This window comes from Dendrobates tinctorius, unplaced genomic scaffold, assembly GCF_039654945.1.
Source record: "Dendrobates tinctorius isolate UK_male_01 unplaced genomic scaffold, ASM3965494v1 ptg000192l, whole genome shotgun sequence".
Lineage (NCBI taxonomy): Eukaryota > Metazoa > Chordata > Amphibia > Anura > Dendrobatidae > Dendrobates > Dendrobates tinctorius.
The window spans coordinates 10,971,352-11,115,530 of record NW_027361859.1 but is presented as its reverse complement, the minus strand read 5'-3'; the positions used below and the strand labels follow the sequence as shown (position 1 = coordinate 11,115,530).

Genomic DNA, 144,179 nt, shown 5'->3' with positions numbered 1-144,179 from the left:
CTCAGATTATTTGAAGTTATTAACAAAGAGCTGCTCACCTGATGGTATAGAGCGAAAGCATGTATGTATCAGCTGCTGCAGATCCACAAGCTGCCAACGCGACCTTCTCAGAGACGTTATAAAATTGTGGATTAAATCCGCTCTGCCATAATGATACAAATTCAGATGTAGTGAAAAACTCTGGTGGTTTAATCAAGCGTTTCAAGGTCTATATGAGGTCATATAGACCTCTTCATCAGGAATTTACCACAAAGATTACCACAAAATTGTCTATGTGGTAATTTGCTGATGAAGAGGTCATATAGACCTTTAAACGCGTTGAATAATATCATTATGGCAGAGCGGATTTAATCCACAATTTCCTTTTTATAACGTCTCTTATACAAGTTATTGACACCAGTTTGCTAAAAAATAAAATTGTGCCACAACAAACACCCACATCTTCTTGCCCGACCTTCCTGTCCGAATTACTAGGGGACCGCAGCAGCATACCACTGTTGAACCCAGAGCAGTGACAAAAATTTTGTTGGTTGGGTAGCAGATAATTCTTCCAGTCACTTTGCCACCACCCTGTCTTCCACTCTTCCACATGGTCAAGTCTCTGTAGCCGTGAGTCTGGACCGCATATTCCTCACCCTGATCTTCCTTCCTCGCACCATGCCGAGTGCCCAGAGACAACTGATACCACACTTGGACACTCCGAAGAGCTGCTCGCTTTTCCATTTATAGATTTGGGCCTCTCACCCGGTCCACTTGAAGCTGGGCAAGAGGAGATCACATGTAGCGATGCCAAAATATTTGAGCAGCCACAGTCCCATGAAGGCGATGGTGGGAACGTGTCACAAGAGGTGGACGATGATGAGATACAATTGCCAGAAAGTCAGGAGGAGGACCAGGATGTATACCCACTATACGGGCTGTAACACCCACTATACGGGCTGTTCTTGAATCAGAAGAGCACATTCAGCAGCCGTCTAATCCTACTAAGGTGCAAGAAAGAGAAATTCAGGAAATCGTTTGTGCCTACTGCTATGGGGATGTATAACAATTCACTAAGGGTGAAAGATTGCTATGACCTAGGGACGGTGCACTAATGTAAAGGATCAGAGACTTGTGTACCTTTGTTTGTTACGTATTGTGGATAGTCATGCGCAGGATCTGTGTCTAGTAATTACTCTATGTAATGCTGTTTGTAATGTAATGTATTGATGCTGTTCATAATGTTTTGTTTGTAATGCTGTTGTAACGTTGCTGTGATACCATAATTTCCCTCGGCATCAATAAAGTGTATCGTATCGTATGTGGAAGTGGAAGATGATGTGGTGGATGATATAGTAACGGACCCAACTTGGCAGGAGGACAGCAGCACACAGGGGGAGGGAGTAGTAGTACTCCAACAGGCAGGAATAAGCAGTGTGGTGGCTACAGAGAGAAGGTGGGCAACCGTTCCCCATAACATTAACACAACGGCAGTTGCCAGTACAAGTATTAGGTCTTCCCAAGTCTGGTTGTTTTTGAAAGACTCTGCCGATAACCCCAAAAAGGCCATTTGCACCACCTACCAGGCCAGCATCAGCAGGGGTAGCAAAACTACCAGCCTGACCACCACCAGCATGATCAGGCACATGGCAGCAAAGCACCTGAATTTGTGGGCCGAAAACCAGGGTCCAGGAACAGTGTCTGCGGGGGATACCACTGCTTCTTCCGCTGTTGTGCATGCAAGCCAATCCCCTGTCCATGGTGCATGTGAAGATGCCTCCTGCCCTGCACACACTCAACTATCATCATCAGCCAGCACATCCACGTCTTTGTCCCAGCGCAGCGTTCAATTGTCCATACTCCAGTCCTTGGAACGCAAGTGCAAATAAGCAGCCAAGACCCCACAGGCCACGCTACTAAATTCACACATTTCACGACTGCTTGCGCTCGAAATGTTACCTTTATTCGGACTCCCATGACAGCACCATGAGAGAGGGGATCCGCCCTTCAGGAACTGGAAACCTAAAGATACAAAAGGACGACACCTCTCCCATGCATCAGTTGGTTTCCTGTTCCTGATGGGACTAGTTCCTACAGACTACAGGACATTGATCCCAGGACTGGCTGGTCTGCTCAGGTAGCGGGGGGTCTCCTACCTTGACTGGTACGGGGTTCCTGGAAGCACCACAGTGGTCTTCGATTGATGACATGGCAGTGAGCGGGGTACGGAGGATGGCCGTCTCCGGAATTAGCCAGCGCCGAGGCAAGCATACTCCTGGGCTCCCTGCGCATCTCCGGTGGTGCGGGGGGCTCCTTGCTCTTCCGGATCTGGCGGTGTTAGATGCGGGGCACGTGTGTCTCTCTCCCGGGGCATCTCGGAGTGGCCTCTGATGTGTTCGGCATCATCGGGGGTCGCCGAGTGACGTGGGGGGGGGGCTGGTGGGCGCTTCTGGGTCACCGGTGCAGGTGCAGGGGTTTCTGGCACCGGAAACATGACGGACGACATTGGGGGGGCCGTAGCCCTGATTTCGGTTCCACTGGAACCTCGGCACCTGCGGGGGATGCTGGGGAGGGGCACGGCCTCACCTGCTGACCCGGATACCAGGGGGAAGTATATTTGGCCGGCATGCAGGAAGGATCATGCTTCTGGCCCATTTTCACAATGGACGGTTAGCAGCAGTAGCCACTGCAGCAGGAGCAAGCTGCAAACCAGGAGGCTGCACAGAAGCCTCAGGCCCAACAGAAAAGCCGGGATGGTACAGGTCGTGGTCAATTGAGTGACCGATCCAGCTGCAGGAGCTCTTCCAAAAGGGAATCAGTAGCATCGGCTGAGAAATTTCCCCCTCGTTTTCCGGTCCCTATCCCTCAGACTCTGGTAAGTGATCTTCGTGAATGTTCTCTCAGTGATGCAGCCTCCACTTATGTTTTCATTCCTAGGGGAAGAAATGCACAGATAAGGCAAAGTACAGAGGATGCACCCTCTGTGGATTCCCCATACTTGACTCTTGTCCGAAAAGATTATGCCCCCCCTGTATCCAGCAGACGGTGAGGTCTCAGGAAAGGGGAGGAGGGAATGGCATTAGCTTCTAGGTAGACTATATTGTCCCTTAATATCCCCCCCAGGTGGCAGAAGACTCACAACTTCACCTCGAGTCTGAAGGACATCATCAGGACAGAAGTGAGGGAGTCCATAAAATCCCTGACTCAATGAGAAAGTTCTAGGCGGAAGGATCTTCCAGAATCAGATTCGTCGGTAGAGTGGGAGGAATGAGGATTCCTCTAAATCATCCCACTCAGCTTCTTCATCTGAGGAAGACTTCAGTTGATTCTGCCTGCCCCTAGACCATGTGGATAAACATGAAAAGGCGGTCAGGGGAACAATGGGAAGAGTGGAATCCATGCAGGACGTCGTGTTTAAGGGATTGGATCAAAGGAAACGTAGATCCTTTCCCTTGAATGAGAAAATTCAAGAGCTGATTCTCCGGGAGTGGAAGAGGCTGGAAATAAGGCTATAAGGCACCGTGGCAGTGTCACTTGCGCAGGCACAGTTCACGGCCACAAGGCAATGAACTGCACCTGCGCAAGTGACATACACGTCTCCGCTATTCCCACGCAGGCGCAGTAACAGCAATACAAAAATCAAGAGGGATGATATAGAACAGATATGTTGGAAAGCACAAACAGTGTGAGACATGTCCGCTGCTCCAGTCAGCACCACTAAGCATACACAGATGTTAATTTCACCGCACTCCCCATGCGATAGCATCAGGCCTATTTCTAGTTATGCCATAAAAGGGTCCTGGTGGAGGTTTCGGAATCCGAGGCGGGTACTGTAGAGGTTTTTACTCTCCCCTGTTCTTGGTTCGGAAACCGGATAACTCTTACAGGACCATCATTAATCTTCGGTCCCGCAATAGGTTTCTGGTAACTCGACTCTTTAAAATGGAAACACTTGGCTCAGCAATAAAAATGATGTTTCAAAACTGTTTCATGGCAGTTTTAGATTTAAAGGACACGTACTTCCATGTGCCTATTCATGCAGATTATCAACGCTTCCTGAGAGAGGCTGTTTCCATAGATGGCATAATCCGTCATTTTCAGTATAGAGCCCTTCCCTTTGACCTTTCAGTAGCCCCGCGAGTCTTCACAAAGTTAATTTCCGAAGTTATGGCCCACCTTCGGGAGTCAGACATTCTGAATGTTCCTTATTCAGATGACTTCCTGATTATAGGCAGTTCGGCAGATCATTGCCTTTCCCAAGTAGAAAGGTCTAGATCCATTCTAGAACACTTAGGTTGGTTGATAAACTCAGAAAAATCCTGGTTATGTCATAGCTGTTTTCGTTCTGACCCAGAGTCAGATATGCCAGATCACCAGTGAGTCCGAATTATGAATTTACGCCCTTAATTTACAAGCGCTTGGAGACAAATGAGACTGCTCACACGGGCCATGGGCAAATCACTTTATCTGACGTAATGAAATACAAGGCAATCTTTTATACCATTTACAACAATATGTAATTCTATGGAGCTCATGTGGCCCCCACCATCACCTCAGGATCAATACCTTGTTTACAATGTACCCAGAACATGTTGTTGCTGACTATTGAGAACATATATGATAACAAGTATAGTCTCCTTGGATCAGAGACAAATAGTCTGCAGTGTCATAAGAATAATTCTAGCAATAATAGGCAAAAGGCATTTGAAGTATTAAAGGCATTTAAAGGGATATGAAGGCAAACCTTCTGTATCAATTTCCCCCTTTTGTAAATGGTATAACCTTTGCCACAGGGTCAGCTGATGCCCACAAAGGAGCTACTGTCTCATGGGTCTAGTACCCATAAGAGGGCTTCCTACCTGCTTCGCCCATCCACCCTCAGTGTGGACACTCACTTTCCCCATCAGCAATGGCTATCTGGATTCTATGATACACTACAGAAGGTTCAGCCTTAGATTCTTTTTTTATGTATACATTATTCAGTAGCTTAAGTAATACATATATTAGTGCTTTTACGGCTACATAAAACAATAAGCAAAACAACACAATTTGCATACAAGTCTGTACAATCCCAAAAATCCATCCTGCTATGCCATTAAACCAATTTGCTGGATTTAAAAAAAGAATGTGTTACCTCACCGGGAGTCTCTGTTTGCACTGTGTTGTTTTAACCATTAGTCACCAAGTTCACCTATTTTGTCCACACTGGGCCTGATCTGGAGATTGCCAGCAGGGTCGATATAATTACAACAGGTGGGACCAATTTTTTGACACATTCCTCCTTCACATTTGTACCTTAGGTCGCGTTATATTAAACTGAAACCAGGGATTAGCGGCCCATCCGATTATAGCCAATGAGGCAGATATATCACGGGGCACATCTTTTCCCCAGAATCTATATTGAGTCCAAGTCTCATTGTGTATGCAGTGTGGGGTTAATACTTTCCATGGCTCCAGAGGTAAGGCTAAGTACGGCATAGTCCTTGCAGATACTGGGCTGTGTGTACAGATCCAACAGTCTTTCGGTTTCTGTCCTTCCATGTCCTTTATGAGAAGAGCATGATGCCGAATAAGTTTGTTGTCCCAGTCAACATTTAAGAGTTTGTCCTGTGTCTCTGTAGAGTGCAGTAACCCTGTCACTGCCAGCAAGGTGATTAGTGTTACACCGCTCCGCCATACTCACCCGGCCTCCGCTCCCACGCCGCAGTCGCCCTCCGCTCCCACGCCGCAGCCTCTCTCCACCCGACGGCCGCGGCGGTCACCTGAGACAGACCCGCGACCGATGCCTTCCCTGCATGCTATGCGCATGCGCCATAGGCCGCGGCCGCGCCTCCTTCCTGCTTCTTATGCTCCGGCTGTGCCCTGACCCGGAAGCACATTTGGACCAATGGCTGACCAGACGGGGCCATATCAGGCCGCTTCCCCCTGAGGGAGGCGCCTGATCGTTGTGTTTCCTGACACTCTGGCCTCGCTCCATCGTGCACACTCTGCTCCTGCAGTTCCTGTCTCGGCTGCTCCTCACAGCAGCTTCTCAGTCCTGCTACCCGTGTTCCTGTCGTCCTACTCCAGTCCTGCCTTGTGTTCCTGCCGTCCTACTCCAGTCCTGCCTTGTGTTCCTGTCGTCCTACTCCAGTCCTGCCTTGTGTTCCTGCCGTCCTACTCCAGTCCTGCCTTCACTGTTCCTGCCGTCCTACTCCAGTCCTGCCTTGTGTTCCTGCCGTCCTACTCCAGTCCTGCCTTCACTGTTCCTGCCGTCCTACTCCAGTCCTGCCTTGTGTTCCTGCCGTCCTACTCCAGTCCTGTCTTCAGTGCTCCTGCCGTCCTACTCCAGTCTCAGTCTTACTCCGGTCCATCCTGAGCCGCCCCTCTCGGTACCGGCTACCGTGGTACTCGAACCCCTGGGCCTGCTCCTAACGGTCCCTGTATAGGGGTCGGTTCCACCTGGCAGCTCGCCCGGGGTCCCTCGGTGCCACGGTCCAGAGGGTCCACTCTCGGAGCTCCCGCTCCTGACCACCCACGCTAACAGTACGATCAGGCCATGGACTCCGCCGGTACTACGGCTGCTACCCAGAAAGAGTTGCTATTCCTACGGGAGAATCAGGGGCGCATTATGTCAATCATGAAGTCGATGGACACCCGTTTGTCGGCCTTACAGGTGGCCGATCCTGGAAATGCCACTCAGCTGGCCAGTCTCCAACAGGAGCTGGGCCAGCAGCAAGATACTCAAACCCACATTTTGTCCTACATGGCCTCCTTTGATAGTCGCTTGTCGGCCCTCCAGGCTGCCGCTGCAGTGCTGACTCCTCCCCCTGCGTCTGCTGCTCATCCGACGCCCCGCCTCGCCAAGCCGCCTCGTTTCACCGGGGATCCCAAGCTCTGTAGGGGGTTCTTAAATCAGTGTAGTCTCCACTTTGAATGGCTGCCGCAGCAATATCCCTCGGACCGGGCCAAAGTGGCCTTCATCATGTCCCATCTGGAGGGAGAGGCCCTTTCTTGGGTAAACCCGCTCTGGGAACGTGACGACCCGGTCGTTTCGAGTCTCCCGGTTTTCCTGGATACGTTTCGTAAGGTTTTCGATGAGCCGGGCCGGTTAGCCTCTCTCACTGAGTCACTCTTTAACTTACACCAGGGCTCTCTCACGGTCGGACAGTACGCTATTCGCTTTCGCACTATTTCCTCTGAGCTCGGCTGGAATAACGCAGCTTTGGTGGGGGCATTCTGGTGCGGTCTTTCTAGTAAAATAAAGGATGAACTCGCTGGTCGAGATACCCCGTCCACCTTAGAGGACCTTATCTCGCTGGCTACCCGCATTGACCTGCGCTTCCTGAAGCGCGCTCGGGAGTCAGTGAGAGACAGGCGCTCCTCCAGGTCAGTTCCTCCTTTCGCTCAGTCGGCCAGCTCACGTTCAGTCGGATCTTCTTCCCTCTCTTCGGGTGAGCCCATGCAGATAGATCATCTCAGGTTGGCCGAGTTACGTCAGAGAGAGAGACGGGCACAAGGTCTGTGCCTCTATTGCGGTCATTCGTCACACTATATCCGCACCTGTCCTAAGAGACAGGGAAACGACTCCACCTAGGTCAGGTAAGAGAGGCCTTCCTAGGTGATGATGATGATTCCTCTCAACCCCTTACGATTTCTGTGCTTTTGGTTTCAGGAGGGAGGCGTGGTTCCGAGGTGGCCTACGTGGATTCGGGCTCAGCGGGTAACTTCATTCGGCCGGAAGAGGTAGACAAATACCAAATTCCTGTAGTCACTCTATCTAACCCAATTCAGATTGCCACCGTGGATGGCAAACCGCTACAGGTGACCGTCACCTTGGTCACTGAAGAGGTGGAATTGCAAATCGGAGCCTTACATCGAGAGAAGATAGCCTTTTACGTTTTACCTAAGCTCTCTCACGCCATTCTACTCGGTCTTCCATGGTTAAGGACTCATCAGCCTGTTCTCGACTGGTCTTCTGGGGAGATACTCCGCTGGGGGCACCCGTGCCAAGCTCGCTGTCTGACTCCTGTCCGCCTGGCGGCCGCTCCACGGTCACCTCCAGACCTCCCGGGTCTTCCTCCAGCTTACAGCTCCTACGCCGATGTTTTTGATAAGAAGGAAGCAGAGGTCCTCCCTCCACACCGGCCGTTTGACTGCCCAATTGAACTTGTTTCTGGTTCAACCCCCCCAAGGGGCAGAATCTACCCTCTGTCTCCCGTGGAGACCACCGCCATGTCCGAGTACGTCCAAGAGAACCTCGCCAAAGGCTTTATACGGAAATCCTCTTCGCCCGCGGGAGCCGGGTTCTTCTTCGTCAAAAAGAAGGACGGGACTCTACGGCCATGCATTGACTATAGGGGCTTGAATGAGATTACCATCAAGAACAGGTACCCTCTTCCACTCATTCCGGAACTGTTTGACCGTCTCAGAGGGGCTCGGGTCTTTACCAAGCTGGACCTCAGAGGAGCCTACAATCTGGTCCGTATCCGTGCAGGTGACGAGTGGAAGACCGCTTTCAACACTCGAGATGGCCATTACGAGTACCTGGTCATGCCCTTCGGTCTTTGCAATGCTCCTGCAGTCTTTCAAGAGTTCGTCAACGAGATCTTCCGGGATCTCTTGTACTCCTGTGTGGTCGTGTACTTAGACGACATCCTCGTCTTCTCGCCGGACCTCTCGTCCCACAGAAAGAGTGTCCGCCTGGTGCTTCAGCGTCTTCGGGAGAACCGTCTGTATGCAAAGATCGAGAAATGTCTCTTCGAACAGACCTCTCTGCCATTTCTGGGATACATTATCTCCGACGCTGGTCTAAGGATGGATCCCGAGAAGTTGTCTGCCATCCTCAAATGGCCTCGCCCCGTCGGATTAAAGGCGATACAACGATTCCTCGGGTTCGCCAACTATTACCGGCAATTTGTCTCCCACTTCTCCGCGATCACAAGACCCATTTCTGTGCTTACCCGTAAAGGGTCTACTTCCAAGGATTGGTCTCCTGAGGCAGAGGAGGCCTTTCTGTCCCTAAAACGGGCTTTCTCCACGGCTCCGGTCCTGCATCGCCCTGAGAGCGATCGACCTTTTGTACTCGAGGTGGACGCTTCCTCGACTGGTGCCGGGGCGGTGCTGTCCCAGAGAACCGCCTCCGGTCGCCTGCACCCTTGTGGCTTCTTCTCGAAGGCCTTTTCTCCATCCGAGTGTAACTACTCGATCGGTGACCGGGAACTTTTGGCCATCAAGTTGGCCTTGGAGGAATGGCGCCACCTCCTGGAAGGAGCTGTCCATCCTTTTGTCATCTTCTCGGACCACAAGAATCTGGCCTATCTCCAGTCTGCCCAGAGACTAAACCCTCGCCAGGCCAGATGGTCTTTATTTTTTGCCCGATTTGATTTCGAGCTCCGATTCCGTCCCGGCAGCAAGAATTCCAAAGCCGACGCCCTGTCCAGGGTCTTCCAACCACACGAATCCACGGAGGAACCGTCACATATCATTGATCCCACTAGGATCATCACCGTGGCTCCAGTGAACTGGCTTACTCCTCCGCCTGGCAAGACGCTTGTGCCAGAGAATCTCAAGCAAAAGGTTCTTCTATGGGGGCACTCCTCCAAACTGGCCGGCCATGCCGGAACTAAGAAGACCCTTGATCTTATCAAACGTCACTACTGGTGGCCCTCACTTCGCCAAGATGTACTCGATTTTGTGGCTTCTTGTCCATCCTGTGCAAAGAACAAGGTACCACGGAGATCTCCGTCTGGCTTGTTGCTTCCGTTGCCTGTCCCTACGGTTCCTTGGGAGAACATCGCCATGGATTTCATCACCGACCTACCCTGCTCTGCGGGCTGCTCAGTCATTCTGGTGGTGGTGGATCGTTTTTCCAAGATGGCTCACTTCATCCCTCTGCCCGGTCTTCCCTCAGCGCCGGAGCTGGCCGAGATCTTCATTCATCAAGTCTTCAGGCTTCATGGACTACCTCGACGCATTGTGTCTGACCGAGGGGTTCAGTTTACCTCCAAGTTCTGGCGTTCGCTTTGTAAGCTTATGAACGTTTCCCTCGACTTCTCCTCGGCCTACCATCCACAGTCCAACGGACAAGTAGAGCGTACCAACCAGACGCTTACGGGATACTTACGCCACTTCTCTAACGCCCACCAGAACGATTGGGTCAGCTTACTCCCCTGGGCAGAGTTCGCTTATAACAACCATGCTGGTGAGTCTTCGGCCAAGTCTCCGTTTTTCATTGTTTTTGGCAGACATCCTGGTGTCCCTCTTCCGATAACCCCTGCCTCTGAGGTACCCGCGGCCAATGCCTTGTCCTCGGAATTTTCTAAGATTTGGGCTGAGACCAACACATCACTCAAGAGATCCGCTGATCAGATGAAGAACTATGCAGACAAAAAGAGGTTGGATTCTCCTCCGTATCGTGTTGGCGACAAGGTCTGGCTCTCCTCCAAATTCGTCCGACTAAAACTGCCCTCCTACAAGTTGGGTCCACGCTACATCGGTCCGTTTGAAATTCTGGGACGTATTAACGAAGTTGCCTACAAATTGAGGTTGCCTGCTTCGCTCCGGATCCCGAACACCTTTCACGTCTCTCTCCTGAAGCCTGTGGTGCTGAATCGTTTCCATTCCTCGCTTGATCTTGGTCCTCAGCCGGTGGGTGCCGACAACGTTTTTGAAGTGCAGGACATCCTCGCTGTGAAAAGGGTTAGAGGTAGGACTTTCTTTCTCGTTGATTGGAAGGGCTTTGGTCCTGAGGAGAGATCCTGGGAGCCTCGGGAGAATATTAATGCTCCCCGTATCCTCAAGAGGTTTCTTGTTAATCTCCGGGGGGGGCGGCTTAGGGGAGGGGGTACTGTTACACCGCTCCGCCATACTCACCCGGCCTCCGCTCCCACGCCGCAGTCGCCCTCCGCTCCCACGCCGCAGCCTCTCTCCACCCGACGGCCGCGGCGGTCACCTGAGACAGACCCGCGACCGATGCCTTCCCTGCATGCTATGCGCATGCGCCATAGGCCGCGGCCGCGCCTCCTTCCTGCTTCTTATGCTCCGGCTGTGCCCTGACCCGGAAGCACATTTGGACCAATGGCTGACCAGACGGGGCCATATCAGGCCGCTTCCCCCTGAGGGAGGCGCCTGATCGTTGTGTTTCCTGACACTCTGGCCTCGCTCCATCGTGCACACTCTGCTCCTGCAGTTCCTGTCTCGGCTGCTCCTCACAGCAGCTTCTCAGTCCTGCTACCCGTGTTCCTGTCGTCCTACTCCAGTCCTGCCTTGTGTTCCTGCCGTCCTACTCCAGTCCTGCCTTGTGTTCCTGTCGTCCTACTCCAGTCCTGCCTTGTGTTCCTGCCGTCCTACTCCAGTCCTGCCTTCACTGTTCCTGCCGTCCTACTCCAGTCCTGCCTTGTGTTCCTGCCGTCCTACTCCAGTCCTGCCTTCACTGTTCCTGCCGTCCTACTCCAGTCCTGCCTTGTGTTCCTGCCGTCCTACTCCAGTCCTGTCTTCAGTGCTCCTGCCGTCCTACTCCAGTCTCAGTCTTACTCCGGTCCATCCTGAGCCGCCCCTCTCGGTACCGGCTACCGTGGTACTCGAACCCCTGGGCCTGCTCCTAAAGGTCCCTGTATAGGGGTCGGTTCCACCTGGCAGCTAGCCCGGGGTCCCTCGGTGCCACGGTCCAGAGGGTCCACTCTCGGAGCTCCCGCTCCTGACCACCCACGCTAACAATTAGGAGAACAGTCATCCTGCTGTTTGAAGGACCTTCTTGCAGTGGCTGGCGTGGATGCAGGTGGGCTTTACCTCAAGTTTTACTTAGGTGGATGTGGTCAGTTGGATTTGGAAGGGGCCGTCAAATCGTGGGTCCAGGCTCCTTCTCACATGTCTGCGTATAACCACCCAATCACCTGGATTCAGCTGGTGCACATCTAGACTGACATTAGGATCTGGAATGGGTGAAAACACTTGTTTATGCACCACATTAAGTCTTTCCTGTAAGGCCTGGACATAGGCTGTCCTAGCACCGTGTTGCATTTGTAGTACCTGTGGGAAGTACAGACCAGTCTTTGGTGCACTACCAAACAGGACTTCAAAAAGAGACAAGCCTGTGTTTCTATTTGGAGTGTGTCTGACTGAAAAGATTGCAAGAGTCAAGCACTCTACCCAGATCTTTCCTGTGTTTGCCATGGCCTTTTGAATTTTCAGTGTCCCATTTAGTCTTTCCACTTTCCCACTACTTTGTGGCCTATATGGTGTATGAAATGCTTGCTGTGCACCCAGGGCCTGCATGACTTCCCTCATTATTTCTCCCATGAAGTGTGTACCCCTATCGGTTTCTACTGTTTCTGGGACATCATACCTGCAGATCAGTTCTTTCATCAGTTTGTCAGCAGTCGTTTTAGCATTTGCACATTTTACCAAATAGCCTTCCGGCCAACCAAAGAAGAGATCTACACATACTAGGACGTATTCATACACTCCTACCTTGGTAGCTGTATGTAGTCAATCTGCAGTCTCTGAAATGGGTAGAGAAGTCTAGGTGTCGCTTTCTTAGGGACTTTTACTGTTTTATCTGGGTTGTGCTGTGCACAGATGAGGCATGATTGTACGAGTTTCGCGGCTGCATAACTGAAACCAGGAGTGATCCAGAAGGCAACTACCATGGCACACCTGTGACTTTTTGAGGTGTGAGTGGGAATATGTGTTGGGAACAGGGACTTCGGTAGGCACAATTTATTCTTATTCTCCCATACTCCGTTTGAGTTCAGCTCAGCTCCCAGTCTCCCCCAGTGTTCCTTCTCTGTTTGGGCAGCATGTTGCTGGAGAGATTTCAGGACATCTAGGCTCAGTGTGGCTGGAATACGCTGACTCCCCGCCACCGTCCACTGCTCCCTAGGCCACCTTGCTGCTACTTTAGCAGCCTCGTCTGCGCTTCTGTTGCCCTCTACCTCCACGGAGTCACCTTTTGTGTCTGCTTTTACCTTGACAATGCCAACCTGGACTGGTAACATCAATGCCTCCATTAATTGTTTCACCAGCTCTGCATTCTTAATGGGCTTACCGGCTGATGTAAGAAACGCTCTGCTTCTCAAGATAGGGCCATAATCATGGGCTATTCCCCATGCATAATTCGAATCAGTGTAAATATTTGCGACTTTACCTGCAGCGGCTCTATACGCCTCAGTGAGTGCCTTCAACTCTGCCTCCTGTGCCGACATGTGAGGAGGGAGTGGTTCAGTTCGGATTACCTCATGTGAGGATACTACTGCATATCCAGTGTAGAATCGCCCATCCTGGTGGTATCTGGAGCCATCTACAAAAAACCCCTCAAAATCTGCATTAGGAACAGGTTTTTCATGAATGTGTGCAAAACCCACTGTCTCCTGACTCATCAGTTCTATGCAGTCATGCTCATGCGTCATGTCAAAGTATTCTTCCTCACTTGCTAATATGGTCACCAATTCCCCCTTTTCTGAATCCACAGGCAGGAGGGTGGTTGGATTCAGAACGTTACACCTTTTGAGGGTGACATACTCAGGAATTAGTAGAGCACATTCAAGTCGGAGCTGTCTGGCCATAGACAGATGTTTTGGTTGAACTTGTACGAGTATGGAATGGATGTCGCGTGGGGAATAAATTGTCAAAGGAAAAGTCAGCGTGATCTCACATGCCTTTCCTAGTAGCAGTGCAGCTGCTCCTACCGCACGGACACACGTAGGTGACACTCTGATCACTGGGTCTAATTGTGCTGAGTAGTAAGCTATTGGTCTCTGTTTCCCTTCATGTTGTTGTGTCAGTACTGCGGTAGCATCTCCTCCCTGCTCTGTGCAAAACAAGAAAAATGGCTGGTCATAGTTTGGCATGCCTAAGGCCGGGGCTGACACAATGAGCAGTTTGAGGGAGTGGAAGGAATCAATTGCTTCTTGAGTGAGATCATAGGGGTCTGATGACAAACAGTCATAAACTGGTTGCATCATTTGTGAAGCAGACCTTATCCAAGGCCTGCAGTAGGTCACCAAGCCTAGGAAAGTGCGTAGATGCTGATGTGACCTGGGTAGAGGGAGATTTTGAATTGCCTGTTTCCTATCTTCAGTCAGGTGTCACGTACCTTCGGCAATACAATGTCCCAAAAATGTCACCTTTTGTTTGCAATACTGTAATTTGTCACGTGAGACTTTGCAACCCTTTTCTGCTAAAAAACATAGCAGGAAACTGTAGCTTCCCTGCAGGACCTCTGGTCCAGGCAGAACAGCAAAAGGTCATCCACGTACTGTAATAGTACAATCTGCGGATGAAGTGATTGCCACTACTCAAGGATCCCTTCCATTGCTGCTGAATAGATGGCAGGGGATTTCTTCCCCCCGTGTGGGAGGACTGTCCAACAATATTGTTTACCTTTATGAGTAAAGGAAAAAAGATACTGACAGTCAGGGTGCAGGGGTACAGAGAAAAATGCATTAGCCAAATCAATGACTGTAAAACATGTTGACATTGCTGGGATCTGTGACAGATGTGTGTGGATCAGGGACGATTGAGGTCACACTCTCTGTAACATCATTAATAGCCCTTAAGTCATGAACCTTTCTGTAAGTGTCAGGGGAACCCTTCGGTCCTTTTTTCTTAATGGGATACAAAGGGGTGTTGCAGGGGGAAGATCTTTGCACCAGAACCCCTGCCTTATCATACTCTTTAATACCCCTGCTCAGGGCCATTGATTTGGCTAGGCTCAAGGGGTATTGCTTTAAACAAGGAGGAGTGTTTCCTCTTTTTTTCCCAATTTAATCATGACAGTAAATTCATAGGGGTATTGTTACTAACAATAAGTTTTGTAAGCACCACAATTCCAGCACCTCACTGTTTCTAGGTCCCTTGGTCCCTTATTACGTCTCCACTGTTTTCCTTGTGCTCCAGCATACATGACAGGTCGTCTTATCGTCCTTGTTTGCTCAACTACTTTAGCTAACTTAAGGAGGTCTTTCGGATCTACATATCTCCATTCAGGTCTGGCTGTCTGTACTGCGTCTCGTAAGTCTTCATTCATACCGTCAATGAATGCATTCACCAGTATTCTAACATCAAGTGGGTTTATGCTAATATACCCCATGTCTGCCCATTTCAGCTGTAACCGTCCAAAGTACATCTCTACACTCTCTCCTTTTTACTGTGTCACGTTAGTCAGGAGTACAGACTGCTCTGTTTGTCCCACTGTAGCCCACTGTTTTAGTGACCCACAGTACGTCTCCCCAGAACGTGTAGATTTATCATCCATGCCCCAAGCCTGATTCTTTGCCACATCTGTGTGTGTCTTAATTATATGTCCTAGTGCGTCACCTGCCTTTAAACTCACCAACCTCTATAGGTCTGCCCAGGTACACTTATATATCTGCTGTATTTCCTTTATGTGTCTGTAAAACGGGAAGGGTTGGTTTTCAAGGTCAGGCAGCTGCTTCAGCAAAGCTAGCTGGTCAGAGGGGCTCCAGGGATAATACACCTGCATCTGTCTTATTCTAGTCGCCCTTCTAGGTCCTGATGTGGTTGGTCGTCTGATGTCTACTGTCAGCTTACTCCTCAAAAGTCAATGTCCCCACTACCCACACTATTATGTCAGCTTCTTATGTTACCACATATGATCGTGTCTGGACAGGATTTAGAGCAGCTCGCTTAGGTCAGTAGCACAGGTCACACAAGTAGCTATTCAGTCTGGGTTTGAGTCTGATCACAGTGTTTACAAGTCCTTCTGTTTTGTCTGGGTCTCTGGTTAAATTTTGTCAACCAAAACATTCATAATACACCTTCCATACTGCTGCACATTCTCAAACATCATTTATTCACTTGCTATGTTCTTCCATTGTCTGTGCCTTTTTGCACATCCAAACATTCACACTCTGGTATTTTTGCCTTTTTCAATATTGGTCCCACTTGTTTTACTGCTTCCTTTCTTCTCTGTCTTTTTCAATTTGCATAGCTGTCTTGGATCCCATTGGGGGCACAGACTATGCACAGAAAAAGTTGCCCATGGCTTCAACCTTTTTCTCCCGACAGTTCACCTTTATTCTGAAATGCCCCTCTAGTGTGCCTAACCTTATCTACGGGCGGCCACACGTAGCAAGTCAGAGTGAGCCTGCCAAGGTGTAGTGGGAAGGCTCCTTGCCTCTCACCCGGTAGACCTACAGGATGTAACGAGAAGGCTCTCTGCCTCTCACCCGTTAGATCAGCTGGCTAGAATAGGAATAGGCCTTTTTCCTTCCAGCCCAGCTCCATGGATTGTGGGAAGGCTACTTCAACTTAGACAGCTCACCTTTCTTTTGAAATGCCCCTCTGTGTGCCTGGACCTTTGTTTTACAGGCCACACATAGCAAGTCAGAGAGAGCCTGCCAAGGTGTATCCAGAAGGCTCCTTGCCCTCACCTCTCACCCACAACAAAAAATACCGCTGACTAAAGTAAGAAGGCCCAGGTGTGATAGGCCTCTAACCTACTTTATCAGCCATACAGTCGGCTACCTCCTTTGTTGATCCACAATTTGCCATACAAATTAATCACACAACTTGAAGCAGGTTCAAACACATTAATGACCAAACAATCACTTACAATTTCCTTCTAAATTAGGCACCATATTTTTCTTTCAACTTACAAAATTTCATTCCACTTCAATTAAGTACTGTTGCTTTAAAATGCACAAATCTCCTAGCGAGTATTTACGCCAAGGTCAGAAACACAGAGAATCTTGAGCGCAGCTCCGTGAGTCCTCCCATTAGACACTCAGCAGAGATAATGGAGAGGAGAGGAGAAACACAAACAATCGCGCAGCGATTTCATTCCCCCCTCCCATCAGAAATTTAGAAATGTAGCGTCCTTCATACTAACAGAATGCAGCAGTTCTTTTAGACTTAATCAAAATCAATCTCTGCAAAACTCTCAAAATCACGGGATTTCACTATAAGAGCAGGTAACTGTATAACATCTGTAACCGAGACTTGCCCTTTTCTGGCCAAATGCATCCGGCAAACTTTACAATGTAATGCCACATATAACACGAGCTACAGTGGGGAAAAAAAGTATTTAGTCAGTCAGCAATAGTGCAAGTTCCACCACTTAAAAAGATGAGAGGCGTAGGTAATTTACATCATAGGTAGACCTCAACTATGGGAGACAAACTGAGAAAAAAAAATCCAGAAAATCACATTGTCTGTTTTTTTTTCATTTTCTTTGCATATTATGGTGGAAAATAAGTATTTGGTCAGAAACAAAATTTCATCTCAATACTTTGTGATATATCCTTTGTTGGCAATGACAGAGGTCAAACGTTTTCTGTAAGTCTTCACAAGGTTGCCACACACTGTTGTTGGTATGTTGGCCCATTCCTCCATGCAGATCTCCTCTAGAGCAGTGATGTTTTTGGCTTTTCGCTTGGCAACACGGACTTTCAACTCCCTCCAAAGGTTTTCTATAGGGTTGAGATCTGGAGGCTGGCTAGGCCACTCCAGGACCTTGAAATGCTTCTTACGAAGCCACTCCTTCGTTGCCCTGGCGGTGTGCTTTGGATCATTGTCATGTTGAAAGACCCAGCCACGTTTCATCTTCAATGCCCTTGCTGATGGAAGGAGGTTTGCACTCAAAATCTCACGATACATGGCCCCATTCATTTTTTCATGTACCCGGATCAGTCGTCCTGGCCCCTTTGCAGAGAAACAGCCCCAAAGCATGATGTTTCCACCACCATGCTTTACAGTAGGTATGGTGTTTGATGGATGCAACTCAGTATTCTTTTTCCTCCAAACACGACAAGTTGTGTTTCTACCAAACAGTTCCAGTTTGGTTTCATCAGACCATAGGACATTCTCCCAAAACTCCTCTGGATCATCCAAATGCTCTCTAGCAAACTTCAGACGGGCCCGGACATGTACAGGCTTAAGCAGTGGGACACGTCTGGCACTGCAGGATCTGAGTCCATGGTGGCGTAGTGTGTTACTTATGGTAGGCCTTGTTACATTGGTCCCAGCTCTCTGCAGTTCATTCACTAGGTCCCCCCGCGTGGTTCTGGGATTTTTGCTCACCGTTCTTGTGATCATTCTGACCCCACGGGGTGGGATTTTGCGTGGAGCACCAGATCGAGGGAGATTATCAGTGGTCTTGTATGTCTTCCATTTTCTAATTATTGCTCCCACAGTTGATTTCTTCACTCCAAGCTGGTTGGCTATTGCAGATTCAGTCTTCCCAGCCTGGTGCAGGGCTACAATTTTGTTTCTGGTGTCCTTTGACAGCTCTTTGGTCTTCACCATAGTGGAGTTTGGAGTCAGACTGTTTGAGGGTGTGCACAGGTGTCTTTTTATACTGATAACAAGTTTAAACAGGTGCCATTACTACAGGTAATGAGTGGAGGAAAGAGGAGACTCTTAAAGAAGAAGTTACAGGTCTGTGAGAGCCAGAAATCTTGATTGCTTGTTTCTGACCAAATACTTATTTTCCACCATAATATGCAAATAAAATGAAAAAAAACAGACAATGTGATTTTCTGGATTACTTTTTTTCAGTTTGTCTCCCATAGTTGAGGTCTACCTATGATGTAAATTACAGACGCCTCTCATCTTTTTAAGTGGTGGAACTTGCACTATTGCTGACTGACTAAATACTTTTTTTCCCCACTGTATATCATTACTCAAATCATTCAGTCTCAGATGTAGATTTGAAATATCTATAATGCATTTGTCCGGGATCTCCCACAAGATCTAGAAAGGTAACAATCTCGACACAAAATGATGTGTGGTGATTCATTCATACGTGCTCATTCAGGGATTTTTTTTTCTTTCACTTTTCAGTGGTCATTTGATTTTACAAAGAGAAGATAACAAAAATCCCTTATCTCAATCACTGCGCCTAATTCAGCTCAAAGTGAGTTGAATAATGTCCTCTGTCACATACAGAGGACCATTCCTAATCGGAACCCCTCATCAATCGGGGATTTATGTATATCCCTTATACTCAATTACTCATCTCTCATCTCATTCAGAGGTTCTCATAGTCATAAGGTACTGTTACACTTAACGATGTACCAGCGATCCCGACCAGCGATATGACGCGGTCAGGATCGCTGGTACATCGCTAAGTGGTCACTAGTGAGCTGCCACACAGGCAGGTCTCACCAGCGACATCGCTGGGGACGGGGGTCACTACTTACCTGTCACACTAGGCGATCCTGCGTCCTCCTGCCCGGCTCCACGCTCGTCGCTCGTCTCTCCACAGGAAGCGCCGCAAGAAGCTGACGACGAGAAGCGGTCTCGCGCGATCAGCGATAACCAGCGGGGGAGTGGTTCGTAGGTAAGTATCAGACACAGCAATATCGCTATAACGCCACAAGTTATAGCGATATTGCTAGCGATATCGCTTAGTGTGACAGTACCTATACATATAAGGACTCACACAGCCTGCCTATTTTGCACTTTGGAACTTTGGAATTAACACCTTAAACTTCAGCAGTGTCCACTGACACTTTGAGAACACCAAAGCCAACTTCTTAAACAACAAGAATCAACAAAAATCACAAAAACCAAAAACCACAGCCCTATTCAAAATACAGCCTCATATGGTTTACTGCCAATCCAAAATCAACACTGCACGGAGTCTATCCCAGGCTCTGTGCTACACAGTACACCAGTACACAACCAGTTAGTATATTAGTATATTGCCAGAACAGATTGACAGATAATACAGATGACAATTATTATCTTATTACTCTTTTATTCAAGTCTCATACGGACATACTCACTGCTCACTGGTGATGTGAGTTCTTTTGAACCGTGTTGTACAGCCTTACCCAGAGATATGTAGAGATCCTTAGAGAGGTTACAAATGCAAAATAATGTAAGAATAAATGTTCTCACCTGCTGCGGCTGGATTTTGCATGTCCAACCTCCCAGGAAGCTCCCACATACGGATTCCGAATAGGCTGGTTTCCACGGTCTCCGTTGGGCATCAAACTGTCGTAGCTGTTTTCGTTTACGCCCTTAATTTACAAGCGCTTGGAGACAAAAGAGACTGCTCACACGGGCCGTGGGCAAATCACTTTATCTGACGTAATGAAATACAAGGCCAACTTTTATACCATTTACAACAATATGTAATTCTATGGAGCTCCTGTGGCCTCCACCATCACCTCAGGATCAATACCTTTTTAAAATGTACACCAGAACTGTTATGAATGAGTCACCAAAGGAGGAAAAAGCAAAAATACAAGCTAAGTCCAGAAAACCGGAGAGCTTGGTAGCTATCGGATTGCAGACCCCTGATCCTATCCACAACAACTAACAGTAGCCGTGGGGGGTTCCTACGATGCCCTAGACCCCTCGATCACAGCCGGAGAACTAAATAGGCCTAAAGAAAGAAAGGGGAAATCTAAACTGCCCCAGAGCAGACCCCAAAGCAATAGGCAGCACTCAACATATAATGACGGTGAAGCAAGATGAAAACACTAAAACAGATAGAAAGATAGGTTGAGCAAACGATGGGGCCCAAGCTAACTAAAAAGGACAGGATAGAAAAGCTGCTGTCTGCAATCTGCAGAAAACCCTGCCAAAAAATGTCCCAACTGTCTGATAGGAAAAACAGGCCCTGAAGTCGCTAGGACTTCAAAAAGACTATATCAGCACTCTGGTAAATTCTGAAGACAGAGCAAAGAGACAAACTGATCAGAGACAAAAATGGAACTCAGCACACCCCCGACCGGGGGTGGCTGAACTCCAAAAAACAAGGTAAACAAAACAAAACTAATAAGTTCAATAGCAGAGCAAAAACTTATCTTTGGGAAGCAGGAATCAGACTGGTCTCCAAGAATCCAGCAGAGAAATCACCAGCGACTCAGAAGGGCGTCGTCTGCCTTATATCCAGTCAGAATTTCCTGTTACCCAGTCATCATCTATCAGATCAGGTGTTTCATAATCAGCCTCACTACCTTCCTTCAGCAGAAGAGGGAGTTCATCAGACATTGACGGTGAAGGGGAAAATGAACTCACAACACAGAACATGTTGTTGCTGACTATTGAGAACATATATGTTAACAAGTATAGTCTCCTTGGAACAGAGACTAATTGTCTGCAGTGTCATAAGAATACTTCTAGCAATAATAGGCAAAAGGCAATTGAAGTATTAAAGGCAATTAAAGGGATATGAAGGCAAACCTTCTATATCAGTTACAACCCTTGAAGGTTCAGCAATTCATCTGCCTCATTTTAGATTCAGAAAATCAGGAATGTCGTCTGCCACCTGACAAAATTGTTCACCTTCGTCATAAGGTTTTGCGGGCGGTCCCTATTGGGTTCCTAACATGTATCCGGGCCATCAAATGTGCTCAGTTTCACACAAGAGCCCTTCAAAGAGATGTTTTAATTAATGATAGAACCCTAGGGGGGTACCTACAGGGGAAAATGACATTGGGTCCATCAACCGTATGTTCCCTAAGATGGTGGCTTAGCAAGGATAACTTGTGCTCAGGAGTTCCCTGGGAGAATCACAGATCCCATATAATAAACTCAGATGGGGAATTTTGTGGTCCAGGGACAATGGGTTTCCCAGGTAGAAAGCTCATTCAACCTGACGGAACTATTGGCGGTAGAACTGTCAGTTAAAAAACTCCTTGTATACCTGCATGGTCACCATGTCAGAATCCTCTCGGACAACCAGGTGATAGTGGCCTACATCAACCACCAAGGTGGGACCCGATCCGAGATCCTGATGGAAGTAGCAGAGCGCCTTTTCCAGATAGCGGAAAGACATTTTCTATCTTTGACAGTGCTACACATAAGAGGAAAAGACAATACCACAGCAGACTTTCTAAGCTGCAACACACTAAGGTAGGGAGAATGGTGTCTGAATGGAGCCATCTTCAACCAGATTGTCCGCATGTGGGGTCAACCGGACATAGACCTCTTCGCCACCAGGAAGAACAGAAAGGTAAAGTGGTTCTGCTCTCTGAATCTGGAGGAAAAACCTCTTATGGTGGACGCCTTCCTGAAGAAGTGGGACTTCAATCTGGCCTATGCATTCCCTCCGTTATCGCTGTTACTTCTGGTAGTAAGGAAGATCAGAGAGGACAGGGCAAGGATATACTAATTGCCTCCTTCTGGCCCAGAAGGGCTTGGTTTTCATTGCTGAGGACAATGTCAGTCTGCGATCAAAGGGTACTTCCAGATCTTCCGGATCTTCTCTTCCAGGGTCAAGTCAACCATCCACGAGTAGCGGAGCTCCACCTGATGGCGTGGAGTTTGAATGGGCATTATTGAAGGATAGGAGGATTCTCTCCTAATCTAATAGACACCCTTCTGAAAAGTAGGAAATCAGTTACAACCAAAATCTATACTAGAACCTGAAGACAATTTCTAGCCACTTCTGACCTTAAAACCGAAGAGGGGGTGCCTATAGGGCAGATTCTAGAATTCCTGCAGAGGGGTCTTGAATTAAGTCTTGCTACTAGTACCCTGAAAGTGCAGGTTTCGGCCCTTGGTGCCTTATTTAGTTGTGATATCGCTAATAATTACTGGGTCTCCAGATTGCTTAAAGCAGCGGGGCAGATCTAGGCCCATACACAGGGTAAGGTGCATACCATGGTATTTGAACTTAGTCCTTACGGCTATGACAGAGGCTCCATTTGAACTCATGGTAACTGCCTCAATTAAGATTCTATCCCTCAAGGTAGCCTTTCTGGTAGCTATTACATCAGCACATAGAATAAGCGATATCCAAACACTCTCTAGAATCCCTCCTTACATTCAGATTTTGGATGACAGGGCAGTGTTTACTCCAGACCCTGCCAACTTGCCCAAGGTTGCCTCAGACTTCCACAACACACAAGATATAGTTCTCCCCTCCTTCCTCCCTAACCCTACTAACCAGAAGGAGGAAAAGCGTCACACTTTAGATGTTAGAAGATGTCTGAGTATTTCTCTGTCACTAATCCCTGGAAAAAGGACAACACCTTATTTCTATCCTTCCAGGGCTCTAGAAAGGGTCTTAGAGTTTCAAAGTGTACATTAGCAAGATGGATTAGGGAGGCTATCTCTCTAGCTTATACATCATGTGGCGGTCCGGCTCCACAGAATTTAAGGGTGCATTCCACTCAAGCCATGGCAACCTCTTGGGCAGAAAGCTCTGGAGTTTCCATCGACCAGATATGTAATGCAGATACGTGGTCATCCCCATGCACCTTTTTTAATCAGTATAGGCTAGACATGGGTGCTTCCTCTGATCTCTCCTTCGGGTTAAGGGTGCTGCAGGCTGTAGTCCATCCCTACGATAGTGTTTACATCTCTGTAATTCTCATGTGGTGATGTCATGGGAGTCAGAATAAAGCATTAAGTTACGTACCAGTAACTGTATTTTTCGGATGCCCATGACAGCACCCTTAGTTACCTCCCTTCACGTGTGGGTGTGTACTTCTTCCGCTTATAAGTTTTCACGTGTGTAAAATTGTTCAGGTTGTGTATATATTATGTGCCATTAAACATGAAGGTCCTCTCAAGCTCTGTAATCCAACTTATGCATGGGAGAGGTGCCGCCCTTTTGTATCTGTAGTTTTCCTGTTCCTGAAGGGCGGATCCCCTCTCCCGTGGTGCTGACAGGGGCTTCCGAAAAATACTGATACCGGTATGTAACTTAATGCTTTTAGTCTCGTGGAGATGGAAGCTTTCCGCAACCTGATGGCAGTGTGAGGGAGGGCTAGGGCCATAGTCATGGCTGAGAGTATGTGCTTTACCGCACCCTGGTCTCCCTTCACATGAATATAATGTCCCCTTCGCAGCATACCTTCTGCTTCACCTTCTCCACCGTCAGGGACCCATTGGGCTGGCTGAAGTTCTACTGCTAGCGTTATTGCATATAAAGAGACAGAGTCCATTTCAAACTTAAAATGTGAAACTTTACTTTCTTCTTTGCACAGCAGATCCTTATCAGACACAGCATTTGCATAGGGTTCCAAACAGCTTCCATTCTCCACTTTCTCTGCACTCCTTCCTTGGTCCCCCAGTACGTGCCCGGGTCGTACCGCCTCTTGCAGTAACGCAGTGTCCTTCCTGCCCAGACTCACTGCGCTTGGGGGTTCCCTCGTCCGTTTTGCCCTGTATCTCAGGGCATCAGCCCATGCGATGATCTGCCACGTGATGCACGACCTGTGTCTCTGAACTGTTCTGGACATCTTCTCTCACTACTGCTCCACACTGCTGTCACTCTGCTGCTTCAGCTGCACTTCTGTTCACTGAGCCCAGGATGGCTGGGTCCTGAGCTTTTAACTTTGCGGAGCTACTGGGTAGTTCAGGCTCTAAGCCCACCCTAGCTGTATGGGCTCCCTAGTCCCTTATCAACTCACCAGAAAATAGTTCCTACCTTACCCTCCAGTGACTCCTCCTATAGTTAACTATTTACACTGATGTGCCCCATCAAGTGTCCGCTTCGGGATGCTACACTTGCTCTAGACATCTATGAATGTACAATATAATAAAACATTCATATAGTAAGAAGGTAGAAGACACTATATGCAGCAGCATTTCAACTTACTTTGCTGGGATGTACATAAATAACCATGTGGTTCAGCGGTTTCTCAAAACCTACCCAGAGCTGCCGGATCAGCTTGTCAAAGTACTCTGTTGTGAGTTAATTTTCCCCTTCATTACTGAGGCCCGAGGAACTCCCTCTTCTGGTAAAGAAAGGTAGTGAGCCTGATTGTCAAACACCTGAGGCTGATTATGATGACTGGCTGAGTGGAGTTACGGACTGGATATAAGGCTGCCGACGCCCTTCTGCCCTGCGGGTGATTTCTCTGTGGGATCCTTGGAGACCAGTCTGAATTTCTGCTCCTCCAAAGCTAAGTTTGCTGCTCGGCCTTTTGCTTTTGTGCTTTGACTTTGTTTTGCTTTGTTTTTCTGGATTTCTGCCATTCCCTGCTGGGGTGTGCTGAATTCATTTTGCTCTGTCTTCTGAAAATACCTGAGTGCTGATTCAGTTTTTGAAGCCTAGCTGCTTCAGGGCCTTTTTCATATCAGCTGGTTGGCTTATGTCTTTGATAGGGTTTTGGCAGATTGCAGACAGCAGCCTTCCTGTCCTTTCCTATCTAGGTAGTTTTGGGGCCCCGTCTTTGCTCAGTCTATCTTTCTGTCTGTGTTAGTATTTTCATCTTGCTTCACCGTCATTATATGTTGGGGGCTGACTATTGCTTTGGGGTCTGCTCTGGGGCAGTTTAGATTTCCCCTTTCTTTCTTTAGGCCTATGTATTTCTCCGGCTGTGATCGAGGGGTCTAGGGCATCGTAGGAACCCCCCACGGCTACTGCTAGTTGTGTTGCTAGGTTCAGGGGTCTGCAATCTGATAGTTGCCAACTTCTCTGGTTTTCTGGACTTAGCTTGTATTTCTGCTTTTGCCTGCTACGGTGACTCATTCATAACAGTACTCCACCTGTGTGGCCATTTTAGAAAGTCGGCTACAGCTTCCACCACCCTTGCCATGGTTCAACAGTGTTTGCAGCTTACAGCTCACCGACTGGTTGGAACTCTACACTGCAGATGTTGGGAAGGATTTGTGAGCAGAAGAGGCATGGGCGTACCCACCGTGGGGCAGGGGGGTCAGCTGCCCCCCCCAGAAGCAGGGGTGCACAATGAAGGAAAACCTCCTGGCCACGGAAGTAGAGAGCGAGTTTACTTTTCCTGCCTATATGCCACACACCCCCATGCACCCCATCCTCGCCCTCCCAGAGAGATCCACCGCAGCCCCACACAGAAAAATTCCCACAATGACCTTTCTGGGCTGCGCATGCTCTGTGTGCACAGGACCTGTGATGAGGTCACAGGAGGGGAGGAGTCAGGGGTCTCATGATCAGGAGCCTCCGTGTCTGCAGGACTTTGCTGTGCTGGTTGTCATGGTGCTGGATGAGGTGAAGTTTATGTGGGGTCAGGAGGGGTTTACAGGGTGGATGTAGCAGAGTTGTGTGTGTACGAGGTGTACGGAGCAGAGCTGTGTGTGTGCGAAGTGTATGGAGCGCAGCTGTGTGTGTACAAGGTGTACGGAGCGGAGCCGCATGTGTACGAGGTGTATGGAGCAGACCGAGTGTGTACGAGGTGTACGAAGCGGAGCCGTGTGTGTACGAGGTGTCCAGAGCGGAGTGTGTGTACAAGGTGTACGGCGCAGAGGCGTGTGTGTGCAAGGTGTATGGAGTGGAGCCATGTGTGTACGAGGTGTATGGAGCCGTGTGTGTACGAGGTGTATGGAGCGGAGCCGTGCGTGTACAATGTGTACAGAGTGGAGCCGTGTGTGAACAAAGTGTACAGAGCGGAGCCGTGTGTGTGCAAGGTGTACGGAGTAGAGCCATGTATGCACCAGGTGTACAGAGCCGTGTGTGTACGAGGTGTATGGAGCAGAGCTGTGTGCACAAGGTGTACAGAGCTATGTGTGTATGGAGCGGAGCTGTGTGTGCACAAGGTGTATGGAGCCATGTGTGTATGGAGCGGAGCCGCGTGTGTACAGGGTGTACGAAAAAGAGCCCTGTGTGTATGGAGTGGAGCCTTTTGTGTATTAGGTGTACGGAGCAGAGCCGTGTGTGTGCATGGCACGGAGCTGCGTGTGTACAGGGTGTACAAAGAAGAGCCCTGTGTGTGCGAATTGTGCGGAGCCGTGTGTGTACGAGGTGTACAAAGTGGAGCCGCAAGTGTATGGAGCGGAGCCTCATGTGTTCGAGGTGTACGGAGTGGAGCCGCGTGTGTGTGAGGTGTACGGAGTGGATCCATGTGCGTACAAGGTGTACATAGAGAAGCCGTATGAGTACAAGGTATATGGAGCGGAGCTGTGTGTGAACGAGGTGTATTGAGCAGAGCCGCATGTGTACAAGGTTTATGGAGTGGAGCCATGTGTACGAGGTGTACGGAGTGTGGCAACGTGTGAACAAGGTGTATGGAGTCGCATTTGTATGAGGTTTACGGAGTGGAGCCGTGTGTGTACGAGGTGCACGGAGCGTGGCCGCATGTGAATGAGGTGTATGGAGCAGAGCCGCATTTGTACGAGGTTCACGGAGTGGAGCCATGTGTGTACTGAGTGGAGCCGTGTGTGTGCGAGGTGTACGGAGCGTAGCCGTGTGTGTACGAGGCATACAAAGCGGAACCGTGTGTGTATGAAGTGTGCAGAGCCGTGCGTGTACAAGGTGTATGGTGGGGGACAGTCCCGATTTTGAAAGTCTGTCCCGGCTGGGAGCTTACTTTTCCCATGGACGCAGGAGTACAAGGCAAGCCCCAAGGAGCACTTTAAAACTCGCACGGGACATTTCACCAGAAGTGATGTGTTGGAAGCTGACCGGTGAATGAGGTAATTTCGGGCTGAGATTGTGACGGAACCATGGAGGCACTTCAGGGAATGCTTCAGATCCATCACCGTGTCCTCCTCTGACAGCGCGGACAGTAGGATCGCCTTGGAATCAGGGATGCTGGTCATGTGAGCGGATCACAATATGTCCTGCATCGGGAGGCTCAGGTGGGCACTACAATGGGAGTCGGGCTGCTATAGTATCTTTATAGAATCTTTCTTTCATTCTCTGTTTCTTTCTTTCTCTCTCTGTTCTTTCTTTCTCTCTCTGTTCTTCCTTTCTTTCCCCTCTTTCTTTCTCTCACTCTCTGTTCTTTCTTGCTCTCTGTTCTCTCTCTCTCTTTTCTTTCTTTCTCGCTCTCTGTTCTTTCCCCTCTTTCTTTCTCTCTCTCTGTTCTTTCTTCCTTTTTCCCCCTCTTTCTTTCTCTCTCTCTGTTCTTTCTTTCTCTCTCCATTCTTCCTTTCACTCTCTGTTCTTTCTTTCTCTGTTCTCTTTTCTCTCTCTGTTCTTTCTTTTCCTCAGTACCAGCCACTGTGCCCTCAGGACCAGTCAGTGCGATCAGCAGTGCTAAATGGGTGCTGTTGGGGCGTGGATATGGGTGTGAATAGTTGTGAAATGGGTGTGGTCAGGGGTGTGGCCTAAAATTTGCTACACGCCCAACTATGGCTTGTTCCCCCCTAGTTTTGATCCTGGGTTCACTCATGAGAAGAGGGCAGTTGTTGACTACCAGCATCAACAAGGCCATTGGTATTCAGTTCAGACTCCACACATAAGACCTCAGGAGTGGACATGGATGTCAGACATATATACTTATCCTCCAAAACTTTGAGGACTCCACCAAGATGGTGAGCAGTGATGACACCATAATTAGCATCACCATCCCACTTTCTCAGCATTCTGAAATACTCTCTGCTCACAATCAAAGAGGATGCATTGCAGGCAGAGCACAATGAGATGGAGCAAAGAACCACATAGGGTTATTACACACAGCCCAGCCTCATCCCAGCATCGATTGGGTGACAATGAGGAAGAGGGGAAGAACAGGAGTTTTTTTCATTGACGGTACTACCTGCACAACTGTCATGCCGTCTGTTCAGCGTGGATGGCCTGAGGACAGGGGCGAGGAGGAGGAGAGCATGGTCAGTCCTCTTGGTAAGGACACGGAAATCTTTCCTGTTAGCAGTCTGGCACGCATGGCTGAGTTTATGTTACGATGCCTTGACCATGACTCTCGCATTCTCCAAATTTAGAGTGACAATCAATGGTTAGTGACACTTCAGAACCCACGCTGTAAGGAGGACTTTATGTCTCTTATTCCCGAGGCAGACAGGTCTACTAAAATGTGGCAGTACCAGAAGGCCCTTGTTGCAGAATTATAAAAAAAAATTCCCATCTGAAAACGTTGCGGCAGAGGTCACAGCTCCTTAGACAACCAAGCAGTACAGGCGAGAGACACAACTCCAATCCAGCAGAGGCAGGGGAACACTGTCAAAGGTCTGGGCGAGTTTTCTCAGTCCTTCCCATCGCACAGGCCCTGATGCACGTGGGATACTCTCACAAGGAGTGCAGATTTTGAGAAGATGCTGAGGGAATACCTTGCTGACCGTACCAACGTCCTCCGTGATTCCTTTGTGCCTTATAATTATTGGGTATCCAAGCTGGACACGTGGCATGAACTGGCTCTTTACGCCTTGGAGGTCCTGGCCTGCCCTGCCGCTAGCGCTTTGTCAGACTGGGTTTTTAGTGCGACTGCTGGAATTATAACTGCTATGCACATCTGCCTGTCAACTGAAAATGCAGACAGGCTGACTCTTATAAAAATGAACAAGGGCTTGATTAGGCCAGTCATCTCAACACCGCCGAATGATAGCAGTGTAACAAGCTCAAACCGTGTGTCCTTTTTTGGGACATGTATTCCCATGCACCTCTTTACACCCACACATGGGTATACGCTTCCTGATTTGGCAAATTTGCTGTTGTCCTACTCATCATCATCATCCACTGCCACTATATCACCAGGGTGACCGTGGTCTGTGATGCAACATCAACATTATTTTTTTAACCCCTTTGACATCAGATGTACTATCCCGCCCTCGGTACCTGGGCCCATATAACCGGGGACGGGATAGTACGTCTAAGCGATCAGCGGCGCTCCCAGGGGGGATGCGGCTGATTGCGGCCGGGTGTCAGCTGATTATCACAGCTGACACCCGGCACTATGTGTCAGGGGCGGTCACGGATCGCCCCCAGCACGTTAACCCCTGGCACACTGCGATCAAACATGACCGCAGTGTACCGGAGGATCAGGGAAGCATCGGCAGGGAGGAGGCTCCCTCCGTGCTTCCCTGAGACCCCCGGAGAAGCGCAATGTGCTGCGCTGTTTGAGGGTCTCATTCCCTGCAGGCCCCCAGATCCAAGATGGCTGCGGGGGCCTTCAGAGGCCTGCAGGGAGGCGGCTTCCTCAGTGACTGCAGTGAGCAGGCACGGAGGAAGCCTGTGCAGCGCCTGTCAGATCGTTGATCTGACACAGCGTTGTTCTAAGTGTCAGATCAGCGATCTGACACATTACAGTGATGTCCCCCCAGGACAATAAAATAAAATTTAAAAAAAAGTGTAAAAACAATTTATAAGAAATCCCTAAATAAATAAAAAAATATATATATTCCCTAATAAATTTAGATTTTGGAAATAAAAAAAACAAAAAATAATAAAGGTTATTTAGTATCGCCATGTCTGTAATGACCCGCCCTATAAAACTGTCCCACTAATTAACCCCTTTAGTGAACCCCTTAAAAACAAAAAACAAAGCAAAAAACAATGCTTTATCATCATATCACCGAACAAAAAGTGCAATAACGTGCGATCAAAAAGGCGGATATAAATAACCATGGTACCGCTGAAAATGAGCTGTGACACCGCATCATCAGCAAAAAAATAATTATAAGTTAAAGCGAGGCAAAAATAATTATTTTTTATATAAAATTGTTTTCATTGCATAAAAGCGCCAAGACATAAAAAAAGACATAAATGAGGTATCGCTGTAATCGTACTGATCCGAAGAATAAAATCGGTACATCAATTTTACCACACGTGGAACGGTGTAAACGCACCCCCCAAAAGAAATTCATGAAATGCTGGTTTTTGTTCATTCTGCATCCCAAAAAAATCGGAATAAAAAGCGATCAAAAAAGTCACGTGCCCGAAAGTGGTACCAATAAAAACGTCAACTTGTCCCGCAAAAAATAAGACCTCATATGACTCGGTGGGTCAAAATATGGAAAAATTATAGCTCTCAAAATGTGGTGATGCAAAAACTATTTTTACAATAAAAAGCGTCTTTTAGCATGTGACAGCTGCCAAATATAAAAACCCGCCATAAATAGTAAATCAAATCCCCCTTTATCACCCCCTTAGGCTACTTTCACACTTGCTTTTTTTTGCAGCGCGTTTTTCCCGCAAAAAAACGCATGGAAAAAATGCATACAAACGCATACAAATGCTGCATTTTTTTCAAGCATTTTTATGTACATGCATGAAAAAAACGCAGCGTTTTTATACGTTTTTAGTGCGTTTTTACCGCGTTTGCGTTTTTTTCCGACATTAGTTGGCCCCTCACACTAACCCAAACCATGACTTTACTAACCCTAACCCTAACCCTTAACCAAACCATACCCTAACCCTTAACCAAACCATAGTAACCCTAGCCCTAACCCTTACTAACCCTAAACCCTAACCCTTAATCAAACCATACTAACCCTAACCCTTAACCAAACCCTACTAACCCTAACCCAAACCCTAACCCTAAACTCTAACCCTAAACTCTAACCCTAAACTCTAACCCTTAACCAAACCATACTAACCCAAACTCTAACCCTAACCCTTAACCCCCTTAACTAACCCTAACTCTAACCCAAACCCCTAATTTCCATTGTCTAACCAATGGTCAACAAAAAAACGCATGCGCAAAAAAGCGCATACATGAGCATGCCAATGCGCACATATGCGCACCCATAGACTTATAATGGGTGTCTTGCTGTAAAAAACGCATTGCGCGCGCATGCGTTTTTTTGAGGCAACAGGATGCATTTTGTGCGCCCGAGCGCACACCACAAAAAACGCATGCGCGTAAAACCGCATACAAACACATGTGTATGCGCACATAAGCGCATCCCATGCAAAATATAGGGGAAAAAAGCGAATGCGTTTTTTAGTGCTAAAATAGCGGTAAGCCTTAGTGAGAGAAAAATAATAAAATTTAAAAAATGTATTTATTTCCATTTTCGCCTTAGGGTTAGGGCTGAGATTAGGGTTAGGGATGTGTTGGGGTTAGGGTTGGAGTTAGAATTGGGGGGGTTTCCACTGTTTACGCACATCAGGGGCTCTCCAAATGCAACATGGCGTCTGATCTCAATTCCAGCCAATTCTGCATTGAAAAAGTCAAACGGCGCTCCTTCCCTTGTGAGCTCTGCCATGCGCCGGAACAGTGGTTCCCCTCCACATATCAGGTATCAGCGTACTCAGGACAAATTGCACAATAACTTTTGCAGTCCAATTTCTCCTGTTACCCTTGGTAAAATAAAAAAAATTGGACCTGAAGTAATTTTTTTGTGAAAAAAAGTTAAATGTTCATTTTTGTTTAAACACTCAAAAAATTCATGTGAAGCACCTGAAGGGTTAATAAACTTCTTGAATGTGGTTTTGAGCACCTTGAGGGGTGCAGTTTTTAGATCGGTGTCACTTTTGGGTATTTTCTATCATATAGATCCCTCAAAGTCACTTCAAATGTGATGTGGTCCCTAAAAATAAAATGGTGTTGTAAAAATGAGAAATCGCTGGTCAACTTTTAACCCTTAGGCTGAGTTCACACGTCACGTTTTTTTCGCGTTTTCGCGGCGGTTTTAAATGCGCGATTTTGCCGTGAAAAATAAGCATCCCATGCAATCCTATGGGATTTCGCAATGCTGTGCTAATGCTGCATTTTTTTCCGCGGCGGAATCGCTTCGCAGTAAAAAACGCAGCATGCTCACTAATTTAGCGGAATCGCGGCGATCCTGCACCCATAGAATTGTATTGTTCCGCTTACTTCCCGCATGTGGCTGTGCCCACCATGCGAAAAGTAAGCAGAACATTTGCGGATGATACCCACGGTCCGGAGGAGAGGAGACTGTCCTCCAGGCTTTGGGTACCATATCCCTGTGAAAAATAGAATTAAAATAAAAAATATTGTTATTTTCACCTTCCGGCGTCCCGTGCAGCCTTCCCGCCTCTCTCCACGCTCCCGGTCCCAGAAATTCTTTGCGAGTATGACCGCGATAACGTCGAGATCTCGCGGGAGTGCGACGTCTCGCGATCATTCGCGCAAAGGATTACTGGGACTGGGAGCGTGAAGAGAGGCGGGAAGGCTGCGCAGGACGCCGGAAGGTGAGAATAACATTTTTTTTTAATCATTTTTTACATCCTATCTTTTACTACTGATGCTGCATAGGCAGCATCAATAGTAAAAAGTTGGTCACACTTGTCAAACACTATGTTGGACGAGTGTGACCAACCTGTCAATCAGTTCTCCAAGCGATGCTCCACATTGCTTGGAAAACGCTAGCATTCTGCAAGCTAATTACACTTGCAAATCGCTAGTTTTTCTGCAGGAAAATCGCGGGAATTTAAAATGCTATTTTCCCGCGGAATGGAATTCCGGAATTCTCGCGGTAACTTCCGCAAGAGTTCCGCTACGTGTGCACATAGCCTTATGACTTCCTAACAAAAAAAAATTTTGGTTCCCAAATTGTGCTGATGTAAAGTAAACATGTGGGAAATGTTACTTATTAAGTTTTTTGTGTGCCATATCTCTGTGATTTAAGGGCATAAAAATTCAAAGCTGGAAAATTGCGAAATTTTCAATATTTTCGCCAAATTTCTCTTTTTTTGTCGGGGTTGGTTAGCTTCAACAATGCAGTTCTCAACTGCAGGTTCTTCAGCCTCAACAATGAAATTCTCCACTGCACGTTTTTCCGGTTCAACACAGACATTCTACACTGCCTGATCTTCAGCCTCAGCACTGCAGTTCTCCAATGCAGGTTCTTCAGCCTTAACACTGCAATGCGGCAATGCCCGGTCTTCAGCCTCAACTCTGCATTAGGTTATTTAATTTGCCTTTTATACAAGTCATTACCCTGGAAAGGATGTTCCTTAACATATTTCCCAGGAAAATACATTTTAGATTTGTTTTCTATGTTTAAGGCCTCTTTCACATGTCCGTTTATTTCAGATACTGGAAAAACCGGTACCGGAGATATCCATGTCCGTGTGTGTACTATGTGTGGCAACAGTGTGCCGCATCAGTACCACACAGACAGCCGCCAGGGAAGAAGTGCTACTGTAAGCGCTGTTCCCCGGCGGCTGGTACTGAAACCAGCTGTCGTTATTCTCCCCTGCTCTGCTGGCAAGCAGAGGAGAATGATGAGCATTATATTAAAGTCCGAATGTCATCACTGTTATTAGCGACTTAAGGTGTCGGATGATGGGGGTAACAGTCCCAAAAGCCACCACCTGCTGTTGTTCGGACTTTAATATAACGTTCATCATTCTCCTCTGCTCGTATTAACAGAAGCATACAATCTAGATCACGTGAAGTCATTATTGCCCTCTACTCCTCTTTGGTAAGACCTCATCTGGAATACTGTGTCCAGTTTTGGACACCACATTTTAAAAAAAGACATCAAACAAACTGGAACAGAATGGTGACCGGTCTGCAAACCCTGTCCTATGAGGAATGGTTGCAGGATTTGGGAATGTTTAGCTTGCAAAAGAGAAGACTGAGAGGAGACTTAATAGCTGTCCACAAATATCTCAAGGGCTGTCACATTGTAGAAGGATCATCTTTATTCTCATTTGCACAAGGAAAGACTAGAAGCAATGGGATGAAACTGAATGGGAGAAGACACATTAGATATTAGAAAAAACTTTTTGACAGTTAGAGTGATCAATAAGTGGAACAGGCTGCCATGAGAGGTGGCGAGTTCTCCTTCAATAGAAGTCTTCAAATAGAGGCTGGACAGACAATTGTTTGGGATGATTTAGCAAGGGGTTGGACCAGATGGCCTAGGAAGTCTCTTCCAAACTCTACCATTCTATGATTCTATTTATATGCCTTGTGCTTCTATGTGTTGCGTCAGGGGATGTTCTGTCATGTTCTGGAACTCTCTGTAGCAATGGTAAAGCATGTGGCCAGTCAGTTATTTGGATTCTGATAATATCCAGAGCATCACTAAATGGCCTCATGTTGCTTGGATCTTTCAAAGTAAACAATACTTTTCCTAAAGGGCATTAAGTACTGGTTTCAACACCCTTCTTTAAGCAAGTTTCATTCAGGATAGGTCTGTGAGCAGTTGTATACATTTTCCATTGAAATAAACATGGACCACGATTGCCTAGTGTACGGTGCGACCTGTTGGTCACCAGCTCTTTATCAATAGGATCATCAATGATATTACTGAATAATGTCTGCATTGTTGGCATAATCGCTTGTGTATTGATGCTTTCAGGTATACCCCTTATCTGGAGATTATTCTGATTTTCTTGGTCATCAACCATATTAAACAGACTGTTTATTTGCTGGCTGTGAAGCTCCAGTGTTTTTGTGAGCATTATTATGGCCTACACCTTGTATGACATAATCCTCTAATCTCTGTACCTGATCAGTAAGCTGTGACACGGAATGCGAATCCCCACAGCGCTAGGAGTGCCGTAACGGAATGAGAGCATGTGTTTTATTTTAACAAGGCCAAACATGAGTAATGACAAAGGGCTATCCTAGTAGTTGTCAGGAAATATGACTTATTGTTATCTGCGCTGGTCACACATACCGACCTCTGCTACATCTCCTTGGTTTTGTGAATCACATGCCCAGCAATGATCCCTCCTTGCAGCTTCCCCCTCTTCATAGCTGCATGTGTGTGATTCCAGCCCCCCTCTCTTTCCCCTGCTATATAGCTGTAAAGTGAAACCAGTGTGCCAGCAGCCTCACTGTGTAGTTTTATGGCTCTAAACTGGTTGAAAGCAGCCTGAAGCACCTGGCAAACCAAGACTTATTTGTCCTAGTACAGTGTTCATTATAGGTCAAATATAAATGGCACCAATTATTGATATATGTAAGTAAAAAAAAAAAAACACTTATATTTCTGGCAGCTACATCAATAGAACCATCACCCAGTGAGTTTTCTAAGCACCAGCAGAATCCGAGAAATGGATTTCTACTTAATCGGGTCATATAGCCACTTCACGTTTGGATGCAATACAAAACTAATTCCAGATCAAGAGTAATGATAGCCCCGCCGTCGCTCTACGAGGTTTCCAGCCATAGATATGGAATTAATAAGGTTTTGGTAACTTCTGGACAAAGGGGTTGTACATTCCATAGCTCCGCTCACTCAGTGAGGTCATGAACAGAGTGTATAAGATTATGAAGCGCAATTAGTAAGGTGTCTTTTGCCAGGGATCCAGCTATGAGAGGCTGTGCACTGTGACCAGAGGAATTGGGACAGTTCCCCTCCCCCCACCAACCATCTCCACATGGTGTCACAGTAACTGAAATATGTAAGCTCATCTTTAATCCATCTATATTTTGTAATTGTTTGTATATACTGTAGATCAGGGTTCCCCAGCTCCAGTCCTCAAGGCCCACCAACAGGTCATGTTTTCAGGATTTCCTTAGTATTGCCCAGGTAATAATTGCATCACCTGTAGAATACAAGGGAAATCCGGAAAACATGACCTGTTGGTGGGCCTTGAGGACTGGAGTTGGGGAACCCTGCTGTAGATTGCCAAAATATAAAAAGGTATTACAAATTACACAAACACTGGCTATTTCTACTTGGAGTAAAAGCTATAATATTTACTATTTTGGTTTTCCTTGCTCTAATAACTTATTGCCACGTCTTCCAAACTAAATCAACGCTACTGAATAGGTTGGCTCCTGACCCAATAATAATCATAAGAAATAGGAGCTGGTGGCAGCGAAGTGACTGTGCTTTTGGGAAGACTCTGGCAGTGATGGACGGAGATTTATAAGTGTATTTCCCACCTGAGACTGGGAGCAGTTATATCACCCTCACTACAGCATGCCCAGTAGCCAGTACACAGCAAGGCGGCCCTCCTGGTGACTACTTATCCTAGGTGTATTTCCCTGACTAACCTGAGGGTAAGGGGGCACCAGAGAGCTGCAAGTTCCAAACCGGAAAGTGGGATATAATAAATCCCCTGCCAAACGGAGGGCAACTAAACACCACCAGTTCAAGACATATTGGTGGCATAGCGGGGGGATAATAGAGCATTAGTGATCTGGTTTGAGCAATCATTCCTTTCACAAAACTTGCATGGTTCTTGCGAGGATCCTGCACAAAAAGTTTTGGAGAACGAACTGTTTATTAGGTCCTAAGATGACGAACTCAGTGTTTATTAGGTCCTAAGATGATACAGTGTGTATAGCGATTACCCCCTACCCTTTCTCTTCGTTTTTCTGTCCTTTTATTTGGCAATGATGGCTGCGAGCGGAGAGCTTTGGTACACCCAGCAGAAAAAGGGCACCCTTGCTGGAATATGCACGTTCAAAGGCATTGACCCCCATGGCAAGAACAAAGACCAAATGGTCGCGGAACTGGTGCGACTTGAAGCAGATCAAGACCGTTCCCAGAGCCCGGTGGAGCCAGGGGTCAGCCAAAGTATGGACGATACTGAACCAGAGGTCCAACAGGGGCAGGCCAACCCAACTTGCAAGCAGGATAGCGTGGACCCCCGCCTGCAGAGGGCTCTGCAACAGTGCTCCGCAGATAACCCAGAGATGTCTGCAGCTGATCCTGCAAACATCTAGAAGAAGAGAGAACTGAGCGCCAAGCCGAGTAGGAGTACCAGCTGGAGTTAGCCCGAATCCAGGGGCAGAGGTCTTCCCAGCCAAGGGGCGAGCCCAACGTGGCTCACACAACAGTTACAGCGATGTGGTGCATGGACTCAGGACCCACTTTGACCAGTGGATCCAAGGACTGTCAGCAACCACCTTTGAGCAGCTGAGGGATCTGATGATCAAAGACCAGTTCCTACATCTTTGCCCAGCTGAGGTGTGACAGTTGATGGACCGGAAGCCAAAAGACGCAGACAAAGCAGCGCAGATCGTCAACACCTATGAGGCAAACCATAAGCTGGAGGCGCGGAAGCCAGTCACCGCCAGCTGGAGAGGGAGAAAGCCATCAACCAACCCCAGTACCCCTGCCAGCCGACTCACCGGAGGTCCTGTCCCCTTTGTCAACACCAGGCCTACATCAGTCCCTCGCAAGAGTTTTTCCTGTTATCGGACTGGACATATCAGCGCCACCTGTCCAGAGAAGCAGAAGAACCCCCCAGTCAAGGCCTTAGGGCCTAATGCAGCAGTTTTCTTTGTGGGTGGGGTGGTTGGGTCTGTGACATTGTGCAGCAAGTCACCGTGGGGAGCCGCGTCGCTAGAGGTCTGAAGGACACCAGGGCTGAATGAATACTCATCTGACCCAAACTGGCGGCCCCTGAAGAGATTATTCCGGAGAAAACCCTGACTGACACCGGGATTGGGGCGTTTGCTGCCCCTTGCCAATGGCCTGGGTTTTTATATATTGGGGTGCAGGGGGCGGGGTGAAGGATGAGGTATTGTCCGAAAACTTGCCCACCAATGTTTTAATGGGGACTGATTTGGAGAGAATGTTTGCGTATTATGTCCCTTATACTAAGGGTAATGTTAATGCTAATGACAATGATGTGAAATTGCATGCTTTGCCTGACAGTGAATTACCTGATAACCATTTATCTGATAATAATGATGTGTCTACATGTGCAGGAGTGCTCAGCCACGTCACTCTGCGGGGTGAAATGGCTGAGGAACCCCTAACAGGAGCAAGCGACAATGTTAAGGGAAATGGGGAGATGCACGGGAACCGTAAGGAAGGTGATGTCGTGCATCTGACCAGTACCACAGAGGAATGTAACTGCCCCATACACAGCACTTCTCTTGAGGTGTTGGGGTTGGATGGGGAGGTAGTACCCATAGCAGCGCCGGCTGATGGGTCTGTGAAAATCCTGGGGGAGACAGCCTACGTAGCTACTGTCACCCGCAGTCAGAGTGCCCATAATGTAGGTAACGCCCTGCCTTCAGGACCCTCCTCAGTCAGAGGGTTGACTGAATTAGAGATGGACCCAGAGCAGGTCCCAGAGGGTTCCCGTGAGGAAGGGACTTTGACGTCACTTCTGGCCGCCTTGAGCCAGGAGTTCCAGGCTGCTCTGCACTCAGATGCGAGCCAGGATACCGTGAGACGCCTCGCCCAGGACCCCACCTCTGTGACTGATAAGGAGAGGGTGTTCTGGCAATGAAGGAGATTGTACCGGGAGACAGTTCCTGGTTAATCCCAAAAGGAGTGGTTGAGGGAAAGACAGCTGGTCGTCCCATACCAATATAGGGGTGAGTTGTTGCGAATTGCCCATGAGATTCCACTCGCTGGACACATGGGAATCAGCAAGACTAAGGCCCAACTGTCTCAACACTTCTATTGGCCCAAGATGGGGACAGATGTAACAAACTACTGCCATTCCTGTATCATATGTCAAAGAGTGGGGAAGTCAGGGCCTGTTCCCATGGCTCCCCTGATCTCTCTGCCAGTGATACAGGAGCCTTTCCAGGGGACCGCAGTGGACATTGTGGGCCCACTGGCCATCCCCAGCAGCTCTGGAAAGCAGTATATCTTGACTGTGGTAGACTACGCTACCCAGTACCCGTGGCTCTGTCCTCATCTAGGGCGGATAAGGTGGCGGATGCCCTGTTGGCCATCATTTCACGGGTAGGATTTCCCAGGGAGATGCTTACCGACCAGGGGACCCAATTCATGTCTCCTCTAATAGAAGCTCTCTGTAAGAAAATGCAGGTGAAGCATCTTCTATCGAGCGCGTATCACCTACAAACCAATGGTTTGTGTGAGCGCTTCAACGGTACCCTCAAACAGATACTACGAATGCTGGTTGAGACCCAAGGGCACGACTGGGAGCAGTATCCCCACATCTGCTATTCGCTTACCGAGAGGTTCCGCAGGCCTCGACGGGGTTCTCCCTCTTCGAGCTCCTGTATGGCAGGCGAGTCTGGGGACCCCTTGGGTTGGTAAGGGAATCCTTGGGAGAAGAGCTGAACCCTTCAGAAGTGTCCATCGTGGAGTATGTCATGCGCTTCCATGACAAGATGCAGACCTTGCAGCAGTTGGTGCAAGACAACATGGCGCAGGCTCAGGCTGACCAGAAGCACTGGTACGAAAAGAACGCCCGGAAATGGACCTACCAGGTGGGTCAGAAGGTGTGAGTGCTGGTCCCAATACCAAAGGATAAGCTTCAGGCAGCCTGGGAAGGCCCATACCTCGTGCACCAACATCTCAACCCAGTCACCTACGGGGTCATTCTTGACCACACTCGAGGTAGGCGCAAGGCCTTTCACATCAATATGCTGAAGGCTCGTCAAGCATGTGAAGCCTGCATCCTACTGGTCTGCAACCTGCCCGAAGACAGGGAGGAAGACCCCCTCCTGGACATGTCGGCCCAAGTCAAGGCCGATGGGTCCATAGAGGACGTGGAGGTAAGCGCCTTGCTGGAACCCTTCCGGGCCGTGTTTACCAACAGACCCAGAAGGACTGAGTTTGCGGTCCATGAAGTGGACACTGGGAATCATGCCCCACTACGGTGGACACCCTATCGGATCTCCGACGAGGTGCAGCATGTTATGCGCCAGGAGATCGATGAGATGTTACAGCTGGGGTTGATTCAACTGTCCAAGAGCGTGTGGGCCTCACCTGTAGTCTGGGTGCCAAAGAAGGATTGGACCTCCCGGTTCTGCGTGGACTACAGGGGGCTCAACGCCATCAAAGCCTCTGATGAGCACCCAATGCCACGAATCAAGGAGCTGCTTGAGCGGTTAGCTGGCGCGCAATATTTTTCCATTATGGATTTGAGTCGGGGATATCGGCAGATTCCCCTGAGCCCTGAGGCGCAGAAGTCCGCCTTTATCACCCCCTTGGGACTGTAAGAGTCCACGGTCATACCCTTCAGCATGAAGGATGCCCCTTTCACCACTTTCCAGCGGATGGTCAACCACCTGCTTCAGGGACTGGAGTAGTACGCGTTGGCGTACCTGGATGACATTGTCGTCTTCAGTCTCTCCTGGGAGGAACACCTTCAGCATCTCCAGAAGGTGCTCAGCAAATCCACCAAGCAGGCTTGACCATCAAGCCAGGAAAGTGCCAGCTGGGCATGAGTGAGGTCCACTACCTGGGGCACCGGGTAGGAAGGGGTTCTATGACGTCAGAGCCTCGAAAAGTCTACGCAATTGCGTCCTTGCCCACCCCCAGGACCAAGCAGGCGATGTCCTTCCTGGGCACTGCAAGGTACGATAGTAGCCTGGCAAAACCCTTGACAGACCTCACTAGGAAGAAGCTACCCCACACAGTCGACTGGACAGATGGCTGTGAGGTGGCCTTCCGGGCTTTGAAAACAGCCCTGAGCAGCGCTCCGGTGCTAAAAGCAGTCGGCCGTTCCTGGTACAGACCGACGCCAGCGAGTTTGACCTCAGGTCTGTGCTTAGCCAGGTCGACTAGGGGAACCAAGAGCACCCCTTGTTGTACCTGAGCCGGAAGCTTCTTCTGAGGGAAGTGGCCTATTCCACCATAGAAAAGGAGTGCCTGGCCATGGTTTGGGCTCTTCCAATATTTGCACTACCTGTACTGATGCACCTTCACCATGGTGACCGACAACAACCCCCTCAGCTGGCTGAACACCGTACCTGGTACAAACAGAAGGTTGCTACGCTGGAGCCTTGCCCTCCAACAGTACAATTTTACCATTAAACACATAGGGGCAGCAAGCATGGCAATGCAGACGGGTTGTCCCGGCGAGGCGAGCCTGCCGAGGTGCACAGAGAGGTCCTGCCTCCGTAGCGCAGTCCAAAAAGGGGAGGTGTCAGGAAGTATGACTTATTGTTGTCTGTGCTGGTCAAGTATACCAAGCTCTGCTACAGCATCTTGGTTTTCTGAATGACATGCCCAGCCATGATCCCCCCTTGCAGCTTCCCCCCCTCTTTCCCCTGTTATACAGCTGTAAAATGAAACCAGTGTGCCAGCAGCCTCACTGTGTAGCTTTATGGCCCTAAACTGGTTTAAAGCAGTCTGAAGCACATGGCAAACCAAGACTTCTTTGTCCTAGTAGTGTTCATTATAGGTCAAATATAAATGGCACCAATTGATATAGGAGAAAAACTTACATTTCTGGCAGCTACATCGGTAGAACCACCACCCAGTGAGTTTTCTAAGCTCCAGCACCAGCAGAATCCGATAAATGGATTTCTACTTAACCAGGTCATACAGCCACTTCACATTTGGATGTAATACAAAACTAATTCCAGAACAAGAGTAATGATAGTCCCACCATCGCTCTATGAGGTTTCCAGCCAGATATGGAATTAATAAGGATTTGGTAAATTCTGGACAAGGGGATAAGATTATGAAGCGCAATTTGGAGGGTGTCTTTTGCCAGGGATCCAGCTATGAGAGGCTGTGCATTGTGACGGTTCCCCTCCCCCCACCAACCATCTCCACATGGCGTTCCAGTAACTGAAACATGTAAGCTCATCTTTAAACCATCTTTATTTTGCAGTTGCTTGTATATACTGTAGATTGTCTCATTTGTAATACCTTTTTATATTTTGGTAAACACTGCCTATTTCTTTTTGGAGTAAAAGCTATAATATTTACTAGCTCGGTTTTCCTTGCTCTAATAACTTATTGCCACGTCCTCCGAACTAAATCAACGCTACAGAATATGTTGGCTCTTGACCCAATAATAATCATAAGAAATAGGAGCTGGTGGCAGCGAAGTGTTCTGGGCTTTTGGGAAGACTCTGGCAGTGATGGACGGAGATTTATAAGTGTATTTCCCGCCTGAGACTGGGTGTAGTTATAACACCCTCACTACAGCATGCCCTAAAAACAGTACACAGCAAGGCGGCCCTCCTGGCGACTACTTATCTTAGGTGTAGTTCCCTAACTGACCTGAGGGTAAGGGGGCGCCAGAGAGCTGCAAGTTCCAAACCGGAACTGGAAAGTGGGATATAATAAATCCCCTGATGAACTGGGGGCAACCAAACATCCCCAGTTCATGACAGTAGTGGATAATTCCTTCAAGAAAATACAATTTTCGGTTAAAACATTTCCAACATTCTGAACATGAAAAAGGCTTCTCCCCTCTGTGACCTTTCAGAAGTTTATTAAGAGTTCATTTCTGTGTAAAACATTTCCCACATTAAGAATAAGATTTCTCCCCTGTGTGAATTCTTTGGTGATGAAGGAGAGATGATTTCTTAACAAAACGTTTCCCACATTCTGAACATAAAAAAGGCTTCTCCCCTGTGTGAGTTCTTTGATGTGTAAAAAGAGCTGATTTATTTCGAAAATCTTTTCCACATTCTGAACATGAAAAAGGCTTCTCCCCTGTGTGAGTTCTCCAGTGGCTATCAAGATAGACTTTCCTTTTAAAACATTTCCCACATTCTGAACATAAATAAGGCTTCATCCCGGTGTGAGTTATTTGATGTTTAAAAAGACATGATTTATCTCGAAAACATTTCCCACATTCTGAACATAAAAAAGGATTCTCCCCTGTGTGAGATCTATGGTGGATATCAAGTTGCGCTTTCCTGGTAAAACATTTCCCACATTCTGAACATGAATATGGCTTCTCCCCTGTGTGAGTTCTTTGATGTATAAAAAGAGTTGATTTATCTCGAAAACATTTCCCACATTCTGAACATGAAAAAGGCTTCTCCCCTGTGTGTATTATTTGGTGCCTAACAAAATCTGATTTCTGGTTAAAACATTTCCCACATTCTGAACATGAAAAAGACTTATCCCTTGTGTGGGTTCTCTGGTGGCTATCAAGATGCGTTTTCTCGTTAAACCATTTCTCACACTTGGAACAAGAAAAGCTATTCTTCTCTGTGTGTATTTTTTGATGTTTGAGAAAAGACTTTTCAATGGGAAAATTATTTCCATATTCTGAAACTGAAAATGCCTTTGCTTTAGGAGCAGTTTGTTTTTGAATTCTTATCTTGTAACCTTGATTTTCCTTAGTATTCAGTAATGAATCAGAAGAAGTGATCTGTTTCAAAGGATCAGATGAAAGATCTTTGCTGTGAAGGGATGATGATATATCTGGAGTAATGGTATTCACTTCAATTGTATCCAGTGGAATCTCAAGCTCATCTGATTTAAAAATTGAAGATGTCAGCTCTCCCTCTGATCTCCTGGTACAGTCATCTGCCAAAAATAAAACCAATATTTATTTCTGAATAAAATATCCTTAAATTTTATATTTTGAACATTTCTACTTAAACTGTTAGTAAAAATAGCAAGTTATGGAAAAATATTGAATTATTCACCAAAACAATGACAGTTCTCAGTCTAAGGCCGGGGTCACACTAAGCGCATGAGGGGGAACAAAAAAAAAAAAAAAAAAAAAATCAGTCCAACTCTCTCGGCCGAGAGTCGCACAAAAGGTCTCCGTACGGTCATCCGTGTGCAATGCGTTGATGATGTTGTTTTCTCTCACCTATGTATCCGTATGACATGCGTGTGGCTTTACATTTCTCACAAATTTTCCCCAATGAATTAAATGGCTCAATGGGCTGAAATTAGGAAAATGTGTATTTCTCGTAAGCTACACTGATGGCCCGTGTGGTGTCAGATTTTCTCTCGCACCCATAGATGTGCATTGGCGAGACTCAGCTGATATACGCGTACAATCGCAGCATGCTGCGATTTCTCTTGCACGCAGAATATGCCCGAGAAAAAAAAAAAAATGGTGATGGGAAAAATGCCCCATAGATTAACAATGGTCCGAGAGCTATGCAATGTTTTGCATAGAACTCGTCCGTATTCAACACTAAGGTGACCACGGCCTAATAGAAAACCTCATACGATGAACTAGTAAGAGTGTGGTGTTCAACTGTTTGTGCATTCTGCCTCCCCAATATGGAATAAAAAGCCACCAATGTTATGCAGGCAAAAATAATACCAATAAAAACTTTTACTCATCGCACAAAAAACAAGCCCCCCACTCAGGTCCATCATCTGTCAGTGGAAAAACAGAGGTTTCCACAACATTAGTGCTTAAAGGTTCTTGAAAAGCAAAATGGCTTCCATAAACCAATTCAGCAATATCTGCTTTTCCAAAGTCAAATCTTCCCCTCGCTTCTGAGCCTTGAATTGCGCCCAAACCACATTTAGCATCCATGTGTTTGGCATTACTATAGTGAGAAAAAACAATTTTTCACTCTCCAACATCTACTGCCTGATAATATCCGGAAAGTGTCTTTAGGCCCCGTCACACTATGCGACTTACCAGCGATCCCGACACCGATATCAAGGTGTCAGGATCGCTAGTAAGTCGCTATGTGATCGCTGGTGAGCTGTCACAAAGACAGCTTCACCAGCGATCAGCACAGCGATGCCGAGCGCCCGGCTTGCCATCCCTGTAAAAAATAGAATCAAAATAAAAAAAATATAGTTATTCTCACCTTCCGACGTCTCGCGCAGCCATCCTGCCTCTCTCCACGCTCCGGTCCCAGTGATCCTTTGCGAGAATGACCGCGAGATGTCATGGTCTCGAGGGATAACAAAGTCTCGCGGTCATTCGTGCAAAGGATCACTTGGACCGGAGCATGGAGAGAGGCGGGATGGCTGAACAGGACGTCGGAAGGTGAGAATAACTATATTTTTTATTTTTTTTTATTATTTTTTTTACACCTGATCGCTGGTCTCCCGCCTGTCACACACAGCGATGCGTGCTGGCCAGCGGGAGACCAGCGACCAAAGAAATGTCCAGAGGTTTCTTCCAGCGATCATCGATACCGGCAGGGGGGCCGCTCGCTGATCGCTGTCACACACAGCGATCTCGCTGTTACGTCACAAAAGTTGTGACTCAGCAGTGATCTCACTACCGAGATCGCTTAGTGTGACGGGGCCTTTTGGAGTCAAAATATTCCCTACTTCTAAAGATTAATTCATTCAGGGTTAAAATTCCCAAGATGGCGCCACTTTATGGGAATTTCTACTGCTCTAGTTTTCTGCACTTTTGTCACATTAGGTCTTCTGCACAGTGTGTGTCCCATCTCCTCTGGGATCGGCTCCTGTGACGTCTCTGTCTGTCACCAAGAGCCGCCTTATTCATTCTGCAGGCTAGAACAGACATGGGAACCAGAAGATTCAAGAGAATTTTGAAAATAATTTGTAACATCCATTATCCTTTGTGAAGAATTCCCAAGTTATCACCACATAAAGTGACACGTTAGATTTGAAAAATGGGCCCTGATTAGGAACACAAAACTTGCAGCGGGATGTGGATAAATCAGAATATTTTGGGCACCAACTACTGTAGTCAAGAAACTGACAATAGACAATAACACATCTACTGAAATGATCAAACTCAACAGTCTTCTTGAATAAAAAAATAAGTAACTAGTGGTGAAACCTCTCTGGGGTAATTACAGTATGGGGCTCGGTGGCTCTTTGCAATCTAAACTATCGTAAGGGCCAATATTTTCTGTCAGATGAGTTTCAAGAAGTATTAGACATTTAAAGAGAACTTTTTATTACAGTGCTAAGGTGTCCTAAATCATTACCCTCCACTTTCTCTTACAGGCTCATCATATTATTTTTCTTCAAGTGATTTTCTAACTTGTCAGCACATTCTATGTACGCTGTCATTTAGCTTTGTAGTTTACAGATCTGTGCAGGTAACAGACAGAGTCTTTTTATTTCAGTTGGGAGTTGGATCTATCAGGTTGTAACTTCTATAGAAAAGGGCTTTCAATGGCTTAAGTCATTTGAACACTTTTGGGTGGTTGAATATGTTGTGGTCGAGAAGCAAAATGTTGACCACACGATTGTAATACGGCCGGACTACACAACCGATAAAGCAGCTACAGGCGGTGACCGAAGAATCTGTCACTTCTCTGTATTTAGTGGTCACTACTCACCTGGGTAGTCATATGTAGGAATCTCCTCTTTACACCGCTCATCACCCCTCACATATGTCTCTGTAGTAATAATATGGGTCAGATATTCACCCTGAAACAAAGTTACAGACAGATGGAGAGGTCACATCTATGATCAGCTCTAATCCTGCCATCTCCACCGTTCTCATTACACAAGTATAAAACATATAATACTGGTGGATAAAACAAGACGGAGCACAAGACCTTCACAGCCATCTACACATCATAGAGGAGATCTCCTGACACCTTCTCTCCATCTACCTGATGATCCTGAGGAACATTGGGATCTTCTTGTTTACAATCCTGAGGAAGAAGAGGACGGGGACATCTCTCTGGTGTTGTCCTCTTACTGGATAGATCTGGAGGAAACACATACAGGGACTGAATTCATTCTTTACATACAATAATACACTGTGTGTATTTAGTCCTGTCTATTACCTGGTGATGTGAGGGGCTGGTGAACCTCCATCATGACGTTCTTGTACACATCTTTGTGTCTTTCTAAATACTCCCACTCCTCCATGGAGAAATAAATGGTGACATCCTGACACCTTATAGGAACCTGACACATACAATGATACCATCATCCCTCGATCCCTTCATAGTGTTACTGTATAATGTCCCAACATTCCCAGCAGTGTCACCTCTCCAGTCAGCAGCTCAATTATCTTGTAGGCGAGTTCTAGGATCTTCTGGTCATTGATGTTCTCGTGTACCAGGAGGTGAAGTGGAGGCACTATGATTGGGCTCAGGGGTCTTCCCCATCCCTCAGACACAGGGTCCTGACAGCGCTCACTAGAGGTCTTCTTCACTACTGTGTAATCCTGGTTATGGAGAGACACATTAATAAATCTCACTACAGACATTTCCAGAGTCCTCACCTCTCCAGGTCTCTCCATCTGTTATTCCCATAGATAAGAATGATGGAATGTGACGTCATCAGAATCTCTCACCTCTCCAGTAAGCCGGAAGAGGATCTCTAGGGTGAGGTGTAATATCCTCTCCGCCATCTTGTCCCTGACCATATCCATCTGTGATGGGCAATTCAGAAAAAAATCTTTAATATAGAAGATCTTCACTGAGAGGATCCGATATTGTAGAGACCTGAATGAGAAGATGAGCCGATGTAACATCATACGAATCCTGTGTAATAATACAATTACTGGAGATAATAAGGGAAATATGAGATTTATTATTGGACACTATTTAGTTTTCTTTTTTACATCTATATAAAGAGCACAAAATCTGTGTGTGGTAGCCCATGTGCAGTAGCATCTATCGGCAATCTGATACAATGCTACTGCACAGGTGCCACCAATGCCATTTTGCTACTGGAAGAAAAAAAATGTCTCCACCATGATGGCACCGGCGGCGCCTGTGCAGTAGCATCTATCAGATCGCCGATAGATGCTACTTCACAGGCGTGACCGGTGCCATTTTACAAATGTTTTTTTTCTGAATAAGTTTATATCACCAAATAAAATAATTAAATGGACATTATCAATGTGATCATGCTACAGCGCAGGCGTCGCCACCGGAGACTGCCTGCTGAATGTAAATTTTTTTTTCAAAACATATTATAATCAGTATGTAAATTACTGGGCAGGTCAGTGACCTGTCAAAAGCTATCAGTATGAATATCTAAGCAGAGCACCACATAAAGACAAAATAAGTTCTGGATTAGAACTGTATGGCTGGTAAAAAGGACAGGTACTGGATAGGAAACAGACCCGATAAAGTTCAGGAACACAGGACGGACTCGGGTACAGGATCACACAGGTGCAGGTTCAGACTGCACTGGTGAAGGTAGCGGTATAGGTGCGGACAAGACAGATCAGGTTCTGGTAGAGGCAGGATGGGTTAAGGAGCATGTTACAGGAGGATGCACATGATCAAGTTCATTTTATTTATTTTTTTAAAATATTTTTAAAAACATTTTTCTTTAACTTTTGGCATGCTTCAATAGCCTCCATGGGAGGTTAGAAGCTGCCATAGCCCGATCAGCTCTGCTACATAGAGGCGATGCTCAGATTGCCTGTATGTAGTAGAATTACGGCATTGCTGTGGCACTCATAGCAATCCGGCATCAACAACCATAGGACACCTCTGGTTGCTATGTCAACGAATCGATGACCCCCGATCAGGTGACAGGGTCAGCGGTGCGCGTGATTCCGGCCTAATCGCCGGAGGCGTGCGTTAAATGCCGCTATCAGAGTTTGACATTGGCTGTCTATATAGTATGAACAAACGTATGTCCACGAGCAAAATAATTTTTTGTAAGTTCCTGCTTCCAAATATGGTGTAGGCATATAGCAGGCTTCCAGCTACCCTTAAGGTGTGCTGTGCTGGTAATTCAATTAGATACAATATATTCCATAAGGAAATGAGGAGAGGTTCCCGCTGGATTGCTGAAGCAATTTGCCTGTGGAAGATGTCTGTACTGAGACCGGTGTGAAAATATACCTGTAGAAAATGTCTGTACTGTGACCGGTAGCAAAAAGTGTACAGGGCTTCCAAACGGCGGCGGATACCGTGTTCAGCCCTGCACACTTGCAACCTACTTCTATAAGCCCCATATTAGCCTTAGGCTGCCGGTCTCACCTGCACACCTACAAGCTACTATTATATGCCCCATACGGGCCTTTTGCTACCGGTCTCAGTACAGACATTTTCTACAGGTATATTTTCACACCTGTCTCAGTACAGACATCTTCCACAGGCAAACTGCTTCAGCAATCCAGCGGGAACCTCTCCTCATTTCCTTATGGAATATATTGTATCTACTGTATTTTTCGGACTATAAGACGCACCGGACCATAAGACGCACCCCAATTTTCAGAAGGAAAATAGGGAAAAAAATAATAATGTGTCAAATGGAGGTCCGTCTTACAGTCCGAATTCAGCTTACCTGGGAAGGGATCCGGCACAGGTGGAGAAGTAGTCACAGGGGTCATTCAGTGGTCCAGGCTTGTGCGGTGGCTCTGTGCTGGGGCAGCTGTGCTGGGGCAGCTGTGGCAGCTGCGCTGGGGCAGCTGTGGCAGCTGTGCTGGGGCAGCTGTGCTGGGACAGGTGGGCTGGGACAGGTGGGCTGGGACAGGTGGGCTGGGGCAGGGGCAGCTGTGGCATGGGCAGCTGTGCTGGGGCTGGTGGGCTCTGCGGTGGTGGCAGCGGGCGGCGCTCTGCGGTGCGGTGGTGGCAGCGGGCTGTGCTCCGGTGCAGGGGCGGCGGCTCCGCCGGCGTTTCTTCGCAGCCCGGAGGCCCCCCGCACACCCCTTGCTGGGCGACGCCATGTTGCGGTGGCTTCCGGGAGCATGGACGCCGGCAAGATGGCCGCCGGTCCGGGGACGGCGCATGCGCAGCTTCAGATCTCGTGCCGAGATCTCGGGGGACGAGATCTCGTTGCCGAGATTTGAATCTCGTCCCCCGAGATCTCGGCACGAGATCTGAAGCTGCGCATGCGCCGTCCCCGGACCGGCGGCCATCTTGCCGGCGTCCATGCTCCCGGAGGCCACCGCAACATGGCGTCGCCCAGCAAGGGGTGTGCGGGGGGCCTCCGGGCTGCGAAGAAACGCCGGCGGAGCCGCCGCCCCTGCACCGGAGCACAGCCCGCTGCCACCACCGCACCGCAGAGCGCCGCCCGCTGCCACCACCGCATCGCAGAGCCTCGCCCGCTGCCACCACCGCACATTGCGACCATAAGACGCACCCCCCACTTTCCCCCAAAATTTTTGGGGAAAAAAGTGCGTCTTATGGTCCGAAAAATACGGTAATTGAATTACCAGCACAGCACGCCTTAAGGTAGCTGGAAGCCTGCTATATGCCTACACCATATTTGGAAGTAGGAACTTACAAAAAATTATTTTGCTTGTGGACATACGTTTGTTCATACTATATAGACAGCAGTCGGACTGACGAAGGCCAAGTGTAGGCCAAAACGTCTTTTTGTAGGACTGCACATAAATAAAAACTTCACTTTAAAAGGACAATTCAGTTGAGTGCCAAGTTACTTTATTACAAAACAACTGACATGTCCCAGCTTTGATGCGGGCTCACATCAAAGCGGGAGATACTGCCACTGGACGTACTATACCATCCGATGGCAGTAAGGGGTTAGTTTATTTCACTACCAATAACGCAGAGAGAAGAGCTCCACCACGACCTAATACAACATAAACAGCTTTCTTTCTCTCTTTCTCCTGCGTCGATCAGATCCATTTACGAGGACATTTGCAGGCGGAAACAAGGTGCAAGAGGCCAAGGATGGAATGGACGTTCCAGTGACGTTCTTGGACACGTGTATACAGTTCATCTAAACAACGCAGAATGTCACTACCTACGTTTATTGCCTCACACTCTCCGTGGGCCGACATCTGTCACAGATTTAAAAACAGTTGATGATGAGCTGTGTCAAACTTACAGGGAGGCATGCCAAAAGCATGGTCTCATCGAAGATGATCCACACTGGGACATGACATTGCAGGAGTCGTCCCTCACTCACTTCCCACCTCAACCTCAAAGCCTATTCACTATAATATCTACAACCTGTGCACCTTCCAATCCCCGGGCTCTTTGGGACATACACAAAGAATATCTTAGTGAAGATATACATAGAGAGCACAGGAGAGTTAATCCAGACTTAGACATAAGTTTCACTGCCGACATATTCAACAAAGTCCTCCTGACTCTAGAAGAAAGGTACAAATGTATCAATAGTAAAATTTAATAGCATTAGGTTTACCAGCACCAGTTCCACCAGCCTTTGGTGATATGGACAGTGATATTCTGCGAGGAAAAAGCCACTTTGGAACTTTGGAAAAGTTGAAGGATTATGTCTACAGATGGGCGAACCCGAACTTAAACGTTCAGTGTTTGTACCGGACAGTCATTGCTCGGGCCTGAACACAGAACACGGGACTTTCTGCTTAAGACCAGGGCGGTATTTAGGAGGTCAGTTTTGGCGAAGAGGAGAGAGAATTTTTTTTTTCCTTTAATTATCAGTTCGGATATCTACTATTTTCAATGGGGTTCGGGTTCTGGTGGAAGTATTGGTGGTGTTCTGGTATCCAAACCGAACTTTCTAAAAAGTTTGGGTCATGGACCAGAACTCGAATGTCCACCTGTCCACCCATCCATAAAAATGTAACATAAAATAAGCTTCTTCTGGTTGATGACCAAAGATCGGCTTATTTGGCAATTATGGCTCAGATTTCAAGTGGAAATTGGGGACTGTTTTTACTTTATGCCCCAGGAGGTACCGGTAAAACATTAATTTGCTTATAGCAAAAATGTGCTCATACAATAACCTTGCTCTGGCCGTCACATCATCTGGAATTGTGGTCACTCTTTTAGATGGAGGCCTCACGGCTCATTCAGCACTGGGATTGCCCTGAATCTAGCGCTCTTGGAAATTCCCGTTAATTGTTCAGGGCGCAAAAGACAGTGGTTGAGGCCCTCGAATGCAATTTGAAAGATCTGCACGGATCCAATCGCTTAATGGGGGGGGGGGGGGGGGAACTGTTGTACTTTTTGAAGGTGTTTTCTGCCAAATGTTACCAGACCTTATGGGAGCAACACCAGCAGATGAGCTAAATGGCTGCATAACATCTTATCTATGGACAAATAGTCAGAAATTAATTTTTACTACTAACACACGGATTCACTTGATGGGAAATACAACTGCGGATACATTTACCCGCCACCTACTTTGCCTCGGAAATTACAGGTTTTCTACAGATTCCACCATTGACTTAATTTCCTTCCCAGAAGACTTCGGCAGAATGACATCCTCGGTACTGGAAGTCACTGACCAAGTTTTCCCTGATATTTGTAACAAATGTAACACCCATCAGCGGCTTTGTGATCGCACAATCCTAGTGCCAAAAAACGACAGTGTCACCTCCATAATCTATAGATACAGGGGAGACGGCCCGGCGACCACAGACAAGTCCATTGCTTCAGTCATGGAGAGTGAAGACCTGGAATGTCCCCATTGGAGTTCCTGAATTCTGTGTGGTCTCTTGGATGTCACCACAGGGTCTCACTATAACATAGTTGAAGGTTGAAGGAAGACTTTAAGTCCATCCAGTTCAACCTATATCCTATCCTAACTTTTCCTAACATGTTGATCCAGAGGAAGGCAAAAAAATCCATTTGGCAAACAGTAAGCTTCACATTGGGGAAAAAAATTCCTTCCCGACTCCATATACGGAAATCAGACTAGTTCCCTGGATCAACGCAATATCAAGGAAACTAGTGTATATAACCTGTAATATTATACTTTTCAAGAAAGGCATCCATTCCCTTCTTAAATTTTAGTAGGGAATCACTCATTACAACATCATATGGCAGATAGTTCCAGAGTCTCACTGCTCTTACAGTAAAGAATCCGCATCTGTGAGTATGCTTAAACCTTCTTTCCTCCAGACATAGAGGATGCCCCCTTGTCCCCATCACAGGTCTAAGAGTAAAAAGATCATTAGAAAGGTCTTTGTACTGTCCCCGCATATATTTATACATTGTAATAAGATCACCCCTAAGCCTTCGATTTTCCAAACTAAATAAACCCAAGTGTAATAACCTGTCTTGGTATTGCAGATCCCCTAGTTCCCTAATAACCATGGTCGCTCTTCTCTGCACCCGCTCCAGTTCAGCTATGTCTTTCTTATACACCAGAGACCAGAACTGTACACAGTATTCTAAGTGTGGTCGCACTAGTGACTTATATAGAGGTAAAATTATGTTCTCCTCATGAGCATCTGTTCCTCTTTTAATGCATCCCATTATTTTATTTGCCTTTGCAGCAGCTGCCTGACACTGGCCACTAAATGTGAGTTTGTCGTCCACCCATACACCCAGGTTTTTTTCAGTGACAGTCTTGCCCAGTGCTTTACAATTAAGCACATAATTATACATCTTGTTTGTTCTACCCAAGTGCATGACCTTACATTTATGCCCATTAAAGCTCATTTGCCATTTATCAGCCCAAGCTTCTAGTTTACATAAATCCTCCTGTAATATAAAATTGTCCTCCTCTGAATTGATTACCCTGCATAGTTTAGTGTCACCTGCAAATATTGAAATTCTACTCTCTATAACCCCTACAAGGTCATTAACAAATATGTTAATACGTCCACTGCATTTCCTTGGTCCAGTCCAGAACTTACCTCTTCATAAAAGCTTATCAGATATACGCTTAGATTGTATAAGGTGTCCTTTATCCTATGGCACTGTATACATTGGTCAATATGCTCTATTTGTCAAAAATCCAATAAAAAAGATGTTTCTTAAACCCATGTTGATATTGGGTCATGAGGTTATTCTTCTTCAGATACTCCAGTATAGTATCTCTTAGAAAACCCTCCAAGATTTTACCCACAGTTGAGGTTAAGCATACTGGCCTATATTGTCCAAGTTCAGTTTTTGTCCCCTTTTTGAATATTTGCCCCACATTTGCTATACGCCAGTCCTGTGGTACAGACCCTGTTATTATGGAATCTTTAAAGATTAAAAATAATGGTCTATCTATGACTGTACTTAATTCTTGCAGTACTTGGAGGTGTATCCCATCCAGGCCTGGGGATTGGTTAATTTTAGCAGGTGACATTTAATGGAGAATTTTTTTATCCCTGATCATGTTATCCGTCATGGGATTTTCTTATGTAAATACTGTTGAAAAAAGTCATTTAGCATATTGGCTTTTTCCTCATCCACCATTTCACCCAGACTATTATTAAGGGGGGCCAACACTCATTTTTTAGTTTCTTACTATTTATGTAGTTAAAGAATATTTTGGGATTACTTTTACTTTCTCTGGCAATGAATCTCTGACTCAATCTTTGCTTTCTTGATTTGCTTTTTACAGAATTTATTTCATTTTCTGTATTTATTTAATGCTTCATCACTACCTACTTGCTTTAATTCTCTAAATGCTTTATTTTTATCTCTTATTGCGCCCATTACACCTCTATTTAGCCATAGTGGTCTCCTCCTATTTCTCGCATGTTTATTCCCATACGGTATATATCGTGCACAGGTCCTATTCAGGATGCTAATAAACGTCTCCCATTTTCTTTGCGTATTTTTATGTCTCAGGATATCGTCCCAGTTAATTGCACCAAGATCATCTCTCATCCGTTGGAAATTTGCTTTCCTGAAGTTTAGTGTCCTTGTAACCCCTCTACTACACATCTTATTAAAGGATACATGAAAACTTATTAATTTGTGATCACTATTACCCAAGTGACCCCCAACCCTTACATTTGATATGCGGTCTGGCCTGTTGGTTAATATTAGGTCTAGCAGTGCCCCCCCTCTTGTTGGGTCCTGAACCAGTTGTGAAAGGTAATTGTCTCTCATAGTTGTCAAAAACCTATTACCTTTGCCGCATAGGCAGCCTCAATAGTAAAAAGCTGGTCACACTTGTCAAACACTATGTTTGACGAGTGTGACCAACCTGTCAATCACTTTCCAAGCAATGCTTCAAATCGCTTGGAAAGTGCTTGAATTTCGCACGCGAAAATCGCGGCAAAAACGCGATCATAATCACGGTAAAATCGCGCGTAAAAAAACACGCGTTTTCTGGGAAGGAGTCCGGCTTTGAGTGTCCAGTTTAAAACACTACATGGGCACATAACCTTAAAGAGATTTTTTTCCCTTCATCAGCAAAACACCCTGCTGCTCAATGCACTTCCAAAAAGGGATAAGGAAAGGAGCTCCAATAATGTTACTGAGGAACCTTCACCACAAATTGTGTAACGGCGCAAGGTCGTGTGTCCGAGTCTCAGCCCAATGTTATTGGGGCCACTATTCTTATGGGAAACTAAGGGGGAAATGTTCCCATCCCGCGTCTCCCCCCTCGTTACCGAGCGACACGTCCCCCATTATAGGCGTCTGCAGCTTCCAATCCAACCTGTATTTACTATGAGCAGAAACAAAGCACAAGGTCAATCACCGACAGGAGTCTGGGGGCAGATGTCACACAGGGAACTATATGCTGCTTGTTCTAGGGCAGTGACCCCAAAATCTCCATATATGAGGGGAAACGCTGCTTACCGGAAAGCTCCAATAGACGACGGTGTGTAACCAGTGCGACCCCTCTGTCCACAGCTGTTACCTCACTGTTCACACCACAAAGGGACCCAAAAGAGTCTCCTCAGTGCTGAAGGGGTTAATGTCCCCCGCGCCCAGTAATGGGGAATCTCCAGCACCGACCTCCACCTGCAGAGCCGCACTCCACATATATGGCTGCTCTGTGCACACAGGACCTGTGATGAGGTCACGGGAGGGGAGGAGTCATGGGATCACATGATCAGGGCCTCAGTGTATGCAGGACTCTGCTGTGCTGGTTGTCATGGTGCTGGATGAGGGGAAGTTTCTGTGTGGGGTCAGGAGGGGTTTACAGGGTGGATGTAGCAGAGCCGCGAGTGTACAAGGTGTACGGAGCGGGGCCGTGTGTGTACGAGGTTCACAGAGCGGAGCCGTGTGTGTACGAGGTGTACGGAGCGGAGCCGTGTGTGTACGAGGTGTACGGAGCGGAGCCGTGTGTGTACGAGGTGTACGGAGCGGAGCCGTGTGTGTACGAGGTGTACGGAGCGGAGCCGTGTGTGTACGAGGTGTACGGAGCGGAGCCGTGTGTGTACGAGGTGTACGGAGCGGAGCCCTGTGTGTACGAGGTGTACGGAGCGGAGCCGTGTGTGTACGAGGTGTACGGAGCGGAGCCGTGTGTGTACGAGGTGTACGGAGCGGAGCCGTGTGTGTACGAGGTGTACGGAGCGGAGCCGTGTGTGTACGAGGTGTACGGAGCAGAGCCGTGTGTGTACGAGGTGTACGGAGCGGAGCCGTGTGTACGAGGTGTACGGAGCGGAGCCGTGTGTGTACGAGGTGTACGGAGCAGAGCCGCGTGTGTACGAGGTGTACGGAGCGGAGCCGTGTGTGGACGAGGTGTACGGAGCGGAGCCGCGTGTGTACGAGGTGTACGGAGCGAAGCCGTGTGTATACAAGGTGTACGGAGCGGAGCCGTGTGTGTACGAGGTGTACGGAGCGAAGCCGTTTTGTATACAATGTGTACGGAGCGGAGCCGTGTGTGTACGAGGTGTACGGAGCGGAGCCGTGTGTGTACGAGGTGTACGGAGCGGAGCCGTGTGTGTACGAGGTGTACGGAGCGGAGCCGTGTGTGTACGAGGTGTACGGAGCGGAGCCGTGTGTGTACGAGGTGTACGGAGCGGAGCCGTGTGTGTACGAGGTGTACGGAGCGGAGCCGTGTGTGTACGAGGTGTACGGAGCAGAGCTGTGTGTGTACGAGGTGTACGGAGCAGAGCCGTGTGTGTACAAGGTGTACGGAGCGGAGCCGTATGTGTACAAGGTGTACGGAGCAGAGCCGTGTGTGTACGAGGTGTACGGAGCGGAGCCGTGTGTGTACGAGGTGTACGGAGCGGAGCCGTGTGTGTACGAGGTGTACGGAGCAGAGCCTTGTGTGTACGAGGTGTACGGAGCGGAGCCGTGTGTGTACGAGGTGTACGGAGCAGAGCCGTGTGTGTACGAGGTGTACGAGGTGTACGGAGCGGAGCCGTGTGTGTACAAGGTGTACGGAGCGGAGCCGTGTGTGTACGAGGTGTACGGAGCAGAGCCGTGTGTGTACGAGGTGTACGGAGCGGAGCCGTGTGTGTACGAGGTGTACGGAGCGGAGCCGTGTGTGTACGAGGTGTACGGAGCGGAGCCCTGTGTGTACGAGGTGTACGGAGCGGAGCCGTGTGTGTACGAGGTGTACGGAGCGGAGCCGTGTGTGTACGAGGTGTACGGAGCGGAGCCGTGTGTGTACGAGGTGTACGGAGCGGAGCCGTGTGTGTACGAGGTGTACGGAGCAGAGCCGTGTGTGTACGAGGTGTACGGAGCGGAGCCGTGTGTACGAGGTGTACGGAGCGGAGCCGTGTGTGTACGAGGTGTACGGAGCAGAGCCGCGTGTGTACGAGGTGTACGGAGCGGAGCCATGTGTGGACGAGGTGTACGGAGCGGAGCCGCGTGTGTACGAGGTGTACGGAGCGAAGCCGTGTGTATACAAGGTGTACGGAGCGGAGCCGTGTGTGTACGAGGTGTACGGAGCGAAGCCGTTTTGTATACAATGTGTACGGAGCGGAGCCGTGTGTGTACGAGGTGTACGGAGCGGAGCCGTGTGTGTACGAGGTGTACGGAGCGGAGCCGTGTGTGTACGAGGTGTACGGAGCGGAGCCGTGTGTGTACGAGGTGTACGGAGCGGAGCCGTGTGTGTACGAGGTGTACGGAGCGGAGCCGTGTGTGTACGAGGTGTACGGAGCGGAGCCGTGTGTGTACGAGGTGTACGGAGCAGAGCTGTGTGTGTACGAGGTGTACGGAGCAGAGCTGTGTGTGTACAAGGTGTACGGAGCGGAGCCGTATGTGTACAAGGTGTACGGAGCAGAGCCGTGTGTGTACGAGGTGTACGGAGCGGAGCCGTGTGTGTACGAGGTGTACGGAGCGGAGCCGTGTGTGTACGAGGTGTACGGAGCAGAGCCTTGTGTGTACGAGGTGTACGGAGCGGAGCCGTGTGTGTACGAGGTGTACGGAGCAGAGCCGTGTGTGTACGAGGTGTACGAGGTGTACGGAGCGGAGCCGTGTGTGTACAAGGTGTACGGAGCGGAGCCGTGTGTGTACGAGGTGTACGGAGCAGAGCCGTGTGTGTACGAGGTGTACGGAGCGGAGCCGTGTGTACGAGGTGTAAGGAGCGGAGCCGTGTGTGTACGAGGTGTACGGAGCGGAGCCGTGTGTGTACGAGGTGTACGGAGCGGAGCCGTGTGTGTACGAGGTGTACGGAGCGGAGCCGTGTGTGTACGAGGTGTACGGAGCGGAGCCGTGTGTGTACGAGGTGTACGGAGCAGAGCCGTGTGTGTACGAGGTGTACGGAGCGGAGCCGTGTGTACGAGGTGTACGGAGCGGAGCCGTGTGTGTACGAGGTGTACGGAGCAGAGCCGCGTGTGTACGAGGTGTACGGAGCGGAGCCGTGTGTGGACGAGGTGTACGGAGCGGAGCCGCGTGTGTACGAGGTGTACGGAGCGAAGCCGTGTGTGGACGAGGTGTACGGAGCGGAGCCGCGTGTGTACGAGGTGTACGGAGCGGAGCCGTGTGTGTACGAGGTGTACGGAGCGGAGCCGTGTGTGTACGAGGTGTACGGAGCAGAGCTGTGTGTGTACGAGGTGTACGGAGCAGAGCCGTGTGTGTACAAGGTGTACGGAGCGGAGCCGTATGTGTACAAGGTGTACGGAGCAGAGCCGTGTGTGTACGAGGTGTACGGAGCGGAGCCGTGTGTGTACGAGGTGTACGGAGCGGAGCCGTGTGTGTACGAGGTGTACGGAGCAGAGCCTTGTGTGTACGAGGTGTACGGAGCGGAGCCGTGTGTGTACGAGGTGTACGGAGCAGAGCCGTGTGTGTACGAGGTGTACGGAGCGGAGCCGTGTGTGTACGAGGTGTACGGAGCGGAGCCGTGTGTGTACGAGGTGTACGGAGCGGAGCCGTGTGTGTACGAGGTGTACGGAGCAGAGCCGTGTGTGTACGAGGTGTACGGAGCGGAGCCGTGTGTACGAGGTGTAAGGAGCGGAGCCGTGTGTGTACGAGGTGTACGGAGCGGAGCCGTGTGTGTACGAGGTGTACGGAGCGGAGCCGTGTGTGTACGAGGTGTACGGAGCGGAGCCGTGTGTGTACGAGGTGTACGGAGCGGAGCCGTGTGTGTGCGAGGTGTACGGAGCAGAGCCGTGTGCGTACGAGGTGTACGGAGCAGAGCCGTGTGTGTACGAGGTGTACGGAGCGGAGCCGTGTGTGTACGAGGTGTACGGAGCGGAGACGTGTGTGTACGAGGTGTACGGAGCAGAGCCGTGTGTGTACGAGGTGTACGGAGCGGAGCCGTGTGTGTACGAGGTGTACGGAGCAGAGCCGTGTGTGTACAAAGTGTACGAGGTGTACGGAGCGGAGCCGTGTGTGTACGAGGTGTACGGAGCGGAGCCGTGTGTGTACGAGGTGTACGGAGCAGAGCCGTGTGTGTACGAGGTGTACGGAGCGGAGCCGTGTGTACGAGGTGTAAGGAGCGGAGCCGTGTGTGTACGAGGTGTACGGATCGGAGCCGTGTGTGTACGAGGTGTACGGAGAGGAGCCGTGTGTGTACGAGGTGTACGGAGCAGAGCCGTGTGTGTACGAGGTGTACGGAGCGGAGCCGTGTGTGTACGAGGTGTACGGAGCAGAGCCGTGTGTACGAGGTGTATAGAGAGGAGCCGTGTGTGTACAAGGTGTACGGAGCGGAGCCGTGTGTGTACAAGGTGTATGGAGCGGAACCGCGTGTGTACGAGGTGTACGGAGCAGAGCCGTGTGTGTACGAGGTGTACGGAGCGGAGCCGTGTGTGTACGAGGTGTACGGAGCGGATCCGTGTGTGTACGAGGTGTACGGAGCGGAGCCGTGTGTGTACGAGGTGTACGGAGCAGAGCCGTGTGTGTACGAGGTGTACGGAGCGGAGCCGTGTGTGTACGAGGTGTACGGAGTGGAGCCGTGTGTGTACGATGTGTACGGAGCGGAGCCGTGTGTGTACGAGGTGTACGGAGCAGAGCCGCATGTGTACGAGGTGTAGGGAGTGGAGCCATTTGTGTACGAGATGTAAGGCTGTGTGCACGCTGCGGATTAGGTGCGGATTTTGTAAAATCCGCAGGTGAAACCGCAGGTCAAAATACCTGCGGTTTTACCTGCGGATTGCTCTGCGGTTTTGCCCTGCGGTTTTTCATCTCCTCAATGGAGGAGATGGCAAACCGCAGGGGAATCCGCAGAAAGAATTGACATGTCAATTCTTTCTGCGGATTGAAAACCGCAGATAATCCGCGCGGAAAATTCCGCACCATCTGCATTGCGGTTTTTGATTCCCATAGGGAATCATGCTACTGTACATCGCAGCAAAAACTGCTGCGGGTCCGCAGCGGCCAAAACCGCTGCGGAACCGCAGCAAAATCCGCAGCGTGTGCACACAGCCTTAGGGGCAGAGCCGTGTGTGTGTACGAGGTGTACGCAGAGGAGCAGTGCATGTACGGAGTGGAGATGGGCGTGTACGAGGTGTACGGAGCATACTGTATATAGCAGAAGTACTAGATGTATGCTGCGCACAGGGTGGAGTTGTGTATACAATCCTTTGGGTATGTAATCCACAGCGCAGACACTTGCTGAGTGTGAGGAGCGAGTGGAGTGGGATCCCAGTAATAAGAGAATCTCCGCTGCTCCCTCCATTGATGTCGTACACAGTGCGCAGCAATGATAAATGTGATTGTGCTCCTTGGATCTGAACATCGTGACGTTTTGGTGTAATAACCTTTGTCAAACACTCACTGGATGGGGGCGCTGTGGGCAGGAATATCTTATAAAGCTGCACAATTTATAAAGCAGTTTGTTAAGAATGAGGCGACCCCGAGAATGTGGCAGAAGATCTCGTTCCGCGGCTCCGGACGGAAGAATCACTGTTTGGTTCTTGGGGTGCAAATTTGTCTGGCATAATGTGCAGCTGCCAGAACAGCGACCCCCCCCCCCACCATGATGAAAGTGACCCCATTTCGGATCAACAGTCCTCATGAAATCCATCAGGGTGCGGGGGGTATGTTGATCTCACAATTGTGTCATAGATTTTTGTATTTCTGGTCATGGAAACAAAAAATTAAGTTTTTCCATTAAAAAATTTTTTTAGATCCAAATTTTTCAATTTCACAAAGAGTAAAATGAAGCCACAATTTATACAGAAATTTCTCCCCAAACCTGAGGATAGAAATGACTGCACACAGCTCCAATGGGGAGAGTCACTATTTTGCTTTTGCAGCACTAATTTGGCAGTCCTCGCTTGCGATGGCCAATTGCAAAGTCCCTGTGATGTGTGAACACCATACAACCACTAAAGTGACTCCATTTCAGACACTGTACCTGTAAGAAGATGAGACAAGACGGAGTCAGTGGTGTGCGGTGCCCTTTAAGGCCGGAACTATCGGTGCTGTCACCAGTGCTAGTGGGGAAGATTTCCTCTGAGAGGGGGAGACCATCCGATCAGACAGCACTGGGCGCGGGGTACTTAAAAGGGCCTGAGCGCGGGAACGGGACAGACTTGGCGGGAAGGCGACAGGAGATGGTCGACTCCCTCTCCGCAGCTCCTACTGATGACTCCCCTGTCTCCCGACCTCCGTGTGCTGACTTGGAGACTACCCCTGAGGCTGGAGTCACACTAACCAGCGCAAAATACGGTCAGTATTTTACATGTGTAATACGGATGACAGACCCCTAAATAGTGATCCGTATGTCATCCGTAATCAAGGTGTGGTCGCGTATTTTGCGCATGTCAGCATCCGTATGGAGAGATTTTCTCGCAGGCTTGCAAAATGGACATATAATGGAGCCCTATGACAGGGTTTATAACAGAAACCAAAGAATAGATATAGACACATAGAATACATATATATATATATACATTCTATGTGTCTATATCTATTCTTTCGTTTCTTTATTAAACCTGTCAGTGTGAGTTTACTGTACAGCGCACTGAATTGCCGGCTTTGGTAAAAGACACCGGGTGCGTATTTCTCGCAAGTTACACGTGTGGTCCGTGTGTAATCCGTATTTTTTGCGCACCCATAGACTTGCATTGGCGTACTACGGGTGTAGTACGCTGACAATCGCAGCATGCTGCGATTGGCACGGACCGTAGGATACGGATGAGAAATATACGGCAGGTGCGAGGGACCCCATAGAGAATCATTGGTCCGTGTCTAATGCGTGCTTTTAGCGCCTCTCACTCGGCCGTATTTCTCGCCAGTGTGACCCCGGCCTGACACTATTGAGTTACTGTCTGTATCCAAACCACTAAATACCTCTGCTTCAACCGAGAAACCGTTGCGACAGCCTATAGACTACGAGAGATTGTTGTGGCTAGTGCACGTGCCTGGCGCCATTCCTGGGACATTCACACCAAGGACTGTTTCCACGTTCCAGCGTACCAAAGACAAAGAGGACTGAATCTTTCGGCACTGTCGGGCAGCAGTGTTACTCGTTTCTTTGGAGCAGAGCCAGAGACTTTGTACATCATTTGAGATGCCGCCGGGAGATATTCCAGCCTTACCCCTGTCAGAACTTCAACCGATAAGTGTCCCGTTTAAATTGAATATTCTCTTTGCCATTGCCTTTACCTCCCTGCCTGGAGTATTGTCTGTTATTGATTGCTTAGTAAATACTTGTTAACCCTTCTCTGTCTTCGGTTACACACTGCATCAAACGAGCCGCTTCCTTCTCTTACATCTTCCTCCTCTTACATACCCACCAGGGAAGTCATCTAATGGTGTAATGGGCATTTTTATCCCACAGGTGTTTCATTGATTTCTTCACCACTTGGCTGTGAAGATATGACATTTGTTCCGAGGCACAGTGAGGGGTTCAGCTCGGGGTGAAACATCTGAGTGGACTCCTAACCAGGTGTTACGGTAGTACCTTACATGCCCTCTCAGCACTGCCCTGCTCACTATGGTCACCTCATGGCTTTTAGCATATTGCTTCCATTTGGCCTTAGGGGCGTGGCCAGTCTCTACAGGAATTTAACCCTGTTGTGTCCATCAGAGATTAGGTTCCCCAGCCTATCCCATGTAGGTAGGTCCAATATTAGGCAGCTCCACCCACCACTCTACTGAATGTTGGTCTCTGGGCAGTTCATTTTGCTTGAGATGCCTGGTGTACCTTGCACTTGCGTCTGACCCCCAATCAGCTAAGGCAGTCCTGGAGTAGTACCTGCTGTCTTCTGGCTGTCCAGCCTATCCTCTCCACCAGTAGCTCTAGTGAAGATCTGGAGGACGCTTAGTTACACCTCTCCATGCGCGTAATAAAAAGACAAGTGGACAAGCAGCTCTTTTGATGGCAATTCTTTGACAAAACAGGCATTCAATTACAGTGAAACGCGTCGGGAGACGGGAGATGTACTATATGGAGGAACCCATTACTGTGCAACATGGGTGAGATCCTCCCTTTTTACATGCCATGAATGCAAATCTTTGCTTGTTAAGGAGGTACTAACTCAATGTGTGTATCCCTGAATGGGAAAATGTTATGTGAACGAGATGTACCTCAGGTTGCAAGATATGCCACTTTCAAATATATAAGCCATTGTTTTTGCTGCTAGAGTGTCTATGGAAACCCAGTGAATGTTTGGTTTTGGATACATACTGGGTTTGGTGCTCTGATTGAGCTATTTCCAATACCATAGACTGTGGAAGTACTTATCCTTACGAGTTGGAGGAAGTGTATTAATGGCTCCAATGGTCCTATGAATTGTGAGAACACTTTACAAAGGGACGGTTAGACGGTATCCCCTATTACCTAATAAATGCTCTCACATTATTAACATAACGTGTGAAATGATCCCTGGAGTCTATTATTGACTATCAGCATAGAGTCCTCTGATAGTCGTATATGTTTGTTTGTCTTGTTTGTTATGTGCACTTTTATCAGGATTGAATTCCTTTTTAAGGATTGAAATAAAGTAGATTAGTTTTAATTTGATTTTTGGGATATTTACACCAGACTATTCGGAATAGAGATGAGCAGGTAGATTCCTGGGTCTCTGGTTCAGCGTCTAGATCAGTGGTACCTGGCAGCTGGACGGGAGGCCGTGAATTTCCAACCTTCTGGAGTCCTGTGGGCGACGTCTTCTGTGTATCCTGGTCATCTCTAGTTGGGACCTATGGATTATTCTTTGTTCCTTCATTCACAATCGCAGCCTCCAGAATTTTCTCATCTTTATGTAGTGTCACTATACGACTGCTGGCTTTTTGTGTCTGTACGGCCGTGTTCACATATTGCAGAAATATTGTGTTTTTTTTTGTTTTCAGCAGGATCTGCACCAAACTACACAATAACAATCTTCTCCACCTTATTTTATGTGTTTTTGATGCACATCTGCATTTTTAATGTGCTTTTTATAGTACAGAAAAGCTTTGATTTTGCGCTTAATAAAGTTTCTGCAGTTTTTTACCTGCGTTTTTATTAGGCTCCACATAGAAGACGAGAGAGGAAAAAAAGACCCAAAACAGCACAGCTCAGCCGCGTCCTTGGGGCACAGTGGACGCCTTTTATGTTAAAGCAGTTTTTATTAAATACACAGTAATATAGACAGACAAGAACCAAATATAAGCAAAAAAGCAACATTTAACCCCTTCCTGAAATGCGCCGTACATATACTGCTCTGTTGCTATGAGCAGGAGCCTCCTCCCTGCCTGTCAGATGCTGCTTTGATGCTCTGCAGTGCAGAAGCATTACAGAGTATCAGATCAATGATCTGTCACTATGCAGTGATGTCCAATAGTGGGACAATATAAAAAAGTTATTAAAAAAAGTAAAAATATTTTTAAAAAATCCTCAAATAAAGAAAAAAACAAAAAATATGAATCCAATCTCTCTATATAAATCTGTGTGTGTGTGTATCACCAACCAATCACGAAGCAGCAGAGTGGGACACCAACCAATCACGAAGCAGCAGAGTGGGACGCGGTTGGAGAGCAGGGCAGAGGACGGATACAGCAGGACAGTGCATGGAGAGCAGGACTGTGAGGAAGACAGTCTTCAGGACAGGGGCCGAATAGTGCCGGCACCCTCCCAGCACTGTTCCGGCTCAGTTGGCGCTCCCCGTCGCCAACTGTGCTATCCCCCCTCTCCCCTGCAGCTTCCGGCCTAAATATAGTCCCCGGCTTCTACTGCGGCCTACTACAGAGCTAGGCCACGCCCCCTGCAGGCCACCCAATCACATGCGCTGCAGCTCCACTCTAGCTCCGCCCACTCCGGCCGAACAAACAATCTGCGCACCTCTCCTGGTCCCGGCGTCACCGCGTGTGGTGCATGGAGAGCGGGGCTGTGGAGGAAGGAAGACAGCGGGGCTGTAGAGGGAGAGAGAGGGAGAGCAGGGCTGTGAAGGAAGAGAACGGGGCTGTGGACGGAGAGAGCGGGAGTGCAGGGCTGTGAAGGAAGAGAACGGGGCTGTGGACGGGGAGAGCAAGGCTGTGAAGGAAGAGAATGGGGCTGTGGACGGAGAGAGCGGGAGAGCAGGGCTGTGAAGGAAGAGAACGGGGCTGTGAACGGGGAGAGCAGGGCTGTGAAGGAAGAGAACGGGGCTGTGGACGGAGAGCGCAGGAGAGCAGGGCTGTGAAGGAAGAGAACGGGGCTGTGGACGGAGAGCGCAGGAGAGCAGGGTTGTGAAGGAAGAGAATGGGGCTGTGGACAGGGAGAGCAGGGCTGTGAAGGAAGAGAACGGGGCTGTGGACGGAGAGCGCAGGAGAGCAGGGCTGTGAAGGAAGAGAATGGGGCTGTGGACGGGGAGAGCAGGGCTGTGAAGGAAGAGAACAGGGCTGTGGACGGAGAGCGCAGGAGAGCAGGGCTGTGAAGGAAGAGAACGGGGCTGTGGACGGAGAGCGCAGGAGAGCAGGGCTGTGAAGGAAGAGAATGGGGCTGTGGACGGAGAGCGCAGGAGAGCAGGGCTGTGAAGGAAGAGAACGGGGCTGTGGATGGAGAGAGCAGGAGAGCAGGGCTGTGAAGGAAGAGAAAGGGGCTGTGGACGGGGAGAGCAGGGCTGTGAAGGAAGAGAACGGGGCTGTGGAGGGAGAGAGCGGGAGAGCAGGGCTGTGGACAAAGAGGCCAGGGCTGTAGAAGAAGAGAACGGGGCTGAGGAGGGACACAGGGACAAGGATGTAGAGCGCGGCTGTGGAGGGATAGAACGGGACGGAGGGTGGAGAGCGGGGATGTTAAGGAAGACAGCGGGACCCACAGTTAGGTACTATGCCCGGGCAATGCCGGGCTCTTCAGCTCGTCTCTATATATAAAAATCAATGTGTGTGTGTGTGTGTGTGTGTGTATCACCAACCAATCACGAAGCATCTTTCATTTCACCAGAGCTGTTCAAAAGAAGCTAAGTTGTGATTGGTTGCTATGAAAAACAGTTTTCCTTGCAACCAATCACTAAGCATCTCTTATTTCACCAGAGCTGGTTAAAAGAAGCTGAGCTGTGATTGGTTGCTATGCGCAAGTTTTCCCACTTGACAACACCTCAGCAGACACTGACATGGTGGGATAAATCTAGCATCCTCAGGAACATAAGCTCCAGCCATCGTCTGTCCCCCAGAAAAGAGCAGTGAGTACATGACAGAAATGAATCCCCCCTCCCATGTGGTATCATTAAGTGACACACATGAATGTAGGAAAGTGCACATATTAAATGTCATGTGGATTTAATATTTTCTCACAGACACTTTTATGCATTATTGATGTGTTACTGTGCTCTGATGCTGTGAGTTTTTTTAAAGTGCTACTTTCCCCATAATTCACCTGAATATACCCATATAACATGTAATGCTTTTCCCATAACAACCCAATAAATATGATACTATACTGCATACAGATGCTGTACATCCATGAGCAACTCAGCCGGACAAATTACAAGTTGACGGTGCATGAAAATGTGTGTGAAGGGGTCTCTACTGTACTAATGTATAAGGTATGTGCATGTCCATTGGTGAAAAGCATGACTGTGATATTTATGGTGACAGATAAGTGAGAATATCAGCCTGATCAGTAGAAAACCTGGGATCTTAGTGAACCATGTTTCTGTGCAATTTCACTATTCTACTTTTACTGGCTTTGACGGGATGATGTGGGATATTAGTGGTAGTAGTCCGGTAGCTCTGGCTGACAGGATGATGTGGGATATTATAGTGAATGTGGCGGGGCTCTACACTCAGTTTATATATAGATATAATCATTATAATTTGTTATAACTAACCGTAGTTAGTTACTATGTCCAGGCAGCACCGGGCTCTTCAGCTTGTAAGTAAATAAAAATGGTACTGCTGAAAACGTCATCCTGTCCTGCAAAAAAAACAAACCATACAGCTCCATCAGAGGAAAACTAAAAAAGTTATAGCACTCACAATAAATCGATGAAAAAATAATTATTTTTTTTATCTAAAACTGTTTTTATTGTGTAAAAGCGCCAAAACATAAAAATATATAAATGTGGTATCACTGTAATCGTACTGACCCGAAGAATAAAGCTGCATCATCAATTTTACTACACGCGGAACAGAATAAAAAAACAAAAAACAATTCCTGATGTAACGAATGGAATCGGAGGCAGAGATGGTGAAGTTCACATTCGTTTTTATTTTTAAAGTGGAACCTCGGGACCACGGTCCAGGGGGCTCCGAAGGTGGCGTGACTAGTGAGCCCCGGGCACCCGAAGTAAAGCCCCTCAGACAGGGCCAGAATGGAATACCCGGAGGACACAGGTGCTACCTCCAGTTAGACCCCGAACACGTGGCAGCTGTCCCAGCGGGACCAAAAGCGATAGTTACAGCAGAGTCCGTAATGAGCCGGGTCCAGGATCCGGGAAGTTGGTAAGGATTCGGTTCCAGTGACCTTCACACAGTCATTGGACACGGATGGCTGTTGGTGGAACGGGATGGCTTTCGCCCAGATGGTTGCAGATATAACCAGGAAGCACAGAATACTGATATGCTGTGGAGACAGATAGCATTAGAGAATGCAGAGACTGCAGACGCAGCGCAGACAGGTTAGCATTAGAACCGGATGTAGCAATGATAGATACTTGTTGCTCCGGCGCTCTCCCTATGGAGGAGAGGCCAGAAATAGCAGCCAGTGCGCTGCCATTGGTTAATTGCACTTTTTGAATAATGCACGCCGCCCCTTTAAGAAGGCAGGAGAGCGGGCGGGCGTGCCCTAATAGCCTTAGCTACAGATCTCCCCACAGGACGCCAGGAAGTGGAGGCAGGAGGGAGACCAGAATGCTGAGCAGCAGCATGAGATCCAGAGGAGGCCGGCTGCTGTCTAAGGACAGCATGTGAGGCTCGAGGTGAGTGCTCAGAACGGATGGCAGCAGCAGACCTGGACGCAGCGCCAGGACGGTGACCAGGTGTAACAGTGGCAGACCTGGGCGCTGCGCCAGGACAGGGACCGGGTGTAACAGTATCCCACTCTTTACACCCCCTCTTTTTCAAGCCTGCGTAGAACCGTTTAAGGAGAAGAGGGGCCTGGATGTTCTCCCTAGGCTTCCAAGATCTCTCCTCAGGACCAAAACCCTTCCAGTCCACCAGGTAGTAGGTCTTACCCCTTACTTTTTTTACGGCAAGGATATGTTTTACCTCAAAAACATCATCCTCCGAGACACGGTCAGGAGTGGTACCCGGATCCTTAAAGAAGGGGCTCAAAACTACTGGTTTGAGGAGAGAAACATGAAAGGAGTTAGGCACACGAAGGGAAGTATGCAACTTCAGCTTGTACGAGACTGGATTTGTCTCAAGATCTCAAATGGTCCGATGAACTGGGGACCCAATTTGTAGGATGGCATCTTTAAACGGATATACTTTGAATAGAGCCATACCTTGTCTCCGGGATGAAAGATAGTCGCATCCAAACGTCTCTTGTCCGCATGCCTTTTCATACGCTTGGAGGCTTTCTCCAGAGCTGTTTTGGTGTCCCTCCAGACCTTAGAAAAATCTTCGGAGAAAGTATCGGCAGCCAGAACGCCAGATGATCCGGAGATGGGAAGAGGTATTCCGGGTTGCAGTCCGAAGACAATCTGAAAGGGAGACTTTCCAGAAGATTCACTTACTTGGTTGTTGTAGGAAAATTTGGCCCAGGACAGTAAGTCTACCCAGTTGTCATGATGCGCGTTGACAAAGTGATGCAGGAATCCAGCCAGGATTTGATTTGTCCTCTCCACTTGTCCATTGGACTGCGGATGGTATGCTGAGGAAAAATCCAGTTCAATTCTTACCAGTTTACAAACTGCTCTCCAGAATCTTGAGGTGAACTGGACCCCTCTGTCGGAAACGATGTGGTGAGGGAAACCATGGAGATGGAAGATGTGCCGGATGAACAGATCCGCCAACTCAGGAGCAGTTGGAAGACCGGGTAGCGGAATGAAGTGAGCCATTTTAGAGAAGTGGTCCACCACTACCCACACCAGAACAGCCAGATGAGATCGGAAGATCTGTGATGAAGTCCATCGCGATGTGTTGCCAGGGAGCAGACGGAATTGGTAGGGGCTGAAGCCTTCCTGCGGGAAGATGCTTGGCCGTCTTGTTAGGGCACAAGAAGGACAGTCTGTGACGTACTCCTGAATGTCCTTAGCCATAGCAGACCACCAATAGTACCGGGAGATGAGTTGCAGAGTCTTTCTCTGACCGGCGTGACCAGCCAACTTGGATGAGTGACCCCACTGAAGGACACGAGTACGTTCAGAAGCTAACACGAAAGTTTTCCCAGGGGGAAGCTGGGTAAGGTCAGAAGAAGCAACAGCGACTAACCTTGAGGGTTCAATGATGTGCTGCGGTTCTTCTTCCTGATCAGGAGGTAGAAAGGCTCTGGAAAGTGCATCTGCTTTGACATTTTTGTCAGCTGGGCGAAAATGAAGAACAAAATTAAATCGAGCAAAAAACAAAGCCCAGCGAGCTTGACGAGGATTCAGCCTATGCACAGTTTTGAGGTAAGCAAGGTTTTTGTGATCGGTGTATATGACCACCTGATGAAGAGCTCCTTCTAGAAGATGCCTCCACTCCTGCAAAGCCAACTTGATAGCCAACAATTCCTGATCTCCAACGGAATAATTCCTCTCTGCAGAAGAAAAAACCTTGGAAAAAAAACCACAGGAGTGCATTCGCCCGGTGGGCAATTTCTGGGTTAGCACGGCTCCCGCACCTACTGAAGAGGCATCGACCTCAAGAAAATATTGTTCATTAGAGTCAGGACAATGAAGAACAGGTGCGACAGCAAAGGCCTTTTTGAGAGAAACAAAAGCCTCCTCCGCATCAGGGGGCCATTCCTTGAGATTTGTACCTTTCCGGGTCAGAGCCGAGATGGGCGCCACTCCGGTGGAGAAGTTAGGAATGAATTGTCTGTAGTAATTGGCGAAGCCCAGAAACCGCTGTACGGCCTACAGCCCAGATGGACGAGGCCACTTGAGTACAGCCAATAACTTCTCTGGATCCATTTTTAATCCTGTGGAGGAAACAATGTAACCGAGGAAAGGCAAAGAGGATTGTTCAAAGAGGCACTTTTCAAACTTGGCATACAGTCTGTTCTCCCTGAGCCTCTGTAAGACTAGGTGTACTTGCCTCCGATGCGAGACCAAGTCAGTGGAAAAAATCAGAATGTCGTCCAGGTAGACAACAACACAGGTGTAAAGCAGATCCCTGAAAATGTCATTGACGAACTCTTGGAAAACAGCGGGTGCATTGCTTAGACCAAACGGCATTACCAGGTACTCGTAGTGACCATCACTGGTGTTGAAGGCTGTTTTCCATTCGTCTCCATCCCTGATTCGGATCAAGTTGTAGGCACCTCTGAGATCCCGCTGGTGAAGATCTTGGCCCCTCGGAGACGGTCAAACAGTTCTGAATTTAGAGGCAAAGGGTACCTGTTTCTTACCGTGATCTGGTTCAGTCCCCAGTAGTCGATACAGGGCCGCAAGGATCCATCCTTTTTCTTCTCGAAGAAGAAGCCTGCTCCTGCCGGTGATGATGATTTTCGGATAAACCCTCTGGCCAAATTCTCCTGTGTTGTGAGTTCATTCTCACCAGTTGTGAGTTACCCTTCTGGACTCCCTCTGGTGGTGACGGGAGGTGGTGCGGCTGGTTTGATCGGTGGAGATCTGCCACATGAGAATGAGGATGATGATTGGATCTCAGGATTTTCAGATTGGATTTAAGACAGCCGACGCCCTATTCAGTTGCTGGTGATTCCTTCTGGCTTGTCAGCTCTTGGTTTTCAGCTCTGTTCCAGTCATCTAAAGCTAAGTTTTTCTGCTAATGTTCACACTTGATTTTGTTGGTCTATTCAGTTTTTTGTGTGGTCTGCCAGCCTCTGGGGGCTGAGCTGAATATCCACTCTTATTTATCAGTATTTTGCCAATTGGCTTTTTGTCCCTTACTAGTTCGGTCTCTTTTTGCTCTGTCTCAGAATATTCCAGAGTGCTGATATAGTGGGAGAAGTCTAGTGACTTCAGGGTTAATTTTTGCTATCAGAAGTGTTGGATATTATTTTTGTAGGGTTTTTTGCAGGTTGCAGACAGTGACTTGCCTTTCCTTTCCTGTCTAGTTAGTTTGGGCCCCATCATTTGCTCAGCCTATTTTCCTGCCTGTGTTTGTGCCTTCATCTTGTTTCACCGTCAATGCATGTGTTGGGGCTATCTATTCCTTTGCGGTCTGCTCTGGGGCAGTTAGTTTTCCCTTTTCTTGCTTTAGGCTTATGTAGTCCTCTGGCAGTGACGAGGCATCTAGGTTCATCGTAGGCATGCTCCACAGCTACTGCTAGTTGTGTGGTAAGATCAGGGATCTGCAATCTGCATAGTTACCAACTTCTCTGGTTTTCTGTGGCTTAGCTTGTTTTGTTTTTTTTCTCCTCGGTGACCCATTCATAACAGAATCACCAGCCTTACCGCAGATTCTAGGGTACTCAAAAGCAGGAAAGAATTGCAAAAAAAAAAAAAAAGTGTCAGAATTTTTTTTTTTTATATATACAGTCATATGTAAAAGTTTGGGCACCCCTATTAATGTTAACCTTTTTTCTTAATAGCAATTTTGGTTTTTGCAACAGCTATTTCAGTTTCATATATCTAATAACTGATGGACTCAGTTATATTTCTGGATTCAAATGAGGTTTATTGTACTAACAGAAAATGTGCAATCTGCATTTAAACAAAATTTGACCGGTGCAAAAGTATGGGCACCCTTATCATTTTCTTGATTTGAACACTCCTAACTACTTTTTACTGACTTCCTGAAGCACTAAATTGGTTTTGTAACCTCATTGAGCTTTGAACTTCATAGCCAGGTGTATCAAACCATGAGAAAAGGTATTTAAGGTGGCCACTTGCAAGTAGTTCTCCTATTTGATTCTCCTATGAAGAGTGGCATCATGGGCTCCTCAAAACAACTCTCAAATGATCTGAAAACAAAGATTATTCAACATAGCTTTTCAGGGGAAGGATACAAAAAGTTGTCTCAGAGATTTAACCTGTCAGTTTCCACTGTGAGGAACATAGTAAGGAAATGGAAGAACACAGGTACAGTTCTTGTTAAGCCCAGAAGTGGCAGGCCAAGAAAAATATCAGAAAGGCAGAGAAGAAGAATGGTGAGAACAGTCAAGGACAATCCACAGACCACCTCCAAAGACCTGCAGCATCATCTTGCTGCAGATGGTGTCACTGTGCATCGGTCAACAATACAGCGCACTTTGCACAAGGAGAAGCTGTATGGGAGAGTGATGCGAAAGAAGACGTTTCTGCAAGCACGCCACAAACAGAGTCGCCTGAGGTCTGCAAAAGCACATTAGAACAAGCCAGTTACATTTTGGAAGAAGGTCCTGTGGACTGACGAAACAAAGATTGAGTTGTTTGGTCATACAAAAAGGCGTTATGCATGCGCTGTATTGTTGACCGATGCACAGTGACACCATCTGCAGCAAGATGATGCTGCAGGTCTTTGGAGGTGGTCTGTGGATTGTCCTTGACTGTTCTCACCATTCTTCTTCTCTGCCTTTCTGATATTTTTCTTGGCCTGCCACTTCTGTGCTTAACAAGAACTGTACCTGTGTTCTTCCATTTCCTTACTATGTTCCTCACAGTGGAAACTGACAGGTTAAATCTCTGAGACAACTTTTTGTATCCTTCCCCTGAAAAGCTATGTTGAATAATCTTTGTTTTCAGATCATTTGAGAGTTGTTTTGAGGAGCCCATGATGCCACTCTTCATAGGAGAATCAAATAGGAGAACTACTTGCAAGTGGCCACCTTAAATACCTTTTCTCATGATTTGATACACCTGGCTATGAAGTTCAAAGCTCAATGAGGTTACAAAACCAATTTAGTGCTTCAGGAAGTCAGTAAAAAGTAGTTAGGAGTGTTCAAATCAAGAAAATGATAAGGGTGCCCATACTTTTACACCGGTCAAATTTTGTTTAAATGCAGATTGCACATATTCTGTTAGTACAATAAACCTCATTTGAATCCAGAAATATAACTGAGTCCATCAGTTATTAGATATATGATACTGAAATAGCTGTATGCAAAAACCTTTATTGTTATAAAGAAAAAAGGTTAACATTAATAGGGGTGCCCAAACTTTTACATATGACTGTATATATATATATTTTTTCCTCTTTTTCTCCGGGGCCGTAGGAGGATTTTTTTTTTTAAATGGAGATTAAGCAATTGTCTGATCGTGTGGAGTAGCTCGCTGCTGAAGTGCGGGAAATTTCTGCCTATCTCGCTCATTCACATGCTGCTGAACCAGGGATCCCTACTCCTGATGTGTTTTTTGGGGATCGGTCTAAATTTTTGAATTTTAAGAATAATTGTAAATTATTTCTTGCCTTGAAGCCTAATTCATCGGGGAGCTCTGCGCAGCAGGTTAAGATTGTCATCTCTTTTCTGCGCGGCGATTTGCTGCGCTGTGCTATTGATCAAGCTGAGAAAGCCCTATTGGCATTGAACCAGGGTCAGGATTCTGCAGAGTTATACTGTCAAAAATTCCGAAAGTGGGCGGTCCTTACTACCTGGAATGATGGTGCCTTGGCAGCTCTCTTTCGGAAGGGTCTGTCAGAAACCGTAAAAGATACTATGGTGGGATTTCCTGTTCCCTCTGGTCTTGACGATTCTATTTAGAAAATTAGGAAGGGGAAAGGGAAATTTGTGCTCACCAAAATAGTCCTATAAGCCGGTCGTGCCTAGGGATCAAATGGCTGACCACCATGTGTTGCAAACATGAAGAGAGACGGAAGATCCGGCACTGGAGACTTGATAAAATCCACGATAAGTTTTATTCACATAATTTCATGATAAAACCATAGAGGGGAAAACAGACCCCCACGCCTGACGCGTTTCGAACCTTACACCAGGTTCTTCCTCAGAGACATGAAACAAAACAGTTCACAAAATGATTATAAACATTCCTAATCAGCAGAGGGACTCCACACATGTGTATAATCAAAGAGGCAGACAGCTAAGCCCTCAAATCACTGGTGGAGTCACTCCCTTGCAAGAAGAAAGAAAAAACAAAAAAAGAAAAGACCTAAACAGCAATGGACAAGACATAAAATATACAAAAACATGTGCAATACACACGTATAAATGCATAAATACATAGCAACTTTCAAATGACATAACAAAAAAAAAAAATTAAAAATATCTCAGCACTCAATAGAAATACATAAGATCATTTCTATAATTTAAACCTTGCGGATATCGTGCATCAAGCGCAAGAATCCAGAAGGCTTCCCGACAGTGTAGTAAATGTTCCCAGTCACCCCCTCTGGGGGGTTTCAATACCCGTTCTATTCCCTTAACTTTAAGACTGCATAAATTACCCTTGTGTATTTCAAGGAAATGTTTGGACAAGCCAGACACATTCCTACGACTGGACATAGACTCTGGATTAGAAGCGGTGATGTGCTCACTTAGTCTCCTCTTCAGGCTGCGTGTAGTACAGCCAATGTAATATAAACTGCACAATGTGCACTCTGCCATATACACTAAGTGTGTGGTGTTACAATTCATGTAGGTTTTAATTTTGTAGGTTTGTTGTGTACTAAAATTAACAAATTTATCTGTAATATCCATATAGCGGCACAAACCACACAATTTTTCACCACACTTATAATTACCCAAGTAATTTAACCACGTAGGTTTAGTGCAATCAGACAAATACAATGAGGGGGACAAAAAATGACTCAAATTTTTAGCTCTCTTTGGAACACACCTATGTCCACCAGCCAATATCTGCGATAAGACTGGATCTTTTATCAATTAGTGTTTATTAAAGATTTTCAAAACAATACAGTGCCATCAAACAGTAATAACAGTAACAGTAACAGAGGTTAACCAAAAATGACCAGAAATAAGTAAGGAAAAGAAAAAGAAGTAGGGGAGAGAAGCAGGAGGAGGGGGTAGGAACGGTAAGGGGAATAGGGGGAAGAGGAAAGGAGTATAGGCATTCACAAGGCACTGTCTAGCAGTTCAGTTATAGACAAGGGTTCCTGGCAAACTATGGCAAAATGAAAATATTATGTCAATGATGCTTACTTATTCCCACTCAAGTAAACGGTCAAACAAGGTGGAGCGGGTTAATAGAGGAATGACCACTATGTAACCAGGGGTGCCAAATATTCTGTCTTTTGGTTTTGGCAGTCATGGAGTGAGCCAAGGCGAGTTCATATTGGCAGTGGACATTAAGTTTATCAATTAATTCACTAATATTGGGAGAATTAGTGTCTTTTCTTCTTGAGGCGACTAATAACCTGGCAGCTATTAGAATATGTGATAGTGTACCTCGAAGTATGTGTGGAATTTCCTCCAGGCCAATGTGAAGAATGGCCTGCCTAGGTGACAGATTCAGCTGGATCCCCAAGACCTGTGCAATTAAAAGGTCCATATCTCTCCACCAGGGCCGAAGAATTGGACACGACCACCAGGCGTGTTCCAGAGTTCCCCTGTGACCGCAACCCCTCCAACATTTGTCCGATCCGGCAGGGTCATAGTGAGCCACCTGAACCGGATATTGATACCATCTAAGGTGTACTTTTTTTAATTGTTCGAGATGATTGACGCAGGCAGATACCCGTAACACCTCACCCAGCCCCCCCTCCCAGTCTATCGGGTCAGATAGGAAGTTCAAATCCTGTTCCCACTTGATCATATATGGCAGTTTAACATCTTCTGCTGGGTCGTTTAAGGCTTTATATAATATTGAAATTCCCTTCGGGCCAGAGTCAGGCAACAAGAAATAACCATTAACCCTGTTATTTAAATGTGAGTTGAGAAAAGGCGAGTTTGGGGAATTATGAAGTAGATGACGTATTTGCAAGTATTGATAGAAATATCTTCGGATATTCGGGAAGTTAGAGGCCAAGTGGTCAAAGGGGACAAGGCCAGTGGCACCCAATATCTGCCCTAATGTTACGATTCCAGCATCAACCCAAGGCTGGAGATTAAGAAATGGGATGTGTGTCTCAAGGGCTTTTAGGGATAGGGAATCATGAGATAATTTAATCAGGGAAGGGACCAGTGCCCTCCAGTAGTGGAGCGCGGTTTTCATGGTTGGTAAGGTAGGGGAATAATCAGTGATTGCAATTGATTCAGCCTCAAGAATTGTGCGGGTAGATCTAGTTTTGGCATAGTAGTTCTCTATTTGGAGCCATCTATGGTCTTTGTCCGCCTGCCACCAATCTCTGAGTCCAGTTAGTATGGCCGCTCTATGGTACAGCAGGAGGTTCGGCATTCCCAGCCCTCCCCGTTTGAACGGATAGTACATCAAGGTCCTAGAGATTCTAGATTTTTTATGTGACCAAATAAAATTGTATGACATAGTTTGTAATTTCAAAATCAAACGTTTGGGGATTTTTAATGGGATACACCTAAGGAGATACAGTATTTTAGGCAGGATCATCATTTTGAAAACATTAATCCTTGCAATCCAGGACGTCATAACCATGTGAAAATGGTCAAGTTGTGACTTAACCTGTGTGATCAACTTAGAGAAATTCTTCTCGACAATCTGATCAGAACCCGTCAATATAACTCCCAAGTACGGGATACCCTCTGTCATCCATGTAAATGGAAATTCTGCTTCCATTTTTGACTTGGCCGCGCATGGAACCGCCACCGGAAACAACAAGGACTTCGTGGGATTCAACCTGTAATATGACACATTACTGAATTCCCCGAGTTCCAAGATAATAGCTGTCAAGGATGTCTCCAAGTTGACACAGGACAGGACAACATCATCAGCATACAGGCCAATTCTGTGCTCCATCTGTCCAACCCTGATTCCGGTGATATTAATAGAAGTTCTTATGCGCTCAGCAAGCGGCTCCATGCACAGTGCAAAGATAATAGGAGAGAGTGGGCAACCTTGACGAGTGCCATTCGTGATCTGAAACGAACCAGATAAAAAAACGGACGTCAAGACCCTGGCACAAGGAGTCGTGTACATAGCACAGATTGCTGAGAATATGGGGCCTGACAGTCCAAACTTCTCCAATACTGCCCGAAGGTACCCCCAGTGCACCCTGTCAAAAGCCTTCTCAGCATCAAGTGACAGGAATGCACTGGGCAGGCCAGACAGCTCGGCTATTTTAATCAGATTCAGCATGCGCCGCACCCCATCTTTCGTCTCACGTCCAGCCACAAAACCCACTTGGTCCGGCGAAATTATAGTTGTAATGATAAGCTTTAGTCTGGACGCTATAATTTTAGTGAATATTTTGACATCCGAATTGAGCAGAGCAATGGGTCTAAAGTCACTAGGGCGTGTGAGGGGTTTCCCAGGCTTGGGTATGGTAGATATGGTAGCCTCCAAACCAGGAGCCGTAACAGTACCCGAGTCTCTCCACACCGAGAATAATCTCTGCAAATATGGAGTCAACAGCAGATGAAAGGATTTATAATAATCATTCGTCAACCCGTCTGGACCTGGGGCCTTATGAGATTTAGTTTGTTTAATCGTCGAGTTAATTTCTAAATCAGTGAAGGGAGAATTAAGGTAGTTTAGCTGCTCAGATGTGATACGGGGTAATTTTATAGAGTCTAGATATTTATAGATAGATTGGTGATCCGGTTGGGGGGTAAAAGGATCATCTTTTAAATTATACAAGCCGGTATAATATTCTGCAAAGGCCTGGACTATGTCCTGAGGGTTTCTGAGGGCCTTCCCATTTCTATCTAAGATATGGTCCACTCTCGATTTAGCTTCCCTCTTGCGTACTCTGCGTGCCAGGAGTGCACCCGCCCTATCACCTACAGCATATAGATTAGTCTTGAATTTCTTCATGTTATGTGCATATCTAGCCAAGAGATTTTCTCTCAATTTAAACCTAGTTTGATAGATCTCCTCAGAGATGTAAGGCGTGGGAGCAGACTTGTTAATAGTGTCTAAATATTGCAGGCGGGAGAGTAATACCTCTCTGCCACTCTCCCTCCTCCGTTTCAGGTAGGAAGCTTGTTGGAGGAGCACACCTCTAATCACTACTTTATGTGCCGACCATAAGGTCTCATCAGAAACCTCTCCATTATCATTTATCTGAAAGTAATGTTCCAACTCCGAGGAGATTCTACCCAACACCTCCCTATTCAGCAGCAATGCGTCGTTTAATCGCCACCTAAAGGCTGTGTTAGCTTGGTGTGCCAAAGTAAGACTCAGAGTGATGGGAGCGTGATCAGACCATGTTATTAAGCCTATAGTTGCGGATCTACATCTGGATAGAGTTGCACTGTCTGTTAGAAAATAATCAATACGAGAGTATGTGGAATGCCTGGAAGAGTAAAAGGTATAATCCCTCTCAGATGCATGTGAATATCTCCAATAATCATGCAAGTGGAATTCGCCTGTGAGGAGAGTCAAGTCCCCTCTAGGTCGTCTGCTACCAGAAGAGCAATCAAGGTCCACATGCATGGGGAGATTGAAGTCACCACATATTATATTACTACCCTTCACATTCGTAGAGACTTCATGAAGGGTTGTTCTCAGGAATTTATGTTGTCCCTCATTGGGAGCGTAAAGATTTGTCAACGTGTGTAACTCACCATTCAGTAGGCACGTAATAGTTAAGCATCTACCCGTGGGGTCATTATTTTGCGCTATCAATTTAAAAGCGATTGTATTTTTCACCATGGTGCACACACCAGCCTTTTTGGTTGGGCCATTAGCAAATAGAATGTGCGGGAAGAGGGGATGACGAAGCCTGAAATTATCCTCGGCCAACAAATGGGTTTCCTGCAAGCAGATAATATCTGCTTTTGACCGCTTCACCTCCCTCCACATCATAGATCTCTTCTCAGGGGAGTTTAAACCCCTGACATTCAAAGAAAGAATTTGTAAACTCATGGTACCATTATACTAAAGTCTATACTGCCAGTATTATCCAGTGACCCCACCAATGGTGTGCCGAAACTTACATACAAATAACTGCCAGTTCCATAATAGCAATCAAAAATCAATATAGACAGAGAATGCCCGGGGATTTGGAGAGAAAAAACCTGGAGGGAAGAAAGGGGAAGGGCAAGTATGTAGTCACATCGGGGGGAGACTCTTAATGTATGCTGAACAGAGTAAAAAGAACCAAAAAATAAAAAGGAGTAAAAACAAAGGAAAAGAAAAAGAAAAAAACAAAAAAAACAAAACATTGGTAATCCTTGTAGGAACGTCGGGAACAGTCCAGACAATCCGCAGAACAAAATCTGCGTGGAGGGGTGGAAGAGAGAGGTTCACAATCCAAAGGCCCACTAAGGGGTGCAGTAGGAGAGCTCAGCAGTCCAGACACTGTCCATGTGACACTGTCAATCCGTTGACCAGTCCGAGGCTATTTTCCTTCCTGTATCCGCAGGTCTGGGAGCAAAGGGTATTGCTAGGCCGTAAGCTTCTCCTCTGCCTGTTTGGGTGAGGAGAAGACGACTGTGCGTCCTTCGTATGTGATAATCAAACGCACAGGATTAAACCCCCATCGGTAACGTATGTTGGTGTCCCTCAGAGCTTTACAGACACGGGCATATTCTCTCCTTTTGGCCAGGGTAGCAGCTGACAAATCCGGGAAGACCTGGAGATCCCGGAATTCAGGGGGTAGATCGGGGGGGCTCCTTATCTGCCACCGGAATGTCTCTTTAGTAGTGTACAGATGAATCCGTGCAAGGATATCTCTAGGAAGAGATGGATCTAGATGCTTGGGCTTGGGTGTTCTATGTACCCTATCCGTCAGTAGATCTCTAGAGGAAAGTGAGGGCAGGACAGCCTGCATAAAATTCTGGAGGGAGGAAAGCAGCTAAATCTTTATCTGCAACATCTTCAGGGATTCCTCTCACACGTATATTGTTCCTCCTGGATCTGTCCTCTAAGTCGTGCAGGTTATCAAACGCCCCTTCTAACTTGCCCTTTATAGCTTGGTTTTCATCCACCAGAGCGTTAATTACAGAGACATATTCAGACATTTTGTTTTCCAAATGATCCGTGCGGGCCCCTAAAGCGTTAATGTCTCCTCTTATCTCCTTCAACATATCCTGCATATCCTCTTTTAATGAGGCGCGTATAGATGTGAGGAATTCCTTCATATCCCCCCTGGTCATAGGTGCGGAGCTGCTATATTGTGCTCCTGCTGAGGCCTCACCTCTTTCTGAGTCATGGGAACCACGGGAGGAGTGTGATGATCTGGAGGGAGAAGCCGCCGCCATTTTCCCTGCAGCATGTGCGGTCTGTGACTGCGGGAAGAAATCTGGCAGGCGAGGAGGAGAGGCCTTCTTTTGAGATCTACCTCGGGTCATCATGTGCCCAGTCGTGCTACGATGCCAGCAGTAAGCGCCTCAGCGGTCAGGAGAGTCAGTGAAAGCCGATATGAGCCGCTTTATGTCTGGTGGTGCCGGAGCTCGTCACCTCATTTTAGGTCCAGCATAACAAGGTTAGGTGTGGGACAAGCCCAGAACAGTGCACCCGAGAGTACAACCCAGTGATGATGTTGCAAAAGCAGGAACACAGTCAGGGCTGTGATATTAGTAGAGAGGAGAAACATGCAAAAAAGACGCTGTCTCTGATAAATGTCTTATTGTTCTACTGTGTGCTGTTACTGGAGAAAGTATGGGATTCTAAAGAAGTAGTTTATCTTCTTTTATGGAGGAGGGTGACAGTAGCACACACTCAGCTGTGCCCGCTCAGAGAAGAAAGATCTGTCCCAGCCCCCACACTGTGAGAACAGGTCTATTGTTGCAAGCGTGTGCAGGTAGTAATCACCACTCTGCTCAGGGGGAATCTCCTTAATCTGGCTGTGAGCAGGAAAGGATTAGGTCAACTTCTGGGAGATGATAAAAGCGCTGGCCTTTCTGCTGTTAGGTATTTGGGAAGCAAGGAGTGCAGGGAGCAAATCACAGGCCCTCGCTCTCAGGGGAAGCACAGGCCTGTCACACTCACCAGGCCTCCAGGCTCAGGTTCCAGAGATCCCTTCACAGTCTATAAAATCTATTTTCTTGTGGTCCACCAGGCGCAGCACACTGTCATGGAGGCTTAGACGTTAAGACAAGATGATTTACAGCAACAGTGTGGCCGATGGATGTTGATTTCCAGGCTTGAGGTCAGGAGCCCCTGGAAGAAGCTTCCTCTCTTGATGGTGCCTAGGCCACACCCCCGATAAGACTGGATCTTGATGCAGTAAGGGAAGATGTTTATTTATGATTTTAATAACACCCTTGTAATCTGAACTGAAAGCGGTAGAAAAAGTGGGAATATTTTTATTTTGATTAGTGTGTACCATGTCATTCTGCAATAAACTACTCCTAGTTTTGTTATCCACTTTCTTAATAGCCCTATTTAACATCCAGTTCTTATAACCCCTTTTTGATAGCCTGGTGAAAATTTTACGACATTCAGATTCATAAAGAGCGTCATTAGAGCATGATCTTTTGGCACGGATTAATTCACCCAACGGTAAATTTCGTATCACATGTGGCGGGTGACAACTATCCGCATGCAATATGGCATTACCACTGGTATCTTTTCTATATAGGGAAGTATATATATTCCCCGTTTTGACATCTCCCATAATTTTAACATCCAGATATGTGGCACAAATGCCATGTATTTCGTGGGTGAATTTAATATTCAAAGAATTAGTCCCAATATACTTAAAAAACTCCAGCATGCCAGGAGAGGGAGATACATCACAACGATCAAACCACAATAGGATCACGTCATCAATGTATCTCCCCCACCACAATACATTGTCTAAATAGGGATTATCCATAGTATATATATATATTTGTTCTCCCAAAAGGACATATATAAGTTGGCCAGAGTAGGAGAGAATTTTGACCCCATCGGGCAGCCACACACCTGAAGATAGTACTTAGTGTCAAATTTGAAAAAATTGGTGTTCAAAAGATGTTGTAACGCCATAATGATACATTTTTTAAGATCAGAACTGAAATTACTTTCTTCAGTCAAAATGGTGGAAACAGCAGATAATGCCAAATCATGAGGTATACATGAATATAGAGCAACAACATCACATGTTATCCATGTGTGATGAGGCCCCCATGCAACCTCCTGAAGTGCCTGCAGAAGTTGTTTAGTGTCTCTAATGTGACCTGGTGTTTTCAAAACCAAAGGTTGTAATTTTCTATCTATCCACTCGGAGAGTTTTTCATTAACCCCTCCAATACCGGCCACTATGGGCCTGAAAGGTGGAGGAAACACGCCTTTATGAATTTTGGGTAAGGCGTGAAATACAGGACACACTGGTTTATCCACGTATAAAAAATCAGCCATGCGCTTGTCCAATACTCCCAAAGCAAGACCCTCCTGCAAAATCACAGATAAACCCTGCTGAATGCAGCTTGTAGGATCATTGTTGAGAGGATGATATGTATTAATATCAGATAACATGGATAAAATTTCATTGCGATATAGTAGTGAGTCTAGAATCACCACTGACCCCCCCTTGTCTGATTGGTGGACCACTATATGTTGGTTCTTACTTAGTAAATGAAGCGCATGCTGCTCATTTGCAGATAAATTCATACAAGACTGCACATCTGAATCCAACAGAGATTTAACATCACGTTCTATTGCCCTCTGGAAAGTATCCATAATGGGCACTCTAGATATATTTTGCGTGTGATGTTAAAGGTAACACCCGATTAGAGTCCATTGAACCCTCAGAAGTAGTGGGTGAGTTAAATGACTGTTCACATGAGGAAAAACTGACGTTGTTACTACGGAATGATTGATTCCTCTTGAGAATAGATCTAGGCTTATACGGAGTGAATTGTTTCCAAGCATAAACCATATTAGAGTCATAGTCCCTGCGATCACGCAGGAACTTATTTTTCTTGGACTTGGTAATGCCGCTTTCCAAATTATCAATATTAGCATGTAATCGTTCATAGCTCTTAGAAAATGTCATATGATCAGAAAATACATCCAACTTAGACTCCAAATCTTTGATGGAAGCTTCAATGTTGGTCAATTTGACAGATTCTTCCTCCACAATAAGAGACATTAGTTTCAAAGAGCATTCACTCAAAATATCATTCCACTTCTGTAAAAAGGTATCATTATAAATCACAGTCGGTACCTTTTTTAATCGCAAACCTCGCGGTATCATCTTGACTGACGTATTTCTCAAGAGTCACTGAATCCCACCAGGTTTTAAGGTGAGAAGTCATTTTTCTCTCCAACTCAGAGAAAAGTGAATGCATGTCCATACTAATCTTATCCTCATTATCAGAGGAAATGCCAAATAATTCATCAGCTTTTTTTCTTCTTAACAAGCAAGTTGCTGTAATATTTTTAGTCCCGGCTTGCATGTTAACAAATGTGCGGCTTAATGGGAGCACAGTTAGTCAGTATATTTAGAAAATTAGGAAGGGGAAAGGGAAATTTGTGCTCACCAAAATAGTCCTATAAGCCGGTCGTGCCTAGGGATCAAATGGCTGACCACCATGTGTTGCAAACATGAAGAGAGAAGGAAGATCCGGCACTGGAGACTTGATAAAATCCACGATAAGTTTTATTCACATAATTGCATGATAAAACCATAGAGGGGAAAACAGACCCCCACGCCTGACGCGTTTCGGACCTTACACCAGGTTCTTCCTCAGAGACATGAAACAAAACAGTTCACAAAATGATTATAAACATTCCTAATCAGCAGAGGGACTCCACACATGTGTATAATCAAAGAGGCAGACAGCTAAGCCCTCAAATCACTGGTGGAGTCACTCCCTTGCAAGAAGAAAGAAAAAACAAAAAAAGAAAAGACCTAAACAGCAATGGACAAGACATAAAATATACAAAAACATGTGCAATACACACGTATAAATGCATAAATACATAGCAACTTTCAAATGGCATAACAAAAAAAAAATTAAAAATTCCGAAAGTGGGCGGTCCTTACTACCTGGAATGATGGTGCCTTGGCAGCTCTCTTTCGGAAGGGTCTGTCAGAAACCGTAAAAGATACTATGGTGGGATTTCCTGTTCCCTCTGGTCTTGACGATTCTATGTCATTAGCCATTCAAATTGATCGGCGTTTACGTGAACGCAAAACTACACGAGAGGAGTTGCCACCTTTTGGACAAATGTCTGAACCTATGCAATGTGATAGAGTTTTGTCTAGGGCGCAACGCTAGGAGTTTAGAAGGCGTAATAAGCTGTGTTTTTTCTGTGGAGACGTCTCTCATATTATTTCTGTCTGCCCAAAACGAGAGAAACGTTTTGCACACACATTTGCTGTGGGCACTATACCACCTAAGTTTCTTTTGGCAATTACACTGATCTGCTCTTTATCCACATTTTCCACGAAGGCTTTTGTGGATTCAGGAGCAGCGTTGAATCTGATGGATTTGGACTTTGCTAAACGTTGTGGTTTTTCCATGACGCCTCTGCGGACGCCTATTCCTTTGAGGGGTATTGATGCTACTCCTTTGGCGGAGAATAAACCTCAGTTTTGGACCCAGGTGACGATGCGGGTTGCCCCAGACCACCAAGAAAATTGTAAATTTTTGGTGCTGCATAATTTGCATGATACTATTGTTCTGGGTTTTCCTTGGTTGCAAACTCAAAATCCAGTTTTGGATTGGAAATCTGGGTCTGTGGTGAGTTGGGGTTGTCAGTGTGTTCTTAGGGACGCTCCTGTTTTCTCCACCTCTCCTCAGTGTCATGATATTCCTGATTATCTAGCCGATTTCTCTGAAGTATTTAGTGAGAACAAGTCTGCGTCTTTGCCTCCTCATAGGAGTCATGACTGTGCAATTGAGTTGATGCCTGGGTGTAAATTTCCCAAGGGTCGGCTTTTCAACTTATCAGTACCCGAACATGATGCTATGCGATCCTATATTAAGGAGTCATTGGAGAAAGGTCATATTAGACCATCCTCGTCACCTTTAGGTGCTGGGGTTTTTTTTGTGGCCAAGAAAGATGGTTCATTAAGACCGTGTATTGATTATCGTTCCCTTAACAAGATGATGGTTAAATATCAGTACCCGTTACCTCTGATTTCTGATTTATTCTCCAGAGTTAAGAGCGCCTGCTGGTTTACTAAGCTTGATCTCAGGGGGGCGTATAATCTTATTCGCATCAAGCACGGGGATGAATGGAAGACGGCGTTTAATACTCCGGGGGCACATTTTGAGTACCTGGTGATGCCTTTTGGGCTCACTAATGCCCCTTCTGTCTTCCAGTCCTTTATGAATGATATTTTCGTGACTTTGTGGATAAGTTTTTGATCATCTATTTGGATGATATTTTGATCTTTTCTAGTGATTGGGATTCTCATGTGGAACACGTCCGGACTGTGTTCCGGATTTTGAGAGAGAATTCCCTGTTTGTTAAGGGATCGAAATGCCTCTTTGGTGTAAAGAGGATTCATTTTTGGGATTTATCTTATCTCCATCGACTATTGAAATGGACCCGGCCAAGGTACAGGCCATTTATGATTGGGTTCAGCCTACTTCTTTGACGGCCCTCCAGAAGTTTTTGGGTTTTGCTAATTTCTATCGTAAATTTATAGGTAATTTTTCTGGTATTGTCAAACCACTGACTGATCTGACCAAGAAGGGCGCTGATGTGCTGACTTGGTCTCCTGAGGCTATCTCAGCATTTCAGGAGCTTAAGCAGAGATTTACTTCAGCTCCAGTTTTACGGCAACCTGATGTCTCACTTCCATTTCAGGTGGAGGTAGATGCTTCTGAGATTGGTGCAGGAGCTCTTTTGCCCCAAAAAGACCCTGTGACTTCTAAGATGAATCCCTGTGCCTTCTTTTCTCGAAAGTTCTCCCCATCTGAACGCAACTATGACGTGGGGAATCGGGAATTGTTGGCCATGAAGTGGGCATTTGAGGAGTGGAGACATTGGTTGGAGGGAGCTAGACATCAATTTGTGGTCCTCACCGATCACAAGAATTTGATTTATCTGGAGTTGGCCAAACGTTTGAATCCTAGACAGGCTAGATGGGCCTTGTTTTTTATGCGTTTTAATTTTGTGGTCTCTTTTCTTCCGGGCACTAAGAATGGTAAGGCAGATGCCCTTTCTAGGAGTTTCTTTGCCCAGCGATTTTCCAACCGGCAAGCAAGTGTCCACTGAGGTCTGTCATCTGTTAATGGAAATTGTTAGGAACGGCGGAAAGCACTAAATAAAAATATAAATAAAGTGCATTCGCCGCTCGGGGTCCACTGTGCGGTAGGTGGTATAACCGCTTCTAGACGGTGGCAGAGCAATATGGCGGAGGTGCGCATGGGGTTAGCATTCACCCTGGAGCGCAAAGCAATCACTGTTTAGTCACAGAGATGGCAAAAACATAATGTGCTGAGCCTGTTAGGGGCACAGGAGCTCAGAGCAATAACACACACGGTAAGCGGTCACAGGAATAGCCCAAGATGGCGGCACTAAGTCATTCTAGACCTACCGTGTGTGTCCGAGCATATAGCGTCGCAGCCGTGAACGCTCAAGTGGGCTGCTACTGCAGCGCGGCGTGAATACTGCCGCTCAACGACACTGCTATGGCGCAGGCACAATGTCGGACGCTAGCAGCTGAGTATGGAGCAATAGCGCGCTGGCACTGGTAGTAACTCAATCCCTCACACAAGCGTATTATCAAAGGGAAGGGGTTTCAAATGAGTCATTCACCAGATCATGCATCCATCAAACATTCACTCAGCAGCAAGTATGTCTATACTAGCGCATGGCAGAACAGCCATGCGCGCCTTTTATAGCAGCCGGGACCTTCTGCACGCCTCCAGATCTCTAAGATGGACAAATGAGATTTGGAGCAGGACCTGAGCACATGACTGTCCCATGAGCATGCTCAGTAAGAGGACAGAAGGACATGTGAGGGTCTGGATTCCTGCATAGAGACCGCAGAAACCTGACTCCTAACATTACCCCTCCCTCCTAGGGCCCCCCTCCCTGAGACTTCTGACCCGCCAACTTGTGCCTATTAGTGGCGTAGGCCTCAGACTCGTCCGAAGGCAAGTCTGATGTCCGGGTAGGTGACAAGGAAACCCGGGACACGCGGAAGGCATCAGGGATGGCAAGATCGCCAGGTTTGAGAAGGGACACACAGCAGACAACGGGAGCAGAAGTTAAAGTGGGACACCGCCGTGTGTCGGCGGGTGTCGCCACTCTCCGTTTGGAGAGGCTATCCCGTGAACAAAAAGCACAGGCCCGAATATATTTTTTACATCCCGAGCCCTGTGCGGCCACCAATAAGACCTAGCCAGGAGTTTAGTGGTCTGCATAGAGCCGCAGTGACCCACCCCTCCTGGAAGCGTGTGCCCACGCGAGAACCCTCGGCTGAAGGTGATGAGGAACAAAGATTCTTACCCGGCGGCACAGAGTTTGGCCATTGCGGGGCGCTGTTGTCTGGAGCAACAGCATGTTGACAACAGTAACCGCAAATGGAGTCTTGTGCCGGACACGCCTCGAGAACGGCGCGAGACACCTCCATGGGCTCATGGGGTGGCATCTCTGGCTCGGGTGGTTCCAGAGGCTCAAAAAAGTTGGGAGCTGAGGTAACCTTCCGTTTGGATTGAGCACGCTCCATACTGCGCTCCTAAAAACGGAGGTCAATGCGGGTGGAGATAGCAATCAGCTCCTCCAAAGTTGCGGGTACCTCTCTGGTAGAGAGAGCATCTTTGACTTGCTCCGCCAAAGCTCTCCAAAACACAGGGATAAGGGCTTTGTCGGACCACTCCAGCTCGGAAGCCAGTGTCCGAAAACGAACGGCATACTGACTAACCGAGAGGGATCCCTGGGTCAAAGCCAGAAGCTAAAGAGAGGTGTCGTGCATGACCCGTGGACCGAGGAAGACCTGCTTAATAGCTGTTAAAAACTGAGCAGCAGTCCGAACCTCTGGGTCACCACACTCCCATGGTGGCGTAGCCCACTCCAACGCCTTGCCCGACAGAAGGGAGACAATAAACCCCACCTTGGCCTGCTCCGTAGGGAATTGCGCAGCCAGTAGCTCCAGCTGGATAGAGCACTGGCTGATGAAACCCCTACAGGAGGCGCCATCGCCAGAAAATTTATCGGGCAACGGGAGGCGGGTAACTGTCGGCGCGTGGGAGGACATGGACATACGCGCAACCATGCCAGTGATTGCTTGCACAGCAGCTTCGGTGGATTGCGCAGCTGAGAGAGCCCTCTCAAGAGTGGCCAACCGGCCCTCAAGCTGCCGAATGCACTGCAAGAGTTTCTGCTGGTCTGCCATCACTAGCCAGACCCTGGCACTAGTATAATGTTAGGAATGGCGGAAAGCACTAAATAAAAATATAAATAAAGTGCGTTCGCCGCTCGGGGTCCACCGTGCGGTAGGTGGTATAACCGCTGCTAGACGGTGGCAGAGCAATATGGCGGAGGTGCGCACGGGGTTAGCCTTCAACCTGGAGCACAAAGCAATCGCTGTTTAGTCACAGAGATGGCAAAAACATAAAGTGCTGAGCCTGTTAGGGGCACAGGAGCTCAGAGCAATAACACACACAGTAAGCGGTCACAGGTATAGCCCAAGATGACGGCACTAAGTCCTTCTAGACCTACCGTGTGTGTCCGAGTATATAGCGTCGCAGTCGCGAACGCTCAAGTGGGCTGCTACTGCAGCGCGGCGTGAATACTGCCGCTCAACGACACTGCTATGGCACAGGCGCAATGTCGGACGCTAGCAGCTGAGTATGGAGCAATAGCGCGCTGGCACTGGTAGTAACTCAATCCCTCACACAAGCGTATTATCAAAGGGAAGGGGTTTCAAATGAGTCATTCACCAGATCATGCATCCATCAAACATTCACTCAGCAGCAAGTATGTCTATACTTGCGCATGGCGGAACAGCCATGCGCGCCTTTTATAGCAGCCGGGACCTTCCGCACGCCTCCAGATCTCTGAGATGGACAAATGAGATTTGGAGCAGGACCTGAGCACATGACTCGTCCCATGAGCATGCTCAGTAAGAAGACAGAAGGACTTAGCCTCAGGAGAGATTTGCTGCAAGGCAATCTCCTCTGCAATCTCTACTGCAGTGGATAAAGAGCAGGAGACTGCAGAATGTGAGGGTCTGGATTCCTGCATAGCGACCACAGAAACCTGACTCCTAACAGGAAATATAATGGCTTCCATGTTACTGGTAGCACAAATGCGCTTGAAAAGCAAAATGGCTCCTCACCCCCCACAAAAGAAATCCAACAAATTCTGAGCTCCCAAATCCAAATGCTCCCTGTCTTCTGAGCCCCAGTGTGTCTAAGGCACAGTTAGTTATAACCTCAACTGTTCAGAAAGAATCAGAGTAGGGCGATTACTATTACCAATTTCTTAAGGCAAACAAACCCTAATTAAAGATTCCATAGTGGGTATTAAAATGTAACTTTTATTTATAAACCTAATATAATCATGTGCAATAAGGTTAAAAACACAACGTTGTATGAGTCGCTATCTATGACTTACAGTCCTCGGCTCAAGGAGCTGAACTGATATTGCTTTTACAGTGTCAATAATTTTATGTTCATCGGAGGACGTCTTCTCTTGATTTGACAATATTTCATCTGTATCTATAGTCGGTTCAGTAGGACCCACCATAGGAAATGGGACTAGTCATTTATTAGTAATGGCTCATCTTATTGGTTCATATTGTTCTATAGAGTTTAATTATCTTATTAAGGTTAAAGCCAAACCCCTTAATTTATCTGTTATTAATTGCTTCAATCTGATGTGGCACTATCTACTTGCCCCACTAACCTATGCCTAGGTCCTTATACACGAGCCCTCAGGACTAACTAGTGATTCATTCTAATGTTCCTCTTCATTATGTGGCTATAAACTATCACTTGTTATAAGTTTCATGACCATAACAACAATTGCTATTAAAACATATGACCAGCTGCCTCCCCAACATGTTTCACCATTGCTGGCTTCTTCAGGGAATGAGGCTACACTGGCCACTGAGCAGAACCCTCAAGCTTATATAAGATAGGTTGTGATGTCATGGGGATCATGCACTGAATGGCTTTGTTATAATACCCAATCAGAAAGAGATTTTTCAATAGACTGAAAAAGCAGATCCAATTTGTGGAGAGAGATGTCAATCACTGTGCTTGAACTGTGAAAGACTCACCTATCCAATGGAGATAAATGATGGCTATGTAGCCAATTTAAAATGTTGGTGCCAAAGGAGGGACCAATTCACATTCTTTTCCAGGTCAATTATATAAGGTAATGAGGACCTTAGGATTAAGTCATCCACTATGTTTGCGGTTTAAGTCACAATAGTGAGTGAATAGAGGACCTTATGGTCACATGAGCGATGGTGAAGGTCCTGCAGTTATAAATGTCCGGTATAGTTACATTAGAGGGCCTGATGGTCACAAAACTGCTAGTGGTGCATGTAGGTAAAATTCTTGTGTAGAATATAGGACCCTTGGTCACATGTGCGCTCCATCATCAGCCCACTGGTCAAAATGCATGTGTCCTATGAAGTTGCATTAACCCCTTAACGACAGTCGATACGCCTTTTAACAGCGGTAGTTAAGGGTACTTAAACCACAGCACCGTTAATTAATGGTGCTGTGGAAAAAGTGCATAGTGCCCACCAGAGTCAGATTTTCTCCGGGGTCTCAGCTGCCGGGGGTAGCGCGAGACCCCAGAGAACATGATTTGGATTGATTTTTAATGACCCTTGGGGTTGCGATCACTGTTATTAACCGTATAACTGCGACCGCAAAGAAAAAAAAAAGCTGATGTGCCATTTAATTTCTCTCTTCTCTGATGTGATTGCACATCAGAAGATTGAGAAATAGGGTCCACAATCCCCCCTCCGGGGACCTCGCAGTGTCCCTCTGCACCTGCTGAGATCTGCCAGCCGGCAGCAGGCAGCGATAGGAAGATTTTTTCTATTGGTTAATTTCGGTCACTGTGATACACCCTATCACAGTGATCAAAATAAAAAAAAATAGTAAATAACCCTCCCCTTTATCACCCCCTTAGTTAGGGACAAATAATGAAATAAAGAAAATATATTTATTTTCATTTTCCCATTAAGTTAGAGTTAGGCTAAAGTGAGTTGGACTAAAGTTAGGGTTAGGTTTGGAATTAGGGTTAGGGATGGAATTAGGGTTAGGGTTGGGATTAAAGTTAGGGTTGGGATTAGAGTTAAGGTTAGGGTTGGGATTAGGGATAGGGGTGTGTTGGGGTTATCTTTGGGATTAGGGTAAGCGTTGTGGTTAGGGTTATAGTTAAGGTTGGGATTAGGATTAGGGGTGTGTAGGGGTTAGGGTTATGGTTTGTATTAGGGTTAGGGGTGTGTTGGGGTTAAGGTTGGAGTTAGAATTGAGGGGTTTCTACTGTTTAGGCACATCAGGGGGTCTCCAAACGCGACATGGCGCCACCATTGATTCCAGCCAATTTTGCGTTCAAAAAGTCAAACGGTGCTCCCTCCCTTCCGAGCCCCGACGTTTGCCCAAACAGTGGTTTATCCCAACATATGGGGCATCAGCGTAATCAGGACAAATTGCACAACAATGTTTGGGGTCTAATTTTTCCTGTTACCCTTGGGAAAATGAAAAATTAGGGGCTAAAAATAATTTTTGTGAAAAAAATGTTTGTTTTTTTATTTTCACGGCTCTGCGTTATAAACTTATGTGAAGCACTTAGGGATTCAAAGTGCTCACCACACATCTAAATAAGCTTGAGGGCTCTAGTTTCCAAAATGGGGTCACATATGGGGGGGTTCTACTGTTTAGGCACATCAAGGGCTCTGCAAATGCAGCATGACGCCCGCAGACCATTCCATCAAAGTCTGCATTCCAAAACGTCACTACTTCCCTTTCGAGCCCGACGTGTGCCCAAACAGTGGTTCCAACAGTGGTTCCCCCCCACATATGGGGTACCAGCGTACTCAGGACAAACTAGACAACAACTTTTGGGGTCCAATTTCTCCTGTTACCCTTGAGAAAATAAAAATTGCGGACTAAAAAATCATTTTTGTGGAAAAACAATATTTTTTTATTTTTCACGGCTCTGTGAAACACTTGGGGGTTCAAAGTACTCAAAATACACCTAGATAAGTTCCTTGGGAGGTCTAGTTTTCAAAATGGGGTTACTTGTGGGGGTTTCTACTGTTTAGGCATATCAGGGGCTCTGCAAACGCAGCATGACGCCCGCAGACCAGTCCATCAAAGTCTGCATTCTAAAACAGCGCTCCTTCCCTTCCGAGCTCTGCAATGCACCCAAACAGTGGTTCCCCTTCACATATGGTGTATCAGCATACTCAGGACAATTTGCACAACAACTTTTGGGGTCCAATTTCTCCTATTACCCTTGTGAAAGTAAAAATTTGGGGGTGAAAACATCATTTTTGTGGAAAAATTATGATTTTTTTATTTTCACGGCTCTAAGTTATAAACTTCTGTGAAGCACTTGGGGGTTCAAAGTGCTCACCACACATCTAGATAAGTTGCTTGGAGGGGTCTAGTTTCCATTAAAGTCTGCATTTCAAAACGTCACTACTTCCCTTTTGAACCCCGACGTGTGCCCAAACAGTGCCCCCCCACATATGGGGTACCAGCGTACTCAGGACAAACTTGAAAACAACTTTTGTGGTCCAATTTCTCCTGTTACTCTTGTGAAAATAAAAAAAATAGTGGTCTAAAAAATAATTTTTGAGGAAAAAAAATGATTTTTTATTTTCTTGGGTCTGTTATAAACTTCTATGAAGCACTTGGGGGTTCAAAGCGTTCACCACACATCTAGATAAGCTCCTTTAGGGAAAAAATCTACAAGAGGCAAAATAAAAAAAAACCCTGCTATAACTAAATAAGTAAAAAGCAAGTGCATTTAAATAACACAGGGTTGTTGGTAATACGATTTTTGATCAAGAAAAGCATGAAAGCTATCTCACCATTGCCAAGGTGACCCTTGTGAAAATAAAAATTTGTGGGCGAAAAATCATTTTTGGGGAAAAATATGATTTTTTATTTTCACGGCTCTAAGTTCTAAACTTCTGTGATGCACTTGGGGGTTCAAAATGCTCACCACATATCTAGATAAGTTCCTTAAGGGGTCTAGCTTCCAAAATGGGGTCACTTGTGGGTGTTTTCCACTGTTTAGGTACATCAGGGGCTCTCCAAACGCAACATGGCGTCCGATTTCAATTCCAGCGAATTCTGCATTGAAAAAGTCAAAGGGCGCTCTTTCCATTCCAAGCTCTGCCTTGCGCCCAAACAGTGGTTTACCCCCACGTATGGGGCATCGGCGTACTCGGAACAAATTTCACAACTTTGGGGGTCTAATTTCTCTTGTTACCATTATAAAAATAAAATTTTGGGGGCGAAAATATCATTTTTGTGGAAAAATATGATTTTTTTATTTTCATGGCTCTGCGCTGTAAACTTCTGTGAAGCATTTAGGGGTTCAAAGTGCTCACCACACATCTAGATACGTTCCTTGGGGGGTCTAGTTTCCAAAATGGTGTTACTTGTGGGGAGTTTCCACTGTTTAGGCACATCAGGGGCTCTGCAAACGCGGCATGGCGTCCGATCTCAATTCCAGTCAATTTTGCATTGAAAAGTCAAACGGCGCTCCTAACGTTCCAAGCCCTGCCATATGTCCAAACAGTGGTTTACCACCACATAAGGGGTATAAGCGAATTCAGGAGAAATTGCACAACAAATTTTGTGGTTCATTTCCTCATTTTACACATGTGAAAATAAAAAAATTGGTTCTGAATTAAAATGTTCGTTAAAAAAAAAGTTAGATGTTAATTTTTTCCTTCCACATTGCTTCAGTTCCTGTGAAGCACATAAAGGGCTAATAAACTTCTTGAATGTGGTTTTGAGCTCCTTGAGGGGTGCAGTTTTTAGAATGGTGTCACTTTTGGGTATGTTCTGCCATATAGACCCCTCAAAATGACTTTAAATGTGAGGTGGTTCCTAAAAAAAAAAATGGTGTTGTAAATTTTGTTGTAAAAATGAGAAATCACTGGTCAACTTTTAACCCTTATAACTTCCTAACAAAAAAAAATTGTTTCCAAAATTGTGCTGATGTGAAGTAATCATGTGGGAAATGTTACTTATTAAGGTTTTTGTGTGCCGTATCTCTGTGATTTAAGGGCATAAAAATTAAAAGTTTGAAAATTGCAAAATTTTACAAATTTTCGCCAAATTTCTGTTTTTTTCACAAATAAACGCAAGTTATATGAATGAAATTTTACCACTAACATGAAGTACAATATGTCACGAGAGAACAGTCTAAGAATCACCGGGATCCATGGAAGTGTTCCAGAGTTATTACCTCATAAAGGGACAGTGGTCAGAATTGTAAAAACTGGCCCGGGAGTTAACGTGCAAACCACCCTTGGGAGTAAAGGGTGTTTATGATGCTCGTAACAAAAATTTGCCCGGTCATTAAGGGGATAAAGGACCTGATTGTGATGTGACTGCTGGGGCATGTGGGCATGGAGTCAAAAAGGTCCTATGGAGTGTCATGACAAATAACGCTAAGTATTAATGGATATCGAGAGCTGCATAGCTTTCATATCCATTGCTCTGTGCTCATACTCTTAAGGCTATGTGCACACGTATGCAGAAAATGTCTGCATAAAAACAGGACTCCTTCCCAGAAAACGCGCGGTTTTTAGAGCGTTTTCAGCGCGGTTTTCGCTCAAAAAATGTGCATTTTTAAAGCGTTTTTTCCACGCGTCCCCAGACACATAGAAAATAGCAAGAAATGCGGAATTTTCCATGAAATTAATGAGCATGCTGCGTCTTTTACTGCTAAGCGTTTTTTTTCGCGGAAAAAAAAGAATCAATATGCACAAAAAGTGCAAAATGCATTAAAATGAATGGGAAGCATTTTTTAAGCGGATTTTTTGATAAATCTGGGAAAAACCGCGTGTGAACACAGCCTAAGACCTTTGCTGTGATGTCAATAGCCGTCCAGTAACCGGTGATAATTCCCTCATGTGTGGGGTCTATTTGTCTCCAAGCAGAGAAATCACACGTTACATTCCACACATAACACTGTGCAGAAAAGGCGGCGCGGGGGAATTGTGCCAGTAGTGAGGGGGAATAATGGCGGGAACGTCACAGACTGAGGAGAAGTCTCCATGTAGCGTCTGCACTCCGGAGATCATGTGACCCCTGACTCCTCCCCTCCTGTGACCTCATCACAGGTCCTGTGCGCACAGAGCAGCCATATATGTGGAGTGCGGCTCTGCAGGTGGAGGTAGGTGCTGGAGATTCCCCATTACTGGGTGCGGGGGACATTAACCCCTTCAACACTTAGTCTCTTTTGGGGATTTTGTTGCCACTTTATAAGAATCATAACGTTTCTGTGCTGTTTCCTGTAATAGATACATACGACCCAACTATGGGAGACAGGAAGGGAGGAAACGGATTGTTCTCATAGTACAGGGCCCCTTTATTGACCCCACACAGTGTAATGCCCCCATTATGCCCTTTATTCAGTATATATGATCCCTCCCACACACAGTATAATGTTCCCCCAGTACCGCCATCCCCCCACACAGTATAATGTTCCCACAGTACTGCCATCCCCCCACACAGTATAATGTTCCCTCAGTACTGTCATCCCCCCACACACAGTATAATGTTCCCACAGTACCACCATCAACCCACACACAGTATAATGTTCCCACAGTACCACCATCAACCCACACACAGTATAATGTTCCCACAGTAAAGCCATTCTCCCATACAAAGTATAATGTTCCCAGAGTACCGCCATCCCACACACACAGTATTATGTTTCCAAAATACAGGTTTCCTCACACACACACAGGATAATATTCCCAAAGGACTGGCACCCTCTCCACACACAGTATAATTTTACCATAGTACTGCCATCCCCCCCACTTTCTAATGTCCCACAATACTGCCCCCTATATATGTGGCGCCCCTGAGGCTTCAGTCGCCACAGAGGTACTGCACCTTCTCCTAAGGTGTAGTGCCCCACCATCCAGGTAAGGTGGCAACTCCTGACCACGCTCCACACCTGCATTCCACACACAGGATAGTTCGGTGGGGCCACCTAACAGCTTCAGGCTGGGGGTTAGCAGAGCACCCCTCGTGGAACCCTGCTTCGTAACACGAGATGTGCTGGGAGGCGGGTGGAATGAGATGATATAAAAGAGTGGGAAGAGTGAAAGTTAAGGGGAGTAGTAGTAGTTGGAGAGAGAGAGAAGATGGGTGTCTGAAGGACATGCAGCAGCAGGTCCCAGTGATCTGGGCTGCTGGCACGAGAAAGACCAGAGGAAGAGACTGATAAGATTGATAACCTAACCTTCCATAAGCGAGATAGAACAGATCGGAACGAAGGAGAATAGAAGGATGGTGGGAAGCTGGTTGAAGAAAGATAGAGAATCCTTCCAGTCCAGAGAGCACAAAGGCCGGGGCCCGGTCCCCGAGGTTGATTGGATCTTTATGTCCGGCAACAGACACCGGAGGAGTAGTGAGCCGCTAACGCCTTGCTCCCATCATAGACTTGGGACACAACAGCAACTGAATAGAGAGCCGGGAGGCAGAGTGGAGTCCCCGAAGCAGGCTACAGCTGTCTGTCATACAAGTAAAGACTAGGAACACCTAGAGAGAGGCATTCCAGGGTAACTAAGTACTGGAGTGCTTCGCACCTAAAGGCGCTTTGGAGGAGTTGTTCAGTAAGGTACATATTGGCGGAGTGTGGAAGGGAGAATCCTATCCTGCCTGGAGGTTGGCTGGAGCCCTGACCTGGAGAACACAGTACGGAGGCGGGCAGTTGTGTGAACTGCAAACAGTGAGTAAAGCTTTGGAACCGCATACTCTGGTGTCCTCCAGTTATTCCAGCACCACTACACCGGGGTACCGGCCTCCATACCATTCTGCGCCTCTCCTCATCCATTGCACCTACACTGCCCTGGGACTACGGCTCCACCTGTGGGGAGCTATACCATCTCTGCTGCACCACACCATCAGTCCCAGCGGATCTGCATGCAGCGTTGGCTCAACACCTTACTTGCCAAACACCACGGGTGCGTCACGAACTACTCTACCATTAACTACATCACCACCATTGATATTGGGTGCCCAGGGCCACAGACCGGGTCACCGCTGCTGTGACACATTCCTGCCTGACACCGGCCCAGTACCGAGTACCCCACAGCCCTGGGAGGACGACCCATATACACAATATGGTACCATGCACCCCATCGAATACCCCATGGCTAATTTAGAAATTCTCTCTTAGCCCCATTCTTTTTGCAGATACTAATGAACCCAAGGTTTATAAGATATTTACCACATGATAGTTAGATAGGCAGGAGTGTATCATTCATAGCGGCAGGCCTTGGGGCCGATATGATATCCATGAATTGAGAGGGCTCAGTGAGGTTTGGCACAGGTCACCTCTCCTTCCCCATCATCATAATTTCAGTGATATCCGCATTCCCTTAAATAGAATAGTGAATCAAGGAGTTGTAAGTTCCTGATCCACCATTCAGTCTTCGCCTGTGAGTCTGAGACTCCGTGCACAGTAGGCACAATGACGTCACTACATCACACCTGTAGTATGGAGCCTCAGTACTCACACGGCACACACCGGATGAGCGCAACTCGGGAACGGTGTTGGGGTGAGTACTGTGTATATTTTTAAATATCAGAAATTGTTGGGAGTATCATTAAGTGAAGAGGTGTGGAGATATAATACTGAGTGGATGTTTTGTGGGGGCCATTGTGCCGAGTAAGGGGCTGTGGTGGACTGTAAGGGCCAACATTCTGAGTGGGGGTCCTTATTTTGTGTACCAGGCTTTGGTGGCGATAATAATGTGTGGTGGCCATTATACTGTGTGGGGTCTGTGGGGATCATCATACTGTGTGGGAATCCCTCATACTCTTACTCTCATACTCATAACCTCATACAGATCAACTGGGAGCTGAGGGTAGCTCTGAGGGGCCATATTAACACATCTCAGTCCGTATGGTCCCCAAAAGGGATGATGGGCCTTCCCATAATGGTTTGCTGGACTGTTGTAGTTTGTAACAAAAGTTATGGACCACCACATGTAACCAGAAAGATTCTGATTCTGCATAACGCAGAAGAAGCATTCATAAAGTGTTGTGCCTGTTATCTGATGTATATAATTCTTATCAAGTTCTCGTTAAGTAAAGAAAAGTTTACTTTTGGACTTTGGTCTCCCTCATTCATCTCCATACCATCTGTTCTGGGCCTGCCAAGTACAATGGCAATATGTGATCTGCAGAGTAGGGGAGATATGACTCCGCAACTTACTTATATACAGTGGGGCAAAAAAGTATTTAGTCAGTCAGCAATAGTGCAAGTTCCACCACTTAAAAAGATGAGAGGCGTCTGTAATTTACATCATAGGTAGACCTCAACTAAGGGAGACAAACTGAGAAAAAAAAATCCAGAAAATCACATTGTCTGTTTTTTTTTCATTTTATTTGCATATTATGGTGGAAAATAAGTATTTGGTCAGAAACAAAATTTAATCTAAATACTTTGTGATATATCCTTTGTTGGTAATGACAGAGGTCAAACGTTTTCTGTAAGTCTTCACAAGGTTGCCACACACTGTTGTTGGTATGTTGGCCCATTCCTCCATGCAGATCTCCTCTAGAGCAGTGATGTTTTTGGCTTTTCGCTTGGCAACACGGACTTTCAACTCCCTCCAAAGGTTTTCTATAGGGTTGAGATCTGGAGACTGGCTAGGCCACTCCAGGACCTTGAAATGCTTCTTACGAAGCCACTCCTTCGTTGCCCTGGCGGTGTGCTTTGGATCATTGTCATGTTGAAAGACCCAGCCACGTTTCATCTGCAATGCCCTTGCTGATGGAAGGAGATTTGCACTCAAAATCTCACGATACATGGCCCCATTCATTCTTTCATGTACCCCGATCAGTCGTCCTGGCCCCTTTGCAGAGAAACAGCCCCAAAGCATGATGTTTCCACCACCATGCTTTACAGTAGGTATGGTGTTTGATGGATGCAACTCAGTATTCTTTTTCCTCCAAACACGACAAGTTGTGTTTCTACCAAACAGTTCCAGTTTGGTTTCATCAGACCATAGGACATTCTCCCAAAACTCCTCTGGATCATCCAAATGCTCTCTAGCAAACTTCAGACGGGCCCGGACATGTACAGGCTTAAGCAGTGGGACACGTCTGGCACTGCAGGATCTGAGTCCATGGTGGCGTAGTGTGTTACTTATGATAGGCCTTGTTACATTGGTCCCAGCTCTCTGCAGTTCATTCACTAGGTCCCCCCGCGTGGTTCTGGGATTTTTGCTCACCGTTCTTGTGATCGTTCTGACCCCACGGGGTGGGATTTTGCGTGGAGCACCAGATCGAGGGAGATTATCAGTGGTCTTGTATGTCTTCCATTTTCTAATTATTGCTCCCACAGTTGATTTCTTCACTCCAAGCTGGTTGGCTATTGCAGATTCAGTCTTCCCAGCCTGGTGCAGGGCTACAATTTTGTTTCTGGTGTCCTTTGACAGCTCTTTGGTCTTCACCATAGTGGAGTTTGGAGTCAGACTGTTTGAGGGTGTGCACAGGTGTCTTTTTATACTGATAACAAGTTTAAACAGGTGCCATTACTACAGGTAATGAGTGGAGGAAAGAGGAGACTCTTAAAGAAGAAGTTACAGGTCTGTGAGAGCCAGAAATCTTGATTGCTTGTTTCTGACCAAATACTTATTTTCCACCATAATATGCAAATAAAATGAAAAAAAAACAGACAATGTGATTTTCTGGATTTTTTTTTCTCAGTTTGTCTCCCATAGTTGAGGTCTACCTATGATGTAAATTACAGACGCCTCTCATCTTTTTAAGTGGTGGAACTTGCACTATTGCTGACTGACTAAATACTTTTTTGCCCCACTGTATGTGTGTATGTATGTATGTATGTATATATATATATATATATTCCTTCCTTTTGAAGTTGGGGTGCCCATTTACAGCTATTGCTGTGGGATCTGTGATTTCTATCTGCTCCACTGTGTATAGGATAATAGAGTATAATAAAGTTGTTATGGACGTGACTTAACGAACATTGTGCAGTGACTCTGTTTTCCCTATAGTGACAGATATTTCTTGTTGCTAAAACTGTGATTTTTTTTCCACTTTAAACCATTTTTTAAACCCCTCTGATTAGTGCGATCATACAACATACAAGCCTCTGATGGCTCCGGTGATGCACTGTGCTACTGTAGTGCCGTGTATCATCACTGCCTGTCTGTGTAATACTAACTGTTAGGCGTCTGGTTCCTGCGCCTGCTCTGCAGGAATCCAGAGCCTCACATTCTGCGGTCTCCTGCTGTCTATCTACTGCAGAGAAGATTACTTTGCAGCAGACTGCTCCAGAGACTAAGTTCCTCTGTGCTCCTACTGGGCATGCTCACGAGGCGATCTCCCATTGGAGATCGGGAGTCAAGTGCCCAGGTCCTGCTCCAGATCTCATTGGTCCATCTCGGAGATCTGGAAGGTCCCGCACGGCTATAAAAAGCGCGCATGACCGTTCGGCCATGCGCTAGTATAGACTATTCAAGCTAATGTGTGAATGGTGACGGATGTATGACTCTGGTGACTGACTCATTTGAAACCCCTTCCCTCTGATATTTCGCATGTGGATAGGGAATTAGTGCAGCAGTCAGCGCCAGTCAGTGTCAAGCCTTAGACCACTGTGCACGCCGCACCTCTACTCTAGCGTCCGACATTGCGCCTGCCTCCTAGCTTTGTCGACTAGCGGCCGTGCCCTACGCCGCGCTGCAGTTGCAGCCCTCCTTGGCGTCCGCAGTAGTGACGCCACACACACGGTAGGTCTAGACGGACGCAGCTCCTCTGCCTTGGGTCCTGCTCCTGTGACCTGATACCATGTGTGCATTTCCCTGTGGTCTGTGACACTAACAGGCTCAGCGTTTTCGTAGGTTTATGTTGCGGCGCCTCTGTGTGTGAACAGAGCCCGCTTTGCGCACTTCGGGTGAAGTCTAACCCGTGCGCATTATACGGCCATATTGCTCGTCTGTCATTACCTAGCAGCGGTGTAACATCTACTGCACGGTGGACCCCGAGCGGCGAACGCACTTTATTATTTATTTTTATTTAGTGCGTTCCGCCGTTCCTAACACTAACGACCTCATACACATGAGATAAGTGTAGGCTGACTGGTCATTTGGCAGATGGCTATCTCTCCCAACTCCCCCATACACACAAATATTCCAGCTTTCCTGTGGTCTGTATGAGAGTCGCCTCCAGACTCCTCTAGCGGAGGAATATCCACAGGAAGAACAACCGGATGAGCCTCTGGATTTCAGGATGCCAGATCTTTCTCTGCCCTGACTTCATTTGTCGGGAGGCCCCCAAATATGATATATAGTCGACCAAACCCCCCGAAATCAGTGCTTTCATGTAACTTTTGTCTATTGTGTATGGGGGACGTTAAAAGGTAACTTCCTGGACCCCTGCCTCTGGCCCGGTCTAATAGACCTTCTCGCAATGCAGCCCCAGACACCATTATTAGGCATGTGAGTATCGTAGTAACTAGGCCACCCCATACTATCGAGTACTTGGGCGGAGGGTGTAAAAGAAATATGAATTATTTCTTTTGGTCCTAGGTACACATATAGAGCTGCCTGTCTCTCCCGCATTGGGTTGTGAGTAACCCAGTTCCTGCTGCATTCTCCACACATTACTGCCAGCCCTCTGAGACTCCTTCTGTGAAATTTTACCCACTCCCCCCCCCTTCAGCCAAATTGTCACTTTTATTGCTCAGGCAGAGTTAAGTGTGGATTTCTCCCTCCAAAACTCCTTTGTCTATCAGGATTAATATTCCAGGTCGAATTCCATAACACACGATAATCCTAGAGACAGGAAAAGTAGATTTCCAGGACCAGGGTAAATGAGCCTACGCATGGCAACGTTTTGCGGCCTTTAGGGCCATCAGACACCTGGGAAATGAGATTCTGCCCCCAGTAACACGCAGACATGCCATATTTGGTCTCAAAAAAATGGTCAATTCGCAAGGGAAAATGTAATGCCCCTATCGTCGCCCTGTGAGCTTTCCAGCCAAAGATATGGAAGATAGGAGTTTTTAATAATTTTTCAAATGGAGCGTATGTCCTATAACACAGCCCACCAAGTGAAGTCAGCAAGGGAGGAGTCCCTAGGTTTGCGGGCAAAGCATAAAACTGAAAAACACATTTGGGGAGGTGTCAGATGGCGGAGCGTCAGCTAGACAACAGGCTGTGCTGCTGATCCATTCCTCTGGGACGTCTCTCCTCCCCTTTATCGACACGTCATACCTGTGGCTGAGATAATAACACCAACACACCCACGAATTATACACAAAGTATTACAATAATACGAAAATGCTAATAAATTAAATAACTATCACCATATATCTATAAGCGATAGTGGGGTGTGTTTGAGAAGAACAAGTGGTAACTAGAGTTGAGCGACTTTGGTCGGATCAGGTTTCGTGAAACCCAACTGAAACAAATTTTGAGTCAGATGAAACTGGTCCAACTAGGGCAAAAAAAAAGTCTGAGTTTCGTCCAAAACCCGACCCCAATGCAAGTCAATGGGGAATAAAAGTCGGCATTGAGCGGATGACATAACCACTCTAGTGGTAACCACTCAGACATAAGTGTCACGTGGACCCGTCCTGTGTGACGCAACCAGCAGGCCGGTAACAAGACGCGGCACGTGATATTGTCCTGTGTGACACGGCTCGCAGGCCGGTAGCTAAAACAACAAGACAAGGGGTAGGGAAACAGTTACAACGGTGGGCCCTGCGATAGGGACAGGGGACGTGGAGACCTCCTGCACTCCCCTGAGTCAGTGTCCCTAATGCTCCTAACGTTCCCTATGCTGGTTCTGCACCGGGCGCCGATCACGAACCTGTCGCCCTAGCACACCCTACACCTATCCCTTGCTAGGGAGCTGGGTGGAGCAGGCACTGGCCCCACCGCTGCACTAATACACACTAAGGAAAAACACAAACAGGGAAACACCACTTAGCTTTACTCTGTTGCACTTGCTCCTGGCAACAGAGTCTACCACCAGCATGCAGCTCTCCTCCTGAATCGCTGCCACCAAGCTCTGTCAGAGCTAAGGCATTCCCCTATGACTCCTTTCACACCTGCATTATAATAATGTGCACTTAACTAAAGAAACAAGTGCACTGATGCTCACCACCACCGGGGGGAAACTTAGAACAAACGACACAACAGTGCAATAATCCTAATGGCCACCGGGGGCAAAAACAAAACCTTGCACAGCTTAGGAAAAAAAAACGTTACCTGTGCTTTATATCAGTCCTGATCCAGCATGCATCATGACAGTACCCTCCCCTTAATGAGGGGCCTCTGGACCCTCAAGACCGCTCCCCATCAGGGAACCACCTACAGCGGGGATGTCCAGAACCCCTGCAACTACCTGCACCTCAGGTTTATGACAAACGAGCCCACTGGTATTGGCAATGTATGTTCTGGAGGCAACACACATCTCCGAAGCTCTGACCTGGGGAACAGGTTGTGTATGTGTATGTTTGGTATGAGCTGGTAACACTCCACAACACACTTCCACTGGATGTTTTTTGGTGGCCACCCATACATGCTCGTTCACACACAGGTCCGGACCTGAACGTTTATTGCCACTCCTTCGTTTGTCACCACTTGGAGAACTCTTTCTGGGATTGACAACAGAGGCGTCCCCCTGTGTACCACACTCACACCCCCGCACCTCACCAAGGGGTACACCACCCTCCAACCCCTTCCACCACAAGGTCTGCGCCTCCCAGGGTTGGCTAATGGCGAGGGTTGAGACTTGCCCCTACTCTCCTGCAGCACATCTGCTGCCCTCACCGGAGAGGGTGGGGTCCGTTGAAGAGAGATGGCAGAGACAGTAGTCCCTAGGCAGCAGCCCTCACACGACTGCCCCCAGCTGACTACTTCTCTCGCCCGCCAATCTATCACCTCCGGTACGCCGCCAGCCATCACCTCTGCTGACATAGTACCTTGGGAGGGCAAAATGGAGGAAATATATACTCCCTGGTCGCCTCCCTCCAAGCGACCAGGGGAATGCGGCTTCTCAGATGGCACAGATAATTTGGCGCGCAATGGGCAAGCCTTCAGGACATGACCAGTCTGCCCACAGTAGAAACATGCCGACACCACTCCCCAAACCGTAGGCAGCTCCGAATACAACCTAGCTACTCCTACTTGCATGGGTTCGTCAGGAGACTTGGCATGAACTGGGCAGGCTCTCATAAAATGGCCAGGCTTCCCACAGGAAAAGCATACCCCCCCACCACGACGAACCGCAGACACCCCCTTTTTTGTATCAACAACACCGGGCTGTCTGGGTTCCTTCGTCCGCACTGGTGGGTCCTCCTCCCTAGCGAGGACATCAGGGGGCACTTTTTGTATATGTCTTTCCCTAAGGCGTCTATCCACCCGGATGGCAAGGGACATGGCGGCCTCCAGTGACCTGGGGGGCGGCGTACTGCACCAGAGTATCCTGCAACTTTGGAGATAAACCCTGCACAAATTGATTCCTAAGTGCAGGGTCATTCCACTGAGTATTAGTAGCCCATCTCCCAAACTCTGAGCAGTACTCCTCAGCGACCCGGGCTCCCTGTTTACACCTACGGATTTGAGATTCCGCCAGGGCGACGCCATCAGGATCCCCATACACAAGCACCAAAGCCGCAAAGAACTCGTCCACGGACTCTAAAGATGGAGAATCATCCGGTAGGGAGAAGGCCCAGGATTGGAGATCCCCTTTAAGAAGGGACATAATGATTCCCACCCGTTGCTCTTCACTCCCTGATGAACGAGGGCGCAGCCTGAAATACAATTTACAGGCTTGCTGAAAAACCAAGAATTGATCTCTCCCTCCAGAAAATCTGTCAGGGGGGGATATCTTGGGTTCTGGCTGAGCCTGTTCCTGGACCAAGCCCCCAAAGCCCACCAACAGCCGCAGCTGCCGCACCAACCCTCCGCGCAGCCCCCTAATCTCATTAGTTAGGGTCTGCAGCAATTGGGCAAAGGGCTGAACTGGGTCCATGACTCAGCAGAAAAAAAAGTTAGGTTGGTGTTAAATGTCACGAGGACCCGTCCTGTGTGACGTGACCAGCAGGTCGCTAACGACACGGCACGTGATATTGTCCTGTGTGACACGGCTCGCAGGCCGGTAACTAAAACAACAAGACAAGGGCTAGGGAAACAGTTACAACGGTGGGCCCTGCGATAGGGACAGGGGACGTGGAGACCTCCTGCTCTCCCCTGAGTCAGTGTCCCTAACGCTCCTAACGTTCCCTATGCCGGTTCCGCACCGGGCGCCGATCACGAACCTGTCGCCCTAGCACACCCTACACCTGTCCCTTGCTAGGGAGCTGGGTGGCGCAGGCACTGGCCCCACCGCTGCACTAATACACACTAAGGAAAAACACAAACAGGGAAACACCACTTAGCTTTACTCTGTTGCACTTGCTCCTGGCAACAGAGTCCACCACCAGCATGCAGTTCTCCTCCTGAATCGCTGCCACCAAGCTCTGTCAGAGCTAAGGAAATCCCCTATGACTCCTTTCACACCTAACATACATAGTAACATACATAGTTTTGAAGGCTGAAGGAAGACCTTATGTCCATCTAGTTCAGCCTATTTTTAGTGCAGTTCTGCATTGTTGATCCTGGGGAAGGCAAAAAACCCACAGAGTAGAAGCCAATTTTCTTCATAGGGAAAAAAATTCCTTCCCCTAAGCTGGGACAACCATCTACCTATAATATTCTGTTATTCGTAACCTTATATACTGTTACTCACAAGAAAAGCATCCATTCCTTTCTTAAATTCATTCAGTGAGTTGGCCATCACCACTTCCTCAGGAAGAGAATTCCAGAGCCTCACTGCTCTTACCGTGAAGAACCCTCTTCTATGCTGGTGCAGAAATTGTCTTTCCTCCAAACGAAGACAATGCCCCCTTGTTCTTGTCAGTCCTTGGTACAAACAGTTCATTGGAGAGATCTCTGTATTTCCCTCTGATATACTTGTACATATATATTAAGTCTCCCCTAAGTCTTCTCTTTTCTAGAGTAAATAGACCTAATTTTGATAACCTTTCTGGGTATTGTAGTGAAACAACTCCATTTATCATTTTAGTAGCCTGCCTTTGAACCCTTTCAAGTTCAGTAATGTCTTTCTTGAGCACCTGCATTATAATAATGTGCACTTAACTAAAGAAACAAGTGCAATGACGCTCACCACCACGGGGGGAAACTTAGAACAAACGACACAACAGTGCAATAATCCTAATGGCCACCGGGGGCAAAAACCAAACCTTGCACAGCTTAGGAAAAAAAAGTTATCTCTGCTTTATATCAGTCCTGATCCAGCATGGATCATGACATAAAGAAGAAAATACCCAAAAGAAACCATGAAGAAGAAAATACTGGTTTGGGTCCTTGGTTTCTTTTGGGTATTTTCTTCTGTGGCTGAGATGGAGTAAGTTTCATATTTTAATCCCTTTTATTTCTAACTGTCTGTACATATTGTATTTTGTCACCTTTGGTAATATCTCTTGTATTTTTGTAATCAATGACTATATTTTCTGGAGTAAAGTTATAAATTTACTAGTTTCGTTCTTTTTGCTCTATGATCGTGTTGGAATAATGCATATTGATCTGTATGTATTTTAACAACTACTACTGTACTGTTTGATATATTGTGCATATTGTGAGATTGTTAACAAAGTTCAGTGACAAAAAAAAAAAAAAGGAACAGACAGGATGCCCCCTCCTTCTCTTCCCTTCTTGTTGTTGTAATGCTCCCATGTTGCAAGCCACAGCAGATACCAGACTGATCACATTTCATGCTGTAAGCTGTTCAACCTGGATATGAATAAATCTACATTCTGTATTGCTGACTCTGGATGTTACGCTGATTAATCCGCTGCTAACAGGTTATGGGCCCAGAGTCCTAGAGTCCCAGATCCCCAGAGCACAGAGAAAAGAAAAGAAAGGAAGACGGCAAAGATGGCCACCAGCAGCAGCAACTCCATGAAGTTTACAGTACCAAGTCTTACTAACCAGAATTATCAATCCTGGAAATTCAAAGTGAAAATGCTGCTAAGAGAAGGTACGTGGAAATACACACAGGAGCCTAAACCTGACCCAGTATCACAGGAGTGGATAGAGATGGATCAGAAAGCACAAAGTACCATATCACTCAGTATAGATGATGATCAGATTGTGCATGTGTGTAAAAGTGAAACTGCAAGAGAAATGTGGGAGCAGCTGCAAAGGGTGCATGAGAGGATAAATTTAAGCAATAAACTTTATCTCATGAGAAAATTGTACCAGTCTAAACTACAGAATGGCCAGGATATGCAGGACTACATAACAAGCATTCTAGAGATTGCAGAACGCCTGAGAGACATTGGGGAAGATTTGAAGGACTTTCATGTAGCCGCATTACTGCTTAGTGGTCTTCCAGAAAACTATGACACGCTTGTAACCGCACTAGATGCACGCCCAGATGATGAGCTTACATTGGAGTATGTCAGAGGGAAGCTCATAGATGAATATAAGCGGAAAGCGGAAGGTGTAAACAGCAGGACATGCGATGCAGAATCTGCTTTACAGACACAAAATCTAAATGATAACAGAAAGCACCTAAAAGAAACACGTGAATGTTTTGTTTGCAAGAAATCAGGACATTTGAAAGCCGACTGCAGAGTCTGGAAAGCTAGAATGAATCAGCTGAAAAAGCAAAGCAGTCTTCAAATGGTTAAAAGTGCTGTGGCTGCAGAAAATGATTCTGTGAATACTGAAACTGCATTTACTGTCAGTGTAAATACATCAAAGCATGCATGGTGTATAGACTCTGGAGCAACTAGACACATGACTAATAACAGGGACTTCTTTTCCAAGCTTAACCAAAGTAAGTCAGAGAAAGTGATTATGGCTAATGGTCAGTACATGACTTCACAAGGTATAGGAGATGGTTATATTGATTGTCAAATCTCACCAACACAAAGCAAGAAGATCACAGTAAAAGATGTGCTCTATGTGCCTAGTCTTGAGAGTAATTTACTATCTGTGAAGAAACTCACAAAACAAGGAAATGAAGTTACATTTAAGCATGATAGCTGCATCATCTCAAAAGAGGGCCACACACTAGCAGAAGGAAAAATCGCAAATGAACTTTACCAGCTTAAATGCAAAGAGTGTGTGTACACTGCTCAGGAAGAAAGGCACAATAACTGCATTCATGTATGGCATAGGCGCCTAGCACACAGAGACCCAGAAGCAATAAGGAAGTTAGTTCAAAAGCAACTAGCTGAGGACATTACAATTGATCTATGTAACCAGATATTGAAATGTACTAGCTGCATCAAAGGGAAAATGTCTAGAAAAGCTTTTCCTAAGAGAAGTACTACAAGAACAGACACTAGATTTAATACATACAGATGTCTGTGGTCCAATGAGCACTCAGACTCCTGGAAGAAGAGATATTTTCTCACATTTATTGATGATCATTCAAGATATACAGTTGTCCATCTGCTTCACAGCAAGAAAGAAGTTCCAGAGAAACTTGAAGTATATCTAGCTGAGGTATATAATAAATTTGGGAGAATGCCAAAGATTCTACATGCAGATAATGGGACTGAATACACAAGTAATGAGACACAGAGCATTTTAAAGAAAACTGGAATCCTATTTCAGACCACTGTACCGTACAATCCTGAGCAAAATGGTGTCGCGGAAAGAAGGAACCGAACACTCTGTGAAAGTGGAAGAAGTATGTTGTTTGATGCAAATCTGCCCACAGCATATTGGGGTGAAGCAATCATGACAGCTTGCTATCTTCAGAACAGACTACCAGGTAAAGCTACAGAGAAAACTCTGTTTGAGCAATGGAACAGCAGAATGCCAAAACTACATCATATAAGAATATTCAGAAGTAAAGCACTTCGGAAGTACATGTTCCCAAAGAAAGGCGAACTAAGTGGGAATCTCCCGCTAAGGAAGGGATCCTGGTAGGCTACAGTGAAACCCAGAAAGGTTATAGGATTCTACACCCAGAAACAAATAAGGTCACAATAAGTAGAGATGTAGTGATTGATGAGAACTTTGTGTCCCCCAAGTTTTGTGACATCACGCCAGTAGTCCAGCTGAAGTCACAATTACAAGACAATAACAAGGAGGATGTAGAGGTCTGGCTGTATTCTTCAACCACTGAAGGAACAACAGAAAAATCAGGTGAATCTGAAATCAGGAGATCGTCAAGATCAAACAGAGGCGTACCAGCTAAATGTCTATCCTACATAGTCAAGACACTACCTGAATCAGAGCAGCAGTCATGGGATGAAATGCAAGAACTACCTGTCCATGAAAGAACAAAGTGGATCAATGCTGCTAATGAGGAAATCAAATTGCTTCATCAACTTCAAACTTGGAAACTCACCAAGCTGCCACAGGGCAAAAAGGCAATCAAGTGCAAGTGGGTTTTCAAAACCAAATATGACTCTGAAGGTAAAGTCCACAGATTTAAAGCAAGGTTGGTGGCAAAAGGATATTCTCAAAAGTATGGCGAAGATTACGATGCTACGTTTGCTCCAGTCGCTAAACAGACCACGTTCAGAGCTTTGTTAGCTGTAGCTGCTGTACAAAAGATGAATATCAGACATTTGGATATAAAAACTGCCTTTTTAAATGGTGACATTGAGGAGGACTTATACATGACTCAACCTGAAGGTTATGTAAAAGGGGGTGAAGAAAATCTTGTTTGCAAACTACAAAAATCCCTTTATGGTCTTAAGCAATCAGCAAGAGCATGGAATACCAAGATGAATAAGGTCTTGTTGGAAGAAGGTTTTAAAAGAGGTCAAGCGGATCCATGCTTATACACAAAATATACAGATGGAAAGTGGATGTTTATTCTCTTATATGTGGATGATGTGATTGTAGTTCATCAGGAAGACGCAGAAATTGGAAAAATGGCTGAAATTCTGAACCAGCATTTTGAAACGAAAGACCTTGGAAATGTGACATATTATCTAGGAATCCAAATCCAGAGAGAGGAAGATGGAAGTTTTCTTCTAAACCAAAGTGCAAAAATTAATTCGATTCTGAATCAGTTTGGAATGTCAGAAACCAAAGGTATATCAACCCCAATGGAACCATCCTACCTGAAGCTGGAAGGAGAAGATGACCTGTTGCCAAACAATGAGAAATATCGTCAGGCAGTGGGGGCACTTCTATACATATCAACTATGACTCGACCAGATATCACAACAACAGTTGGAATCCTTTGCACATATGTGGAAAAACCACGCCAAAGAGACTGGAATGCTGTTAAGAGACTTCTCCGATATTTAAAGGAAATGCAAGATGTAAATTTAAAGCTGTCTGCAATGGGAGGTCTAGAACTCACCGGCTATGTAGATGCAGATTGAGCTGGTGAATCGCATGATCGTAAATCCACAAGCGGATACTTGTTTAAAGTTGGAGAAAGTTTAATCTCCTGGTCTAGTAGGAAACAAGTGTCTGTTGCCTTGTCATCTACAGAAGCGGAGTATGTGTCCGCAGCCTATGCAAGCCAGGAGGTCTTTTGGCTAAGACAATTGATGGATGATCTTGGCACACCGTCAACTCAGCCGACGGTGATTTATGAGGACAACCAAGGATGCATTAAACTTGCATGCAGTGAAAAGATCAGTGCTGGAACCAAGCACATTGACGTCAGACATCATCATTTACGTGATTTGATAGATCGTGGCATAATTCAGTTCGTCTATTGTGAAACTGATAAGATGGCAGCTGACATTATGACAAAGCCATTGCCACGAGCCAGGTTCCAAGAATTGAGAACCACACTGGGACTAAGAGGATAAGTAGTTGTTGAGTGGGGGTGTTGGAATAATGCACATTGATCTGTATGTATTGCAACAACTACTACTGTACTGTTTGATATATTGTGCATATTGTGAGATTGTTAACAAAGTTCAGTGACAAAAAAAAAGGAACAGACAGGATACCCCCGCCTTCTCTTCCCTTCTTGTTGTTGTAATGCTCCCATGCTGCAAGCCACAGCAGATACCAGACTGATCACATTTCATGCTGTAAGCTGTTCAACCTGGATATGAATAAATCTACATTCTGTGTTGCTGACTCTGGATGTTACGCTGATTAATCCGCTGCTAACAGATCGAACCATTACGTTCTCCACGTAAAATCCCGGTACCTTGGTTGGTGCATGACACAATATAGGCTTTGGTATCAAACGAGGGACTCGTGGCAGCGTGGTGTCCTAGTGTTATTGGGGAACCCTGGCAGTGATGGATCGGAGGTTTATGTGTGTATTCCCTGCCTAGGACTGGTGACACATACCACCCCCACTGCAGAGTGCCCAATAGCCAATACGTAACAAGGCAGCCTTTCCGGAAAATACTTATCTTAGGTGCAGTTCCCTGACTGATCTGACGATAAGGGGGGCGCCAGAGAGCTGCAAGTTCCTAACTGGAACTGAGAGCAAAAAGTCAGGTTATCCTGACAGAGGGCATTCGGCCGAACTCTGTCACACTTTTTTAGATTGCCATGTTTGCTTTTGACAGCAGCAAATGGTTAAACTGCCAGGGTTGTTGTTGCAGCCACACCTGTGCCATGATTGCAGTGTTTATCTATGTTCTGGGGCCCAAAAGAGTTAATTTTGTTTAAAACAAATGTTTAATGTGTTAAAAAATAACAAAATGTGTCTTCTGCTTTTTTTTTCTTCTTACAAGAATTGTTGGTGCCAATTTTCTTTAGAAACATTTTCATATCTGCTTTTATTCTCGTGTTTATATAGGCAACCCTAAAGCCAGAAATAAACTCCATAAAACACTGTATATGGAGACTTTTTTTTACTTATTTCTCATGTCACGTGTAATGAATATCTCCTGCAGTATTGCTAATGCCGATTCCAGTGTCGGTAAATGAGACGAGAATTAGCGTTATGGAAGATGAGTCTATGAGAAACGTATCCAGCTGCCGACTCCGAGGAAGAAACTGCTTGTTGTCTGTGGCCTAAATATATAGGTTTTATTAGTAGGTGTAAAGAAGAAAACTAAATACTGTAAAATATTAAATCTCCTCATATGTTTCCCTGATTATCTCCAGTAATTGTATTATTACACAGGATGTTTATGATGTTACATCGGCTCATCTTCTTCTCATTCAGGTTCCTACAATATCAGATCCTCTCAGTGAAGATCTTCTATATAAGAGAATTTTCCTGATTTACCCATTAAAGATGGATATGGACAAGATGGCGGAGAGGATATTACACCTCACCCTAGAGATCCTCTTCCGGCTTACTGGAGAGGTGAGAGATTCTGATGTCACATTACATCATTTTTATCTATGGGAATAACAGATGGACAGAACTGGAGAGGTGAGGACTCTGGAAATGTCTGTAGTGAGATTTATTAATGTGTCTCTCCATAACCAGGATTACACAGTAGTGAAGAAGACCTCTAGTGAGCGCTGCCAGGATCCTGTGTCTGAGGGATGGAGAAGACCCCTGAGCCCAATCATGGAGCCTCCTCCTCACCCCCTGATACAAGAGGACTTCAATGACCAGAAGATCCTAGAACTCACCCTCAAGATGATTGAGCTGCTGACTGGAGAGGTGACACTGCTGGGACATTACTGTATACAGTAACGCTATGACGGGATCTTGGGATGACCGTATCATTGTATGTGTCAGGTTCCTATAAGGTGTCAGGATGTTGCCGTCTATTTCTCCATGGAGGAGTGGGAGTATTTAGAAGGACATAAAAATCTGTACAAGGACGTCATGATGGAGATTCCCCAGCCCCTCACATCACCAGGTAATAGACAGGACTAAATACACACTGCCTATAATTATCTGTATGTAAAGAATGAATTCAGTCCCTGTATGTGTTTCCTCCAGATCTATCCAGTAAGAGGACAACACCAGAGAGATGTCCAAGTCCTTTTCTTCCACAGGACTGTAAACAAGAAGATTTCAATGTTCCTCAGGATCATCAGGTAGATGGAGAGGTGTTATGAGATCTTCCCTATGATTTGTAGATGGCTGTGAAGGTCTTGTGCTCAGTCTTGGTTTATCCACCAGTATTATATGTTTTATACTTGTGTAATGAGAACGGTGGAGATGGCAGGATTAGAGCTGATCATGGATGAGACTTCTCCATCTGTCTGTGACTTTTACAATATTTGTTTCAGGGTGAAGATCTGACCCATATTAATACTACAGAGACATATGTGAGGGGTGATGAGTGGTGTAAAGAGGAGTTTCCTATATATGACTACCCAGGTGAGTAGTAGCCAGCGGCGTAACTACAAAGTTATGGGCCCCGGTGCGAACTTTCAAATGGGGCCCCCCTCATGCCAAAATACACGCGCGGCTCCTCTCCATACACCTCGTAAACGCGGGAATCCTCTACGTACACCTCGTACACGCGCGGCTCTGCTACATGTAAACCCCTACTGACCCCACACAGAAACTTTACCTCATCCAGCACCATGACAACCAGCACAGCAGAGTCCTGCAGACACGGAGGATCCTGATCATGTGACCCCTGACTCCTCCCCTCCTGTGACCTCATCACAAGTCCTGTGCGCATAGAAAAGAACAGCCTAGGTCATCATTGCAGGCTGTGGAGGGCTGCAGTGGGTGTATCTGGGAAGGCGAGGATGGGGTGGCGTGGCGGCTCAGTGCAGTGCAGGAAGAATAGACTCCCAGGCGGGACGCAGGAGGGTCAAAAACGGGACTGTCTCGCGAGAATCGGAACGGTTGGGAGATACCATGGTCTGACCTGCCGGATTCCTGACTTCCCCGGGCCCAGTGACGACTGCTGCGACCGTGGTAATTACGCCCCTGGTAGTAACCACTAAATACCAAGAAGTCACAGATTCTTCTCAGTCACCGGCTGTGGCTGCTTTATCGGTGGTGTAGTCCAGCCGTATCACAATCTTGTGATCACCATTTTGTCTGTAGACCACAACATTATCATTCCCCCAAAACTGTTCAAATGATTTTGGGCATTGAAAGCCCTTTTCTATAGAACTGAAAACCAGGAAGATCCACATACCCCTGGGATTAGAAGATGCTGACCATTATCTACCCAGGTCTGAAAACTTCAAAGTAAAATGACATTGTACGTAGAATGTGCTGACAAGTTAGAAAATCACTTGAAGAAAAACATTATGATGGGCCTGTAAGAGAAAGTGGAGGGTAATGATGCTGTTGGCTTCCTAGATACCTGATATCTTATTGGATGAATCTACCTTCTCTCCCTTCTGTGCTGCTGAATGTGCTCATATGGTCCCTACAAGACCAGGTCCAGCCTTTCTGGCCAAACTTCACTTTTATGATTGACAACATTAAATGTGCAGGGAGGCCAAGTGTGAATTTCTGTACAATAACGACAGAGTTTCCCTTTATCCTGACTTTTCAATTTCATTTAATACTAATTCACTTTAAGGGGGGCTGTGATAAACTACATAAAAACTTACACCTGTGCCATGGTGTGTGTGTATATATAAAATGCAATATTCCTTTATTCACGCCTGCAGAAGATATGTTGGCATAGCTCGAGCCCTAGTTTCATGACTTTACCACACGTCATAAATTCTATTGTTTTTAATCCTAAGGAATTCAGATTACTACACAGACGCTCCTGAAATGGGGAGTCCTAATACTTTCTCTACTTTTCTGGTCAGAGGACATAGTAGCTCCAATGGTCCACCATGAAAAAGTGAAAGTCCACTTTAGTGTTGGAATTCTTCCCTCAAACATACGTTGTTGTTGGGATGTAACATTTTTTTTCATTCTGTATCCTTCTTACAGGTTCAGGATAATTAAATTGTGGTGGGATTGGAATGCCTCACTAATGTGAGTCTATAATTCCTTGTTAGTTTTAAAAAGAGTTCTCCATTGCCTCGTCCAAATGCCCAAGATTTAAATTTAAGACACCTCAGCTCTGCACTATTATATAATAGTTCTCTTTAAATGACTAATATTGCATTAAGAAATTAATTTGACAGAAAATATTGGCCTTTACGATAGTTTAGATTGCCAGGAACCACCGAGACACATACTCTAATTACTCCAGAGAGGTTTCACCACTAGTTACTCATTATTTACTAATGAAGACTATTGTTTGATCATTTCAGTAGATGTGTTATTGTCTATAGTCACAATTTTTGACTACAGTAGTTAGTGCTCAAAATAGGGATTGCCTTGTTCATCACCCTTTAACCCCTTTATGTGGATTTGGACGTATACAGAGACCCCTAGGCTTGACTTGGACCAAGGTGTTACCTGCTGTTCTGTGGTGTAATATGGCAAGAAGAATAATCCAGTACTTGAGTCAGAACCAGAAGGGCAGAGAAAATACAAAATCAGAAAACATAAGAGTGCTCAGAAAATGGGCCAGGATCACAACAGGAAACAAACACAATCCGGGAGCTGAGCACAGAGGTCTGTACCAGAGGAGAACAAGGCTGCATCTGGCATCTTCCAGCAATATGCTTCAGGCTGTAGTGCTTTCCACTTGGCTGAAACAGGGAGCAGATTACTTCAGCTGGACAGCACACACCCCCATACTACCAGACTAGATGGTACTACAGGTCCCGGAAACCCTATTCTTAGTGTCTGGACAGAGCCTATGCCTACCAAGGCTTCTGTTTCCAACGTCTCCTCCATTACTAGCACCACTTCAGAAATAATAAGTTGGCTCCTGGTGACACACACCATTTGTAGAAGTCTTAATATGACAAAATGGCAGAAAACCAGAGCAGTAGAAATCCCCATAAAGTGACTCCATTTTGGAAATAATAATCCTCAGCTAATTAATATATAGGAGTAGTAACTATTTTTATTCCACAGGCACTTTCCGGAAATTAGCACATAGTGGATGATGTGAAAATTGAAAATATACCATTTTATTACCCTACACATAGTGTCCAGATTGTGCTCCAGAGACACATACACACCATAAATTGAGTGGGTTCTTCGCACTATAGTAATGCCAAATCCCTGAATGCTAAATGTGGCTTTCGCACCCTGCAAGGCTCAGAAGTGAGGGGGAGCTTTGACTATTGGAAAGCGGATATTGCTTGACAGGTTTATGGAAGCCATGTTGGTATTCAAGAGCCTTTGAGCCACTAATAATGTAGAAACCTCAGTTTTTCCACTGATAGACGATTCACTTGACTGGGGACTTGTTTTTTGTGAGAGGAGTAGAGTTTTTTTGGTATTATTTTTGCCTGCATAACATTTTGGTGGCTTTTTATTCCATATTTGGGAGGCAGAATGAACAAACAGTTTAATACTGCGCTCTACTGGTTCATCCTATGAGGTTTTCTATTAGATTGTGAACTGTCATTGTCTTGGTGAATAATTCAATTTTTTTTTACATAACTTGCCATTTTTACGAACAGTTTAAGTAAAAATGTTCAAAAATATAAATTTTAAGTATATTTTATTCAAAAATAATATTTGTTTTTATTCTTGGCAGATGACTGTACCTGGCCGTCAGAGGGACAGCTGTCATCTTCATTTTTTAAATTAGATGATCTTGAAATTCCACAGGATACGATTGAAGTGAATGCCATTACTCCAGATATACCATCATTCCTTCACAGCAAAGATCTATCATTTGATCCATTGGAACAGTTCCTGTCTTCTGATTCATTACCGACTACTAAGGAAAATCAAAGTCACGAAATAAGCATTAAAAAACATATTCCTCCTAAAGCAAAGAAGCCATTTTCACTTTCAGAATATGGAAATAGTTTTCCTCTCGAAAAGTCTTTTCTTAAATATCAAAAAATTTGCACAGCAGAAAATAGGTTTTCTTGTTCTAAGTGTGGGAAATGTTTTAACCAGAAACCAGATCTTGTTAGTCACCGGAGAATTCACATAGGGGAGAAGACATTTTCATGTTCAGATTGTGGAAAATGTTTTACAGAGAAATCAAGTCTTATCAGACATCGGCGATCTCACACAGGAGAGAAGCCTTTTTCATGTTCAGAATGTGGGAAACGTTTTAACCAGAAATCAGATGTTGTTATACACAAAAGAACCCACACAGGGGAGAAGCCATTTTCTTGTTCAGAATGTGGGAAATGTTTTGTGAAGAATAAATCTCTTCTTAGTCACCAGAGAACCCACACAGGTGAGAAGCCATTTTCCTGTTTGGATTGTGGGAAATATTTTAGACAGAAATGCAATCTTGTTATACACCAAATAAGTCACACAGGGGAGAAGCCTTTTTCATGTTCAGAATGTGGGAAATGTTTTAAATGGAAAACGATTCTGGATAGCCACCAGAGGACCCACAGAGGAGAGAAGCCTTTTTCATGTTCAGAATGTGAAAAATGTTTTACAGACAAAAATAATCTTATTGTACACCGGAGAACTCATACAGGGGAGAAGCCTTTTTCATGTTCAGAATGTGGGAAACGTTTTAGCCAGAAATCAGATGCTGTTATACACCAAAGAATACACACAGGAGAGAAGCCATTTTTATGTTCTGAATGTGGGAAATGTTTTACAAAGAAATCACAACTTATCACACATCAGAGAACTCACACAGGGGAGAAGCCTTTTTCATGTTTAGAATGTGGAAAATGTTTTAAACAGAAATCACATCTTAATACACATCAGAGAATGCACACAGGGGAGAAGCCTTTTTCATGTTCAGATTGTGGGAAATGTTTTGTACAGAAAACACAGCTTATTACACATCAGAGAACTCACACAGTGGATAAGCCTTTTTCATGTTCAGAATGGAAAATGTTTTCCACCGAAAATACCCCTTTTTAGACAGAGACTTCACACAGGAGAGAAGCCATATTCTTGTTCATAATGTGGGAAATGTTTTGTAAATAAATCAACTCTTGTTACACACCAGAGAACTCTTAGAGTGTGTGCACACGCGGATTCTGCAGCGGATTTGGCCCTGCGGAACCGCAGCAGAATCTGCTGCGTTGTACAATACCATTAAAATGAATGGAAAATGGAAACCGCAATGCATATGCTGCGGAATTTTCCGCGCGGATTTGCTGCGGTTTCAAAACCGCAGAAAGAATTGACATGTCAATTCTTTCTGCGGATTATGCTGCGGTTTCCCATCTGCTCCATTGGAGAGATGAAAAACCGCAGGGCAAACCCGCAGGCTAATCAGCAGATAAACCGCAGGTCTTCTGTCCTGCGGATTTACCTGCGGATTTTACTAAATCCGCACGGACAAATCCGCAGAGCATTCCGCGGCGTGTTCACACACCCTTACATGAGAGAAACCTTTTTCATGTTAAGAATGGAAAATGTTTTGCACTGAAATCATACCTTGTTAGACAGCAGATACTTCACACAGTGGAGAAGCTGTATTCATGTTCAGAATGTGGGAAATGTTTTATACAGAAATCAAATCTTATCACACATCAAAAAATTAACAGCAAGGAGAAAGTTGTGTAGAATGTGAGATTTATTAACTCGAAATCGCATCTTGTTAGACACCAGAGCAGTCACACAGGGGAGAAGCATTTTTCATGTTCAGAATGTGGGAAATGTTTTATCCAGAAATCACATATTGATAGCTACCGGAGAACCCGTGGGGGAAAATGCCATAGCTACACCCAACTTGTCTCTGTACCGACTAGAAAGGCCTTAGCTGCACAGCTAATAATACCACCTCCAGCTTAACTCCCTAATAGCCCGTTGAAGGGTTTCTCGTACCTCCTGAAGAACCGGAGGGGAGGCCACAGCACACTGTCAACAAGGGGACAGGAAAGTGTGACGTAAGATGCGAAAGCCCTGGGTGAGAAACTAAAGCACATTCACATAGGGCAAAGAAGGAAAGTTAATGAGTGGTAGAAGGAAAAGCAAACGGACTCACTGCAAGAATACAACCTCATTTTACAAAGCAAGGTAAACCCCTTAGCTGAAGGGCTGGAACTCCTGAAGACACATCCAGCAAGAGAGATAGCTAGCAAGGAAGTGCAGTGAAACGAAGGTTGAACATATAAAATCCAGCCAAGAAAGTGATAGGACAAGTGGGAAAATGAGAAACTGTTGGAGAGGAGTAATCCAAGAAAGGAAAACAAAGACAATAGAAACCATAAGCATTTGGACAGGGAAGAAACGGCAACAGCTGAGCAGACAGAAGAACCGACCACCCAGCAACAGGTCACCTGATTGAATCTCCAAAAGGAGCTATGACAGTACTCCCTCTTCTACGGTAAGTCACCGGACCCTCAGAAACCATTACTGTCTGACGTCGCTGTTGGAATTCGCTGTTTGAATTCTCTCATATGGCGATTCATAATTACATAGATTGAAAAAAGACCTAGGTCCTTCAATTTCAACCTCTCACCAAATATCTATTTTTTTTTTAATCAATGCATTACCTATAACCCACAATGTTATGTGTTATGAGGAAATTATCCAGCCCTTTTTTAAAAGCTGTTATAATGTCTACCATTACTGCCTCTTGTGGTGTGGCATTCCACAGTCTGACGGGCTCTATCTGTAAAGAATCCTTTCCTATTTAGCATGTAGAATCACCTTTCTTCCACCCATAATGAATGCCACTAGTCCTTAGTATGGTCTTTGGAAAGAGTAAGTCGTGTGCCAGTCCTCTGTATTGACCACACATATTTATACATATAAATGAAATATCTTCTGAGATGTCTTTTTTTTTTTAAGCTAAAAATACCCAACTTTTTTCAACTTCTCATCATATTGTATGCCCTTCCCTTGTAATAATCTAGTTGCCTGCTTTTGAACTAACTCTATGTAACAACTCTACCCTCAGTGTGTCTTAAGGTACTGTCACACTTAGCGATGTACCAGCGATCACGACCAGCGATATGACGCAGTCAGGATGGCTGGTACATCGATAAGTGGTTGCTAGTGAGCTGCCACACAGGCAGATCTCACCAGCGACATTGCTGGGGACAGGGGTCGCTACTTACCTGTCACACTAGGTGATCCTGCGTCTTCCCGCCCGGCTCCACGCTCGTCTCTCCACAGGAAGCTGACAACGAGAAACAGTCCTGGACGTTCTCGCGCAATCAGCGATAACCAGCGGGGGAGCGGGTCGTAGGTAAGTATCAGACACAGCGACGTCGCTAGCAATATCGCTATAACGTCACAAGTTATAGCGATATTGCTAGCGATATCGCTTAGTGTGACAGTACCTTTAGGATGCAGTGATTGATTGCTCAGTCGTCCAGTCTACTGCAAGGGCATGCTGAGCTTTGTGCTTTGACAGCTTGACCATCCAATCTGAGACTGGGAAGTGCTGAGCTCTCTTCTGGTGCTTCCTGTTCTCTTAATTACTCACCTTCTTAACAGGACTGGCAGTCCCAGATAGTTGCCAGCCATAGCTTCAGCTGAGTGTGGTTTGTTTTCTCTGTGCCTAGTGCTTTGCTTGGTGATCAATCATTAACTGACCTTGATCTCATTCTGACCGTGACCTCATCTGATTGGCTAACCCCTTTGATCTGTGCCACTATCCTCCCAGTATTTTGACCTCGGACCGTTATCTGACTACACCTTTGTCTCTTACCTCTATTTATGATGTGTCATCCTGGCTATTGACCTCGACCTCCTTGTTTATCCCGACTCACGGCTAGTCCATGAGATTGACTCAGCGTCACTTTAACTTCTTAACTTCTGAATAGCCTTTTTAAAATGTGGATCCAAAAGTTGTATCCCATACTATGGTCTTACAAGTTAATAGAGGGGTAAGAATACATTGGGATCACATCTTCTGGACCCTAACATCTTGTTTGCTTTTGCAGCTGCTGCTTTACATTGAGTACTACTGCTCCGTTTAATTGTAACCAGAGTACCCAAGTCCTTCTGTTCTGTAGTCCTGAGTATGCTTCCATTTTATGTATATGCAACAATAGGATTATTCTGTCCTAGGTACATTACATTTACCAATATTAAATCTCATTTGCCAAGTGTTTGCCCATTCAGACATCTTATAAAGATCATCTTGTAATATTATACTGTCCAGGTCAGTTATTAATAACCTACATAGTTTGGTGTCATCAACAAAGATTCTTACCACTAAGGAAGCTACATTGCTGTGGCGTAACGCATGGGGTCCGTGACTCTCTCACTCTTCTCACTTCATATCGAGGGTTGCATTCCTTGTGGTTCATATTATCATTACAGGCACCTCAGTGTATTTTACACTTAATTCACACTACACTGTTGCTTATCTGGGCCTTTGGGGGAACCCTTGTTTATTGTAGTTAAATATTTGCATGCACTTTTGCTATTGTCAGAGTCAGTCATTTTTTCGTTATTTTATTATGAAATGATGATTGCGCTTTGTTATAAAAGATATTCTCCTACCTTCTTGTCTGTTTTTGTTTTTATACTCATTCATGAGTGTGTTTTGGTATCAATAAAGCATCTTTCATTTTTTGGACATCTCCGCTTATATTGTTTTACTTTGGGTTATTGGTGCCTGATATTCACCTATCCTTCCTTTAATCATTGTCTGCAATGACTGACACTTTACTCTCAATCCCATCCACAAGGTCATTAATAAAGAGATTAAAAAGAGTCGGTCCTAGCACAGATCTCTGTGGTCCACATTGCTACCTGTACAGATCCCAGCAGTCCCCCACTGCTCCTAGTACAAATCCCTGTGGTCCCCTCTACTTCCGGTATAGATTCCTGTGGTCCCCATCGCCACCAGTACAGATCCCTGCGGCCCCCACTGCTCCTAGTACAAATCCCTGCGGTCCTCACTGCTTCCAGTACAGATCCCTGCGGTCCCCACTGCTCTCAGTACAGATCCCTGTGGTCCCTACTGCTCCCATTACCAGATCCCTGCTGTCCCCACGGCTCCAAGTACAGATCACGGCGGTCCCCATTGCTTCTAGTACAGATCCCTTTGGTCCCCACTGCTTCCAGTACAGATCTCTGCGGCCCCCACTGCTTCCAGTACAGATTTCTGTGGTCCCCACTACTTCCAGTACAGATCCCTGTGGTTCCCACTGCTTCCAGTACAGATCCCTGAGGTTCCCACTGCTTCCAGTACAGATCCCTGCGGTTCCCACTGCTTCCAGTACAGATCTCTGCGGCCCCCACTGCTTCCAGTACAGATTTCTGTGGTCCCCACTACTTCCAGTACAGATCCCTGTGGTTCCCACTGCTTTCAGTACAGATCCCTGCGGTTCCCACTGCTCCCAGTAAAGATCTCTGCGGTCCCCACTGCTGAGTATATGCCATTTAGAGAACGTACCATTGATGATGACTTTGTTTCCTGTCATTTACCTAATTCCTGACCCATCTGCATGTAGTTTCACCAGTCCTTGCTTCTGTAGCTTCAGTTTAAGGCTGTTATGTGGTACAGGATCAAATGCTTTTGCACAGTCCAGATAAATCTCATCATCCACTACACCCTACATACAGATCTGCTCTTACCTCCTCATAGAAACCCAACATGTTGGTTAGACATGGCTTATTCTCCCAGTACAGATCCCTGTGGTCTCTACTGCTCCCAGTACAGATCCCTTTGTTCTTCACTGCTCCCAGAAGAGTTCCCTGCGGTCTTCACTGCTTCCAGTACAGATCCCTGTGGTCCCTACTGCTTCCACTACAGTTCCCCGCTATTCCCACTGCTCCCAGTACAGATCCATGTGGTTCTTACCAGGGCTGTGGAGTCGGAGTCGTGGAGTCGGAGTCGGTGCTCATTTTGGTGGAGTCGGAGTCGGAGTTGGAGTCGGTATAAAATGGACCGACTCCGACTCCTAAAATATATAATAAATTGGGTACAGTAATTCAATGCAGGATGTGCTGAATATTTTTTCATAGGAGTTTGGGAAAGTTATGAAATGTCCTATAAATGGCTGTTCTATTCCTAATCTAAGGCTACATTCACACACAGCGTTTTTCCTGTGTTTTTTGAGGATACGTTTTTCAGCTGCAAAAGCTGATCATCTTTTTAAAAAACCGCATCACCTGAAAGGTTTTTGAGCTCATAGATAATGTTTTCAATAGCAAAAGCAGATTAGAAATCTGCTCTATCTATCCATTTATCCATATCTGTCTATCCATATCATATCTGTACCAAAAAGAATGAAAACCGGGTAGTACACCAATATATATTCTGTTCTATCTAAATATCTTGATTATTGGATCATAAAAATGATTAAATGTCTGAGGTTCACATTGTACTACAATAAATTTTTCACTTAAATATAAGCAATATGTGTGGGAGTCGGAGTCGGAGTCGTGGAGTCGGAGTCGGAGTCGGAGTTGGAGTCGGTGTAAGGGAAATTGAGGAGTCGGAGTCGGAGTTGGAGTCGCAGGTTTGGCTTACCGACTCCACAGCCCTGGTTCTTACTGCTCCCACTGCAGATTCCTGCGGTCCCCACTCCTTCCAGTACAAAATTCTCGCTCTACCCACTGCTTCCATCACAGATCCCTGCAGTCCCCACTGCTCCCAGGACAGATCCCTGTGGCCTTCACTGCTCCCAGTACAGATCCCTACGGTCCCCACTGCTCCCAGTACATATTCCTGCGGTCCACACTGCTCTCATTACAGATCCCTGTGGTCCCCACTACTCCCAGTACAGATTCCTGCAGTCCCTACTGCTCCCAGTACCAGATCCCTGTGGTCCCCACTGCTCCCAGTACAGATCCCTGCTGCCCCCACTGCTCCAAGTACAGATCACGGCGGTCCCCACTGCTTCTAGTACAGGTCCCTTTGGTCCCCACTGCTTCCAGTACAGATCTCTGCGGTTCCCACTGCTTTCAGTACAGATCCCTGCGGTCCCCAATGCTCCGAGTACAGATCTCTGCGGTCCCCACTGCTGAGTATATGCCATTTAGAGAATGTACCATTGATGATGACTTTGTTTCCTGTCATTTAGTTAATTCCTGACCCATCTGCATACAGTTTCACCAGTCCTTGCTTCTGTAGCTTCAGTATAAGGCTGTTATGTGGTACAGGATCAAATGCTTTTGCACAGTCCAGAAAAATCTCATCAGCCGCATTACCTACATCCAGATCTGCTCTTACCTCCTCATAGAAACCCAACATGTTGGTTAGACTTGGCTTATTCTCCCAATACAGATCCCTATGGTCACCACTACTCCCAGTACAGATCCCTGTGGTCTCCACTGCTCCCAGTACAGATCCCTTTGTTCTTCACTGCTCCCAGCAGAGTTCCCTGTGGTCCTCACTGCTTCCAGTACAGATCCCTGTGGTCCCTACTGCTTCCAATACAGTTCCCTGCTGTTCCCACTGCTCTCAGTACAAATCCCTGTGGTTCCCAGTGCAGATTCCTGAGGTCCCCACTCCTTCCAGTACAAAATTCTCGCTGTACCCACTGCTTCTATCACAGATCCTGGAGGTCACTGCTTCTATCACAGATCCTGAAGGTCACCACTGCTTCTAGTACAGATCCCTGCAGTCCCCACTGCTCCCAGTACAGATCCCTGCGGTCCCCACTGCTCCCAGTACAGATCCCAGCAGTCTCCACTGCTTCTAGTACAGATCCCTGCGGTCCCCACTGCTCCCAGTACAGATCCCAGCAGTCTCCACTGCTTCTAGTACAGATCCCTGCGGTCCCCACTGCTCCCAGTACAGATCCCTTCGTTCTTCACTGCTCCCAGCAGAGTTCCCTTCCGTCCTCACTGCTTCCAGTACAGTTCCCTGCTGCCCCCACTGCTTCTAGTGCAGATCCCTGCTGCCCCCACTGCTCCCAGTACAGATCCCTGCAGTCCCCACTGCTCCCAGTACAGATCCTAGTGGTCCCCACTGCACCTAGTACAAGCTTCTGCGGGTCCCACTGCTTCCGGTACAGGTCCCTACGGTTCCCACTGCTTCCGGTACAGATCCTGGGGGTCCCCACTGCTCCCAGTAAAGATCCCTGCGGTCCCCAATGCTCCCAGTACAGACCCCTGCGGTCCCCACTGCTGACTATATCCCATTTAGAGAACATACCATTTATGACAAGTCTTTGTTTCCTGTCATTTAGCCAATTCCTTACCCATCTGCATATAGTTTCCCCCAGTCCTTGTTTCTGTAGCTTCAGTATAAGGCTGTTATGTGGTACAGGATCAAATGCGTTTGCAAAGTCCAGATAAATATCATCAGCTAAATTTTCAACATACAGATCTGCTCTTACCTCCTCATAGAAACCCAACATGTTGGTTAGACTTGGCTTATTCTCCCAATACAGATCCCTATGGTCACCACTACTCCCAGTACAGATCCCTGTGGTCTCCACTGCTCCCAGTACAGATCCCTTTGTTCTTCACTGCTCCCAGCAGAGTTCCCTGTGGTCCTCAATGCTTCCAGTACAGATCCCTGTGGTCCCTACTGCTTCCAATACAGTTCCCTGCTGTTCCCACTGCTCTCAGTACAAATCCCTGTGGTTCCCAGTGCAGATTCCTGAGGTCCCCACTCCTTCCAGTACAAAATTCTCGCTGTACCCACTGCTTCTATCACAGATCCTGGAGGTCACCACTGCTTCTATCACAGATCCTGGAGGTCACCACTGCTTCTAGTACAGATCCCTGCAGTCCCCACTGCTCCCAGTACAGATCCCTGCGGTCCCCACTGCTCCCAGTACAGATCCCAGCAGTCTCCACTGCTTCTAGTACAGATCCCTGCGGTCCCCACTGCTCCCAGTACAGATCCCTTCGTTCTTCACTGCTCCCAGCAGAGTTCCCTTCCGTCCTCACTGCTTCCAGTACAGTTCCCTGCTGCCCCCACTGCTTCTAGTGCAGATCCCTGCTGCCCCCACTGCTCCCAGTACAGATCCCTGCAGTCCCCACTGCTCCCAGTACAGATCCTAGTGGTCCCCACTGCACCTAGTACAAGCTTCTGCGGGTCCCACTGCTTCCGGTACAGGTCCCTACGGTTCCCACTGCTTCCGGTACAGATCCTGGGGGTCCCCACTGCTCCCAGTAAAGATCCCTGCGGTCCCCAATGCTCCCAGTACAGACCCCTGCGGTCCCCACTGCTGACTATATCCCATTTAGAGAACATACCATTTATGACAAGTCTTTGTTTCCTGTCATTTAGCCAATTCCTTACCCATCTGCATATAGTTTCCCCCAGTCCTTGTTTCTGTAGCTTCAGTATAAGGCTGTTATGTGGTACAGGATCAAATGCGTTTGCAAAGTCCAGATAAATATCATCAGCTAAATTTTCAACATACAGATCTGCTCTTACCTCCTCATAGAAAGCCAACATGTTGTTTAGACATGGCTTATTCTCCCACTATAAATCCCTGTGGTTCCCATTACAGATCCCTGTGGTTCCCACTGCTTCCAGTACAGATCCCTGCAGTCCCCACTGCTCCCAGTACAGATCCCTTTGGTCACTGCTCCCAGAAGAGATTCTTGTGGTCTCCACTGCTTCCTGTGCAGATTCCTGCTGTCCCCACTGCTCCCAGTACCAATTCTGGTGGTAACCACTGCTTCTAGTACAGATCCTGGCGGTCATCACTGCTTTTAGTATAGATCCCTGTGATCCCCACTGCTCCCAGTACACATCCCTGCAGTCCCCACTGCTCTCAGTACAGATCCCGGCGGTCCCCACTGCTTCTAATACAGATCCCTCCAGTCCCCACTGCACCGAGTACAGGCTCCTGTGGTCCCCACTGCTTCCAGTACAGATCCCTGCGGTCCCCACTGCTCCCAGTACAGATCCCTTCATTCTTCACTGCTCCCAGTAGAGTTCCCTGCGGTCCTGTCTGCTTCCAGTACAGTTCCCTGCTGTCCCCACTGAACCCAGTGCAGATTCCTGCAGTCCCCACTGTTTCCAGTAGAGATTCTGGCGGCAACGACTGCTTCCAGCACAGATCCTGGCGGTCACCACTGCTTCTAGTACAGATTCTGGCGGTCAAAACTGCTTCTTGTACAGATCCCTGGAGTCCCCACTGCTCCCAGTACAGATCCTGGGGGTCCACACTGCTTCTAGTACAGATTCTGGGGGTCCCCACTGCTCCCAGTACAGGCTCCTGCGGTCCCCGCTGCTTTCAGTACAGATCCCTGTGGTTCCCATTGATTCCAGTACAGATCCCTGCGGTTCCACTGCACCCAGTACAGATCCCTGCGGTTCCACTGCACCCAGTACAGATCCCTGTGGTCCCCACTGCTCCCAGTACACATCCCTGTAGTCTCCACTGCTCCCAGTACAGATCCCTGTAGTCTCCACTGCTTCCATTACAGATCCCTGCGGTCTCACTGCTCCCAGTACAGATCCCTTCGGTTCCCTCTACTGTACTATATGCCATTTAGGGAACGTACCATTTTTGATGACTTTGTTTCCTCTCCAATTCCTTACCCACCTGCTTATAGTTTCACCAGTCCTTGCTTCTGTATCTTCAATATAAGGCTGTTATGTGGTACAGGATCAAATGCTTTTGCAAAGTCCAGATAAATCACATCAGCCACATTACCTACATACAGATATGCTCTTACCTCCTCATAGAAACCCAACATGTTGGTTAGACATGGCTTATTCTCCCAGTACAGATTCCTACGGTCCCCACTGCTCACCAGTATAGATCCCTGTGGTCCCTACTACTGCCAGTACAGATCCCTGCAGTCACCACTGCTCCCAGTACAGATCCCTCTGGTCTCCACTGCTTCTAGTACAGTTCCCTGCTGTCCCCACTGCTCCCAGTACAGATCCCTGTGGTCCTCACTGCTTCCAGTACAGGCTCCTGCGGTCCCCACTGCTGCCAGTACAGATCCCTGCGGTCTCCACTGCTTCTAGTACAGATCCCTTCGATCCCCACTAGACTCAGTACAGGCTCCAACGGGCCCAATTGCTGACTATATGCTATTTAGAGAACGTACCATTTATGACAACTCTTTGTTTCCTGTCTTTTATCCAATTCCTTACCCATCTGCATATAGTTTCCCCCAGTCCTTGCTTCTGTAGCTTCAGTATAAGGCTGTTATGTGGTACAGGATCAAATGCTTTTGCAAAGTCCAGATAAATCTCAGTTGAATTACCAACACACAGATCTGCTCTTACCTCCTCATAGAAAGCCAACATGTTGGTTAGACATGGCATATTCTCCCAGTACAGATCCCTGTGGTCCCCACTGCTCCCAGTACAGATCCCTGTGGTCCCCACTGCTCCCAGTACAGATCCCTTCAGTCTTTACTGCTTCCAGTACAGATTCCTGCGGTCCCTACTGCTTCCAGTACAGATTCTGGTGGTAACCACTGCTTCCAGTACAGATCCTAGCGGTCACCACTGCTTCTAGTACAGATCACTGCGGTCCCCACTGCTCCCGGTACACATTCCTTTGGTCCCCACTGCACCCAGTACAGGCTGCTGCGGTCCCCACTGCTTCCAGTACAGATCCCTGCAGTCTCCACTGCTTCCAGTACAGATCCCTGCGGTCCCCACTGCTGGCTATATGCTATTTAGAGAACGTACCATTTATGACAACTCTTTGTTTCCTGTCCTTTAACCAATTCCTCTTCCAAACAATTTTATTAACATTTTCAACCAAAACAAGACATAGAGAAAGCAAGGTTAACATAAATGCAATGACATGAAACATCCATGAAGCATAAAAGTAAAAATAGAATAAAATAAAATAGCAAAACAATAAATACAGTAATATCTTATGGAAAAATTTCCAGCCAGCGAGACCATTTTTTCGAAAAGGAAGGAAAGCAGTCATTTATTAATGCCAATTTTAGGTCATAAGATTTATGAACAGCCAGTTTGTCAATAATTTCTTGTGAAGAGGGCACTTTAGGAGATTTCCCAAAGAAAGCAATAGCATTCTTAGAAACTAAAAGCAGATGTATAGCAAGTTTCCTAAAAGGTGGATTCAATTGATCCGCATTCAAAGAGAGCAGGGCCAACTGAGGATACAGAGAAAAATCTAAACTCTTTAATATAATAGCAATGAGAGAAGCGATTTCATCCCAAAAAAGGTCTGATACATGGGCAAAACCAAAACAAATGTGAAATGCTACCATATTGTCCACAATCCCTCCAGCAGAGAGGGGAATTGGAAGGATTAATGATTGCTAACCGAGACGGTGAATAATACCACCTAGAGATAATAATAATAATAAATTTTATTTCTATAGCGCTGACATATTCCGCAGCACTTTACATTTCAGAGGGGACTTGTACAGACAATAGACATTACAGCATAGCAATAATCACATAGATCATAACAGATACCAAGAGGAATGAGGGCCCTGCTCACAAGCTTACAGTCTATGAGGAAAGAGGTAGACACGAAAGGTGGGTGGTAACAGTTGCCCTGATTGTATGGACCAGCCATAATGTTAAGTGTGTAACAGTACAGATGCAGAGGGCTAATGGATGCATAAAGCATGTGGGAACATGATGCGGGGAACCTGGTTATGGTAAAAAACTTTTGACTATGCCACCCAGGGATAGATTAGGTTAATGTGTTGAGGCGGTAGGCCAGTCTGAATAAATGAGTTTTCAGGGTACGCTTAAAATTGTGGGGATTGGGGACTAATCGTATTGACCTGGGAAGTGCATTCCAAAGAATTGGCGCAGCACGTGTATAGTCTTGAAGACGGGAGTGGGAGGTTCTGATTATTGAGGATGCTAACCTCAGGTCATCAGCAGAACGGAAGGCGCGGGTAGGATGGTATACTGAAACAAGGGAGGAGATGTAGGGTGGTGCTGAGCAATGAAGCGCTTTGTGGGTGAGGGTAATAAGTTTGTACTGGATTCTGGAGTGGATGGGTAGCCAGTGTAATGACTGGCACAAGGTAGAGGCATCAGTGTAACGATTGGCGAGGAATATTATCCTGGCAGCTGCATTCAAGACAGATTGGAAGGGGGAGAGTTTAGTAAGAGGGAGACCGATTAGAAGGGAGTTACAATAGTCAAGACGAGAATGAATAAGAGAAGCAGTCAGAGATAAGTTTAAAATAAGACTCAAGACGAGTCATGGACAAGGTGGCAGAATAAGTCAAGGACATTGCCAGTTCCCAATCATCTAGATCTATAGAAAGATTCAATTCAGATTCCCATTTGCTCATGTATGGGGATTTTATAAATTTGAAATCCTTATTAAGCCACTGGTAGATATATTGAGTAGACCAAAATATGCTATGCCCTGAGTTGCATAAAATTTTAATCGCCGGCTCCGATAGAGGAGGGCGACCAGTCACCAGTGGCCTCCAAACATCCTTCAAAATAGTAAACTGCATAAAAGCCGATGAGGAAACACCAAATCTATCTTTAAGGTGGGTAAATGAAACAAACTTGTTACCATCAAAGATGTCATGTAGTTTAGAGCAGGGTTTCCCACCTTCAGTCCTCAAGGCCCACCAACAGATCATGTTTTCAGGATTTCCTTAGTATTGCTCAGGTGATAATTGCATCACCTGTGCAATACAAAGGAAATCCTGAAAACATGATCTGTTGGTGGGCCTTGAGGACTGGAGTTGGGGAACCCTGGTTTAGAGATTCCCCAGTAAGCCCAATTTGAATCCAGATGAAATGATAAAACAGTAGCCACAAAAGAGAGGGGAAGTAGCAGGAGCTCCGACTTAGTGAAACCACTTTTCACTAAGAACAGCTACAAAAATCGGATGATCAGACAGAAGCAAAGACTTAGAGGTGAATAAATTCAGAATAATATTACAAGGTGGAGAATTTCTATTAAAATATAATTCCAATTCCACTCATGAAGGTGTATGATCAGCAGACCACCAATATAAACTTTGTTTAATTAAATTGGAAAAATAAGCCGAAACATTAGGAAGACCCATACCACCATGTAATTTATGTTTATACAGTTGAATAGAGGCTATATGAGAGGGATATTGTTTATTTAGGTCTGAGGTTTTCTAGAAACCTTAGCTCCTTGATTCCCAGAAATTTGGATTCCCTTATTGCTTCCATTTCTAAGGAGCTTAAATTTTATGATGATAAAGAATTGTCGTGGTGGGGAAAATGCTTAATTGTAAAATCGATAATTTTTCCCAAGATCCTCTGTCTTCAGGTCTCTTCCTTTACTTGTTTCTACTTCTTATTTGACCAGTTTGCAGGCACACCTCAATCTGTTTGGTTTAATTGAGATTAATAAAGGAGTCTGTGTCATTTTTTTTTTCAAATAAAAGACTTTATTCTGGCTGTGTTACAATACAACTATAGGATTAGTAATGGATAGGTGTCTAATAGACGCCTCTCCATTACTAAGCCGTGGGCTTGATGTCACCTGACAATACAAAGGTGACATTACCCCCACAAATATTACTCCACTTGCCACCACTACAGGGCAAGTGGGAAGAGCAAAGCGCCAGAATTGGCGCATCTAATAGATGTGCCTATTCTGGGCAGCTGCAGGCTGCTATTTTTAGGCTGGGGGGTCAATATCCATGGCCCCTTACCAGCCTGAGAATACCAGCCCCCAGCTGTCAGTTTTAGCAAGGCTGGTTGTCAAAAATGGGGGGGACCCCATGCCGTTTTTTTAAATTATTTAAATAATTAATAAAACAGCGTGGGGACCACTCTATTCTTGATAACCAGCCTTGCTGAAGCTGGCAGCTGAGGGTTGCTCAGGGGAACCCACGCCATTTATTTTAAATTACCGCATTTATTTACAGCACAGGAGCGGCAGATGAATACTCCAATCCAACGCACCTGCTGTCGCTATTATTAGCAGCAGCAGGGGTAGGCTGATGGGAGTCATATTCCCATCAGCCGCCTCCTGCTGTCTCTTTTATTACTTAAATATGACTCTTATCATTCTCCCCTGTTCGCTCCGATTGCCGGCAGAGCAGGGAAGAATGACGAGAGCCATGTTCAGCACCGGGGAACAGTGCTTACTGTAACGCTTCTTCCCTGGTGCCCATCCTTGTGGTATTGATGCGGCACATGCATGCCACATATGTGCCGCAAGTATTACAGACATGGACACGGAAATCTCCGGTCCTGGAAATATTAGGACGTGTGAAAGAGGCCTTACAGTGGGTTTTTATGTTTGGCTGCTGTCACACACTAAAAGACGCTTTTTATTGCAAAAAATAGTTTTTGTATCGCCACATTTTGAGATCTATAATTTTTCCATATTTTGGCCCAAAGAGTCATGTGGGGTCTTGTTTTTGCAGGACGAGTTGATGTTTTTATTGGTACAATTTTTGGGCACATGACATTTTTTGATCGCTTTTTATTACAATGTTTGGGAGACAGAATGAGCAAAAACCAGCAATTCATGAATTTCTTTTTTTGTGTGTGTGTGTGTGGGGGGTTTATCCCGTGTGGTAAAATTGACAAGGCAGTTTTATTCTTTGGGTCAGTACAATTACAGCAATACCTCATTTATTTTTTTTAATGTTTTGGTGCTTTTTTATTATCAAAACTATTTTATAGAAAAAAATAATTATTTTTGCATCACTTAATTCTGAGAGCTATAACTTTTTTATTTTTCCGGTGATGACGCTACATGGCGGCTTGTTTTCTTGCGGGACAAGATGACGTTTTCAGCGGTACCACGTTTATTTATATCCGTCTTTTTGATCAAATGTTATTCCACTTTTTCTTCCACGGTATGCTGATAAAACATTGTTTTTTGCCCTGTTTTTTTAATGGTGTTCACTAAAGGGGTTAACTAGTGTGACATTTTCATAGGTCAGGCCGTTGTGGACGCAGCAATACCAAATATGTGTACTTTTATTGTTTAGATTTTTTTTCATGCAAATATTTATTTAGTGATAGAATATATTGCTAAGGCCTGCGGAACACACCAAATATAAATTATGAGAAGATGCGATCGCAACCCGGGGTCCACCGTGCGGTGATGGAGGAACCAAAGTTAGTAAGCAATGGCGGAGCAATGCTGCGTGCAAGTGTAGCGCCCCTGAGGGTTCAGTCACCACAGAGGTACTGCACCTCCTCCTGAGGTGTAGTATCCCACTCCTCAGATAAGATGGTAACGCCTGACCAGACTCCAGCATCTACATCCAGCACAGAGCACCCTTTATAGCAGCTGCCTTGGTTCATGAAGGGTGGTGGGTTGAGCTTAGATTACACAAGAGGGGAAAGCTGATAGGAAGTTAGGTCAGAATCTCCAGAGAGGGGGAGAAAAACAGTTCCCCCACTGGGGGAAGGAGGGAAGGGGCATAGATGCAGGAGCCTCCTGTGAGCTGGAGCTGCTGGCAGGAAAGAGAGAAAAGGGAAGGATCAGTTGTTTGGAAGAAAGACAGAAAAGTACGGAACGTGAGGAGGAGAGAGAACTGGGATCGGAGCTAGAGCTCAGCCCCTTCCTAAGTTTGATGCGCCAAAGGCCGGGCGCCGGTATCCGAGGCTGTGTGTGATACTAATGATCCTAAAACAGAAACCGGAGGAATAGAAGTTGTGACCACTTTATTCCCACCTAAGACTCGAAGACACAGCAGCAACGTGTGTGAGCCGGGACATGATGGTATGGAGTCCCCGAAGCAGGCTACACCTGCCTGTCATGCGAGTGGAGTTATAAGTAACAGCAAGAAAGAGGAACTTGAGTGTAATTCATAACTACAAGTTCTTCAGATTAGCGCTAGAAAGGAGACGTTCAGAAAAGGCACATTGGAAAGGGAGTGCTGGAAGGGTGTATTCCATCTGCCTAGGAGTTGGCTGAACCCCTGACCTGGAGGACACGGCACTGAAGCAGGCATCTGTCTATGCCAGAAACGTGAGTAAAGTATCGGAACTGCATTCAGCTGTGTCATTGCCTTCTTCCCGTGCTAACCTACTCAGCACTGCTACCTCTCTGTGCATAACACCACATAATCTACCTCAACATCTACTACCGCTGCCCTGGGACTATAGCTCTGTCAGTGGAGACCTAATACATCTTTGTTGCACCACACCATCTGTCCCAGAGGATCTGCACTGCAGCGCTGGTCACCTCTGACCAGATACCACAGGTGGCGTCACAAACTACCTATAAACTTTATTCAGCTTCAATTCCACCTGTTTTCCATGGAAACCTACGGCCACAGACCGGGTCACCGCCGCCACGACACTTCCCCTTTAGGACACCGGCCCGGTACCAAGCAACTCCCCACACCTGCCCTGGGAGTGCTCCACAAGCACTGTAAACACACGGAGATAAATGTCACTCTGTGTGGAAAGAGTGCAAAGTACCTGCTCGGTTGCTCCAAAGAGGGCTACAACAAAAGAGAGCACTCAAGCCTATACCTTGTTAGGCTCCACAGGAGTATAGTGATAAATGATGCTAATTGGGGTCCCTATAGCTACCCCCCAGGAAAGACTAAGCTGGTGGTTGCGCTTGCACTGACACTCGTGCGATCCTCACATGCGACTTAGGATGCCCGGAGTCAGATGCTAAGCCAAGCGGGCATTCCTACCCTACACTGCCTGCCTAGACACACAATTGCAGTGCTAGCAGCTGCACATGTGAACACAGGGTGGCTACGCATCCACCAACACACCGAACACAAATGATCTTAGCGCACTGACGCCCACTCCAGGGAACCTTTTATATGTCCTGTTTAAGTCCAGTCAGACATGACCTTGTTCGTGGGCCAATCTGGAACTGCCACGTCACCCGAGCAGCTGGCGACCGATCACCAATTAGCGGTGGCTACCTCACAAGAATGCTCAGTAGGGAGAAATCCGGACATAGTCTCTGGAACTTCTCTTCGCTGCTTTGTTATGAATAGGTCACCGAGGAGGATGGCAGGAATAGGCTAGGCCACCAGGAAACCAGAAAGGTTGGTAACTTAGCGGATTGCAGACCCCTAATCCTAACAACACAACTAGCAGTAGCCGTGGGGCGCACCTACGATGCCCTAGATGCCTCGGCACAGCCGGAGAACTAACTAAGCTTAAAGCAAGAAAGGTGAAATCTAAACTGCCCCGGAGTAGAACCCCAAAGAAATAGATAGCCCCCAAACATATATTGTCGGTGAGACAAGATGAGGCACAAACACAGGCAGAAAATAGACTGAGCAAATGATGGGGCCCAAACTGTCTAGATAGGATAGGAAAGGAAAGACACTGTCTGCAATCACGCAAAAACCCTAAAAAATCCAACACGTCTGATGTACAAAAAACACTGAGGTCTCACGACCTCTTCCCCACTATATCAGCATTCTGGTGTGAACTGGCAGCAAAGCAAAAGAGACTAATATAACAGGGGACTGAACAAACTGACACAAGCTGTAAGATATGGAGTGGGGTCCAGCACTGCCCCAGCAGGGAGCACGCTGAACCCTCACAGCGAAGCAGAAAGAGGCAAAACCAGATCAGATGCAAAGGATTAGCAAATGAACAACTTAACTGAAAAAGGCGGGAGACAGCAGACCTCAAAATGCACAGGAAAAAACTAAACATCAGAAGCAACTGAGGGAAGCCTGCTCACTTATATCCTCCCAGTCAGCAACCCCTGATTTCCAATCATCGTCGTCAGGTGGCAGATTTCTGTCAACCCGGCCAGCTCTACTACCACTACTAGCGATATCGCTACATGTGATACTTACCTCCGACTGGCTCCCTTGCTGGCTATCGCTGATCGCGCGAGATCGTCCACGTCCATTTCTCGTCATCGGCTTCCTGCTGGCGCCAACGAGTGAGCTATGGACGCGGGCGGAAGACGTCGGGCATCGCTTCGTCTGAAAGCGAAGCATCGCTACATCGCTGGTGAGATCTGCCTGTGTGGCAGCTCACTAGCGACCATTTAGCAATGCACCAGTGATCCTGACCGGGTCGTATCATGGTCGGGATCGCTGGTGCATCACTAAATGTAAAGGGGCCTTTACAGTACCTCGTCTATACCCTCAAGAATGACCAACAAAGAAATTAATTCTTGATGACTTAGAGAGATTTCAAGGGAGAGGGGGATGGTCTGATGTGTAATCTGAGAGGATAGTGTGGGCCCATTTACCACCCGGATAGTGATCGGCTTGGAGAGCATTACTAGGGGTATTACATACTGTTGAGCGAAGGCTGAAGACATAAAATTGCCCTAGGCTCTAGAATCCACGCAAACCTCCATGGTATGAGAGAACGACCTGTAAGAGAGAGCCTTGAAAGTCAATTTGGAGGACATCTCTGCCGTGTCTAGTGAGCTGCCTCCAATAGCCACTAGACGCGGTCGTTTCCCCTGCCGCTGAGGACACTGGTTGGCGTAATGGCCAGCCTGGCCACAAACATGGCAGGTCAGACGCGAGAGAGTGAAATGGGACCTACACTCCTCTCGAGACACCTCCATAACCTGCACTGGCTCGACAGCCTGAGCTGGATATTCCAGAGGTTTAGCAAAGTTTGGAGCCAACCAAAACCTTTGTCTACCCTGGTCTCGCTCCAACCTTCGTTCAGTATGCCGAAGGTCGATGCAGGTGGAGACAGATATTAAGTCCTCCAGCGTGACGGGAATCTCCCTAGTGGCCAGTGCTGTCACGTCACCGTCAGACTCGGGGCCTGCTGTTCCGCCCTCAGCCACTAGGAGGCGACGGACTGTCACGCCGCCCTCGGGCTCGGGGCCTGCTGTCCAGGCCTCGGCTACCAGGAGGCGCCGGACTGACATGTCATCGTCGAATTCAGGGCCTGCTGTTCCGCCCTCAGCCACTGTGAGGCGCCGTGGCTCGCGCCCGAGTAATGGCGGCAACAGTGAAAGGGCTTCTGCGCAGGCGTCTAGTGGACACAGACTCCGCTCCTCTGTCAGTCATGAAGGGGTTGGTGCATCGTCATCAGGTCTGGTCCTGGGGGCGGTCCTGATGACATCATCAGCCCGGGAGCCTGTGAGGGATGACCTGATCCCTCAAATACCTTTGGACTGGGCTTGCAAGCCGCCGGATATATTCTTGGTTCCCCTGCGTGTTACTGTGTGAATTGCTGTTGACTGACTCTGACTTTTGCCTGGACTTCTGACTCTGCTTCTGCCTAACGATTCTGTACCTCTGCGACTCTCCTGGTTTATGACTCTGACTTCGGCCTGGATTCTGACTCTGCTTCTGCCTAACGATTCTGTACCTCTGCGACTCTCCTGGTTTATGACTCTGACTTTGGCCTGGATTCTGACTCTGCTTCTGCCTAACGATTCTGTACCTCTGCGACTCTCCTGGTTTATGACTCTGGCTTCGGCCTGGAATCTGACTCTGCTACTGTCTACTGTTTTTGTACCGTTGCTGCCTGACTGGTTTAGTCTCGGATTTCATTGCCTCTGTGTCCTGTATTGGAACACCTTTCTGGCGACCGTCCTGCTCTGGTCATTGCTCCTATTCAGACAGCGCCTCCTGGGCTCTGCTATAAATCCAGATCCCTGTATAGGGGTAAAGGGTATCAGTGTTTCTCGGGGTGCTGTCTGGCTGCAGTCCAGACCGCAGGCAGACGTCACATTATATCCGGCCCAAAAAAATAAAACTGCTCTTGTGTCTATACTTAACACATATAAAAGCAGTTTTCCTTACCTTTTTTTTTTCTTCCTCCTGACTGAGCTGATTCCTGGCCCTAACACCTGTTACATTGCACAGCCTGGAAGGTCACTCTCAGGCTCAAGCATGCTGCAGCCTGGAAGCTTCAAAGAAAATGCTGGCTGTTGGAAATCCACATTCCTGGATCATCACCCCCTGGACAGCGCTGGGGGTCAGGTATTGCCCGCAAAAGCGGCCAAACTGTTGTTACCAGTTTCCCTTTCTTTTGCTAAGAAACGTCTGTGTGTGAAGGCTTATGTGGATTGTGGTGCTGCCGGCAACCTTATGGATTTTTTATTTGCTAAGAGTCTGGGTGTACCTCTGCTAAAGCTTAAAGTGCCTATTCAGACTATTACAATTAATGGTACATCTATAGATCAGGGAGGCGTGGAATTCATTACTGACGAAATTTCTATGTCAGTGGGGACATTGCATAACGAACAAATGTTATTTTTTGTTATACACAATTTATCAGATCCAGTTGTGTTAGGCATGCCATGGTTGCACCAGCATAATCCAGTTATTGACTGGCGCATAGGTGATATCGTGCGCTGGAGTCCATGGTGTCAGAATCACTGTATGTCACTGTCAGTGAACCAAGTTAAAATTAAAAACCCCTCCATTCCATATGCATTCGGAGATTATGAAGATGTCTTCTCCATAGTGGAGTCTGAGAAACTACCTCCTCATAGAGAGTACGACTGTCCTATAGACTTGGTCCCTGGTGCCCGTCTCCCTAAGGGGAGAATATTCAACCTCTCGGGTCCGGAGCGTGTAGCCATGAATAACTACATAGCAGACAGCCTACGTAAAGGCTTTATTAGACCTTCCACCTCACCTGTAGGAGCTGGGTTTTTCTTTGTAGAAAAAAAAGATGGTGGACTCAGACCATGCATCGATTATCGTGAGCTGAACGCAATTACTGTAAAAAATCAGTACTCGCTCCCACTCATTCCTGATCTGTTTAATCAGCTACTGGGAGCCCGCTGGTTTACTAAACTTGACCTCCGGGGGGCATATAATCTGGTCCGCATAAGAAGCGGTGACGAATGGAAAACGGCCTTTAATACACCTCTTGGTCACTTTGAGTACCTTGTAATGCCGTTCGGACTCAGTAACGCACCTGCCGTATTTCAACACTTTGTCAATGACATTTTCAGGGACATTTGTGGGGTGTATGTCGTCATGTATCTGGATGACATTTTGATTTATTCGGCTGACCCTGTGACACATGCTCAACACGTCCGTTCGGTATTGCAGAGACTGCGAAAAAACTCCTTGTATGAGAAATTAGAAAAATGTGTTTTTTTTGCTGAAGAGGTACAGTTCTTAGGATACATGGTCTCAGGCAAGGGGTTTCGCATGGACCCTGCCAAGATTCAACCCATTAAGGATTGGGTGCAACCCAAATCGCTGAAAGCGCTGCAGCGGTTTTTGGAATTTGCGAATTATTACCGCAAGTTTATCAGGGGTTTCTCTGAGATTGCTAAGCCACTCACGGACCTTACCCGAAAAGGGGCGGAAGTGACTAATTGGAATCCTGAGGCAACCCGAGCTTTTTCTACACTAAAGGAGTGCTTCGTGGCCAACCCGGTGTTGATTCAACCAAACTTGGACCACCCCTTTATTGTTGAAGTAGATGCCTCTGAAGTCGGAGTGGGAGCAGTGCTCTCGCAAGGCACTGCATCCCTCACTCAGCTTCGCCCATGTGCATTTTTCTCCCGCAAATTCTCTGCCACGGAGGGAAACTATGACGTCGGTAATCGGGAATTACTGGCGATCAAATGGGCCTTCGAGGAATGGCGCCACTTCCTCGAAGGTGCCAAACACAAGGTCACTGTTATTACAGACCACAAAAACCTAACCTACCTAGAGTCAGCTAAAAGACTAAATCCTAGGCAGGCTAGGTGGGCCTTGTTTTTCTCCAGGTTTGATTTTATAATCACCTTCCGCCCCGGGACTAAAAATGTGAGGGCAGATGCCCTCTCTCGCAGTTTCTGCCCCACACAGACCGAGGACTGTGAACCAGTCCCAATATTGGCTAATGGAATCGTCGTGTCGGCAGTGTCTTTGGACCTTCTGGAGGAGATCCGTAGGTCTTCAGAGCAAGTTCCTGACACTACGCCCCCCAAAAAATTGTTCGTTCCGGCTAACCTTCGTCTGCAGGTTCTAAAAGAATCGCACGACTCTGTCCTGGCAGGCCATCCGGGTCTCAATAATACCACCAGGTTGGTAACTAGGAACTTTTGGTGGCCGACGGTGGTCAAGGACTGTAAGGACTATGTTTCAGCGTGTGAAGTCTGTGCCCGCGCCAAGTCCCTCCATAGTCGCCCTGCCGGCTGGCTTCAGTCCTTGCCCACCCCTGAGAGTCCATGGACCCACATCTCCATGGATTTCATTACAGACCTGCCGCCATCAGATGGGAAAACTTGTATCTGGGTGGTGGTAGACAGGTTCAGCAAGCAGGGCCATTTTATTCCCCTGTCTGGGTTGCCTAACTCTGAGACTTTAAGTAAGTTGTTTATCCTGCACATTGTACGTCTTCACGGCGTTCCGGCAAATATTGTGTCCGACAGGGGTACCCAGTTTGTCTCGAAGTTCTGGAGGGCATTCTGTAGACGCATTGGTGTGGAGTTGTCCTTTTCTTCGGCATACCATCCCGAAACTAATGGTCACACTGAGCGTACTAACCAAGCTCTGGAACAATACCTCCGCTGTTATGTGTCAGGACATCAGACCGATTGGGTGGAACATCTGCCATTGGCTGAGTTCGCCCTCAATAATCAATATCAAGACTCCATTAAAACTACCCCTTTCTTTTGTAACCTTGGACTACATCCGCGCTTTGGGTCGTTTTCGGCCAGGATGTCGGAGCTCCCTGGGGTGGAGCAAAATATACATCGGCTAAAAACGATTTGGTCTGAGGTTAATTCAAATTTGAAAGGGGCTCAGGTTAGACAGGCTTCGGCTGCAAATAGACGACGATCTAAGGGGCCGCACCTGGGAGTTGGCGACAAGGTTTGGCTCTCTACAAAAAATATCAAGCTTAAGGTACCGTCCGCCAAACTAGGTCCCAGGTTCATCGGCCCATACGAAATTATCGAGGTGGTTAACCCAGTAGCCTTCCGCTTAAAACTTCCACAGTCATTCAAATTGCCTAACGTATTCCACAGGTCTCTCCTCAAACCTTATCGTTCTCCCATTCACCCTGTTCAGTCCCCTCCTCCTCCTGTTTCGGTCGGGGGAGCTCTGGAGTATGAAGTCCAGGGTATCCTTGACTCCCGCCTTGTGAGGGGCTCAGTACAGTATCTGGTACACTGGAAGGGCTACGGCCCAGAAGAAAGGTCCTGGGTTCCTGCGGGGAACGTCCATGCCAAGGCATTAATTAGGAGATTTCATCTTCTTCACCCTGACAAACCGGGTTTTGAGGGTCCGGAGGCCCCTCCTGGAGAGGGGGGTACTGTCACGTCACCGTCAGACTCGGGGCCTGCTGTTCCGCCCTCAGCCACTAGGAGGCGACGGACTGTCACGCCGCCCTCGGGCTCGGGGCCTGCTGTCCAGGCCTCGGCTACCAGGAGGCGCCGGACTGACATGTCATCGTCGAATTCAGGGCCTGCTGTTCCACCCTCAGCCACTGTGAGGCGCCGTGGCTCGCGCCCGAGTAATGGCGGCAACAGTGAAAGGGCTTCTGCGCAGGCTTCTAGTGGACACAGACTCCGCTCCTCTGTCAGTCATGAAGGTGTTGGTGCATCGTCATCAGGTCTGGTCCTGGGGGCGGTCCTGATGACATCATCAGCCCGGGAGCCTGTGAGGGATGACCTGATCCCTCAAATACCTTTGGACTGGGCTTGCAAGCCGCCGGATATATTCTTGGTTCCCCTGCGTGTTACTGTGTGAATTGCTGTTGACTGACTCTGACTTTTGCCTGGACTTCTGACTCTGCTTCTGCCTAACGATTCTGTACCTCTGCGACTCTCCTGGTTTATGACTCTGACTTCGGCCTGGATTCTGACTCTGCTTCTGCCTAACGATTCTGTACCTCTGCGACTCTCCTGGTTTATGACTCTGGCTTCGGCCTGGAATCTGACTCTGCTACTGTCTACTGTTTTTGTACCGTTGCTGCCTGACTGGTTTAGTCTCGGATTTCATTGCCTCTGTGTCCTGTATTGGAACACCTTTCTGGCGACCGTCCTGCTCTGGTCATTGCTCCTATTCAGACAGCGCCTCCTGGGCTCTGCTATAAATCCAGATCCCTGTATAGGGGTAAAGGGTATCAGTGTTTCTCGGGGTGCTGTCTGGCTGCAGTCCAGACCGCAGGCAGACGTCACAAGTGCATCCTTTACATAGTCAGACAGCCCTTTCCAAAATACAGGGATAAGGACCTTATCCGACCACTCCAATTCGGTAGCGAGAGTCCAAAATTGGATGGCGAACTGGCTAACCATGGAGGAGCCCTGGGTTAACGCCAAGAGTTGGAGTGCGGCGTCATGGGTAACCCAAGGTCCTAAGATGACCTGTCTCAGGGCGCCCAGAAAATGTGTGACGCTCTGAACCACCTGGTCATTGTGCCCTCACAGCGGTGTAGACCACTCCAACGCCCTGCCCATCAATAAGGAAACTGGAAATCCCACCTTGGCCCGCTCTGATGGGAAACGTGACGCCAGTAGCTCCAAATGAATAGTACAATGGTTCACGAAACACTGACAGGCTTTGCAATCACCCGAGAACTAATTGGGTAGGGGGAATTGTGCAAGAGATGGAACAGCTGACACTCTAGAGGAGGTTTCACTGGCTGCATGAGCCACTACTGAGGTAACATCCACTGGTGTAGTCGTGTGCTCAAGAACGGACAACATGCCCTCCAGCTGCTGGATGTAAAGCTGTAACCGCTGCCCTTCCGCCATTGCTAGCCAGACCCTGGTGCTAAGATACTGTTAGGGTCTGAGGGTCGCACCAAATATAAATTATGAGAAGGTGCGATCGCAACCCTCGGGTGCACTGTGCGGTGATGGAGGAACCACAGCTAATAAACAATGGCGTAGGGATGCTGCATGAATGCACCGTAAACGCACAGAGTTAAATGTCACTCCGTGTGGAAAGAGTGCAAACTACCTGCTCGGTTGCTCCACAGAGGGGTACAACAAGAGAGAGCACTCAAGCCTATACCTTGTTAGGTTTCACAGGAGTATAGTGATAAATGACTCTAATTGGGGTCCCTTTAGCTACCCCCCAGGACAGTCTTATCTGGTGGTTGCGCTTGCTCTAACACTCGGTGTGCGATCTGCACATGCGATTTAGGACGTCCGGAGTCAGATGCTAAGCCAAGCGGGAGTTCCCACCCTACACTGCCTGTCTAGACACACACTCACAGTGCTAGTAGTGGCACACATGCACATAGGGTGGCAACGCATCAACCAACACACCAAGCAAATACAAATGATCTTAGCACGCCGATGCGCACTCCAGGGAACCTTTTATATGTTCCGTTTAAAGGGAATCTGTCACCTATTTTTTGACTATAAGCTGCGGCCACCTCCATCAGGGGCTTATCTACAGCAATCTGTAATGCTGTAGATAAGCCCCCGATGTAACCTGAAAGAGAAGAAAAACAAGTTATATTACACTCACCCAGGGGCAGTCTGGGTCCCGTCCAGGTCCGATGGGTGTCGTGGTCCGGTCCAGCACCTCCCATCTTCCAGCGATGACGTCCTCTTTGCTTCCCATCATGGCTCCAGCACAGGCGCACTGCTCTGCTCTGTTGAGGGCAGGGCGGAGAACAGCAATGCGCAGTCGCTGGAAAGGTCAGAGAGGTCCAGCGCCTGCACATTGCAGTACTCTGCTCTGCAGAAGATGAAGTAGCATCTGCATGCCTTAGAAGCTGTTAGCTCTGCACTGACAGGGAGACTTGTTGATCATGCACTGTGCATGATCAACAAGTTTGCTAGCTCTGGTGAACCGGATATCGTCATGTCGACATCCACTCACCATGGCAACGACTAGGACTCCGTGTCACGCCGCGGGGTCTCCGATCCAAAGGCAGAGGGGCTGTCAGCCCTGCGTCGTGGCTTCTGGAATGCTGCGATCTTGTTTGATCAAACACAAGCAACATGAAGGTAAAGTGAAAATGCAATGTAAACAAAAAGATCTGAGCTGGGGCGGCAGGTCGGGGTCCATTCACTTGTTAATTATGTAGGTATTATCCCATGTATTTGTATAATATATTCTTTTTTCTTGCACATTAACTCTCTTATTGTATTCATTACCAGTCTCCACCT

At 46.8% G+C, this 144,179-nt stretch overlaps 2 protein-coding genes across 6 annotated transcripts; one reads left to right on the top strand and one right to left on the bottom strand.

The window, feature by feature from the left end:
* Positions 1-42,560: 42,560 nt before the first annotated feature.
* LOC141055850 (uncharacterized) lies at positions 42,561-55,616 on the bottom strand. 4 transcript variants are annotated; one of them, XM_073552568.1, is made up of 7 exons: positions 55,575-55,616; positions 47,318-47,395; positions 47,009-47,188; positions 46,803-46,926; positions 46,626-46,723; positions 46,347-46,437; positions 42,561-43,626 (listed from the first exon to the last, which is right to left on the bottom strand). In XM_073552568.1, exons 1-7 carry the CDS (start codon positions 55,599-55,601, stop codon positions 42,614-42,616), a joined length of 1,611 nt encoding a protein of 536 aa, XP_073408669.1. In that variant the 5' UTR covers positions 55,602-55,616; the 3' UTR covers positions 42,561-42,613. The 4 variants fall into 4 exon arrangements, with proteins under 4 accessions (XP_073408669.1, XP_073408668.1, XP_073408670.1 ...); XM_073552567.1 differs by lacking the exon at positions 55,575-55,616 and adding an exon at positions 55,416-55,568 and having other exon boundaries at positions 47,318-47,507; XM_073552569.1 differs by lacking the exon at positions 55,575-55,616 and adding an exon at positions 55,416-55,568 and having other exon boundaries at positions 47,318-47,468.
* Positions 55,617-61,498: 5,882 nt separating this feature from the next.
* Positions 61,499-121,924, top strand: LOC141055842 (uncharacterized). 2 transcript variants are annotated; one of them, XM_073552551.1, is made up of 7 exons: positions 61,499-61,625; positions 112,666-112,809; positions 112,936-113,115; positions 113,194-113,317; positions 113,401-113,498; positions 113,694-113,784; positions 116,993-121,924. In XM_073552551.1, exons 2-7 carry the CDS (start codon positions 112,738-112,740, stop codon positions 118,300-118,302), a joined length of 1,875 nt encoding a protein of 624 aa, XP_073408652.1. In that variant the 5' UTR covers positions 61,499-61,625; positions 112,666-112,737; the 3' UTR covers positions 118,303-121,924. The 2 variants fall into 2 exon arrangements, with proteins under 2 accessions (XP_073408652.1, XP_073408651.1); XM_073552550.1 differs by lacking the exon at positions 61,499-61,625 and adding an exon at positions 95,521-95,659.
* The last annotated feature ends 22,255 nt before the right edge of the window (positions 121,925-144,179 follow it).

What these genes read in the sequence shown, in the direction of transcription:
- LOC141055850 (XM_073552567.1), bottom strand. Translation starts at nt 47,500, where the DNA reads ATGATGTTACATCGGCTCATCTTCTCATTCAGGTCTCTACAATATCGG. An exon ending in CCAGCCCCTCACATCACCAG is followed by an intron (nt 46,724 to 46,802) that starts GTAATAGACAGG and finishes TGTTTCCTCCAG; the next exon opens with ATCTATCCAGTAAGAGGACA. An exon ending in TCCTACATATGACTACCCAG is followed by an intron (nt 43,627 to 46,346) that starts GTGAGTAGTGAC and finishes TATTTTTGGCAG; the next exon opens with ATGACTGTACCAGGAGATCA.
- LOC141055842 (XM_073552550.1), top strand. Translation starts at nt 95,633, where the DNA reads ATGTGGAGTGCGGCTCTGCAGGTGGAG. An exon ending in GTGCGGCTCTGCAGGTGGAG is followed by an intron (nt 95,660 to 112,665) that starts GTAGGTGCTGGA and finishes CTTCTCATTCAG; the next exon opens with GTTCCTACAATATCAGATCC. An exon ending in TCCTATATATGACTACCCAG is followed by an intron (nt 113,785 to 116,992) that starts GTGAGTAGTAGC and finishes TATTCTTGGCAG; the next exon opens with ATGACTGTACCTGGCCGTCA.